The 123,085-nt window shown below is 39.9% G+C and overlaps 1 protein-coding gene and 1 non-coding gene across 3 annotated transcripts; both read left to right on the forward strand.

Annotated features, from left to right (window-relative positions):
- The first annotated feature begins 25,407 nt into the window (after positions 1 to 25,407).
- Positions 25,408 to 25,514, forward strand: LOC121488453. The gene has a single exon (XR_005987082.1). It is a non-coding gene; the product is annotated as a U6 spliceosomal RNA (small nuclear RNA).
- A 31,398-nt stretch (positions 25,515 to 56,912) lies between these two features.
- On the forward strand, positions 56,913 to 118,679 carry CPEB4 (cytoplasmic polyadenylation element binding protein 4). 2 transcript variants are annotated; one of them, XM_041750889.1, is made up of 9 exons: positions 56,913 to 59,472; positions 76,138 to 76,219; positions 94,483 to 94,533; positions 105,266 to 105,439; positions 108,516 to 108,605; positions 108,946 to 109,064; positions 110,437 to 110,551; positions 111,638 to 111,819; positions 114,263 to 118,679. In XM_041750889.1, exons 1-9 carry the CDS (start codon positions 58,348 to 58,350, stop codon positions 114,488 to 114,490), a joined length of 2,166 nt encoding a protein of 721 aa, XP_041606823.1. In that variant the 5' UTR covers positions 56,913 to 58,347; the 3' UTR covers positions 114,491 to 118,679. The 2 variants fall into 2 exon arrangements, with proteins under 2 accessions (XP_041606823.1, XP_041606824.1); XM_041750890.1 differs by lacking the exon at positions 94,483 to 94,533.
- Positions 118,680 to 123,085: the final 4,406 nt, after the last annotated feature.

Raw genomic sequence — 123,085 nt, forward strand, 5'->3', positions numbered from 1 at the left:
TATGTGGCTCCCATTATATGTACGGACTGTGCTGCCCTAGGAAGAAAGTTAACATTTTGCAGAAAGAATAAATGGTTTTGTTTGTCTGCAAGGGTAGTATATACATGTATGTGTGTGTCTCTGTTTAAGAGTGCAAGTATGTGTGTGTGCGTGTGTTTGTGTACATGTGCATGTGTGTGAGCATATCCATGTGTGTGTGAGTGTGAGTGAGTGTGTGTGTGGCCGAGCCATTGAAGGGAGGCAGAACAGGCCCAGTGGTAGGCCAGGATTCAGCAGTCCAGCAGCTGTTGGAGGCCTACTGATGAGGAGACTGAAATAGCAACTAGAAGCAGAGTGAGGGAGACACTGGGGCTCTCAAGATTCCCCGAAGGCCCGAGAAGCTGCACAATGGCATATGAAAGAGAAGCCCGCCAGCTGTTGAATGGCCCTTGCTCACACCACGTGTTTCCAGGCACAGACTAGCCTAAAGGTGAGGAGGACAGGCTTTGAAGCCAGATTGCTCAGTTCAATTCCTGGCTTCTCCGCTAACTACCCGTGTGACCTTGAGGAAGTCACTTAACTTTGCTGGGTCTTGGTTTATTCAGCTGTAAAGAGGGCATCTATTTATCATTTGGAACTTACCATCGGGTCATTATGATGCATTAATGTGTTCGTGGGTGTAAAGTGCTTCAAACAGGTCAGCTGGGTCCGGCTTAGCCACAGCCTCGTCTCTCATTTTGCCAGGAGAGTGTGGTCTTATGATTAGATGAGCCTGGATCTTGTGCCCAGCTCAGGTGGACAGGCAGTTGGGTCCATCACCCCAAGACAGGAGAGAGGCAGAGAAGTGGGCCAGCAGATACACATGGCAGCTGTCTGGTCTCCTTCATCGTCTGGGCTCTGTGACCTTGGGCAAGTGGCTCAATGAATCAGAAGCCCAACTTCCACATTTGTAAAAACTTCCTAGGGAAGTTAGAAGGATTACAGAGTCTCTGCCCCACCAAAGGTGGCCAGCAAATACTTTAAGGCAATATTGCTGTCATTGGCAACAAGGAGCTGACTTTCGGTCTGGGCTAGACAATGACCCAAATTGGGGAGCCGTCCTTTCTGACGATCAGATCACACACACCTCAAACTCTCAACTCAGTGCCAACAGGAAGGTCAGCTGGGACTTTTGGGCTGAGACCTGCTGGGTGGGCCCTGGCCTGTGTCTGTTTAATAAACATCCCCTAGCCTCCTGGAAGGTTCCCTTCACTTGCTACACAGTTTTGGTCCAACCTGTTCTCCTTTTGTAGCTGGGATTTTGTAAGAGGCCAAATTCCAGGCTGGGGCAGGATAAACAAGATTGCATGGCTAATGATTGGTGAGTTGGTCTGGAATGCAATTTACCGCAGGTTGCAGTGGAGGGCAGTTGGTCACCCCCTGGACAGTGTACAGGGAGGTTGTTAAAACAGGAAGGAGAGTCCACGCTCTGTAGGATGGCTGCTTGGCATTTTTCTCTACCCCTTTTTTAAGAAATGGAGACACCTGCTACCAACTGGCAATTCCCTGCCTCAACCTGATTTACAAAGCAATAAAAGCCTTACATTTGTCTAACATTTTGTATCTTACTCAATTCTGCTACTACTCCGGTTTTACAGGTGGTGAAACGAGCTCGGAGAGGAGAAGTAACTCGCACAAGGACACACAGCCAGCAAATGGCACGGCCAAGACTCGAAAATTTTCCACAAACCAAATGAGGCAAAAATAGTATTTGTGCTTGGTCTTCTGGAGCCAAGGCTAACCCTTCCCTCCCTCTGGGTAGGGACACTTGAATTGAATGAAATCTGAGTGAGGGGAATGGGATGGTCTCCTGTTCTAATGTAGCTATCATTATGATGGGGAAAGATTTTTCTTTTTTCCTAGCTCAGAATTTTAGAGATCTGCTTTCTTGACCTCACACTGTTCCTCTCTGCTCAAATGGAACTCCAGTCTCTCCAACACCACTCTGATGCGCACTCCACTTCTAAAAGGATTGCATGATTGCACAGCCGAAGGAAGAGATCCGAGTTCAGTTCCTGCTGTCTGACCTCAAGCAAGTCACTCGGTCTCTCTGGACCTCAGTTTTCTTCTCTGAAAAAGGGGCATGTAAAGTTGAGATGAGCTCTGGAAGCCCACCCATGCTTCTAAAGCTTTGTGGTTCTCTGCCTGCAGCTCTGGCACAGAAGAGCCAGGGCCCAGGGCAATTTCTGACCCTTCTCTGCACGTTGGTGCCCTGTCCTGCTGGGGACATGTGCAAGTCTCCCCAGGCCTCCGTGGATGGCCCCAGCTGCCCTCTCCAGTTAGCTCAGCACAGCATTTGTGAGAACTGATGGTGGAGATAAAGATAGACATGCTGAAATGAGGCATGCTCTCTCTCTCTCTCTCTCTCTCTCTCTCTCTCATTCTCTCTCCTTTTCTCTCTCTCTGCCCCACGCAGCCTTCCTCCCTCAAGGCAGCTGTGGACTGGCCTGGGGGAGGACTGGTTACCATTCCAAAAGGAGCAACATTCGGGGCGGGCAGGTTCCATGAGCTCATTCTTCTAATTGTTCTGGCTGGTTATTGTTTCTTCTGATTTATTTCCAATTAGCACCAGGGAGCCCAGCTTGGGTTTGACTCTGCCAGTTTCCCAGAGCCAGTTCTCAGCTATTTCTGGCTTGGACAGGCCCAAAGCCTTCCTGCTTCCATGCTAGCTGCCACTCGGGGAGGGCCTCCTGGGCACTTACGCCACGTTGCCACCCTGGCAACAGCACTTGTGAAACTGGTCTCATTGTCACCATTTTACAGAAGTGGAAACTGAGGCTCAGTGACGCAAAGGTACTTGCCCAGGTTTCCACCGGCAGGAAGTGCTGAAGGTGAATGCTGTCTTAGAGACTGCCAAATGCACGTGCATTTCAGTACCACCATGCTCGCCACACTCTTCTATTGTGCCTAACGCTGCCCTGCCATTGCATTGCTTGAACTGCTTAGAAACAATTAATCAATTAATTAAACAATTAATCCACAAATAAACCCTAGGCCTTGTCTTCCAATCAGAAACCCAGATTCTGTGACATTCCGGCTGTTTCTGAGCTGGCTGGGAGATCTCCTGGTCATATTAGGAATAAGCAAAGCCATTTGGGTTTTAATAACATGGTGAGAAAATGGTGTGACTTTAAAGTCTTTATTAGCCCTGGAATGCATTTTCCAAAGCAGGAATTAGCTGACACAGGCAGAGTGTCAGCTGGAAAAACAAGGTCTGGGTTAGGTGGCCCAGAAAAAAAACCTGCTTTGGTGCCCAGAGCCTCCCATTGATTTCAATTGCTGGTTAGCACAGGCCAGCAGAATAATTGTCCCATCGGTGAATGTGCCATTAGAAATGACCCCACACAGCTAATGGGGGTTTAATACTGGCTTGCTTGGTCCTTGGTATGGTTCCTACTCTCATTTTTAGTAAGAAAATTACCTGTCTGTCATTCCCTTTAAACTTGCACAGTAATAATTAGCCAGGCCCCAAAGAGAAGCTGGTTACCCTTAACCTTGGCTGGATGAAGGCTCAGTGACCCATTAAAGTCTGTGAAGTCATTTGACTCTGGCTGGCTAGGGAGGTAATGTAGCAGATATTTGATAGAAAATGGTTATAATAACAACTCACATTTGTTCATCATTTCACAATCTTCAGAGCTCAGGGCCACTTTGGGGTCATGAGCAAGGATTCTCACCAAGGGGTCAGCAAACCATGGCCTACTGGCCAATTCGGCCCACCTCAGATTTTTGCAAATAAAGTGTTATTGGCATACTCTGTGCCCATTGATTTACACTGTACATGGTTGCTTTTGCATCAGAGACTGTATGGTCTGCGAAGCCTAAAATATTTACTATCTGACCCTTGACAGAAAGAGTTTGTTGACCTCTACTCTAATTCACAAAAGCCAAGTTTGAATCCCGGATCAAACACTCACCAGCTGTGTGATCTTGGGCATATTGTTTTATCTCCATCCTCTGCTTCAGTTTCTTTGTTAATTAAAGGTAATAATAGTATCTGTGTGGTAGATGCTACCAGCCCTCACTGACTCCGTCAGTAACACCCACTCCCTTAAGCTTGGGCATGACCAGGGCACTTGCCTTGAGCGATGAAATGTAAGTGGAAGTGGGTGTGCATCACTTCTAGACAGAAGCATTTAGAGCTGGTATGGGCTTCCTATGCTCTTTCTCAGCCACATTGACTGAAGCGACCATGTGGCCTGGGTTTGCAACTACAAGATGGTCAGCTGGTTTCTTAAATGATTAAAATGGTTAGAGATCCCCTCCACTCGCAAAGGATGTTTGAGTGAGAAACACATTTTTGATGTTTATTTATTTATTTTTTTTAAAGAATTTATTTTTTTTTAATTTTTTTTTTATTATTTATTTATGTAGTCATACAGAGAGAGAGAGAGAGAGGCAGAGACACAGGCAGAGGGAGAAGCAGGCTCCATGCACCGGGAGCCCGACGTGGGATTCGATCCCGGGTCTCCAGGATCGCGCCCTGGGCCAAAGGCAGGCGCCAAACCGCTGCGCCACCCAGGGATCCCCATTTTTGATGTTTAAACCAAGATCTTTGCATCGCTTGTCACTTCAACAAATTCTAGCTTATGATAACTGACCCACTTTACAGTGTTTTTGTTAAAATTAGATGAACTAGGTGTGTAAGATCTTTAGAATAGTGGTTGACATATAGTAAGTACTCAGTGGATGTTAGCCAAAATTACTAATATCATGGTGTCAATTGTTATTAATAAAAATGTATACTATTTTCATAATTTATCTCATTTTCAAGCTCACAATGACTATGAGGTAATGACTATTATCTTCACTTATCTCTAGTAAGCATCTAATGGATACCTGTTTTATGGTAAGTAATATGTTAGACTCTAGGGTAGAGAAATAAATCAGAGAAGCTTTTGGCTCATAGAGGGAAGATCTGTCTAACTCAGACTTTGGAGTGGAAGTGGTATTATAGGAAGGCATCACAGAGCTGAATCTTGGAAGGTAAGTGGAGGTTTACCAGATGGAGAAGGGAAGGAAAGGCATTCCAGACAGAGGGAACCAGCATATGCAATGACACAGAAGCTGAAATTATATGCTCTTTTGGGGGAAACATTGAGTGGATTGGTGTGTTAGACAGACAAAACTTTGATTAGGAATATAGCAGACAATGTAGCTTGGCCATGCAATAGACATTTGCAATCCATTTCTCCCTCACCGACTATACCACATGGAGAGAAGCAAAATAGAGGCTTTATCAGAATTCACCTTGCTAGAGATTACCGTGTGACACTGTGTCAACTAAAAAGATGTCAAGAGAAGGACTCCAGGGCAGGGGTAGGGGGGCTGCAGATTAAAGCAAAGAAACCAACGAAGAGATCTCACTGTTATGTGTGAGTGTAATGTTCTGGAGTTATGGCAGCCATCTTGTGACAATAAGAAGAAGGACAGGAGAACTGGAGAGATGGAACCAATATCTGGACCTTGAAGTACTGCTAAAGCAATCCTGGAAGGCTGGAAGGCATGTAGTCCCAGATTTCTTGACAAGTAAACAATATGTCTTTGTCATTTAAGTGACTACTCATCTGTTAAAGTCCAAGGGGAATTTTGAGAAATGAGGCTGGAGAGGTTAGCAGGGCCTAGATTAGGCAAGATTCCTAAAAGCAAAAGGGGCACATGAAGAATTCTGCGTAGGGAAGGGAAATTCAGGCTTATAGAGGGAGGGAAGTCACTTCTCAGGATCCCACTGCTGATAGGTGTCAGAGCTAGAATTTGCACAAAGATCTTCCAAGCCATAGACCAAGCCTCTTCCTGCAGCTGTGTAGGGCATTTTCCTTTTCAACTTGCTTGTGGCTTGTTTTGGCTCATGGATTATTTCTAACTGCACACTGGATGAATTGAGATTTTTCCAAAGCTTATTCCTAATTTGAGACTAGATCTGTGAATTCATAAATAAGGAGACTTGAGAAGGTAAGAGAAGAAATCGCAGAAGGTGAGAAGTTAAAATAACTTAGGGCTCAATTGGCTTGGAAAAAGACTTACAAAGACCAGGACATGGGGGAAACTAGAAACAGGAAGGATGGCAGCAATCCTTCCACCATCTTGGTTTCATTGGCCGAGAAGTAAGTTATAGCCACAGCATGTTCTCTCGACTCTCCTTGGTTTACATCTCTCTGGCACACGTTGTTCTGACAGGCACATATGAGACCCTGAGCTACTCAGAGCCAGCACAGTGCCTGAATCATCTGTGTCTCTCAGAGCCTGGCTTCATGTATGTCCCAGAGTGTGCACTTACCAGTACCTGCCTCATGTAAACTGAAACTTAAGAAGACAAAAATTAGGGGTGCTCTCATCTCTAAGGTGGCAGTGTCAAAAGACAGTGTCACAGGTCATCCCCATTTTTTTCTCCCTCAGCCTCCTTGAGCCAGATGGGCTCAACTCACACATCAGATCCCTCTCCCTGCACGCCCAAAATCCAGCACCAAAGAACAGCTGAAATTCAATCTAGTTTAAGATGTAAGAAGGCCAGTTCTGAGACCCAAATGACCTGGCACTGCCACTTATTAGCATGACTTTGGGCGAATAATTTACCTTCTCTTTGTCTCAGTTCTCTCATCTGTATTAAGAAACGATTGATTTTATATACTTGTGAGGATGGAGTGAATTAATACCAGGAAATGCTGACAATAAGCACCTGATACATGTTCTTATTGTTATATTATGATTTTATTAGTTGTCACTGGTATTATCATGCTTTGAGGCAGCCCTCAGGACCCTGACCCTACTTAGACTCCACTCCAGCTTATGGTACACAAATCAAATCTTGGCTAGGGTATTTCTAGCTGCTGGCACCCACTCTGGATTTGGAATTAATCAGAACTAAGAGACCAGTGTTCCTCTCTGGATCCTGGCTTAGTCAGGCCCTCAGGCCCAGTGCCCCCTGTTGCTCCAGGTAGGATCAGCCCTGACCCCAGTCCCTGTCCCCTCCACCCCCGCCTCAGCCCTGCTCCAGTCTTGCCCCCTCCCACCAGCTCTGCACTCTCGAGGGTGGGGGAGGGGAAATGTGCCCTGGCAGCCCGCCGCCCTGAGCCTTGTCTGTGTTTTCCCACCTTCACGCTTCAGTCACTGTCGTCCCTGACTCATCAGTTAGTTAACAAGCTCCAGAACGATTCCTCTTCCCTGTGGCACCTCATCAAATAGCCCATCTTGCCTGTGAGAGTGCGGGCTCCGTGGGGATAGTTCTGTGGGATAACTTTGCTTGTCTGTTTTTCTATGTGCCTGTCCTCCCTTTCTCATTGCTCCCAGAGCATCTCAAGGGCAAAGGCTCTGTCTCTTCCTTCTTTTGCAGTTGGTACAATATGGAGAGTTTTTCTTTTCACAGTGGGGAATCATGGGCCATCTGGCTGGCTGATCAGAAAGCTTATTAGTTTTAACAGTAATAATAGTGGCTCACATTTACTGAGCACTTACTATAAGCCAGGCAGTCTAAAAAGCACTTTATGCGAATTAACTTGTAGAATGTTTGCAATAACCTTGGGAGGACAGTTGGGTTTTTGTTTTGTTTTGTTTTAATCACTGTTTTACAGATAAGCACATTGCAGCTCAGAGAATGACTTGCCCACATCAGGCAGCTAGTAAGTGCAAGGTAAGATCTGATACCAGCCTGTCTGACTCCAAGACTGTGTCCTAAATCTGCACTTCTCAAACTTTTTGGGACATGCAAATCACTTGGAGACCTTATTAAAATGCAGGTCCGGGTTAGGACCTATAAGGTTCAGCATTTCTAAGAAGCTCTCACATGACAATATGACTGATTGGAGCACACATTTTAAGTAAGGAAGATCTAGATTTAATTATATTTCTTCCTACTTTGCTCGGTTGACTATAGGATGCTCACTTAAGTTTTTTCCTGGAAAGAATTTCCTAAAATAAGTCATGGGAAAAGTTCACAGTAGGAGTCCTGGGTGTGAATTCTAGCAGTTACTTTTTACCATGACCTTGGGCAACATCTACTCTTAGAAACTCCAGTTTTCTCATCTGCAGAATGAGGCTAAGTCCCACTTGATGGATGATTATGAAGGCTCAGATGTGATAATACCCCTGAAAAAAGGGCTCTGTGGATGCTGTAGAAAGTATGGGTGTTAAAGTAATTTGCTATTAAAGTACTAGGAACCAAAATAATATTATTACTGTTAACAACTCCCAACTGAATGGGCCATGGGTAGAGTCCTTGGCCCATTGAATGACATTCAAGTTATCACTCATTCCCCAAAATCTAATTTTTTTTTTTTTTTTTGCCATCTGACAATCAAGAGTGAAGGGATGCATCAGTGTTTTATTGCAGTAATTCACTGCCTCGGCGTGTGAGTTTTATAGAACTTTCTGTGAAGGGTTTTATACCCATAAATCAATTCTTGCAAGCCCCTTCCATCTTTGGAATCATGGGTGAAAGAGGAAGAAAGCTTTGATCCAAAAAAAAATGAGATCACAAGGAGGGCTTGACTAAGCAGGAAAGCGGAGCAAAGCTGATGCCCAACACTGAATTTCCAGCCATGAGGTCCAGTGTGGAGAGCAATAGATGGGTGCCACAGGCATCACTAATGTGACCAACTGACAGATGAGCAGAATTTTGGATGTTTCTCATTAGGTCCCTTAATTTATCCACTATAATAAACTAGAGATGGTGGGTTAATGATGGCTACAAATTCTCTGCTGCTCCTTCTATTAAGAGTTGAAATCTAGCTCCTGTCCCCTTGAGTCTGACCGGGGTTAGAGACTTGGTTTATATCAATAGAATACAGTAAAATGATATTCTGAGGCTTCCAAGACCAGACCTTAGAAGGAAAAATGACAGCTTCTGTGTTCTCTCTCTTGGAAGCCAGCTGCTTTCAAGAAGCTTAGGCCAGACTACTGAGAGGTGAGAAGCCATGGTATGGGAAGAAGCCTTAAGGGTGAAAGGCCGTCTTGGGTGTAGTAGCACCAGCCTTCTGGAGCAAAAGAACCATCCAGCTGAGCCCAGTTAACATCCCGAATTGTGAGAAATAATGCATTATTGTTGTTTTAAGATTGATTGATTGATTGATTGATAGTAGAGAGAGAGACAGAAAGAAGGAGAGTGTGTGCGCCTGCATGAGCAGGGGGAGAGGCAGCAGGAGAGGGATAAGGAGAGAAGCTGACTCTCTGCTAAGCCTGGAGCCCTACCTGGGGCTCTCATGACCCTGAAGTTATAACCTGAGCCAAAATCAAGAGTTGGCCACAGCTGCCTGAGCAACACAGGCACCCCACATTATTGTTGTTTTAAATCCCCACCTACATTTGGGGATGGCAAGTTACACAATTGATAACAAAAACACCAGACATTTCTTGAATCTCTTTTTTTCTAATTTTCCTTCAATTTATTCCTTCAAGTATTTCCCATATGTGAAGCCAGTAGCCCTTAGTGTAGTCCTGACATGAGCAGTGTTTCCATGGCTCAGAAACTTGTTAGAAATGCAGATTCCCAGCCCCACCTCAGATCTACTGCCTCAGGAATTCTGAGGTGGGACCCAGCCACCTGGATTAACAAACCTGTGAGTTATTCTGACACAACACTCAAATTACAGAACCGCTGGGCTAAGGCCAATGGTTCTCTACCCTAACTGTGCATCTTAATCACCTGGGGACTGAATATACACTGGCTTCAGAGAGTGCCCTGGACCTCTTAAATGAGGTAAGGCTCAGAGGTGTGTGACATTTAAAGAGTTTCTTGCTGACTCTGCCGCACAGCCTTGTACCACAGAGGAATTAAAAATGTCTCTCGTGAAGTTGGCCCCCCTAGACCAGGGCCTAATGCATAAATGCACAAATGACTTACCTGAAGCTTCAGTAAGAGGCAGATTCTGATTCAGTAGATCTGGGGTTGGGTCTGAGTTATGCGTTTTCCTCATAAATTCCCAGCTGACATTGATGCTGCAAACCTCACCTAGAGTAGCAAAGCTCAGGGGAGTCACCATCACTGTTTCCCTCAAAGGGTAAATGGCTTAAAAAGCAGTTTTATATTACACAGCCACACACAGAAACCCACTCACAGCCTTCTATAAAAGCTTCAATCTGAGGTAGCTATCCCCACCACTGTGGGGGCAGTCTACTGCACAGACTACGAGCCCCTACAGAAGATGCTGTTTGAGCTTCACCCCAAAAGATGACAGATGACATTCTTCTTTTTTTCCCCAATTCTTTTTTATTGTGATAAATATATATAAGAAAAAATTGCCCATCTGAACCATTTTTAAATATACAGCTCACTGGTATTAGCTACATTCATAGTGTTGTACGGTCATCACCACCATCCATCTCCGTAATTCTTTCATTTTTTAAAGCTGAAACTCTATACCCATTAAATAATAATTCTCCATTCCTCTCCTCCCCGCCTCCTCACCAACCCGGGTCCTGGCAACCAGTATTTTACTTTCTGTCTCTGATTTTGACTACTCAAAGTACCTCCTAGAAGTACAATATATGTTCTTTGGTGACAGGCTGATCTCACCATCATATCCTCAAGTTTCATCCCCATTGTAGCATATGCCAGAATGTCCTCCTGGTTGAATAATAGTCCATTGTATGTATATACCACATTCTGTCTATCCATTCATCCATTGACTGGACACTTGGGGTACTTCCATGTTTTTGCTATCATAAATAATGCTGCTGTGAACACGGTGTACAAATATCGCCTTGATACCCTGCTTTGAATTCTTTTGGGTATGTACCCAGAAGTGGAATTGCTAGATCATATGGTAATTCTATTTTTAATTTTTGGAGGAACTGCCATACCATGTTCCACAGCAGCTGTCCCATTTTACATTCCCACCAACAGCACACAAGGATTCCGATTTCTTCACAACCTCACCAACACTTGTTATTTTTCTGGTTTTTTGATAGTAGTCATCCTAATGGGTGTGAGGCTGGAGAAGAGCATTCTAAGGCCATAGGAAGAGGCTTGTTAAGGAAGCTCAGAAAAGCCACTCAGTATAGCCAGGCAGCACAAGGAAAGGGAAATAAAGCCAGAAGTGGTTTGTGGCTGGATTATGAATGACCTTGAAAATTAGGCTAAAAAATCTGAATCTTATCTCATGGGCCATGGGGAGACATGGAAGTTTCTTTAGCGGGCAGGTGACATCTCTGCAATCACAACCAGGTTCCCACAGAAGGTGGAAGGGCTGCCCTGATTGCCACCACACCCACAAGACTCATATGATGAGACAGAGCGACACCAGAAAGACTTGAGGGCTTGGTGTCAAATGCAACAGACCAATATTTTGAAACTGTGGTCGCTTGCCTCTCTTCAAAGAGAACGCTTCTCCAATCAATTTGAGGACTTGTCTTAAGGGCGAGAAACAGCAAGGTTTCCACTCCCAGAGAGCATAGCTCTGCTCACATGTTCCAGTAAGTAATGTTCTCCTTGCCACGATGAACAGAAAAATGTGCCTGAAGGAATGAAAATCCCCACTGCCCTGCTACCCGTGGGCAGCCTCGGTTACTATGGAAAATCCCTGATTAAAGTCAGCAGACAAGTTTCCTAGCGAGCGACTATTATTAATAGGAGCTTCAGCCTTGTGCTGACATTCCAGATTGGGTTCTTTAATATGCCATTCCACAAGTCAGGTGATTAAACCCCTATGTTTTTTAAAAGCGAAGAGAATGCACCCACCTTCGCCAGACTGACTACCCTCTTTAATAACCCACGCGCTCCTGCTCAGTTAGCATGAGAACAAAACTGCGACCATGAAATTATTTTAACAAGACCATAAAAAAAACAATTTGCTTGAGTGATGTTTGGGGAGCGGGTGGGGGGGGGGGGCAGATCCCACCCTCTCTCTAAACTAATTAAACTGTACTATATGTCCTTGTGTAGTTCCTGACATTTTTCTGGTTCACTCAGTTTGAATGGTTGCACAAGGATCGGCGCCAAGCTCCCAAATGGCTAACTCAAAACAAAAGCAGGGTCTCCAGAGTATTCTTGAGCATCCAGCAAATTGAGGGAAAGTTATTTTGGGTTAATCAATGTACTTCAGTTGCAATCACATCTTGCCTCATAGAAAAGACCGGAACAAAGAATCACTGTTTGAAATCCAATTCAAGATGAACTGGAAAGTGACATTGACCTTACTGCATTCATTTTATTTTTTATATTTTATGTTATATTTGATTTTCTATTCTGTTCTATTCTTAAAATTATACCCTGCTCTGGATGAAATTATTGACAATGGTCCCTCATTTCCTGTTCACTCAACACCACCCCCTGATAATTTATGTCTTTTCTACTCACACCAGCTATTACCGGAAGCTACTGGCAGTTTCCTTGAACATCTTTACAGGCAAATGGTCTATTCTCAGCCTGTCTTAGGGACTAGACATTGATTAATGGCTGGGAACTTTGGTTTCTGGCAAGACAAGTCTTAGTTTAAGCTAGAGAGGCCTTTGGGTATTGGTCAGGCTCTCATCAAAGTTAAATTGAAAAGCATAATAAGTGTCTTAAATGCAACACAATTGGGGATGTGTTAGATATGAAACCCCCTTCTGAGGAATGAGCCTGAATATCATGCCCTTATACTCTTTCAAACTAATGTTTATCAACCCCTTTGTAGTTTAAAGAAAATATTCCCCTTTGAATAGCTCTTTAACACTGACAAGGCAATAAAATTTGTGGAGTATCAGCTCCCTTTAAATTCCAAAGAACTGTGAAGCACAGATAAAACATAATTTAATTCATTTCTGGTTAAGCAACATACAGCGAACACCTGCCATGTGTGAGATACTGATGGGGGCTATCCTTTGGGTGAACAGGATGAAACTGATAGAGATGTTTCCTCATTTCAAGGAAACTAGACTGTCTGAATTTAAGAGGAGAACTGGTATGGTAAATGGTAGAGCTGCTCATGATAAGCTGTAACATTTTCATAAACCTCTACAATATGCAAAATACATGCACATATGTGTATGTGTACACACAGCTACAAGACTGTTTATCTCCTGGCAATAGATGCTGATGGTCTCTAACTGCTCTCCTACTGGTTCATCCAAACCAGTGGGGGGAAAAATCAGCTGGAGTCACAGAGTTGCTCTAGAGGTGAAAACAACCAGGTAATTGGTAAGAAACTAAGGGCCTTTGGAGTCCAACAGAGATGTGAGTCCTGGCTGTGCCACTTATAACTCTAAGCTTGTCAAATGAGAGACACAATGCTCACCTCTTAGGGTTGTTGAGAGCATCTCCAAGATAAAATATCTTAAGCCAATGCATGGTACATAGCTGGCTCTCAATGGCTGTCATGTCCCTTCTCCTCTTGTGCAAGACTTGCTTTATCTGTCCCAAGTGTGCCTTCCTTGTGCGAGGTGATGGGCCATCCAAAGCTCTGCCATTCTGACCTTCCCAGGGTCCTCTAATCACTGCTCTGTCTCCTGCACCAGAGCTCCAGAAAGGGTGTTGTCTCACTCAGTGGAATAGCTGCCTGGCCTGTTTTTCTGAAGGAGGGGCTGCCAGGAAGGGAAACTGCCAGGGAGAACAGCAACTCACATCAGGCTACTTCCTGTTTTGAAACCTAAGGACCTGCCTGTAATCAAGGATGAGGAGTAGAGGCTGGTGGCAGACAGTACCAGTACCCCAGGCATGAAGGGCTGTCTGTCACCTGGGGCTGGCATGACTGGTGGTGTGCTCTTGAGCCTGGTTCTGGCTTCCCCATACACCCTTCCTCTGTGGCATGCATTTCTTAGAAATCCAAGACCCAAGAAGGGCATTATTTGGTGGCCTGACCTGGTGTGGGAAAGATAGCCCATTATTTGGTTTCTTTCTTTTTAAAAAAAAAAAAAAGATTTTATTTATTTATTCATGAAAGACACAGAGAGAGGGGCAGAGGCATATATACAGAGAGAAGCAAACTCTGTGTTGAGGAGCCCGATGTGGGACTTGATCCCAGGATGCCAGGATCACGACCTGAGCCAAAGGCTGATGCTCAACCACTGAGCCATCCAGGTGCCCCAATTATTTGGTTTCTACATGAATCCATGGCATATGTATCTCCATCTTTGCTTGTCTGGTGTTCTCCTTCCCTATCCACAGGGACAAGAAGCAGAAGAGCTATTAGTACAGTTGAGCGCCCTCAGTTCTCATGGCCCACAGCTTGTCAGAAGCACAATGCCTAAACTTCAGCTCTCCTACTGCAGTCACCACCGTCTGGTCAACCGCCATCATCTCTTGCTCAGATACCTGCAGTGGTCTCCTAATCACTACTTCCCATGCCTTCACTTCGCCTTCCCACAAGCTCCAGTCCTTGCAGTAGTATCAACCCTCAGAACAGAACTCTGACCCAAATCCCACCAAATGGAGTATGACATCCCCCTGACCAGTGTGACTTGTTCAGGGATGGGCTGTGATCCAAGCCAGTGAGTAATTAAAACTCTCACCTATTAAGCACTTGCTGTGTGCCAGACATGGGACAAAACCCCTAACCAGCAACATCTCCCTTCTTGACCCTCAAAATAATCTTGTGGGATCAGAGCTATTATTATCAGAGTGGGTGAGAAGCTTGCTAAAGGAACACAATGAGGACACATCCAAAGAATTGAACTCAATTCTTCCAGACTCCAGAACCCACCCTTGTGCTTGAGTGTAAGCATGGACACAGAACACTCTGTGGATGTTTTCTCCAAACAATAGAATTTGTCATTTTAAGACTTTGTCTTCTAGTGAGGCCAGCATTATGGTGCAACGCAATCAAAATGAAGAATAGGGTCCTGCAGCTCAGCCTGCCTGCCCAGGGTATGCCCCCCCTCTCCTAGGCTCCTACCAGCAATATGAGGACAACATATTTTCTGCCTTGATGATATGGGCATTTTATTTTTTTCTGAATAAAATGCCACCATGTTATAGCAATCTGGTGGATCTTGGTACATTTTGGTGGATTGATCAGTTTCTCTTTCTGAAACTGATGTGGATATTTTAGTGCATTCATCCTGGAATGAAGCAAGATTCTTCCTTTTTGGTTTAATGTGAAACAACATTGGCTTTGTGACCATTACTCACCCTCAGTGCAGACTCTCCCGAGAGAAGAGTCTCGTGCTTCAGAGCAGGAATCTGAGGTCAGAAGGACCAGGGTTTAAGAGTTCTCTGATCTCCAGCAAGGTACAGGAACTAGCTAAACCCATCAGCCCATGGAATGATAATCCTACCACTCAGGTCTGGTGGGGAACTGAGCTCATTTTAGGTCACCTGCTTAGCATAGTGTGCAGGCATATAATAAAGACTCAGTTGACTGTAGTTGTTTTTATTCATTTCTCTACTGAGAAGAAGAGTGGATTTTTTAAACTTATGATTATTTGATTAATTAATTTATAACCCCAAGTCCAAACACATGTTGCTGATGAATTAGCAGCCCCATCCTTCTTCCTTCTTATGTCTCCATTGCTTAATCAAAAACCATTTCTCAGGCGCCTAGGTAGCTCAGTCAGTTAAGCATCTGACTCTTGATTTCGACTCTTGATCTCAGGGTCGTGAGACTGAGCCCCAAGTCAGGCTCTGTGCTGGGTGTGAAGCCTGCTTAAGATTCTCTCTCTCTCTCCCTCTACCCCTCCCCCTCCTCTCTAAAATTTTTTAAAAAAATATTTCATAAAATGATTGCTGAAACAACTGATTCCTATATTTTTCAATGGAAACATGCCCACGACATCCCTTAGTTGCTCTCTGTAAAAAAAACCTACATGAGGTTCTTCTCTTCCAGTTAGATGCCAGGGAAAATGTTTCTCCTGACATATTAGTATGCTTATTCCTTATATAATGTAAATAATGTAGCTGGTCATGTTTCCTTTTTGTTCTGGCCACTAAGAAGCTCAAAGGCAAATTTGTGACTCAACTTTGATAAAATCCCAGAATCCTCTGTTTGCTTGTTTATGTTATAACTGCCTTCCTGGTCTTGATCTATTAAATCTACTTTTCCCTAATATTTATTTGATCTCTATTTATAGTTTTCTACTGTTTACTATTATATTATATTATTATACATACATAATATTTAGAAAGGGGTCAATTATATATAGTCATTAGGATGATGATTTTTCAAAATATTAAACATTTTTAATCTGCCATAATCACATAATATGGCAAACCTAGATGGTAATGAAGCAGATTGTAGGGGGAGAAGGCGTGTGTGTGTGTGTGTGTGTGTGTGTGTGTGTGTGTGTGTCTAAGAAACAGGGAGGGAGAGACAGAAGCTTCTACCACGGCATATAAAACTCTAGAGTGGGCTTGAGTCCCTGGTGAGTTTGTCACCTAAGATAGTTGGTGAGCTTTATCTGCTATCTTCTGAGAAACCTGAGTGAATCATTTCTTTCTGGTCAGTACATTTGTCCCAGCCCTCTGGCCACTCCCTGGACTCCAGAATGGGCACCTTTAATCTACTTTCTACTGGATTCCTGAGAGTTTTCTTTTTGTTTTAATTTAATATGAGTATGTGACTCACCTACTTATGCCTCTCATTGTTACCCACAAAGTAAACCTTAAAACTTCTTCATCTCCTGCAATCCCCTCATTTTCTAATTGAGAAGAATGAAAGCAGAGAAGCAAAGGGATTTTTCTGAGGTCACACAGCCAATGAGTAGCAGAGTGGGAACAAGAACTGAGGTTTCATTCCCCTGTCCATTCATTCTACATGCATACATCTATTTATTCAAAAAATATTTCTGAAGACGAAGAGGCATCAAACATATTGTAGGCTCCAGAGACACAGCAGTGGGTAAGATCGACACAGTGCCTGGTGTCTCTGGGCTCACACTCTAGAGGAGTAGATTTACACAGAAATGGACAGGTTGGGATGCCTGGGTGGCTCAGTGGTTGAGCATCTGCCTTCGGCTCAGGTTGTGATCCTGGAATCCTGGGATCGAGTCCCACATCGGGCTTCCTGCATGGAGCCTGCTTCTCTCTCTGTCCATGTCTCTGCATCTCTCCTTGTGTGTCTCTCATGAATAAATAAGTAAAATCTTAAAAAAAAAAAAAAAAAAACAAACCCAAATGGAGAGGTTGTGCTAAGTGGTGTACAGGCCACAGAGGGGCACTGTGCTAGATAGCCAGTGGGCCGCTGAGGGGAGGTGGTGGAGGCCACGTCAGGTAGGGTGGTCAGTGAGGGATGCTCCAACGGGGACATTTGAACCAGCAGCCGGCCCAGGGAAACTCTGGCTCTGGGCATGTACACGAGTTCCTGAAGAGGACACTGGGAGAGGGCCCGAAGAAGGCAGCTGGAGAAGAGGTTGAAGAGGATGCAGGGCCATGGCAAGGCCTCCTGCTCAGCCATCACGGTGCTGGTCACAGAAGCTCATCACAGGCTCAGGTGCATGTTCCACCCAGAGGCCTTTGAAAAATCATGGAGGAGCAGGAGCAGGCCTTTCCTTCTATACCAACCCAACCACAGCTCACTCCTTCTCACTGGATCAGATTTACACTCAGCGGTATTTTTAGCCTTCTCTCTCGAGCTCAGTGAATGCACCCCACATGAAAGAGGAGACAAATTTATCTCTGTGGTTGAGAAATACTCACATGTGAGAGGCACGTGATAGCAGGAAAGAGCACAGGCTTTGGAATGAAGGGAAGTTAGGTTTGAACCTTAGCTCGGTTAGTGACCTGTCCTTCAGCAAAAGGACCTTACTTCTCTGCACACTTCTCAACCACTTTTCTTGGTTTCCCACCTGTAAACAGCATTAATAGGAACTAGTGTTTGTAGGACACTGAGGCTGAGCCAGGCATTGTTTTGAGTCCCTTATAAACAGTAACTTGCTTCATCTTCTTATGAACCCTCTTCTTGCACTATTATCATCAAGCCCATTATAGTGATGGGGAAACTGAGACCCAGAAAGGATGACCTAGTATTCAAATCCAAGCATTCCTGTGTCTCACGTGTGATGCTGTTGCTGGATAGCCAGTGCACAAAAACCAGAGCACAGCCTGGGCCCTCACCGTATTTAATCAGTCTTCTGTTTACTCTGAGGAAGCAGATGGATAGTGTCACAACCAGATGCTCAATGGTTGCAAATGGGAGGCAAACCTTGTTGGCCGTGTTGCTCACCAGCATGCCTGACCCAACAGCTAGATTCCCAGGATATTCCTCCTGCCTTTCTGCCATGGAAAAATAAATGGGTTTAACTTCTTCCCACTCAACTACTGTCCCTCAGCAATAACACTCTTCTCTGGATTGCAATATTGTTCAAAGAGCACTGTGTCCCAGGCTGGACGTGCCCCTCCTCTAGGCTCCCATGGCACCACATGCATCCCATATTTCAGCCCTTATAAAACCATCCGGTTAAAAAAAAAAAAAAAACATCCGGTAATTACCTTACTTGCCCAGGGCAAGAGCACAAATAGAGGCCCACATGTCATATGTCTAAATATTAGAAGTTATAAATCAACCTAACAAACTGCTAAATAAAATATGTTCTATCCACATACCTTGACAAATATATATGCCTAGCAATCTGGAAGGCCAAGATAGAATTAGGACTCTCAGATGCCTCAGGATTTTGTGACTAAATCTGGTGACATAGAAAGGCTGGTTCCAGCTTTGGTCTCTGTCCTATACTAAGATGGGCCTCGGGCAGGGTGTTCCAGCCTCACATTTATATCGCATCATCCAATCCCTCTCCCCACTGACAGCTGCCCTTTGGCCTCCACTGGGCTTTGGGGTTTGCATTAGGGAGGCTAGTGCTCAGGCTTTAGGAGGACAAATCTGGGAAAGAAGTCTATGCAGATTCCAGAAATGGGCTTTTAGCCATCTGAGTACAACATCCATGGACCACAGTATGTATGCATGGAGCATGATCCAGAACAGTGTTATGTAATAGCAATACAGTCTGAGCCACAAATGCTAGTAGCCACATGTGGAATTTAAATTTTACTCACATTAGAGAACAAAAAAGTAAAAAGAGGTAATATTACTTTTAGCAATATAGTCACCTAATATTTTCAAAATACCATCATTTTAACATGTAATCAATTACAAACAATTATTATATGAGAAATCTGACATCGTAGTACTATTCTGCTTTGACAGCACATCTCCATTGGGTCTAGCTGGCATCTATCCCACCTGCAGCACGGTAAGCGCTCCCTCCTGACAGAGAGAACCAGCATTTAGCAAGATCCCCAAGAGGTGGAAATGGACATGAAAGTTAACAGGCTGGCTTCTATAGAAGGCTCCCTGGCCTGTTGACTCTAACCAGAGAAGGCCAGAGCTGGACTGGGAGCAGGGGAGGGGTGCTTCCTAAGGGCGGTTTTGCCACTCAATAGGAACACTCTTCCTATTGAGCCATGCTGCCTTCCCTGAGGCCCTCTCAATTGAGCAGAAAGGCAGAATAGTGTGAAAAAGGAAAATGTGGAGGGCTTGGAGAATAAGAAATGGGCAAATAGGAAGTCGGAGTGGAGACGACATCTGTGTAAAGAGATAAAGATGAGAAAGAGCATTGTCACGGGGGGACAGTAGGCAGGTCTGGGGAAGGATGCTCTGAGGAGATTGTCTCTGCTGGGAGATAGTGGTAAATGAATAGTTTGTACTGGTTTCAAAGCATGACTACACGGGTGTTTAGGAAATGAGAGAGGTCCAAGGTCACCACATGGGAGGCTTATGGAAAGATTTGTACAGGGAAATACTTCTTCTTCTTTCTTCTTCTTCTTCTTCTTCTTCTTCTTCTTCTTCTTCTTCTTCTTCTTCTTCTTCTTCTTCTTCTTCTTCTTCTTCTTCTTCTTCTTCTTCTTCTTCTTCTTCTTCTTCTTCTTCTTCTTCTTCTTCTTCTTCTTCTTCTTCTTCTTCTTCTTCTTCTTCTTCTTTCTTCTTCTTCTTTTTGAAAGAGAGAGTAAGCAAGGAGAAGAGAGAGGTGGGGGAGAGAGAGAATCTCAAGCAGACTCCCCACTGAGCACAGAACCTGACATGGGGCTAGATCCCATGACCCCAAGAGCATGACCTGAGCTGAAATCAAGAGTCAGACGCTTAATCAACTGAGCCACCCAAGTGCCATTGTGCAGGGAAATATTTGATCCCAAGCCTTTATACTGCAAAATCAGAGCTATGTCTCAACAGCTTAAATTTGCCAATGGTTTGAATTGACATTTTGTCCCAAAGGTAGAAACCAGTTCCATCATGCACTTTTCGTGAAGGTTTCTGAAACATGCTGGAGGTGAGCAGTTCCATTAGAAGTTACATAGTGGAAATGTCATTGTCTTTGCTCTTAGTATAATGGATATTTCTTGGAGAAATGCCTCCTGGGTGCATTTCAGACTTAGTTCAAGGTGGGCTTGTATCAGGTTGGGGTGGGAGGATAATACCTGGAGATGAAAATGAAAGACAATGAAAGAAACAAAGGTCTACCAAGCACTATGGTTTTGCTGGATATATAGAGTATCTCCATGAATGGCCAATTGCTTCTCTCAAGTAAGTGTCATTATATCTGTTGAGGGTTTTCATCAACAAGTAATAGGATGTGGCACTAACAGTGGCTTAAAGAGTAATTCTCAAGATGTAGTTCACCAGCATCATCAGCATCATGGGTACTTGTCAGAAATACACATTCTTGGGCCTACTCCAAACCTACTGAATCAGAAACATGGGTAGAGGGCCAGCAATTTGTGTTTTAACATGCCCTCCAGGTGATTCCGATGCATGTTCACATTTGGGAAATAATGGCTTACACCATAAGGACATTTACTATTTCTTAATGAAATGTCTGGGAGCAGACTCCATCCACACTGCTAGGACTGTGGAGCAACATTTCTAGGATTCTCTTTACCTTTCTCCCATGGTCATAAAAAGGCTGCCATAGCTTTGAGCATCATGTACTGTACTTACCTTGTAGTGTCCCAAACAGGAAGGACTAGGTGATGGCAGAAAGCGGGCTCCTCTTCCTCAATACCTTCTCTTTTATCGGGGAAGAAAACACATCTCAGGAACCTCCTCAGCAGACTTCCCTTCTCAATCCACTGCCCAAACCTGGGTCTCATGCCTGACCCTAGGCAAATTATTGGCCAAGTGGGATAGTCTGACAAAGACTTAAGCTAGCACAGCTCATCCCCTTGAGCTTGCTACGGCTCCTTCAGTGCCTGACCCAAATCATTCTCTATTAGCCAGAACAAATCAGGGGTGGGGGTAGGGGATGCCTGCTTTTGAGTAACCACCGGTGTCTATTACAATTCTTGTCCCCATTTCACAGACATGGAAAGTAAAATCTCAAAAAAAAAAAAAAAAAAAAAAAAAAAAAGAAAGTAAAATCTCAGGGAGCCACATACCTAGGAAATAGCGGAGCTGAGATTCAAACTCACTTTTTTTCTGACTCCCCCAAATTTCCGTAGCCTCATTCCACCTAGGGCTTTTTTTTTTTTAATATTTATTTATTTATTTATTCATGATAGACACACACAGAGAGAGGCAGAGACACAGGCAGAGGGAGAAGCAGGCTCCATGCCGGGAGCCCAACACGGGACTCAATCCCGGGACTCCAGGATCACGCCCCTGGCCAAAGGCAGACGCCAAACCGCTGAGCAACCCAAGGATCCCCTACCTAGGGCTTTATAATTACCCAGAGCCGGTAAGGCAAAAAAGATAGATTCTGGGACTTTCTGCAATGGCAACATTCAGATATGGATTATAATTTGGAACATATGATATCAGTGGAAGAGAGGTCACCAGCTGGATATCTGTGGGCCTGTGCTTTATTTGGCAAGCTATTTTTTAAAATTTTATATTCATGTTCAGTATTTAATACTGGGACACTTCACATTAAAATTCCAACTTCTAAAAAAAAAAATTCCAACTTCTAGGTGCATCTGAAGAAACGTGAAAAGCTCTTGCTACAGACCCAACATCTCCTCATGGCAAGAATTAGTAGGAGCTGTGTGGCCTAATTTTTCTCATCTTCCACCACTCTCTGCCATCTTGCCACCGACCCAGTTCACCTATTTGTATCACTTAACTTGCCCCACTTCGAATTTTGCACACTCCCCCACCCAGACCTGCCTCCATGGAGCCAATGTCTGCAATGCTGATGGTGGGGTCCAGCAGCATCTCTTCTTCACCCCAACCCCCCAATCTGCAACCAAGAGTCCTTGGGGAAGGGCAGGAATGGGGCAGTGGGAGCTTTTGGAGGGAAATCTGAGTTTTCCCATGGAACCACCAGCACTGGAACACCGTAAGACTATTCTGTGGGCTCTTTGGGCTGAGACATGGCTCTTTGGGCTGAGACATGGTCCCAAGAGGGAGGCATGGAGGACTCCCTGTCCCTAAGTGTATAGTATGGGAGTGGACCCCAAGATAGCAAGCAGTTGGGACAAGGGGTCTGAATTCAGGGTGGTAGGGACTAGCAGGGCTGCTTTACCTCCCAGAAGCTGGTTCCTGTTGAAACTCCCCAGTGTTCCTATGCAATGTCCTACTCCTTAGGGTCACCGTATGTCCTCTAGGATTTGTTTTAGTTGTAAACATTACCTAGGGACTAATTGTCCTCTCACTTAAACCACTACCAGAGGAAATCATATATAAAACCTGGGGTCTATTTCTTTATTTTGGTTTTCAACTCTGAAATACAGTTAGTTTGCTTTTCCTTCAGTACACTTAGGAATATTTTTGGATAGTGTTGACCCAGGAGCACTCTGTTACAAAAGGAGAAGCCACAGCAATAATAAAAATGTTGATGATAATAGTGTAGCTAAGAAATGAGGTAATGCATGGGAAAAGCCCTAGCTCAGCTCTGTGTCAGCTCCGAGGACACAAATACTCAGGGAATTCTCCGTCTGTCCAGTGGGACAGACAGATGCATAAACAGGCCATTACAATGGAATCTGATCAGGGTGGCTTCAGAAGTACACAGAGAGTATTCTCAGATCTGGGACGATCAGCACCTACCCTGAGATGGGAAAGCTTCTGGAGGAGGTGACAATTGAATCTTAGCATAAGAATCAGCCAAGCAAAGAAGAGGAGAAGGATGATTAGGCAAAAGGAGGCGTGGGAGTGAAGGTCTAGAAATAGGTAAGAACAGGGTGCTTGGTGGCACCTGCCTGTTTCTGGAACTCACAGGGAAGGGAGACGGGGGAGGAGCTTGGAGGAGTAAGGAGCAAGTCATGAGGTCTGTGGATTTCTCCTGAAAGAATGGAGATGCATTAAGGGTCTTAAGTATAAATGTGACCAATCATGCTTGTTGGAACAGTCACCCAGGCTTCAGATGTCCTGAGAGTAGAAAACAGAGGGCAACAGACTTGAATCCAGCAACTGCTCAGTACTATTTTCCACGAAGGAAAGAGAGTGTTGATATTTGCTGTCTCCAAGGTTCTCCATCTCTGTATTCCAAAGGCGTGAAAGTGGAAGTTGCAGATGTAACTTGGGGCAAGGGATCTGAAATCAGGGTGGTAGGGACTTGGGGGTGGTCCAGCCTTGGGGGTTACAAGCTCACTTCTACGAATTCTATTCATCAAAGCAAACCACAGGCCAATCCAGGTTCTAAATAGATTTCACCTCTTCATGAGAGGAGAGGCAAAAATTAGGAGCCGAGCCATCTTTGTATGCAGCATCCCTTGCTTATATATCCTCTTAAATCATCATTATAGAATAGGATACACGATAGGCACTTAATAAATATTTTTAAAGAATTGACTGATTGGGCAGCCTGGGTGGCTCAGCGGTTTAGCGCTGCCTTCAGCCCAGGATGTGATCCTGGAGTCCTGGAATCGAGTCCCATGTCGGGCTCCCTGCATGGAGCCTGCTTCTCCCTTTGCCTGTGTCTCTGCCTCTCTCTCTCTCTCTCTCTGTCTCATGAATAAATAAATAAAATCTTAAAAAAAATTGATTGATCAATTGACTAAATCATTTACTTTTATGTGGGAATCACTGACCATAAAATAGATCAGTGGTCTTCTTGGAATAAGGGAGAAGGCAGCTCCATGGATTGAAGAGAGCCAGCCAAACTGCAGTCAGTCCTCATCTGTCCTATGACCTTCGGAAAAGTTACTCAGTCTTTCTGGAACTCAGTATGCTCATCAGTAAAATGAGGATAATAATACCTACATATGACAGTCCCAATACCCACCTTACAAGATATGTCCAGGTCTCACTGGTCATGGGTCCTGGCCTCCAGAATAGCCTTGAGGTGATAGGACCCAGTGAAAGAAAAGATGGGTTTATCCCAGAGAAACAGGCTTTATTTTGAGGAGGAAGAAAATTCTTGAGTTATTTTAGAGCACTTTCATTTGGAATAAATAGAACACCACCAGCAAAGAAGACATAGACCTTTTGATTTACAAAGATAGTTAACTGAAGAAAACCCATAACAAAAGTTTGCCTCTGGGGACCAGGAATTAGAAATGGAAGGGAAAGAAATGTTTTGCTGTTTACTTTTTTGGCATCATCTGAATATTTTTCTCCCATGCATGTATTCTTTATCTAGTAAAATAATTCAAATATGAGAAATTAAAACATTGTTGAAACAATGTCTTCCCTGTCACTATTACTTTGAGCACATAGTTGGTCATTAATATAATTCACAGCTTTAGAAAGTGCTAATTCCATTTTTCCTATATTGGGAAGTCTTAAAAAGAACAGAGTAGAACTCCCAGGGTCTTTCTTCTCTCTCTACCCTGACTCAGTTTCTCCCTAGACCCTCTACTCTTGGAATATTTTTGCATTTGTTCATTAAATGCCTGCTCAGCCTGGAGACAGTTCAGGTGACGTCCCATCTTTGCCGCCCATGATGCACACTACACTCTCGGCCTCCTCCTCTCCACACAACCTCATCAGCTGCTCCTGCTGCTGCTTGGTTGGCTTAATCGCTTGATTTGTGATATCCAGGCAGCCTAATGTCTGTGTTTCTTTTTTAAGCAAGATCATGATATGGAGCCAGTCAAGGAGGAAGAAGAAGCCTGAAAGAGGATGAGACAGAAGAAAGGGGGGAAGGAAGGAAGGAAGGAAGGAAGGAAGGAAGGAAGGAAGGAAGCAAGGAAGGAAGGAAGGAAGGAAAGGAGAAGTGCTGATTCTTGCAGTTGTGTAGAATGCCTCTCCACAGCCTCTCTTCCTCCAGACCTTTCCCTACTTACCCCAAGCTTCTCTTGTCCCTCCACCCTGGCAATCTTGTGCTCTTGCATAGTGCACAGACTGGCACAGATCAATAAATATCGCTCTGAAAGACAAAAAGAAGGGTTTGTTTTTTAAGTCTACCACATCTCCCAGTCACTGCACATATATGTACCCATCGAAGGCACCTGCAGGTGCTGTTAGGTCTATGAGATTGGCGATTAGTCCCACCATCCACTTCTCGGAGTTTCCACCACTGCCATGCCTGTCAGTCCAAATGGGACCATGAACTGATGTGAGCTGATGTGTGAAAATATCACCTACAGTCATATAAATAAATAAAGAAAGTGTGGTCGCTTCAGCAGCACACATATCAAAATTGGAACAATAAAGAGAAGATTAGCATGGACCTTGCGCAAGGATGACATGCAAATTCATGAGGCATTCCATTTTTTGAAATAGGGCAGAGGATCATAGGGTAAAGGAGGGAAAACTGAATGGGAAGTAATCAGAAAGGGAGAAAAAACCACGAGAGACTCTTAACTATAGGAAACAAACTAAGGGTTGAAGGAGGGGAGGTGGGGGGGGGATAGGGTAACTGGGTGACAGGCATTAAGGAGGGCACATGATGTGATGAATGCTGGGCATTATACACAACTGATAAACCACTGAGCACTACATCTGAAACTAAGTATATATTTTATGTTGGCTAATTGAATTTAAATTAAAAAAATAAAAAAGAAAGAGGGAAAAGAAGCACAGAAGGAAGGAAGAAGGGAGGGACAGAGGAAGGAAGGGCTGCCCTTCAATGTTTACTGTAGCTCTTGATCTTTTTCTTTCCTTAAGTCATTTTTGCCAGTCTCCAAGTGTGATTCCCAGCAAGTCATCCCCAGACTTAAGTGATAGCTCTTGCTGTTGGTTAAATTGTGTCCCTCAAAAAGATACGTTGAAGTCTTGACCCCCAGTACCTTGGAAAGTGACCCTATTTGGAAATAGGGCTGTTGACAGTGCAAATAGTTGAGGTCAAGCTCGAGTGGGCTGGCCCTTAATCTAATAAGACTTGATGCCTTACAAGAAGAGGAGACACACAGACACACAGGGTAAATGCCCGGTGAGTAGAGGGAGAGGCTGGAGAGATGCGGCAACAAGCCAAGGAAGGCCAGAGATTACTGCCAGCACCTGAATCTGGGAAGAGGCAAGGAAGGATCCTACCCAGAGTCTCAGAAGGAACACAGCCCTGCTGACACTGTAACTTCAGACATCTGACCTCCAGAACTGGGGGAGAACACCTATCTGTTGTTTTAAGCACCCAGGGTACATATTATGTTATGGCAGTCCTAAGGAACTTAATCAACAGGGCTCCGCACAGCTGTCTTTGGATACTCAGTAGGATAGGAGTCTCAAAAGGAACCCCATGACCGATTTCAATTGGGTCAACTAGAATAGAATTTTTGAAGTGAAACACACACACTCTCACTGGATTCTAAAAGAGGCCCACTCCCTTTTATCAAAAATGCAGAGACATTTGAAGATACAATGTGGCTTTCTTTTTCTTGTCCTCAACAAACAAACAAACAAATGAAGGAACAAGTTCTCAGGATAACAGGGCCAGGAGAGTGGAATGATGGAGAGTGGACAGAGGGGGAATGTGGAATCTCAGAACTGCTTCTTTGTTGTCAGCTGCATGCTCCTGACAGGCGGATCAGTTAGGGCCCTGGAAGGATGGCCATGCCCTGAATGTGGTTCTGATGGAGATCCATGGGAAAGGGCCATGTTGGAGAGGTAAGGGACAAACCAGGGATGGTAAGGCAACAAAGTGAACCTGGAACCAGCCATCAGGCCCCAGAGGAAACGTGTTATTGGGAATGAAAGTCATGGAGACCTATAGCTCCTGGTAGACACACATCTAAGTGGGTAGGGATGAGGACGAAAGACATCAACCTTCTCTTCATTCTTTTTTTTCCCGACCCCCTCTTCATTCTGAACTTAGTTTTTTTTGGGTTTATTTTTGTTTTTGTTTTTTTTTCTCTGCTAAATGACAATAAGACTACTGACCTGATAGGCCTGTGAGAAGTTAACCTGAATTATAAGAGACCCAGTGTAATACTGGGCACAGAAGTGTGTCCTCAATAAACATCCTGTGAATAAACAATGAGGGATGGAATGAATGCTTTTATAAAGCACACACAATAATTTTCTTTTAGCAAAAAAAAAAAAGCCTCAAATGATAGACTTGGATAAATTATGCCTCCGCTCCATGTCATAAAAGTTACAGAGGGAATTGTATAGCATATCAGAGATAATTAACTCCAAGTTGAAACAGGGCTGCCAGAATTCAGGAAGGATTCCTCTCGTCAATTTTGCCCTAAAAAGGCACCGAGGCACATGCACAGGAAGGAAAATAGAAGCCAATTAATTCAAAACATTTGGTACCTTGTAGCCTCAAGAGATTTAGACAGGAGCACTTAGTGACCGTGACTGAAATAGCAAGTGCTCAGGCCACACGGCAGGTAGGACGGAGCTGACTTGGCCACCATCCGGAACAGTCCACTTCTAAGGACTGTGGAATCAAAGGCAAAACGCAAGGTGGGGTTTCTTAGGGCCAGTGGGTTTGGAAGGGGATTTGAAACCAAAGGCTCTTTCTCTGGGGAACGAGATTGGAGTCTTTTTCCGGTTGCAAGGGAGAAAGAAGGGCACTGCTGGGCCTCTCCTGACGTGCTGAGTGGTGGGCTAGAGGCTCCTGCACGTGGCCTCTGCGGGTCCTCACAGCACCCAGGGGAGGCAGAAGAGGAGGCAGGCACAGGGAGGGCAGGGGTCTTGGCCCAGGCCCCGTCACCGCTGAGTGGCCCTGTGTGAACCTAGGTGGTTTTCATTCTACATCGTGTAAGCCAAATGTGTCGGCTCTGCTTTTAAGGACCGGCGGAGCAGTGACTTACGAAAGGACCCTGGGCCCTAATGACATGGTTGAGCACTGCTGTATCCTCCGTGACTTGAGAGTCCCTTCTCAAGGGAAGTCGGAAGTGTTCTTATCACATTAGCCACCTTGCATTTGGTTTTTCTGAGTCATGTTGGTAATAACATCACATAAATCCCAAGAATTCCTTGGAAGGTAGAAGTTGCAGCTCCCATGGCAAAAATGATCTGGTCATAGGCAGTGGGTGGAAGACATGGCAAGAGAACTGACATTTCCTTTCTTTCTCCGTGTCCCAAGACCTTTTCAATAAGTGGTCACTTCTCTTAGATGGAGACAGAGAGAACCAGGATCAGATCCCAGAGTTGCCATTACCTCCAGGGTAACTTAGAGCATGTCATTTAAATTCTGTGAGCTGCAGTTTACCCATCTGCAGATTGGGGTGCTCAACCAGCCATCTCTGGGATGTGTGTGTGTGTGTGTGTGTGTGTCTAAGGTCATTCAAGGCCTGATATAAGGGTTATAAAAATGTTAAAGCAACTTGTCCTCCAAGTCCAAATTTGAGGGACTACCTAAATTGGGAATTTAAAAATTTGACTACTTAGGACCCCTGGGTGGCTCAGCGGTTGAGCATCTACCTTCAGCTCAGGGCACGATTCTGGGGTCTTGGGACCGAATTCGACATCGGGTTCCCCACAGGGAGCCTGTTTCTCCCTCTGCCTGTGTCTCTTCCTCTCTCTGTGTGTCTCTCATGAATAAATAAATAAAATCTTTTAAAAAAATTTTTGACGTCTTACAAGCATGCAGCCCTGTCCTTAGCAAGATGCTTAACCTGAAGCACCGTTGTCTGCTTGCCTTGTTTGATGGGCCATCTATCCCAGCCCCTGGACATCTGCTGCCTGTGGCTGATCTATTAGCTGCCTCACCTGCCCCCAGAGCAGAGTGATCTGTCCTCCGCCTCCATCCAGGCCACCATAAAATATTCAAGCAGCCTGACAGCAGATAACTTATTTTGACTAGATTCTCCTAAGGTCGTGGGTTGGGTTACAGATGAGAAGTCTGACCAAGTAAAAGAAGTCAGAGGTCTAGAGGTGGGCTGCTTTCAAAATGAGGAATGATCACAAAGAAAGTAAATCACAACTCAGGATGCTGCTTTTTAAACAAATGCAAACTTAGAGAGCTAAAACTCGCTACAGGCTCCCTAAAGAAGTAGTGAAGCCTGAGAACCGATTCCAGACAGTGGAGGATTACAGTTTTCAAAGTCATAAAGATCTAGGTTCAACTCCACTGTGGCCACTTTCTAGCTATATTCCTTTGGTAAATTACTGAATTTCACTTCGACTCAACTTTTTTGTACATAAGTGGGGGAAAATAAGTCCTACCTTCCTTGAATATGATCAAGTATTTGGAGGGACCTGGTACATGCTTACATTATGCAAGTTCCCTCCTCTTTTCCAATCAGGAGTTTCTTTTTATCTAGGTCAGCTTTAGGAAGGAGTGACAGCCAGGCATCATCTGATGGATAGAGGGTGACCCCATGAAGAGTCATCTGACACTGGAACAAAATTCACTCTATCCAGGCATTTAGAATATACCCTGATTCCTAGGATTTCTTTGCCATTCACCTCATTCTCCCCAGAAAGGATCTGAGGTTGTTTACTATAAAGTGCATTTATATATACTACCATTAATAAAACAAGAGTAGGAATGATAACAGCTAATGTTTACAGAGTGTGTGCTATATACCAGGTGCTGAGTTAAGTGACTTGCCCACATTAATATTTTTTCAAAGATAAGAAAAAAAAAAGCAACATCCTGACAAAAAGGTGGAGGCATATGTACTAGCCTTGATGGGCCTTTCTGGCTTTAACATCAGCCCAACCACGCATTCTGGGTCACAGTTATAAAAGAAATGGTTTCAGTGGGAGCAAAACAAAAAAGGGGCTTTGGACTAGAGATCTTTAGAGTCACAATAATAAAAATAATTTTTCCTACAAGAGTCCCAGCAGTAAAGTTGTTTCTGTAGCTGAGAGTTCATAGCTGTAAGATCTAAATATCAGTAGCTTCAGAACTGTCAGATTAAGTGCCACCCCCCCCCCTTATGGCCACCAGCTCTGACTTCAGTGCAAAGCATCTTACATATTTTTTTAAATCTCATTTATCCTCTTTTCCAGCCAATGTTATGATAAAGTCTCAAAGCCAATGTTAAGACTTCAAAACCTTTTACCTATGGCTCCTTTGGTGCCCCAGGGGACCCTGTGAAGCCAGGTACATACTATAAATAATCCACTGGGTTATATCCAGTTTGCCTAATGGACACTCACACTGCAGGAGCAAAGTCTGCGGTTGAGGGTCTGAGGTGTCTCTGAGCTCCCTAGCAGCCCCTTCCAAAAGGGAAACTCAGTGAAGTCTTGAGGGAGTGCTCTCTCCCTAAAGGGAGAAAGCACACATTTGGGAGGATTGTTGCTTTGGCTTGGTTCCTTAGAAGTAGAATATCACTTAATAGGCTTTGGGCTATAAGGTTGCTTCTTGCTTCTCTGGCTGTAGCTTCTGTAGGATAAATAAATGCAGGATCTGTCTTTCCTGGTCAGTGCAAAATGCTCTTAGGATCTGGCAGGCCCTAGGTCGCCCCTTGTCTCTGCTGCACTCCCAGAACATGCCAGACTCTGTCTACATGGAGTGTGTACACTCCATCTCCACACTCTCCATTCACACATTCCACTGACAACTCTCCTGTGAGGTAGACACAGTACAATCTCCATTGGACCGCAGAGGAAAAGGAGGCTCAGAGAGATAAGGTAAGCTGCCTGAGCTCACAGTCCACAAGCGGCAGAGCTCCGGCTAGACCCCAGGTCTCCTGACTCCAGCTGTAGCTTCAGAGGTATGATGATGTGCTTAATCACACATGGTTCAGCAGGTCACAGAGCGGGACTCAAACTCAGGATTCCAGACTCCACGTCTAGTGCTCACTCCACAACACTGCACAACTTCTCAGCTTCCAGTCATCCTTTTAAGAAATATTTACTGCCCACTTCCCAGGCACCAGGAGCTATTGGAAGGCCTAAGGATACAGCTGTAAGACAGAGAAGATCTGTGTCCATGTGGGCTCACCATCTAGTGGAGGAGACAGACTATAAATAAGGAAACCAATAGGTTGACAACATCATTCTGGTTGATATGAGCTTCACAGTAGAAATATTCAGGGGCTGAAGAGGGAAGAAGGGTTGGGGGTATGGGGTCATTGATTTAAACAATGAGAGTCAGGAGAGGCTTCTCAGAGGAGGTGATGTTATCTGAGAGCTGTATGATAAGTAGGAGGCAGACACGGAAGACAGAACAAGATGAGTGAGAGCCTGGAGCTGTGAAGTTTCAGTGACAGGGACTGATACAAGGGTGGTGTGGCAGAGAAGGTCATGGATGAAGACACGAAGAGTATCGGGTGACGTGGAACAGAGGCTAGCCACAAGCCTTAAGGACATATGGAGGGTTGATATTTTCCTAAGAGCATTACAGAAGCACTGAAGGGTTTAGGCACAGGGGTGACAGGACCTGAATTTGCATTTAGAAATCTAATAAAGATTACTCTTAGCTGCTGTGTGTGTGTGCGCGTGCGCCTGCACGTGTGCACATGCACACATGCCCTGGGGGTGATGGTGGGGTTGCAACTGGGGGTCAGGGAAGTCAGCAAGATGCTGCTGTGGGGGCCCCAGCAGGCCTGAACTAGGGTAGTGGTGATGAGAGTAGAAGAAGAAAGCAGATTTGGGTCATGTTTAAAAACAAAGGCATCAAGGCCTGTGAATGGCTTGAAAGTGAGCAGTGGTAGGGGTTGGTGTTCAGAATGACTTTCAGGATCCAGGCTCCCTCGAGCATACCAGGTGAAGAATATGGCCATCTCTCCTTGGGGCTGCTGGCATAGGACTGTGAAGGCAAGACTTGAGGGGCAGATGGAGGGCCCCGCAACTGAGGCCTAAGTGTCAAGTCCCACCCTGTAGCAGCAGGAGCCTTTCCAGCAGCAAGCAGATCCCTCTGCCCACAAAACAGGCAGATAACAAACCCCACTGTGCCTGGAGCCTTCCGGGGGTGGGGGGGTAGGGGGGGTGTAGCAGACAGCCAGGCCCTGCTGCAGCAAGGGCACTGCACTCTCTAGATTGGGTTCCTGGAAAAACTGCTCAATTATTGATAAGGAGCCCTCCTGACATCACTGAAAGACGACAAGGCTCTCTCCTTGCTTAAGTAATGCCTCTCTGCCCAGATCTGAGTCCTCCAGCTCAACAATGGGGAGACGAGGGAGGTGAAGAAGAGGATGCAACAGTTGAAACACAGCCTTGAGGAAAATACTCAGCATGTGATAATGAAGATGCTAATACTGTAATAATGAACATTTTCTGAACACTTGCTATGTGCTAGGCAGAGTTCCCAGAGACCAGACTCTTCTTGAGAACTCTAAGAGGGAAGTCCTATAATTATGCCTCTTTTACAGGTGAGAACACCGAGGCAAAAGGAGGTTAATCCAACTCATCCAGGTCATCCAGCTTAGCAGTGGCAAAGCCAGGTTTAAATGCCAACAGCCTGGCTCCAGACTCCATGGAAACTCCTACTACCCTGAAATGTCTCCATGTGCTCTCCCAGGTAGGATGTTGGAGCTGGTAGCAGAGAAGGCTACTTTCCTTTCTTCATTTAAAATGAATTAGTTAGGGACGCCTGGGTGGCTCAGTGGTTGAGCAGCTGTCTTCAGCTCAGGTCATGATCCTGGAGTCCTGGAATTGAGTCCCACATCGGGCTCCCCGTGGGGAGCCTGCTTCTCCCTCTGCCTGTGTCTCTGCCTCTCTCTCTGTGTCTCTCATGAATGAATGAATGAATGAATGAATAAATGAATAAATAAATAAATAAATCTTTTTAAAAAAGGAATTAGAACAATGTGGGGAATATTTAATTAAATCCCTGTTGGGGCTTATATTTACTACTTTACTTAGATTTACTAACCCTCCATGAAATGAGGACTCTTGTCAAGCCTATTTTACAAATGAGAAAATGAAGGTTAAGAGAGAGAAGAGGTTTTACTAAGGCTGGGCAGCTAGGGAAGGACAGGCCTAAAATTCGAACCTTGGTTGTTTAATTCCAAAGGCAGTGACTTCTCTAACTGCACTATGCACACTCATATATGTAAACTGTATGTGTAAGTTGCTCAAGTTCATTTAAAAGAATAGTACTGTTTCAGCATAGAGCACACATGCTGTGTACAGTGCATCCTGGTGTGACTGAGCATTGCTATGTCCTTAGAAAGCCTGGTGAAAGATCCATCTGAAGCTAAAATTCCAGCTGCTCCCATGTTTCTTTCTCTGAACTCAGATGTGTGCCTTTCTTTTCATGACCTTAGAAGAAAGGAAGTTAGACCTTAGGCCCATTTCTTTAATCTTCCACCAATTTACTGCTTTGAAATAGTCTGTTGTTTCCCTTTTATTTTGCCATCTTTGAATTTTTTTCAATATTCCTCCTTCTTTTTCTCCCTCCCTCCCCTCCTTTGTCATTTAACCAACATCTATTGAGCACTTACTCAGTGGCTGTGATGTTGCAGAAAGGTCACTGGTAGTGGGGCAAAACAGGCCAGTAGTCACTGCCCTTGATTGATTAGCTCTGTGGCTTTGGGCTGGTTCTTTCACCCCTCCAGCCTCAGCATTCTCATCTCTAAAATGGGCTAATCTTACAATGCACTCCACATGGGTGGTCACAAAAAAGAAGCATAGTCACAGCTGTGAAAGTGTCCCACAGGGAACTTGGCATGGGATGGGTGCTCAGTACATGTTGATGGACACTGAAACTTCTGGTGTGAGAAGATGCTGAGGAGGAGCCACAGACTCCACCCTTGAAGATCCTCTGCCTAGAGAAGGAGATAGGGCAGAAACAAGGCAGGGTGTGACAGGGCCATGGGAAGAGGGAAATAAAGTATCCTGAGGATTAGCAGGAAGGAGACAGGCTTGTCATGAAAATGCCTTAGGTTCTACAGAACAGCCTGGAAACACATTCCTCTCTCTCTTTCTCTATTTCTCTCCTTCTCTGAGGGGTCAGAATGATGTTTTTCTAGGCCAGATCCGAAACTGCCCTGAATCCTCAGTAAAATAGGGCAGAAGGTATCGAGGTGATCCTACCTGTGATTGAGGCCAGCGGGCTTAGAAGCTTGAGAAAGCTCCCTTGGGCTGCTTGCATCTATAGGCAAGAGCCAGAAGTCCAAGTCTGCCCTGAGCCTGGCTCTGCCACTTCCTAACCATGTGACTTTGGACAACTGCCTTTCCACCCTAAAGCCTCAGGCCCATCACCTGCAAAATATTATTAACAACAGTTCCTGTCTTTAGGGCTGTTAGGAAGACAGAGAGAACTATACCCAAATCCAGGGCATATGGAGTAGGTATAAGGACCAGCTTTTAACTTTCTTTCTCTTCCTGGTAAGTGGGGGCATGTTGGGGGCTCTCCTGAGACAGGTGGATTTTATTGGCCAATTAGAATTTTGGCAGCTCTAGAATACCTAAAAGTAAGCACTTGACAATTTTATGTTTTCTATGTTCAACAAAGGCAACACTTAGAAATAGGTATGTTTTGAATTAATGGAAGCAAGCTACTTAGGAGACAAGTCTCCTGCATCCAAAAGCCAAGTTTAGGGGCAGCACCCATCAGACTTGCTCTCGTACTCATATTGCAGGGTAGGTTTAAGATAGACTTGATGGGGAGGATATCCAGGAGCACTTTTTCGGCTGCAGCCATCAAATTGCGGTGAGCCCTGCATAAGGGCCAGTACCTCAATGTTGTTCAGAGCTTCACAATGTATACACACACACACACACACACACACACACACAGATGCTCCACTAGACTCATTCATGCAGTCATCTCATGCACATGCATGAAGTAACTGTCCAATGACCAATCAAGGGACATCTCCTGAGGAGGAAAGGAAAGAGCATTCGACCAGGGAAGCAGACCTCTATTTAAATCCAGGCTTTCTCGGTGTCCATTGAAAGATGAATGGGTAAAGACGATGTGGTCTATGTATACAATGGAATTTTACTCAGCCATTAGAAACGACAAATACCCACCATTTGCTTTGACGTGGATGGAACTGGAGGGTATTATGCTGAGTGAAATAAGTCAATCGGAGAAGGACAAACATTATATGGTCTCATTCATTTGGGGAATATAAATAATAGTGAAAGGGAATAGAAGGGAAGGGAGAAGAAATGGGTACGAAATATCAGAAAGGGAGACAGAACATGGAAGACTCCTAACTCTGGGAAACGAACTAGGGGTGGTAGAAGGGGAGGAGGGCGGGGGGTGGGGGTGACTGGGTGGCGGGCACTGAGGGGGGCACTTGACGGGATGAGCACTTGGTGTTATTCTGTATGTTGGCAAATTGAACACCAATAAAAAAATAAATTTATTATTTAAAAAAAATAAAATAAATCCAGGCTCTGCCTCTTTAATCTCTCTGAGCCTCAGTTTTCTCATTTGTAAAGATGGGGGTAATAGCTGGGGCTCTTGGGAATATTACATTAGAGAACTGATATGAAAATGACCCAACACAGTGCTTGGAAAGTAGAAGGGGCTTAATAAATGCTGGTCAAATTGGAATCTGTTGAGGACTACAGGGACACAAAGATTGGGCAAATTTTGAGGGGATCCTAAGGGATGTCAGCCTTGTGTCAGGTTCTGGGCATACAGAGATGAATAAAACATACTATCGTGGGGTTTTTGTTTTAGACAATGGGATGGATATACGATATACACAAACATTAGAAAAGAAATCACAAAAGAAGTCAAATTTATGCCAGTTGTGCTAGACTAGCCAGCACAAGTCTAGCCAAGCATGTGTGCCAACCATCCCATCCCACAATCCCAGCAGCAGGCCACCACTGAGATCCCAAACTTTTCTTTGCCTACAAATCTCCAGCTCCAGGGAGGCAATGGCCTCTCTGTGGTTCCATTTGAGAAGCAGTGTTCCGGAAATCTCCCCTTTGTACATCCAGTCCCACACTCTACCTTCTTCCACCTTGCTCTGTGTCCTGGGAAGACTGATCTAGGTGGATTGAATCAGTGGAGTCCCCTTGCCCTCTGGTTCCTGCTTGGGCCCAAACAATGGGGAGCCTGAGTAGGCAATAGGGAGGAGGGAAGAGAGAAAGGTTCTTATTTATTTATTCCCCTGCCTCCACCTTGCTGTGGGTTGGCTGTGTCCCTCTACCAAAAGCCACAGCTCCTGCCAGGTGGGCTTCTCCACATAGGTCACCACTCTGTCCCCTTTCCTTTCAGGCCTAAGGGAGGTGACAGCACTCAGCTATTACCAGCCCCAGGGAACTGCACTATCCCTGTGGTTTCCCCACATCTTTGTAAATGGCTCCTTTATTAAACTCTTCTTGAATCACTAATTTAAGTGTGCCATCTGTTTCCTGCCAGCCCCTGACTGACACCTCTAGGTTCTCAGCTTTACTCTGTGCATATATTTTTCTGGACCAGTGGAAAATAAGGCTGGAAATTTGGCCATGACAAGGTTGTCCTTCCAAACCTTTGCCCATCCTGTTTGCTGTTCACTTTGGGCCAGTCACAAGAGTCATTTTCCTCCCAGTTCTAAGAAAAGGTGGTTTTCAGGCCTAATCTGAGCTCGGGAATCTCAGGTATACATGGGGACAGAATTCACATGAACCATGGGGGCATATTCACCTACCATAAATGGTGCTTCTCAGGATTAATTTGCAATTACACCCACTACGCCCTCAGGAGGACCCTTACACACACACACATTACATACATACTTGGATATGATGTTGGCTTGACTTTATTCCCTAATGATTCACACAGTGTCCTAAACATCCTCTGCTCTGTAGTCATGTCATATATATCTGCAATGTGGAAAAAATGTAGTTCATATTTCTTTGAATTCCTATTGGGTGCCAGGCACTTTAGGCCAGGTGGTAGAGAGTGGGATTGACACAGTGAATGGACATGCTTTCTCTACCCACTTGCTACCTATCCATTGACTAGCTTCTAACCTTGAGCCAGTTACTTACCACCCCTGTTAATGCCTCAGCCTCCCCATTGGTAAAATCCATATAATTGTCTCTATCTCCTAGAGTTGCTTTGAGGATTAAAGTAGTAAGATGTATAAAGCACTTATACAAGTTTATTATGATTATGTGCATGATCTCATCTAATCTTCATAATGGTCCTAGAGCATATGTGATTGTCATGACTTTGCAGGTCTGTCTGACCCCAGAGCCTGGTTCTAGCACACTGTGTCTATGGAGACGATGTGGGGTGGCCCACCAGTGTGTTGTGTCGTGACTTTGTGCCAGGAACCATGCTAAGCTCTTACATACATTAGCCCAATTCAAACTTAAAATCATGCAACGAGGAAACTCTTATCAACCTTATTTTACAAGAGGAAACCAGGGTATCAAGGGTTAAGTTACAGGCGTAGGGTCATGCCAAGGATTTAGCTCTGGCAGGATAGAATCCTGGTATCTTCAACCCAGACATTCATGTCCTTAACCATGAGGAGAAGACAAAATGCCACACTTTTCAATTTGTAAAACTTGGGGATCCTACAGAAGCCCCTCCGGGGTGCGGGATGGGGGTTGGTTTCTGCACTATGAGCTCCATCCCAGTATAAACCAGGTCGGTGTCCTTAGCTGCAGCAGTGAGAAGCTAGCTTAGCGCTGAGGCTGGCAAATGCAGGATCTGATGTAATCTATTCCATTATTGAGTGTGCAGTAGCTCATGTTAAAAAAAAAAAAAGGAAAAAGGAAAGAAAGAAGGAAAATGGGGCCCAGAAGCAGTCCAATTGAAACGCAGCAGCTGGCAATACCGAAGCTGATCACAGTGGCCATCTAACAGGAAGCAGAGGAGGACCCTAACTGTCCAGATCATCATAATTCCCTCCTGCATGACAATGAAAGACGAGGACACTCTGACAAGGCCCTCATTTGGACAGGCTCCCATAGGCAGGCTCAATGGTACAAAGCAGTGTCACTGCCTCAGAGGAGACCATGTGAGGGGACGAGAGCCCCAGTATACAGTTCCTCCTCTGGATGTGCTATCATCTCCAGCTCTGCCTCCACTTACTGCCTGCACAAGGGCAGGGGGAGACTGCCCAATTTCCCCCCGAAAGGCATTCACTCAGGGAGGAGAGAAGAACAAAAAAGCAACGGGGAACTGAGATCTAGCTTCATCCAACACAAAAGGGAGTGGGATAAAGGATAACATGTGTCCAATCTGGCATAAAAGAGATAGGGGATGAGGCTGATCAAGTGGGGACCCTCCTGAGAAAGACGATCAGTAGGACCTAACAGTAGGCAGCTGCCTTTATGTAGGGCTGAAATCTTGCTAGAACCAGCTCATCTGTAGGTTGAAATCTGGCTCAGATGGCTTCAGGGACAGACAGCCCGGGATTCCACACCCAGCCCAGTCTCCTGGCTGGGCTTCCAGCCACTAGCCTGTACTCTGTGACCCCGCCCCCGGGCACGTTTGACGGGGCTGAGAGGAGGTCAGCTGACCCCAGATAGGCCAATCAGAATCTCATTGGGGGACCCTCCCCTTCTCCCCCCAGGACAGGGCTTGTTTTGATGTGTCTTGTTCCCTTTTTTTCTCCCTATTTTGTGCACTGCCATATCCCAAATGTCTAAGTTAATGCCTGGCATGTAGTAGGTAATACTGTGTGTATCTTTAACTGAAACTGTCTCCTCGCTTCGAATCAGGATTCAGCTGACTCGTCTCTGCAGAGCTGGCACTAGGTGCCGGCCCTAACTTGGGATCTGAGGCAGCTACATTCTGCAAAATGGAGTGAGGAAAGTGCAGAGGGAAAAGGAGGAGTAAGAAAAAGAAACGAGAGGGATGGAGGCAGAGAGAGTCCGGAGAAGCGATGGGAACAAATGCCTCTATCTTCTTGGTGATGATTCCTTTTTGCTTTAAGCTAGCGTGAGTGGGTCTTGATATTTAAAACTAAATCATTCTAACCAAAACAGCATGTCTCCTTGGAGTCCCTCCCTAAAGGGATTGCTGAGAATTCCTGTGCACTCTTGAAGTATTTTTAGCTGAGTGCACTTGGAGGCATGAAGGACAACTTTAATCCTTCACCAAATACCTTGTCTGATCTGCCTACGGAGACACAGAGGTAGGAAGGTGGTAGGGTAGCTCTAGAGCCTGACTACCTGGTTCCCAATACTGACTCCTTCCCACACATCCTGCAACCTATGGCAGGTTATCTAACTTTTCTGAACCTCAGTTTAGTCCTTTGTAAATGGGCGTGTTCATAGTATCTACCTGCATGGGTTATTTGAAAATATAAAGTGTTTTGCACAGTGCTTAGCACATGGTTAGTGCTGGATAAGTAATAATACATCTAATAAATTGAACAAGCAGGATTCCTATAAAAGCAATTTTATTTTTGTTTATCATTTCCCATTATACCTATTCATGATGTGCAATCTATCCTTGCTCCAGAATGAGAATATGGTAAATTTCATGAGTTTCCAAATTACTGTTAGGTAATAAAAAGTCCTGTGACCACTTTAACTCAGGGACACTGCCTCAATTCTTTACTTACATCTTCTCCCCTCTCCCCCATAGGGCCTGCTGCCAGCATTTCTGCTCCTCCATTAGCTTGCTAACCTATTTTCTGGATCCTCCAAGGATCATGTGGGGCTAAAGAAGGAAAGTAATGGAGATAGGAAAGTTCTCAATTGTTTGTATACCATCAAAGCCTAGCTTTGCACTTTCTGCAAATGTTTTAGGTTGACAGTTTCACACTCAGATTTTCTGGACATGTCCCTGTCTGACAACTGCTCACCTGCCATCATAGGACCATGTCCCCACCTTTCCTCCTCTGCTGCCATCAGCCACTGTAGCTTCCTCGAACATGTGTCAGACCCAGACCCGCCACATCCCCCACTGCAGGGCACATGAAACAAGCTCTCTGAGACTCCCTGATAGACCAAGTCTAAGGATGAAGCACAAACTCCTTTTCCAAAGAACATCTCGCAAACTCTTCCCTAAACTTCATCAACCCGATCCCATTCTATCCTCCAAAGTGGTGAAGAGCTTTGAGAAGTGTGTGACCGGTGTTGGGGTTTTTCTTTTGTAAGTTCTTTACTTGGTTGTCCCTGCCCTGTTGCAACAGTGCAGCAGCTGTTGTACCTTGGTGCCTCTGCCGAAACTCCCATTTTGATCTCCTGTTAATAATAAACTGACATGTGCATTTAACCTTTCCGTTCACAAGATGTGATAGGGTGCATTGTCTCACTTCCTCACCACAACTCTATCAAGGTGGCAATTCTGCTCTCTCCATCTTACTGATGAGGAAATATGAAGCATAAAGAGGTAGAAAAGCCTATCTGAGGTCACACAGTCAAGTTGGGAGGCAGAATTGCACTGTCTGCCTGACTCCTTTCCATAGCGGCCCATAGCTCCCCGAATGAGGAAGGTATAGAAGGGCTCTTTCCCTTGCTCTGTGCTGCCTGGCACTTGGGCTGTAAGCCCCCCATGGCCCAGGGCATTCCTGATTCAAGGGATGTCCTAGAGGCCATCTCTGCAAGGCAGCAGCCTCCTCAGTGCAGAACTCAAACACAGACCGAGACTTCCTTGATGCGGATTGAGGCGGCCAGCCCTGTGACTGGCAGCTGGGTTCAGAGAACCAGCCAAAGAAAAGCGTCGCTTCCTTTGCACATAAAGCGCCCATTCTCAGCCACACACACTGGCACAGACACTCACAGACCAGAGCCTCAAAGGGCTGGACAATAAAACAGACACAGGCAAGAGCAAGAGATTTTTTTTCTTTCCAAATGCAAAACCCAGATAATACTCAACACATATACAATTTGCATAGGAGCTAAAATTTTTATAGGAAAGGCAGAGATTTCTTGTGCCAGAGTTTTGGGGGCAGATGGCTGGGGGAGGTGTTTATAAAGACAGCTTTATAGCCTGTGGCCACTTCCTCATGGTGATCAGCCCATGGGCTCAAAATACAGCAGCTCCCTTTTCCCCCAAGTTGCTCATCCTCTACCCGGCTTCCTTTCTCCTCGGTCCTCTCTTTCCCATATTGATACTTTCTAGTGGCCCACCCTAGGCTAGCTACAGAGATGAGGGATAATCAAACCTGGCCTCTAGGGGCTCCAGGCAGGTAGGGAGACAGGAAAGGAAAAACCAACAATGAAAATCCAGGGTAATAAAGATGCAGATGAATGCAGGGCACTGTGGGGACCACAGAGTGGGGAGGAGGGAGGAAGGATCCAGGGGGTGTTCGAGGTATTTTATGATCGGTACAGACAAGGCTGAGGGGTTGCCTAATGCATCAGAATAGATCCTGGCCTTTACACAGAATTGAGTGAATGTCAGCCTGTCGTGGACTGAGAGAGAGCTTCGTGGAGGCGGAGATGCTTGAGCTGAGTTGTAAGAGCATGTTCGTTAGGCAGACAGACTGCAAAAGAGGGAACTGCAAGCCCAAGGAATAGTCAAGGCAGAGAAGCAGGAGGGAGAGTCTGGTGCGTGATTTGAACACAACAAAGCTCCTCAATGCAAGCCTATACTTCATTGGAGGCTCAATCAAAGAAATAGCGATCTGGTCCAGGAATGGAAACTAAACAGTCTAATTGTATGGCTCACATCTGATGAGCAAGTCAAGGAATTTTCAAGGGTGGTTTTTACAATATGCAATGCAGCATAAGCTTTTGGGATTTAATGCCCCAGTAAGATGAAAGTGTGCTATGTGCAGCCTCACAGGCTAGAAATGGTCAGCTGGTCTTCAGGTTAAAGGCTCATAGCTTGTTGGTCATCCTTATGCCCCTTTGTCCTTGGACTGTCTGGAACCTTCTGATTCTCAGTGGCCCGAATACCTAGATTTTTGTCCACAACTCAGCACAGGTTTTCCCAGATGTAGGAACACAATGACAATCTAATCAAGCCCACTCTGGTCTTGGGGATGCTAACCTCTGATTCTCAACTGCCCCAGTCTTTGTATAATGAACCTCTGGACCCCAGAAATGAAGGCTCCATGACAGAATTGGAAGGTCCTCTCCAGGACAAGAAGGAGTGTCAGTGCTGAGACCTTTTCTTTTCACAGTCTGAATGTCAAAACTCAATCGGGTACAACAGCCATTGCTTGGATCTGTAATTCTAAAGTGGCCCAGCCTGACAGGCACCAAATAACATCCAAATTTTACCCCACACAGCGAGAAAGAAGGAAAAGCAAAATCAGGCTACTTCATCAGTTTTCTCTCATGAACGCATCTTATGAATATTTTGCTTTAAAAGACTAATGTGCTGAGGACTTGGGAAAATGTATTTGTATGCATTCATTAAGTCTCCAACTCAGAAACACATTCTGGGACTAATTATTTTTTAACTAACTAATCAGCATGTTTCATTCATAAATTGGGATTTATCAGTATAGCACAAGAAAGGAGAGAACATATTATTATTTTAATTTGGTTAATATGCAAAAACGCGCTGTGTTTGTAATGACCTGCTTTCACTGAATAGAGGCAGCCTGGAAACAGTAGCGGCTTCCTGTAATGAGGGTGCTGGCTCCCGGCCCCAGCTGTTCGCCACTAGACACTCTGTTTGCTCCCTGACCTATCAGGGCCTGTGCGTCTCCTGCAGGGAGGCAGGAGCGATTTCCTCACAAGGGGAAAAACAACGCCAGTGTGTTTGTTCTGCTGATAGAACCAGTTACACCCGCTTTGTTAGTGGGAAGAAAAAGCCTGGAGCACGAGGGTGGAGGGTAGTGGGAAGGAGTGTTCACTTCTGTTGGCTGTAAAACACATACACACACACACACACACACACAGGCACGCATGCACACATGCATGCATGCACACACACCCACACACCCTGAACCTGTCAAGAATAGGGCCCAAATCCATTAATAAGAGAGAGATACCCCGGTAATCTAGCGATTCTTGTCTCCTCTCACCCTATTGTGCCTGCCATCCCCTGTGCTGTTTGTCTGTCATGCAAATAAATCCTGTTCTGAAGTCCCCTGATAAAGGGATTTATTTATCAGCCCGACCTGAGTATCCCATTTGTTCCTGCAAATGAGCGGCTCCTCATTGCTCCCACACACCCTGATTTAGAGCCACAGGAACCAGGGCTGCAGGTTCACCCAGTTTATCAGGAGTCTGGACTATCTCCCCACCCCCTCCAACTGTCAGGTCCTGCTCTGAACCAGAATCATCTTGCCCCTCTGGCTTGCAGAATTGCTCCAGCCTAACACAGAAGTGCAGTGTGGGGACGGGTGTGGGCAGAAGTCATCGCCGGCCTTTCGGTGACATACTGGAGCAGGGTCCAACTGCATTCTTTCTGTCCAGCCCTGGTGCCAGTCTGCCTCCGTCTCCGCCTGGGGACATCCTGATGTGGCACATTCTAGGCCAGGCGCTGCTTTTGTGTTTTAAAGAAGGACATTTCCTTTTCCATTTTTTTTTTTTTAATTTTCACTCTAGGAGCTATTTTTAAATTATGAAAGAGATACACACACTCATTGTAGAAAGTTTAGGAAAAGCAAAAAACTGTCCATTAAAAAAGCCTGTAATCCCACTACCAAGAGACAACCAGCACATACACTCCTAGCTGGGATGTTTCCTTGTGCCCCTTTGTACCTATGGCAGAACAGGCCCTCTCCATAAGAGAGAGCAGTCTGAGCTTCCTCTATTTGTGAAGCAACACTTTAAAGCAAGATGGGAAAAAATCGTGCTGTATTTTAAATGTTTACATGCAACAATCAGAGTCACATGATTGCTAAATGGCAAGAGTGTAAGTGTGACTGTGTAACTATTCGGGATATCCCTGTGATTATTTATAAAGCTGCATTTAGAGATCATGTCAAAAGGCTAAATTTGAGACCAAAAGTGAACATGAGACCCAGTCAAATTGCTCTCCTGGGTGGCCCAGCCCCCTCCCAGGGGTCTTGTAGATGTGTGTTTGTGCTGGTATTATATTAGAGATCACACTATCTTCACATTTCTGTATTCTGGGATGGGGTGGGATGCCTGTATTCTGACTTAATAGTTACTTTGTTAACATTTTTACAAGTCAATAAAGACTCTTCTGCAACCAAGTTTTGATGGCTTCCCAACATCCCATATGCAAACTTACCCATTATTGAACATTTCAGATGAATCCTTTTTTTCCCCCACTGCGATAAATAATACCACATTGACCATCTTTCTATGAAAAGCTTTTGTGACTTCCCAGGTGACTCCCTTTGGATGGATTTCTAAAAAGAAAATGACTGAGTGACAGGGTAGGAACATTTTAGTGTCTTATTTCATCTTGCTCAATTTGTTCCCAAATTGGTGGTACTGATTTACCATGAAAGTTAGAACATTTTTATTGTTGTAATTAATATTTAATTGCAGAAGTAATTCACAGAACATAGGGCCCTTGTTAAGGAAATAGAATTTCTGGGTCTTGGGCAATGCCCGTTTTTGATAGACATTGCCAAAGTATAGAGGGCTATTTATTTATTTATAAGATTTTACTTATTTGACAGAGAGAGAGAGCATACAAGCAGGGGGAGTGGGAGGCAGAGAAGCAGGCTCCCCACTGCTCAGGGACCCTTATGCTGTGATGCGGGGTCAGGGCTCGTTCCCATCATGACCTGAACCCCAAGGCAGACAGACCCTTAACCAAATGAGCCACTCAGGCACCCCTTGCGGGCATTTTAAATTACTTCTATTAGGGATAATTCTAGAATGCCTCGAATTTAGGCTTCATTATTGGGATGTAGATCTGAAATGTTCTATGAGGTGGGATGTCAGCCAAAGGTCTATTTACGTATTCATTCATTAGCCCCTCCATCTCTAGCCTCTGAGGACCCAGCATGGCCCTTCAATAGCTAGTACACAGTCATCGATGAATATGGGTTAGGTGCTCTCCTCTTCACCAGCCACACCCTCGAGGGGCCTCAACCTGACACCCGATTCCTTTCCACACCTGCCAACCCCTAGCTCAGCTTTCCAGACAGCGCTCAAATTTCCCCTCTTCTCCGAAACCCTCCCTGGAGCTCAGGCTGAGTAAGGTAGCCTCTCTCCTGTGTCCCCACAGCACCCTTATTTACTGGCTTGTCATGCAATATGGAATTTAGTTATCTCTCCCCTATTGCCCTGGATAGTCTCGGGATCTTGAGGTAGCACGCCTTGGGGCATCACCTGATGTACGTGTGTGGATGGGTGATTGAATCACAAGCACATATCCGTGGCAGTGTGTCAGCTTTGAAAGGGAATGGGCCAAGTGGATGCAGCATTTTTCATACAGACCTTCACAGAAAAAGGTTGTAAACAATTAGATGGCTAATAGTTGACCTTTGATAGTGATCATGATGTTGATAAAAATGATGAACGATTGGGAAATAGAGTATATCATGAACTATCTCACACCCACAAATTTATAACCATGTCATTCACCTCTCTGGAAAGTGTTCATAATGCTCCTTGCTTCAATATTTCTTCATGAAATCAAGAAGTTTCTTAGGCAATTTATCTTTTAAAATGCATAGCAAGGATGACAAACGGCAGCAGGAAACCTGCTCAAATAGTTGGAATGTGGCAGTTCACCATCATCAATCTCTGGGTAGGGTCTCAACCATGAAAAGAAATTGATGAAAAAAGATTGGAAGTAAAGATATTGAAATGTGAATAATGGTGGCATCAGTGGAGTTAGGGCAATGTGTGAGGTTCTTTTTGCTTTTTTAAACCTTTTGGACTATTTTTCCATGCATATAAATTCATTTTAAATCTGAAAAATAGAAATCACCCCAAAAAAAGATCTAGCAATCAATGGCATTGTAAAGAGAAAATTTAAAATAATTGTGATATGTATACATACATGACAGAAGAAAATAATTCCAACAGGATTAACCTGAGATATCAGCTCTCAGATTACCTAGTCACTCATTCAATATTCACTGGATACCCAGGAGGACTGTACTAGGGGCAGATTGGTGGGTGCCCCACTCATGATGCTCACATCTAGTGAGAGCCACAAACTCAAGTATGAATGGGGGTCAGGTAGCAAAGAGAGAGAAGTGAAATCCACCCACTGGCCCAGTCCTAATATTTGCTAACATTTGCAGGCCTAGAGAAAGAAAGAGTATAAATGCAAGTCTGTCTACCATATGTCTAACTACTTTTAAGTTATAAATAGAACTAACAAATTGAAGTATGGTCTAGTCTCCTATTTTGACAAACACACCTTTATAATGGAACCTGGAAGGCCAAGTTCAAGGTTAGAATTCTCAGACTCCTCAGACTTCCTTACCTGAAAATGATGATATGGTCCTTAGCCCAAAGTTCCCCCCAAATACCCAAGCTTTCTCTTGGCCACCCCTAAGGCCGAGGGTATGTACTCTTGCAGTGGTATTCACCTTTAGAAGCACTATCTGAGAAAGAGGTTTCTGCAGGTTCTGGAAGCAGCAGGCACAGGTCACATGGGAAGGCAATTCCAGGCACCAGCAGTGTGGTGTAAAAGAGGCAGTACAGGGGTTCCTTGGCTCCATGAACTCCTGGAAAAGGGTGCCTTTGGAGCGGGGCCAGAGTGGTGCCTCTAAGGCATGGGGCTAGAGGTGGGATGCCACTTGCCTGGTTCCTAAAGCAACGTGATCAGCTGGATGGGCAGGGACTATAGTGAACTGAATAGTGAACACCCCATCTTACGAGAACAGCAACCACTTAACTCCAGCCCCAAATTGCCATATGTAGGGATCCAGATGGCCACATCTTCCATTTAAAAAAAAAAAAAAGATACAAATCTGGGATTTCTTATGAAATTGCATAATCTCTACATGTTAACAAGTAATGACTTTTAAAAAAGCAAATTACTCAGCAGGCCCAATCTAAAATATCTGGGAACCACCTGTCTGTGACATCTATGGAAGGAAAGAAAATTAAAATTCCATTTATATGTTGCTTGACCACTATTTGGCTTTGAAAATGATATGCACCAATTCCTTAGTGTCACTTAAGCCTATAAGTAAATAATGATATGTCTCCATTGCTGTATATATGTTTGAATTTCATGCATCTTCTGTTCTCCAGCAGAAATCCAATTTACTTGGTACCTTCTAGTACTGATGAATATCCTTGTAACCCAGCAGGAAAACCCTGATGTGTGGATTTGCACCTTTTGTTTTTGTGATGCTGACTTTCCTCATGTTCTCCTCTAGCTTGCCATAATAACCTGAGCACATACCCCTCACTTCGCTTCCCATACACTGCTGTCTTTAGGTCTTTATGTCTGTCACTTTGAGAATTATCTCCATGTCTCTGGGGCCTACTGCAGAGCCTGTCACATGGTAGACACCTGATTTTGTTTGTTCTGAACTGAATTTGTTAGTGGTTGGTGCTCTTTAATCACATATCTCCCCAGTCACAAATTAATCATAATCATAGCTGACATTTCTTGGGCATTTGCTATAGGTTAGGTGCTATGGCGAGAGCTTTACATGTATTGCTTCATATTATCCTCTCAAAGAACTGCTTGACAATTTTTATCCCCATTTTCCAGGTGCAGAAACTGAGGCTCGACAAACACATCTGCTCATGGGTCATTCAGCAAATGGCAAATGGCACTCTGGTAAATGGTAGAGATGGGATTTGATCCATTCCTGCCTCGTTCAAAAGGTGTGTGTTCTTAATCAGTAAGGCAGTGCTTCCCTGAAAGTGCCACTGACAGTTCTTAAGATGCTTTCAGGTGGTACACAGAGGAACCTTGAATTACTAGGCATTTGTTTGACTCTATCTGTATTTATTTCAGTGTATGTCAGGAAAAAAATAAATGGTAGCATCTGTTTATGACACGACATTGATTTCTCCATTTACATTAGTGATATAAAATTTTCCTTTTAAACTTATTTAGTTAAGTTTTAAAAGTTGAGTCCATTTACAAATAATGCTGGGTGAATAGTAAGATAGGTCATATAATAATACAGCAAAAAATCCTGTGTCTGAGTATATTAAAAAGACTAAAATTTGAAAAACTCTGCCTCAGAAACCACCATACAGGGATTAAAAAGAAACACACATATTCAATGAAGTGAATGTTTAGACCCCCACCATGCACTTACAGATTTGTAAAACGTTGCTTAGAAAATGCATCCCAGATCTTGCCTAACGAGGGCTCCAACCAGCCTCTGAACTTCTAAATTTGAAGCATGTTTATTTCTTTTTCCTTTTTCTATTTTTGGAACTTAAATGGCCGAATGGATTAAAAAAATTGCCTCTAAATAAAAAATGAGCTAGGGGCCTGGAGCTCTCCTCTGCCTCATTTCAACTCTGAGCAAATGGTGAATTACAACACCCCTGGACATAGTGGTTTCTAACTGCCAAGCTGCCAGGCTTTTAAATAACAGCCACACAGAAGTGTGGCCATAATGCTACCTATTTCCCTTGCTAAATTATTTATGCATTTATTTTATTTTACTTGGGCTGTTGAACCTGAAGGTACTTTTGTGGGGGCCAGGTCATATCAAGAAACCCATTACTGAGGATCAACTCAGCTACATTAGAAACTGGCACATCCAACTGTATATGATATTGTTCATTAATATTATATAATTACTGTCTCTGCAGTTGTTTTTGGGTGGTGATAACCTTATATGTATGCCTGTGTGTGTGTGTGTGTGTGTGTGTGTGTGTGTGTGTGAATCCACTATCCAATGGCTTCAAGGCAATCCACTTCATTAAGAAGCTGTTTAACACTGAGGGTATATCAATACAGACTAGCTTAATGCAATAGTGGAATGGTACCTAAACTGACTCGGCCAAATGAAGCTATTACCATGTATAATGTGTTTTAGACAAGATTGAAGTGGTTTACTAAGTTTATAAACCACTTGCCAGGATTTACAGTGACTGATTTGCCAGAAGATCAGCAGTGTGGTAGAAGTGCTATGCCAATAGTAACTTGATGCATGCTAAAAGGAGATTGCTGTTATTTTTCATAACACAATACAAAATGCAACAATAAAATCTAGAGTGCTCTTTGTAAGATTTTCCAAAGTACACTTGTTGTTATATTCAACCTAAAATTTATTACTTTGGAAAGTTGATTAATTCAACCTTAATTCAACAAACACCCAGTAAAGAAAGCCTACTATGTGCCAGCATAATGCTGAGACCCAGAAGATACAAAAGAGATAAGTTGCTGACCCAAAGGAGCAACTCTAGTGAGTCAGATCTAAACTACCATTTACATGATAGTCAATTATACGGCAAAGTGTCTCTGCCAACTTAGGAGAAGACACTCACCTTTGTTGGGAGGTCAAAGATGGCCAATGAGAATGCTTGAGTAGGAGCTCCCCTGGCAAACAAAGCAGTGTTCTTGGCAGACACATGTGGAAAAGCCTAAGGAAGTTGTGTGGGAAGCCTAAGAGACACTTTTTTGACTTCTCCAAAAACTCTCCCTTTACCTTTGCTAGCAGAATCCTGGTTTTGTGCTGTTTCACATTTTGGAGGTTCTTTAGTCTTGGGGAAGGTGGGCCCAGGTCTGGTCTAGATTGTGGCATGTGACCCAACCAGGTTCTGACCCAAAAGATGTAACAGGAAGTATGCCGAAGGGCCCTTGGGAAAGACTCTCTTTGATCAGAGGAAAGCTCATGACTAGAAACTCAATTCTTTGAAGCCCTTGGTTTCTTGCCTCTGAGAGCCACAGTGTCATGACTGAGTCTGTGGCAGACATCTTAAGGCTCTGAAGTAAAGGACAAGAACATCCAGAGATTCCAATCCAGAGCCCTGACATCATTGACCAGTGAGCACGAGCAACTACCCACCTCTAGACTCCTTGATGTGTGAGAAAAATAACCTCTTATTGGTTAGGTCATCCTTACTCATGCACTCTGTTACTTGTAGTAAATAGTATTCATGACTGATGGGAAGTTCAAGGAACCTCAAGTTTTTCAGGATGCTTGAAACAGTGCTCTGGGAGAGTTGCCAGATGCTGAAATGTCATCCAATCTGTCAGGTGCATAGGATGACATGTTAAGGAGCCTGACAGTGCTTTTCAGACAGTAGGTCCTTTTCCAGTGGGGTACACAAGATGATTGCAGGTGGCACCCTGACAAGGCAGTGCATACTTTTAAATTGTGCTGTGAGAAATTTAGTTTCCTTTCCATTTTCTTTCAATCCCTCTAATTATGTAAAGAAGATCTTTAAAGATTGGGCTAGTAAGTCTTTAGCACCATTCTAACCTTATTAATCTTCCTTTTTTAAGAAAAAGGAAGAAGCCCTGAAAATCAGAGCCTTTGAAATGCATATAGGATCTAGAAGAAATTCATAGCATTATTTTGTTTTCCATATTTAAACATGACAATTACTTTTTGGTGATAGTAAATATAGTTGTTTTTCATTTTGAGTGGTAAATCACACTAACTTAAACAAGTTTTTAAGTTTTTTTTAGAGGGTAAGCCAACTGACAGAAACATTAAATGTGTGACAGTGAAGGAGCTATACCAATATGACAAAAATTGTGATGCTGGAATGAAAATCACTGAAGTTTGAAAAATACAGTTGAGGGGCACCTGGGTCAGTTAAGTGTCTGTCTCTTGTTTTGGCTCAGGTAGTGATCTCAGGGTTAAGACTGAGCCCCATGTTGGGCCCAGCACGGTGTCTATTTGGGTTTCTCTCCCTTTCCCTCTGCCTCCCCTCTCAAAAACAAACAAACAAATCTTTTAAAAAAGGAAAAATATAGCTGAATACATCAGGAAGCTACTTAAAGTGTTTAAACAATGGAGTGATGTAAGTAGACTCCCCATTTAGAAAGATTCAGTGAGCAAGGCCAGGTATTAAGCCTGAAGACAGCATCTGCAAAAAAATTCAGGTGAGAAATGATTAGATTTGAACCAAAGAAGGAGACAGAGAGAAGGAGGAGATGCTGAAGAGAGAAATGTCGAAAACCTGGGGACCAACTATAAAAGGATGGAGGAGGAGAAGAAGAAGGAAGAGTTTAGGATGACTCCTACATTTGGCTTAGCCAATTGAGAGAATGAATCATAGCACAATTGAGTAAACCAGAGAAAAGGGGAGGAAGACTAAGGCTGGCCACAGTGAATCCGAAGTCCTTCTTAATCCCAGGTGGGGATGTTCTGTGGATCACTGGTTCTCAAAGCATGTTTATCAAACCAGTGGCATTGGCACCTAAAACTTGTTAGAAACATAGATTCTCGGTGCTACCCTATCCCTATTCAATCAAATTCTGGTTTGTTTTAACTTGTCCTCCAGGTAATTCTGGAGCATGCTAAAATTTGAGGACCACTAGGTAGAGGAGGAGCTCTGAGTCAAGATACCTGAGCAAAATAACTGAGCTATTTTAAATAAGGCCCTCTCCTGGACCTGTTTCCTCAACTGCAAAACAAGGGCACGGACTTGGCTATAAGACTCAGGCCAGTCACTAAACTTACTAGGCCAAAGTGCCTCGCCCATCAGTATCCACCTCCCCTTTTCTTCATTGGTAATAGAATGTCACTTTTTAACTAGGTACATGAGTGTGAAATAAACACCACATGTGTTGTCCAAGTTGGGACCATATAGCCAAGTTCCCACCAGAGGGAGGAGAATGAAAGTGATGTTTATGTCTTCTGAAAAGTTTCCTCAAAGAGGGAGGGTCATGTCCTTCTTCATCTTCCTCCTTTCTTCATTTGAAAACACAGACGTGATGGCTGGAACTTGATCAACTGTCTTGGATCACAGGCAGAACTTATATTTTGAGGAGAGAAGCAATGGGAGAGAAGGAACCTGGCTCTGGTGGTTCTTGAAACTACCCCACCAGCCCTACATTGACTCTCCCAAACCTCTTTTATGTGAGAAAGGAACTTTTGTTTTGTTTTGTTTTAGCCATTCTTATTTTGGGTTTTCTTGCTCTTGCATTATTTTGAGAAAAATCTCTTGAACTTTAAAATTTCATGGGAAAATAGGATGAGAAAACATAATCAGAATATCTTTGGGAGGACAGGGCCTGGAAATCTGCATTTGATGGGCTCCTATAAGGACCGAAACACACTAAAGTGTGAGGTTGGATGCTTATGAATCCACTCTTCTAACTGTTCTTTAGAATTAAATATACTCTAAGAATAAGGAACCAGGAAATTTGGACATAAAAGAAAAGGAACATAGTAATTTTATAGATGCCTTTCTTTGAACCTTTATTGCTTAAAGGTTCTAAAGTGAAACTATTTAGATAGTAAAACTTCTGGCTGAAAGGAAATCATCAGACAAATTGAACCAGAGTTTGTGAGTTTACAGCTATGTTGGAGCTAGAATTTTGGTCTCTGACTCCTAGCTCTCTGACCTCTGGACCCTGAAGCATCTCTGCAAGCTCGAAAAGACTATTCTTTTTCCAGTATCACAGGTGAAAATCTTCCAAGCCTATCCACAAGGGTGTGAGATGGCAGCTGTTCAGCCGCATGGCCAGGGTTTGGTGCAGGGAAGTGAAGTGTACCCAATCAAAACAGCAAGGAGTAATCTACATCAGCAGCCTATCCACACAGGTGGCTGAGGCACTAAAGAATCCAAGTCATCCCATGTGATGCATGTCACAGTTTAGAAGGTCAGCCCCCTATTCCTGGTCACCAAAATCTTTGCCAGAATAAGACAATTTCAAGTGAAGCATGTCTGTGTCTTGGACTTTTCCAAGCCATTTATTCAGTAAGAATGCATTGGAGGAACTGGCTTCACCAGTCCCACCAAAATGGCTTGTTAACTATGGACTCTATGTTAATGATAATACCTTAAATGGGAAAGCAGGAGGAAAACAGTGTTTAAAATGCAGAGGGTTTGTGCAGATTATAAAATAACAAATAAGAAGGGAAAATATAACCCAGCAAATTAACTGTAAAAAACCCACAAACACAGTAGTGTTTTCTAGGTAAATATGCACACTTTTCAATATTAAAACAGGGTGAAGATCAGAGGTGGGGTTTAATACAACCTGCTTTCAAGACTTGGTTTTGTTTCTGTTCAGCTTGCCTTCTGGGAGTGAGCGTCCAGACACTTTTGGAAAAGAAGATACTCCAAAGGTAATTCCACTCATCTCTCTTCCTCTACCTTCATAGGACCTCCATTGGAATATTATTGTTACCTTTTAAAAAATTTTGGTAAAAGATATATTCCACCCTACATTAGAAGGCTTATTAATGAAGCTAAGCAAAGTAACTGCTGAGTATTAATCTCTTAGGGACGGGACCATGGACCTGCCCAGACTTGTCTTCTCGCTACAGCTCACTACTCAGCAACACCAAGGACACTGTGTCCTTCAATTCCATCACAGAAAACTCCTGGGCCACCGACTCTAAACTATAAATGTACCAATTGCTTTAAATACTTCTGCAGGCAATGAGCATGTGCTCATGTATTTTATGGTATTATCTAGTGGCTTTTTTGTATGGGTGTCATATTTCCATAAGGTGCCTCTGTTTTACTCAAATGAACTGAAGCAGGGTTGCCACACTGTCCAACTCCAGGGTGTGACATTCACATAATAGTCTGTGGTGCCCTATGTAGTTGTATAGTGCACAACATGAGTGGCCTTGGGTGGCAGCCCTGGTTACTAAAGTCACCAGGCAGGCCCCTGGGGAGTTGGGTGTGTGCTGTTGCTAGAATGCTGACAAATGCATCAAGGGCAGTGGTGGAGGACATCAGAATTGGAATGGGGCAGAGTTCATTCTGTGTGATTATGAGATGAGATTTATATCACCTGCCAAGCTTTAAAAGAGGCTGGTGAAGGAGATATTAGAGCCATGCTTCCTGGGAGGCTTGGATTTGGGGTCTGACCCCAGAGGGGCCGGGCAATAGCCAGCAGGGTACTAGTCTACAAGTTCACTAGTCTACAAGTTCTCTGAAGGTGTGTCAACCTCTTGCTGGACAGGGAGGGAGGGTTTTTGTTTGTTTGTTTGTTTGTTTTGTTTTGTTGTTTTTATCTGGTAGTGCCTTAATGTTTGGACAGAGCTTGCCTTCTCCGCAACCTGAAAGGCTCCCAGTGAGAATGCTTCATGGAGTAGCTTTCTGCCAGCAAAGCCTTAAAGCCAGCACTCATCTGCAACTGTAGATCCCTTTGGAGATCCTAAATGGAGCTGCTGAATTGTTGTCATGGTTACCCAGACTGGTTTCTGTGGCCAGAATGTTTTTAAGGAGGGCAGTCCCAAGCTGGGTATCCTGGGTTTCTGAGCTGACAACTAACCCAAAAGAATTGTTTTCTCCTTCCCTCTCCCATGCTCCTACTCCCTAACCAGCAGCCCGATGTCTATAGTGATCATCTTAGCTTCATTCCAGCCCAAACCTACTGCCCACATTTGAATTAGTCTTAAAAGATCAAGCTGACCTAGTAGCACCCTGACTGGGACTTGGGTGTGCCTCCTCCATCTACAAACCAACACAGGTTCCTGATTCAGTCATGTACACGGCTGCTTCTAGGCAAAAGACACTTGTGAAGTACAAGTTCTCTATGCTTCATATGGTAATAAGGAACTAATATTTTTTTTCAAAACCTCAGCCCAACACTTCACATGTAGTTTATATAATTTACCAACCTAGTGAGACAGGAAATATCATTCACATTTTATCTATGAGGAACTAGGGGCTCAAAGAGGTAAAGCCCAGGGCAGTGCAACTAGGAAGTAGCAGAGGTAGGATTCAAATTACAATATTGGGTTTCAAAGACAGTCCCTTTTCTTCCGAGTCATGGCTGCCATTTTAGCCACTGAGAATTGGTAGCTGCAAAAGACTCAAACATACACTGGGTACTGAACGTTCATTCATTCATTCATTCATTCACTCACTCAACAAGCATGTTCCCAGTCTGCTTTGTACCAGACCCTATGCTGGCCATTATGGCTGGCCATTATGGCTACAAAGACAAATCAGATAAAACCTCTGCCCTTAAGAAACTAACTTACTGACATCTAGCAGCAATTTGAAGAGAGGAATCTACAATATGTTAGAGAGAGGGGCAGTCAGGGAAACCATTCTGTTGGAAATGACACCTAACTGAACCAGCAAGTCTCAAGGTATGTCCAGTTGCAGGTATGTCCAACAGCAGAGTAAGACCCAGTCCCTACACTCAAAGAACTCAGAGTACAGTTGCAGAGGTAAGATTCATGGTCATGATGTGAGAAAAGAGAATAAAAACCACTTCTTAAGGCTCTAAATAGGTATTGTACATGGAACTGTTAGCAGATTGAGAGACTGAGGCAGAATAAGTTAGGGCCATTCAGGGAGGGCTGTAGAAATGAAATGGAAACCACCTTTGTTCCTAAGATTCTCCTTAAAAGTCTTTGGTCTCTCTTTGTTTTCCTACTCTGGCTCTACTGTGATTTCTTCTCTCCCTTCTTTTTTTTAAAGATTTTATTTATTTATTCATGAGAGACAGAGTCACAGGCAGAGGCAGAAGCAGGCTCCATGCAGGGAGCCCGATGCGGGACTCGATCCTGGGTCTCCAGGATCACGCCCTGGGCTGAAGGCGGCGCTAAACCGCTGAGCCATTGGGGCTGCCCTTCTCTTCATTTTTCATTTCTTGTTTCCTACTAAAGGAAAACGGTCACGTCTTTAGAGCATGTGCTGAGAGCAAGGCATTACCCTAGGCCCTGATGGAGGTCGTTAAGTGGGAATGTGCAAAGGTGAACGAACAAGACACCCACCGGCGCAGCTCAGGAAGACCTGCCGATACAAGTTTGAGAGATGAGAACTCCAAACAGCAGAAGAAATGAAATACTTCGGACCTGGAAAAGCGACTGTCATTCAAGGTTAATTAACTTCACCATCGTTGGTTGGTTCATCTTTTCCAGCAGCCATTCCGCAATGCCTCCTCCAGGTCCTCTCCTCAGTGAGCCCAGAGCGGAGCCGAGGCCTGGCCGACAGCAGCCGCCATCACAACAGCGTGATGAACGAGCATGAGAGACAGACACAGGACTCAGGAGCCATGGATGCACTTGAGAGAGAGTGGGTAGCTTTCGAACGGATTCCTAAAACGAAACAGGAGTTTTCCAAATGAAGAAAGGGAAGGGCATGTCAAAATGTTTGGAGCAGCTTAGTGTGGGGCATTTGTTCGGAGATGAGGCGCTAAAGATGCACTGGCCAGAGAGCGGAAAGGCCTTGATTACCAGACTAGGGGGTCTGGCCTTGTCCACAGAAAGAGATCTGAACAGGTGAGGACCACGATGAGATTTTCGTGTTGGAAATGTCCCTCTGGTACAGCCTGTGCGGTGGACCAGAAGAGGACGGGGAAGAGGGCTCAACCACGTACGCTTACGGCAGCTCTATCTTTGTGCTGGAGAGGCTGCACCAGGCGGGCAACCGAGCCGAGCTGGGGAGTGGGGGTGGGGGACTGGAAGGTGAACGGAGAGTCCGCGCGAGGGATACAGCCAGCACAAGGACGTACGCAGTTCTAGGCACGGCACGGCACAGCGGCTGGGGAGACCCGCCTCCCCTTCCAGATCCCTCTGGGGCGGAGCTCGGGCCAAAGCACGTGACGCCTGGGGACCCACCTTTACTGTGGGCAGGCTTCCCGTTCCGCCGTGGTTTCACCGGCCGCCACTTGGATCCCCAAGACTCTGACAGTTTTTCCTAGTGCTAGAGGGATCCTTTCTCTTCCGTGCATCCCTATCTGCAACTCCTGCAAAGCGTGGGGAACGGAGAGAAACTGCGAAGGAGTCCCCTGCCCACACTAAAGATGGCCACCTGCCGCGCTCACTCTGGGTAGGGGAGCGGGTTCCAGGCACCAGGCCTCGCTGGGCGAGGCGCAGACGGAAGGGGCGTCTCTGGAGGTAAGTTTTCGACCTTCCTAGGAGGGAACCTGAGCCGGGGGCGTGGCCTAGTCTAGATTCTAACAGCTGATTGGTGGTTCGGCAGGTGGGCGGGGTGTCCTCGGTACCCTACCCCGCCCTCCTCGAACCGGAAGTGTCTCTCGGTCTTTCCAGCTGGTTGTCATTTCACTCGGCTAGGTCCTGAGGAGAAGGACTCAGCCGCGGCTGCGGGACCCGGGCACCGGGAGGCGGTGGCGGCGGCGGCGGCGGCGGCGGCATCGGCGACAGCAGAGGAGGAAGAGGAGGAAGAAGGAGAGAAGAAGAGCCAGGCGGAGTCCGCAACGACAGCGGGGACTGCGGGACCAGGGTAAAGCGACGGCGGCGGCGGCGGCGGCGGCGACGGCCCAGCAACCGTGAGGAGAAACAAAAGCCTTCTAAATTATAGATTTTTCTAAAATCTGGGGGAAAAAAGAGAGAGCACAAAGGGGGGAGGCCCTTCTCTTTTAGAATAACTACACTAGTGGGTTTTCCCTTTTTTTCCTCTTTTTTTCCCCCTGCGGAGAATCGAACTGAGAGAACTGAACAAACCGCCCCTGGGTCCCATGAGGGAAAAAAACCCCGGAGCCGCAGAGAGGGGAAGAGGCCGAAACCGCAGGACCTTCCAGGTCGCCCCGTTGGCCCCCGCACCCCCGGGCCGCCAGCTCGCCCTCGCCCTCGCCGAGTCTCGCTAATCCTTCCTGATCGCGATCTCCGCCCCCCCGCCCCCCCGCCAGAGGGAGAAACGGGTGTTTCCAGCACATTTCATGGGGGAGAGGAGGCCGGGGGGAGCCCAGGAACAGCGACCGCAGCAAGATCTGCACCCGAAGCCTCAGGAACAGCCCCAGAGGCCAAAACTGCACCCCGTGAAAGAGCAGAAACAGGACCAGGAACAGCAGAAACCTCCCTGCAATCATCTTTCCATTAGTCAATGCTGATTTCCTCTCCCGCAACCAGGAATTCACCTCCCACCCCAGATAACCTAATATAATCTATATATATAAATATATAATATATAATGTTCTTAAATTATTCCTGATTTTTTTTTTAACCAAGCTGCCAAGAAAAGAACGTATTCTCCTCTTAGCCCTATTCTAATTTTTATGTGAGTGAATCTAAACTGCTGAGGAAGACCATATGTGATTGTTAAATTATATATATATATATATATATTTTTACTCCGCGCAATGCTTATTCTTCTACATCCATAGATGCTTGAGAAGCTGTGTTTTTGTCATTCATGTACATTTTCCTTTGGAAAAAGAAAGCGCCTATTTTACTAACCAAAGACTTGATTTTTACCCTCTTCGTTTTTATTCCCTCCTAGAAATAAGCCCAGTTGGATTCATGTCAATGTTTTAAGAGTTTTTTTTTGTTTGTTTGTTTGTTTGTTTTTTTAGTTTTTATTTTCTTTCAGAGACCAGAATTCCAAATCAGAACTATTTCAAGTGATAAGCTGCGATCTTTGAGCTAGCTATAAATAAGACATTTCAAACAAACGACTTAAATTTTGAGTAGAGGATACAAAGACGTGAGACATCAGGTTGTCATTTTTTATTGTAAGAATCTGATCCTAAAAATAATAAATGGGGGATTACGGGTTTGGAGTGCTAGTGCAAAGCAATACTGGGAATAAATCTGCTTTTCCAGTCAGATTCCATCCACATCTGCAGCCTCCACACCATCACCAAAATGCCACCCCCAGCCCTGCTGCTTTTATAAATAATAACACAGCTGCCAATGGCAGCAGTGCGGGGTCAGCTTGGCTCTTTCCTGCTCCAGCTACCCATAACATTCAGGATGAGATCTTGGGGTCGGAAAAAGCAAAAAGTCAGCAACAGGAACAGCAGGACCCTTTAGAAAAGCAGCAGCTCTCCCCCAGTCCAGGTCAGGAAGCTGGAATACTGCCTGAATCCGAGAAGGCAAAATCAGAAGAAAATCAAGGGGACAATTCTTCAGAAAATGGCAATGGGAAGGAGAAAATAAGAATTGAGTCACCAGTGTTGACAGGGTTTGATTATCAAGAAGCCACGGGGCTAGGTACTTCAACCCAACCCTTGACGTCTAGTGCATCGTCTCTTACTGGTTTCAGTAACTGGTCAGCAGCGATAGCACCTTCTTCCTCTACAATCATCAATGAAGATGCAAGTTTCTTTCACCAGGGAGGGGTCCCGGCTGCTTCAGCTAATAACGGTGCTCTGTTGTTTCAAAATTTTCCCCATCATGTCAGCCCTGGCTTTGGAGGCAGCTTCTCCCCTCAGATCGGGCCTCTCTCACAGCACCACCCTCATCACCCTCATTTCCAGCATCATCACAGCCAGCATCAGCAGCAGAGGAGGTCTCCTGCCAGTCCCCATCCCCCACCTTTCACACATAGAAATGCTGCTTTTAACCAGCTGCCTCATTTGGCGAATAATCTTAACAAACCCCCCTCTCCATGGAGCAGCTACCAGAGTCCCTCTCCTACACCGTCTTCTTCGTGGAGCCCGGGAGGTGGTGGATATGGTGGCTGGGGAGGTTCCCAAGGCCGAGATCACCGCAGAGGGCTGAATGGAGGAATAACGCCCCTGAACTCCATCTCGCCTTTGAAGAAAAATTTTGCAAGCAATCATATTCAGCTGCAGAAGTACGCTCGCCCCAGCTCTGCCTTTGCTCCTAAATCCTGGATGGAAGACAGCTTGAACAGGGCTGACAACATTTTTCCTTTTCCGGTAAGATTATGTTCCATTAATAGATTAAGATGAATAAGGAAATTGCGTGGTGTAATATCTGTTTAAGAGAGTTTGAATGGTCCATGTACATATCAGAACTCTTCTTAGAAAATGAGTTAATTACCAAATGTTATGGCAGGACAGGAGTATAATTTGGAACAAAATATTTAGCCGTTTTTTTTGATAAATTTCTAATTGTAATCGTCCCCATGATAATAGTATGAATTGGCATGATTATGAAAACAGGTCGCTGGTGATGTCATGATTATTAACTATAATATCTTTTTAGCCTGACAAGATCATCAGGGCTGGTTTTTCCCTACTTTTTTAGGTGAGAAAAAATAATATATAGATAAAAGTATATACTTCGTTGTGGAAACTGATGATCATTTTCTGCCCAGATGAAGTAACCGTATAACAAAAAAAAAAAATCATTTTTTTTCTTCACTGTAGGTTAGTGATTCGCTGAAGACCAACCATTGAATTATAGTTTTCTCACTGGTTACATTTTAAACCTGGAACCTCTTTGAACCTTGCAGTCTGAACAGTCTGAATTCATCAATTCAGCAATTCCTCTTAAACCTCTTTGCAAATTCCAGCCTGCCCTATGTCAGTAAGGACTGGTACAGAAATGATCTAAATGTTTTCTTCATCCCCATTTATTTTCAAATACCATGAAACTGTTGATCTCAGAGTGACTCTTTTATGATGCCTTTCATCCATTTGTTTATTTTCCAGTGTTAACACTAGGGGTGGAGATAAACCATTCCTAAAAATAGATCCAGGCAAAGATCACTTGTCTTTCTTGCCACCAGTGTATCCTTATTCTGCATGAGTCACATGGCTTGATGTTTTTGAATTAATAAACAGCTGGTCTAGTTGATAGATACAAAATAAAGGGAATTTCATAGTTAACTGAACATTAGACGCCCCACTGAGTTCATATACTTTGGGGGTATGGTTGTTTATATGTGTTTAGGAAATTTATATGGGATAATAACCTAACATTGAATCAGTCCTCTCAATGACCCCCACAGGGTAAATTCTATTATCCCCATTTTGCAGATGAGAAAATTGAGTATCAGAAAGATGTAAACTTGCCCAAAAGTACACAGCTGCTAAGAGTACAAACTCTAGGTTAAAAAAAAAACAAGGATTAAAATATGTATCTGTATACATGTATACATGTATATATAATATATACACATGCACCACAGATAGAGGGTTATTTTAGAGCTCTTTCTGCAAGGGCTAAAATAGATTACAAACCAGTTTCAGTGTTCCCAAATACGATATCAGTACAAGCAGAATTATCTGTTTTGATTAATAATTTGTTTACTGTTAAGGCAAGTTTGCCAAGAGAAGCTTATTAAATGTCCAAGGAATTAAATGTCCCTTTCTTGAAGGATTCGGGCAGAATAGTTAGAATGTATCTTAATAGTTAGAATGTATCTTTGATCAAGTTTAGTTTTAGATTTTTAAAAATAATTTTTGCCTAAATATCAAAAAAGCTGTTGGCTTTTGCTTTAAAAAGGGTTTTTACTCAAACTGAAAAGCAATTATCTTGCATTAGTGGGAAGGCTTTTAGACACTGGCAATTTCATGAAGTCTATTTTTTAAAAATCGCTTTTAATATTCTTTGGAACATAAATTTAAAGAAAAGTTAGTGCAAAGGTGACTTTTTTGAATTACTCATATGTTGCTAATTTTAAAATCTAAGATTACATTCTATACATTTTACCTGGATTAAGATTGGCTCAGAATTGAACACTTTTTTTTTTTATTTTGCTACAGTACACTGACAGAATGAATTTCTATGACCTCATAGCTTATTTTCTGTTCTCAGTTTACTGGTTTTTGATAAAGGTTTGCTTTGGGAAAAACAAAAATTTCAGAAAATGAATAAATTATACACATGCATATTATCAACATTTTGGGGGGCTAATGGAATGTGTTTACATGTGAAATCTTTTGGATCGGTTGGAGATTAAGCTGGTTTATGAAATAATAAAATCGACCAAGATTGATACTAAAAAATACTGCTAGAAACTAACTATTCCCGTAGAACTGTTGTCTGTTATGCTGAGGATGGAAAAAGGATGAGTCAATATACCTGGCTCAAATATGGTAGGATTAGAAAGTAAATTGTTGATTTCTGCTCATCATCCCCCACCATTTTTAGGAAAGGGAAAGAGGGTTCAGGAACCAAGACCAAGTGTGGGGATAATTTGAAAGTCACAATAGGGTTTGGGTTTTGAAAAAAGATCATGAGAAGTTAGTAAATTGAGTACTGTATACTTACTTGAATGTAGTCCTGTGTGTGTATTTTAACAATTACTCCTTTGAATTGTTTTTTGGCAAAAAAGAAACAATACAATTTTGGGTTGGTATGAATTACTTGGTTAAAGTTGATATGAAAAACTTGGAACATTTATTTGACTGGGAGCCTCGAGCCCTAGGTTGTGCTCTTGGCCCTATCAGTATCAAAGCCTTTGGTGGCCTCAGTTTCTTCATAAAATTCGAGGGGTGACAGAGGTGATGCCTAATCTCCTTACGGTTCTGAGGTGAGCTACTGTGAAATTGAGATTGGTGCAATGACAACCATACTCTTTCCGAACTGCTGCCATCTTATTTAAATTTATTACCCTAAGCACTATTAATTTTAGGGAAGAAATTTTACAGATATTAGTAATTTAGTTTTTAATGGCTATTGTAAAGAATTCCTTAGGTGTTACAGAGAGATCTGGAAATATACCACAAAAATTACAGAATCCACCTTACATGGCTACATTATAATATTAATATTCAATTAAAGGCCAGCGTGGTTCTATTAGGTTGAAGGGAATGAATTTACCTGATACATAACTAACACTGAGCAATGTTTATTTTGAAATAAATCAGAATGTTTTTTTACATTTGTTTAACGCAAGTTTGGTTATATACAGTGAATTAAAATTAATGATAACATTTTTAGTTAGTGTTTTTGTCCAGTCTTAACATTCTCTTATTCTCTTTTACCTGTGTTTGTGGAGCAAGAACAGAGATTTCAAACATGAAAAATCCTCTAAATAACTGATACGGCAAGGCATTACATTTTGGGACTTTTTTTATATCACAAAAAAATTAAGTCTTTTTCTAGTTTTTTTTTTTTTTTTTTTTGCTTAAAATTTTCATTATATGAACTCAAATGACATGCCTCAAATCCTGTTTTCACATACAACTAAATTAATATATATTGAATAATAGCTAACATGCGTATGATTTCTAAATGTTTTATATTTATTAACTCATTTAATTCATTCAATAATCCTATGAGGTGGAAATTATTATTACTATTTGTACACAAGATTTAGCTTTTTTTTTCTTCAGGATTTGGGTTTTTAACCAATATATTACAGTGCCTCTTCACATAAACATAATACAAGTGTGTGGAAAGAGGGAGGGGGAATGCCTTCCAGAAGCAAGATGAGAGGAAACATTTTACAGTTTGAATGATTGATGTATGATCATCAAAAACTGATTGTAGATAAAGTTTTGAAAGTGGAAAATAACCGAAAATAATAGACAAAATAGAAAAAATAGACAATTTTTTTTTTTGTCTATTTTTAGTGCATACTATATACCAGGCACTGAGCTAGGTACTTTCACATGTTATCTTACTTCCTATGAGGTTTGGTTCTATTGTCCCAATTTCAAAATGAAGAAACAAGGTCCATATTCATGTGACTAAAGGAATGATTTGACCCTTACATTAGGGAGAAAAAAATCCTCTGTGTCCTGCCAAACATATCCTGGAATTCCCATGTCCAAACCAAATAATATATTGGGGCACTTGCCAATAATTTTATTTGAATACAGCACTTCTTTGGAGGGTTGCCTAGATCTTCTGTCCTTACAGGAAAGTAAAGGAGAATTTGTGTAGCATATATTCTGATAGTCTCTTATCTTCAGCTCGGTTATGCTCACACCTCCACTAGTTAAAATCCAGGGGTTAGGCTAAAAAATAAATAATAAAAAAATAGAAAGGAGGGGGAATTGGAAAAAATCTTTCGCAAAGACCATCTTAAACTTGATAGGGAGACATTTTGGGATTTAGAGCCCGTTTGCTCTTTAGACACAGTCACCATGGATTTGTTACATTGTCTTAAGCAGGCAAATAATTCATGTCACTTTAATAACTCTACTTGTGTTGTCAGTTTATCGATCCTTAAAATTATATATGGCATCTTATATTTGAAAACAGAAAGTTACTGTATTGCTTCAGTTCTGAAAGTCATGGTGAATCATTACAATTGTCTATAAGTACAACCTTGTTACACTTTTTTGTTTTTTAATATAGTCCTGAGAGGGATCTTTGTAGGGGAAACATTTTCTTTGACTTTGTATTTATTTATTTTAGAAGAAGGGAAATTAATTTTTCTAACTATAAAGCATGAGTTGGATGGTTTTGGATCCAGCAGAATTGAGATACCGGAAAAACTTTGGGAAAAGCATACCAGACACAATTTTACACCTTTTTGTAGAAAGCCTTTTAACTAGGTTTAATTGCTTTTCTAATGGAATCAAAACTTGGGTGGAGTAGAGTTTTTTGATTATTTTTTGTTGTCTTCACAGAAGCCATGGAATATGATCAACACATTGTTCCACATCTTTCAGGAAAAACCTGTTTATAGCAAGCTGAGTGAATATGTTTGTTGCTAGTTACAACTAGAAAGATGCTCTTAGATCATGGGTTCATGCTTTTGAGAGTAATCCTTGTTGGCGTTTGTGAGAAAGAAATGGAAGAGTAGTCTTAAAGTTAATATATGCCCAGTTTAAATTTTATGGCCTATATTTATGTTATGACTTTATCTTGCTATAAGGAAAATAAGCTTGAAGATCCATGATCACATTTTTGAGCACTGCATTGTACATCAGTTTTTGGTCCCATCACAGATAAGATAATGTGTATAATGTGTTTCTTTAAGGTAGGGAGCCTATAATATGAGCATTTGTTTTAATATTTCCTGACAAACTAATTTTATATTTAATTGTTCAAAGAAAATTATTCTTACAGAAATGAAAGTATATTTTTACCATGATAAAGTTATAGCAATATTTAATTGTTTTACCTAAAATTTAGTAACAATTCTCATCACATTTTGTATTATTGAAACAGGAGTTCCACTTTCAGATTTTCAGAAAATTCTTGGTAGATAGAATGATAAAGGTGTAGTCCTATTTTAAATCAGTTTCTGAAGGTGAAACTTGGCTAATTACTGAGAAAGTCTATTTTATGAGGCCAAGCATGTAGTAGCATGAAGTATAGGCTCTGGATCCAAGCAGACTTAAGTTTGACTCTACACTCTAATTAGCTGTGTGACCTTGAGCAAATCACTTAAATTCAGGAAGAAAACCTCATCAAGATAGTAATACCCAATAGTGAGGGGTTTTTGTGAGGTATCTTAAGTATGTGGCCATAGTAGGCAGCTTAAATTTTCTATAAATTTCAAGTATGGCCCTCTAAAATATGTAAAGTAATGAAATTAATTGCAAACACAATATCTATGAAAGATTTTGAACAGTCCTTTGTTTTGTTTATCATCTTCTATATACTTTGCTTCTTAGATTACTCCTTTAGAATAAGCTAGATGCAACTTAGGACAGATAAAACATTTAGCAGAATTATCAGTTTTCTTGAGAAGTTTTATAATGTATATATCTAAACTTTCATTAGAATTGGCAGACTGTATTTTTCAGTATTTCGAAAGATTTTGCCTATGGTAATTTTAAGAAATTTAGAACATCTGATTGCTTTTGAATACATTAAAGAGACTATTTCAAAGAAGAATTTGTATTTTTTTTTGGTTAAGAGATAGGAAAAGGTACTATAGATTTGAATTGGGTATATTTTAGTTATTATCCTGGAATTCAGTTTTATTTTTTATATTTTAATTATTTCATACATATTTATTGAGCACCTCCTATGTTATAGACTGGGGACAAGACTAGATAGCTCATAAAGTTATTTTGGTTTGATTTATAATGTATTTTTGATCTGTGCTAATCCCTGAATGATACTAAATATGCTTTTTTCCCCTCATCATAAACAAATTCGCAACTGATAGTTTCCTGTCATTTTAATCATGAGCTGTTTTTTAAACTTTAAGGCAAATTAACAGATCCAACTTTAGGTATACAAAAACAATGTGTAAATGGTGTTTTCAGACATTAATAGTCACACTTATAAATGTATTACTTGTATGCTTGTATGCAGTGTGTGCTTGTTTAATTTCTGTGGCAAAATGGTACCACAGGAGGCAAACTTTATCCTTTGGGTAGCAGAATTCAGGTCTCATTTCATGTCAAGAAGGAAACTCCATCAGCCACTTAGAGGTCCTCTCCTCATGTCTGCAAACTGAATTATTAAAGTTCAAAGTCTTAATCTGTATAAGTACTTTTCATATTGTAGAGTATTTGGATTGGGCAATTTCTGTTTGCTGAATATTTACCAGAAGTATCCCAATCATTATTTTTATATATATATCTAAACTAAGTTATAGTTAATATTTCAGTATAATACATTTTAAAGCCATATTTATATTTAAACATTATGTAATATACTTTTAATAGTAGTCCTTTCAGGTGTTTTTGAGGAATGCATCTAGTGCTAGTCAGTAAAATAGCTATTGTCATTTTACATCTGTAAGAACCTTTAAAAAACAAGTCAGCATAAGAATGTTGCTATTCAGAAAAATCTCCTAATTATAGTATGGAAGTCAGATCTGGGTTCTAAATATGGGGCTGCCACTTACTAACTATATGACCTAGGGCAAGCTACCTAACTTTCCTGATGCTTCATTTTCTCATTTGCTTTTACTGGTCATCAAATAGAAATATTAATTCAAAATCTTGAAAATAGCATATATTTTTAAAATATGAAAGCCAGTATATATCTTGTGTGTGGTAGTTTGAGCTTAATTTTAAAGAAGAATTTCGGGCATCCTGGGTGGATCAGCAGTTTAGCCCTGCCTTTAGCCCAGGGCCTGATCCTGGAGACCCAGGATCGAGTCCCATGTCGGGCTCCTTGCATGGAGCCTGCTTCTCCCTCTGCCTGTGTCTCTGCCAATCTCAATCTCTCTTTCTCTCTGTGTCTCTCATGAATAAATAAATAAAATCTTTAAAATAAATAAAGAATTTCATAAACTGAAGAATAAAGTCACTGTACTTAAATAATAGTGGGAATCAGGCTAGATGATGTCCTCGTTTTGTCCAGCCGTCCTCTCGGCTCGGGAGATCTTCTTTTTTTCCCCTCTCTCTATTTTGGTAAAGTGTTTTCCCTCATGTCTTTTTAAATCTTTTATTAGGGAAAAATTTAAGCATATTGAATAATAGACAAAATAGTATAGCAAACCCCCATGTGTGTGTCATCTGGCTTCAACAGTGATCAACTCCTGGACAAACTCCTATCTTCTTCCTAACCCTCTCCTCTTTCATGTTATTTTAAAGCAGTTCCCAGATATCATATCATCCCATTTGTAAATGCTTTAGTATGTGTCTCCAAAACATTAGGAATCTTTTTTTTCCCCACGTAAAAACAACAGCAACAAAATTTCCTAGTGGTTTTTTAAGAAAATATGGTGAGAAAACTGAAGCAAGGCCCACATTTCTGTTGCACCTGTGCAGCGTGTTTCACCACTCAAGCTGGTACTAGTCTCTAAGGACATCAATGCTAGCTGGCATCATCTCCTTCCTTCTGGGCAGACAAGGCTGCTGGTGGTCATAGGCCATCAAATAAGAAGGGGGGGGGGGGAGGAGAGATCCAAAAAGTGCCAAAACATCAGTTGGGGACCAGAAATCTGGGGAGAGATTGTTTATAGTTTTTCTTTTTCCAGCTTATTCTTATCTTTATCCCAGGTTTAGGCTTCCATGGACTTTTGTGGAAAGGATCTCTAAAAAGAGAGAGAATAGAACAGGACTGGGAGATCTTTGTTGTATTTTTGTCTGTTTTTGTTTTTAAAGAAGAATTTAGAGGTTTGAGGCCTTTTGCTGACCTTTGGACTGCATCAAACTTTTTTACATCTCACTTTCAACCTACAAAGTTTTGGTATTTTCAGTGGCCCATATCCTGGGAATACATGACCAAGGCAAGCATGTTCCTTCTCCTCATGATGTGTGCAGTCTGGTGACATCTTTGTACCTGAGTGTTTAGAAGTGCCTTCTGCTCAGGAAACTCTTGAGAGCTAAAGTTGTGGAAGTGGGAGTGTGAGGGCCCAGAAAGAAGACTATCACTGGGCATAGTGGGCATAGGCTGCTTTTTTTTTTTTTTTTTTTTTTTGACATTGCTCTCAAGACTCACAAGAGATTTTATGGGTTATAGGACACAAGCAAGCCTCAGTTTAGGAATAAAGATTGTGCATCTGTTGACCATTTTCTTTGCTGACTCTGGACCCTGATCAGGACCAGCAGACATGAAACAGAGGAACTCTGATGGCTAGTAAGCAGCCAAAGACAGAGGAAGGGCCAGAAGGGTCTAAATGACTTCATTCCTTAGGGTTGAGTTTTAGTAATATTTGCCTATTTTCCTGAAACTAGTGACTTCTTGACCTCAGTAGCTGATTAAGTAGGAGGAATATTTTTCTATTTCATTTTGTTATGAAAATGGGCTACAGGAAATAGCATAGAACAGCTGAATTATTCAGATATAACAATATCTAATTTAATATATTAATTTCAGGCTCTTTTGCCATTTTACCAGAGAGAGAAGCAGCAGAGGGAATGCTTATTAAATGGGTCTACTAACTGCTGGGCATTTTGTACAATCTGCCAGATACCTTATTTCATTTCTCCTCACCAGTTTTATAAGGGAGGGTTATTATCCTTATGTTGCTGATGAAACCAAGGTTCAGAGATTCTGCACTGTCAAGATCACTTGTCTAGTAAGTGGTAATTTAAACTTAGATTGTGGAGACACTTGGGTGGCTTAGCGGTTGAACATCTGCCTTCGGCTCAGGGTGTGATCTCAGAGTTGTAGGATCAAGTCCCACACTGGGCTCCCTGTGAGGAGCCTGCTTCTCCCTCTACCTATGTCTCTGCCTCTCTCTGTGTGTCTTTCATGAATAAATAAATAAAATTAAAAAAAAAACAACTCAGGTCGTGGAACAGAAAAAAAAATACACACACACACACACATATATATATATGTTAGTTTTTAGAAAGAGTACATGAGAGTCAACCTGGGGGGTGGGGCAGAGGGAGAGGGAGAGAATCTTAAGTAGGCTGCACACTCAGTGCAGAGCCCGACGTGGGGCTTGATCTCATGACCCTGAGATCATAACTTAAGCTGATAGATATCAAGAGTTGGATGCTTAACTGACTGAGCCACCCTTGGAATAAAATAGATTTTAATTATTGCTCTCTGCCAGGCAAGGTGAGAATGCACAAATAGTCAAGAGAAGAATGAGTCTGTTGATCCGGGCACTGACTAATCAAGTCTGGAATGGCAGTTTTTTAAATTCAGTTAAGTGGTGACAAGAAATGTGTATCATTTCAAGGATTTCTAATGCTCAAAATCAGTATGGTTTATTTAATGAAGGTGGAATTAAAGAAAATTTTCTCAAAGGCTTTCTGGAGAGAGCTATTTAATCCATTCACATGGGAGTGAATGGACCTGTTGATCCAATCAGAGTAGTACACCAAAGACATTCATTTATTTATAGGTTCTTATAGGGAGCATTTGGTATCCTACAGTCTGTAAGATTCTGCCTTCATTGTTAAGCCATCATAATGAGAAAGTACTGATTGAAGACATAACATGTTAAGAAATACAAGATGCTGAACTGAATGTGGTTTCTTCTACTTTAGATAATTACCTCTTGGACTTTAACCTCCGACCCTTGTTCTCAGCACAGGCCCTCTATATATGAAGGACTTCATACCTGCCAGGTGTTTTTTTATACATTGAAATTTCTAGGTCATGACAAGAATGAACCACTTATTTAAATGAACCACTTTTCTGAGCTTCTGCTCTGAAGTCAGACTCCTCCACTTACTGTGTGACTTTGAGAGCAATTAGCTAACTTCTCTTTGCCCAAAATGGGAATGATAATTACATACACTTTACATGGTGGTTTTGCGGAACTAATGTCTGTAAATCATGCATAATTCACATAAGATGCACAACAGTGAACCAGGAGAAACATATTAGCCACTTTAATAATGGTGATGATGATGATGACAGTCTTACAGTATGCTACATATAATGCTGCAATGTGTGGCTATGGAGAGATGAGTGATCCTCACGGTCCACTGGGGGGATAACTGTAAGGGGATTTGTCAACATCATATGAAATGGCAGCATCCGGAGGGGATGGAGAAAAAAGGACTTGTGCCTGCACAGGGATGCGAAGGTCATCTGGAAGTGGAATCTTGAAAGTTGACTATGTAGTCAATTTTTGATGCCTGTGGGCTAAATATTTAATTCAAGAAGAACATTTACATTTTGGCACATCTCAGATTAAAACACCCATAGTTACCTTTGATTAATTATGGGCTCATTGGCATTTCAAACTTCCTATTTATTTTGGCAGCTGACATACTGGCATAGACTTTCCTTTCAAACCAAAATATTTTCTTTTCCCTTCTTCACTAGGGAAAGTTTAAGCCAGAAAGAATCTTCATTGACTGATGCAGACACATAGCTGTCTGAGAAGTGATGATTACAGTAATGTCTGTCTTTATAGGGAGTGAGTGAGTAAAGGGAGTAGCTGACTTCTGACATTGGTACTTAATAATGTGGTAATATTTAATTAAGTACTTTTTGTGTTTTAGACCCAGTCCAGTGATGTGAAAACATACTAACTCAAGTATAAAAAGACAAGACCAATAATAGAGTGGTCATGGTGGTTGATTTGTTGAAATTGAACTTGTGATCTTTTTCCAAGTTAGGTATCTCAGAGCTTCAAGAGGGCTTTGTTTTGGGTTCTGTGAGTAGAGGCTACCTCTTCACATGGAAACCTTAAAATGGTTGATGTAGAATATTTTTTTAAAAGATTTTATTTATTCATGAGAGACACAGGGAGATGCAGAGACACAGGCAGAGGGAGAAGCAGGCTCCAGCGGGGATCCCAGTGTGGGGCTCAGCCCTGGGACTCTGGAATCATCCCTTGAGCCAAAGGCAGATGCTCAACCACTGAGCCACCGAGGCGTCCCTGATATAGAATATTTAAGCTGGACTGTATTATGGCCAGTCAGCTACAAATCACAATGCCAAGTATCTAAGGAAATTAACCTGTTGAATATACTTGTTTAACTCAGTGCTTTTCAAAGTGTGGTCCCTGGCTTCACTTAGATACTTATTAGAAATGTGAATTCTTGGACCCTACCCAGACCTCCTGAATGAGACACTTTGTGGATAATCTATGATTTGACAAGACCTCCAGATGATCCTGACAGGCTCCCAAGTATGAGAAATAGTGGCTTGGAGTAGCCATTTGGATGGATATTTAAGAAAAAAAGCGACGGATAATGATTAAGGTTTGTGGTATAATTGCAGTCTACAGTTGTTTTTTCTGTTGGCAATAAACCAACAGGTTCACATATTTCTTTTGGCTATTTCTGGAATATTATGAAAAGTCAGGTCATCAGTTATTTGCTGATGTCCTATTTTCCCATGGAAGTCAGGATTACTTTGGTGTAAATTAAAAGGATGGGTTCTGATTTTTGAAATACTAATTTGTTTTATCGGAACATTATTTTTTATCAGCTTTGATTTCCATATTGACTTGTATGGTTTTTCCTTTGGAAATTGTCCTGTGAAGTAGAGATGACAGAAACCAAAGCCAACCAGTAACTGACATGCAACTCAATATTTTCAATACAATAATCAAGATAATAAAATGAGGTCTAAGTATGGTAATCAAGTTTGCTTTGCTGAGCCTTGAAGATAATTGGTGCTCTTCTATTTTCATTCATGATGGTTTAGCTTACATGTTGTAGAGTCAGAAGACCTGGGTTCAAATTCTACCCCTCCACTTACTTTGCATTGATAGAGTTACTTAATCACTCTCAACTTGTTTCTTCATCTGTGAAATGGGATGATTTTACTGAACATAGCTAATTTTGTAGGATTTTTGTGAGGAATAAATAAGATCATGCATATCAAGCATTAGAAGTTGATAAATGTTAGCTGCTGATTTTGTGATTATTATTACTACTGTTACTACCATTTGTACTTCTGTGGTTGGCAGTAGATAATCTAGAAAGGCATTTGTGGTAGCTTTCTAATTTGTGCACCACATCTTTTTGTCACCTCAATAGGAAGAAGGAAGATAAGGCTTCTTATCTTTTCAGTACCTCTGATATCATTCCTATATTATTCTTACACATACATTTTGTTTATTTTTGATTTATTGAGAAATATCTGAGTGACTACTATTTGCTAGGCACTTGCTAGCACGTTCCTGCTCCCAGGACCTTTAATAGCAGAGTGTCTTATTTATTCAAATGTATGTCTTAATTAGTGTGGTCCTTTGACTTCCATGTTCATTACTTTACCCAAGGAATTATCGCCTGCTTTGGAAGGAAACTTAGGCTTGAATCCCACCTAGCTGCTGAACTATCCAGTAACCTGTCTGTGCAGTAATTATGAAATTTCCCTTAATCTTAGTTTTAATTATTAAAACAGGAGATAATGTCATCTAATTTATAAGGAGGTTTGAGGGTGAATTAAGATAGTATGAATAAAGTACCTAAAATAATTTCAGGTATTAGATAGTATTAGATAGTCAATGAAAGATAGTTCTATTTTTCTACCTTTAGACTGTCAGGAGAAACTGATGATGGTGGGTTGAAGCAAATTTGTTTGCTGATATTTTTTTGTTTTGTAATGGATTCTCTGCCCTATTATTTGAAATCAGGCCATCCTACTTCAACAAATCATTTTAAGTAATTTTTTTATTTAAAAAGCTTATTATTTTGCATTATGTATAGCATAAGAAGATATAGCAACTGTCCTTCTAATACTCTAAGGGTTCATTTTCATATTACCTATGATTGGCCCTTACCTTTTTTGTGGGCACAAAGTGATGAGCTTTCATTAGTCATTCTCATTTATGTTTTGCTTTCTGCCATAATCATCACTATAATTTAAACTAAATCTTGGGAAAGCATAAGCTGAGGGTATTGGAAAGCTAGAATACAAATATATTTTAGAGCTACGAAAAGGACATTATAGATTCAATCAAACTCCCTTTTCAGATCAGCAAAGAGGTTTAGAAGATGAAAGTACCCAAGCTCACATGACGCACCACTGGTGGAGTTGGGGCTTCCTAGTGTCTAATGCTCATTCTACCAATTTATGCTGATGCTCATATTTTGGTTGTCAGCTCAAGTTCAATCAGAAGAGTTGTCACTTAGCAAGGTTTCTATTTTATAGTTAGTTATAGTTAGTTTACTTTCTGGAAAACAGATCCAAGAAAATAGAGAAATGATGATGATAGTTGGCCCAATTAGCAATCAAAAAGGGTAAAATCAAAGAATGAAATAGGGACATCCAAACCCTCCTGATTTGCCAGTTTGTTTATTGGGTAGGAAAACCAGCATCATTTGTGCTGCTGTTCTTATTCCTTGGATTTATTTATTTGTGCCTACTCCTCCACCTACTTCCTAGTGGCACACTTATATTTTAGTTTTTTGTTTTTGTTTTTAATTAGAGGTTAAAATTGGATGGAAAAGATCAGTGAGAGGGAGTAAATCAAGAAGGATAAACTTTAGATCCTCTCTGAGAACAGAATGTTTACTTGACAAAATATTTGGCTTTTGAACTCTTTGAATTGCCAAAGCACCATAAGAAATAAAATGTTATACAAATGTCATCATTTATAATAATTATAATAAGGTTGGACTGTGGGGATAAATACCTATTAGGTCAGGGTTGGCAAGAATGTGGTAACTGTGCCATTGGGTCCTGTACCTTGCACTTAAATCATCAGCAGTCTATCCAGACACTGTTCCCTTCTGAATCTGTACAGAGCCTGAAAATCCTTCCGAACACATTGCATCTGAGAGTTGATACCAGTTGATCAGAGTTTGTATATTGGTATTGATTTGTCACTCTTGTATTAAATCATGACAAAGGAAAGTTAGTATAAGTGTGAAAAGGATGAAGGGTTTGTTTTTAATCCCCATAAAGCATTACTTGAAAATTTAAAAATTTCACTTAGGATTTTGATATTAGTGTATTCTAACAAATAGAAGTCAGGCAAAAATCTTTATGTTTCAGGCAATATGTGGGGGCAGGTGGGTTACAAAGTGGCTTTGCTGAATTCCAGTACCACATATAGAAACTTATAGGTAAAAAGGATGCTTCTTTACTTAATAGAAACAGCTGTCATAAACCAAAACACACTGTGTAATATTCTTTATCAACTGCTTCTTTTCTTTTCAGTGATCTTGTTATTTGGTGATTGGCAAAATTCAAGTTCTGGAAATTTGCAAGGTTGCTTACTTTAGTTGCATTAAAAAAAAAAAAAAAAGCTGAATACTCCCATCCCACTACCCATTACAGTTATTTTGGCAAATGAAAACCTGCAATTCTACGGCAGGAAAGGGAAAATGTAAAAAACCTTAAGGAAGTAGAAGGGAAGAAATATTTTAAATATTTAAAAGTTACTTGAAGGAATTCATTTATTCATTGCTTTCGCAAACGTGTGCTTTCTACCTGTCACTTGTAGGACAAGGCTTCTCAACCTGTTTCACCTCATGACACACATAGAAAACATAATATTGAAGCAGAAGTCACCTGCTAGGAAGTTCCTGTGGGCTTAGGAGATGAGTATCATGGCATACTGTCATCCTTTGGAGTTGTGCACATTGGGAACATTTGATGTAATACATAACTTCCTTCCTTTGGGAAACTGGCTGAAGACATAGGCAAGTTACTAGACACTGAGAATTATTGCCTCCAAGATTGGTTTTGTATTGGAGATAGTAGAGACAGTGGCTGGCCTGGTTATGGGTGTGATTTCAGAACAGAGGACAAATCTAGTAACTGTAGAATGAGATAGTGGAATTTTATATTATTCTTTTTCAAATTATGCCTTATATCCACTTTGCTTCCAAAAGAAAATGAAGTATGAATTTTGATTTAATTCAGTGCTTAAGATGAGGAAGGATAAAAAACAGAATGGTGTTTCCCTTTTTGTGAATTAGAGATTCTAATTTTGGGCATGTGTCCTCCTGCTTCTCTATTGACCATGTTGAGTAGATGAAGATGAGGAGGAAAGACTTAGGAACAAAAGTGGGAAAGATGTTCTGGAAGGAGTTGTACTATATTAAGATACCTGCTTCCGATCCCCGTCTTCCTTCTCTCTGCACACCCATCACCCCGCTGCCCCCCCCAAAAAACCCCTGTAATACTCTCTGTTTTAAATATGGATTATATCTAAATATAACTGTCCTTGCATTCCTGAAGTTGCAGACATAAAAAAAAATGGTATCATAAAACAATTCAGTGAACATTTGGAGTATCCACATGGTGGGGTAGGGTGAGGAGAAGTGATCCCTATTTCAGAGAAATAAGACAAGTAGTATTATGGAAGGACAGAGGAGAGAAATGTCAGGTCAATAAAAAAATGCTCTCTAATGGAGAATGTGCTCTATCAGCCTTAAGGTTCTAAAAGTTAGGAGGGGGTGGGGAAGTGAGATTCAACAAGTTAAAAAAAATGAGTGGGGAATAATATCAGGTGAATTCCTTAAAAAGCCCAGAGCTTTGAGTTATAAGTAATGTATGAGAAACTAAAGCTGGAAAGAAGGTTATAGAATCCTGCATGTCAAATTCCTGTGGGAGCCCCCTTTTCTTTAGTATTCTTGCAATTGTGTCTATGTGTGTACCAGTTTTATTCTTCAAGTGGGTCAGAAACCTGTATTACTGCTTCCTTTCAGAGTTTAATTTTAAAATGTTTTCATTTCCTACTTTTCACTTATCAAGCTACACTTTAATTTTTTTGTTTCTAGTACTTTTCCTCCAGAAGAATGCTGGAGCAGTTGGGTCATTGTATATTTTAAGATTCTTCACCCACTCTTGAAATGCATTTTGTTAAACCAGGGTTTAGACCAACAGTGTTGACACCCTGTCTCCCTTTAATTTTAATGGCAACGAAATCAAGACCACTTTGCCACTTAGTGGTCTTATGGACCTTGGATAACTATTTTCACGCTTTGGCTTAAAAAATAATTACAGCTATTCTGAATATTCTGAATATAGCTATGCAGTAGCAGTATCTACTGAATTCCAGCCTAGTATATACCTGCCAGAGCAAGTTTGGGAAGTTTTACCATGTTACTACAATCTTAAGTGGCAGATAAAGATTATGAATTTTATTTTACATTTGCTTCATGTTGTTGACTATATGGAAATTGGTTTTAGTTGCCTCTGCTTGATTAGTAAAAATAATACTTTTATTGAAATAATTATTAGAAATCAAATCCCTCTTTGCTGAGACCTGGCTACTTTTATGATTTTGATGTTTTGTAAGCGTTAAAAGTAAAACGCAATAATAATGTACCTTATACAGAGAGGGAGTAAAATTGTCCCTTTTTGATCTGTGTCCCATTGAATGTAGCCTGTTGTCTCCTTTTATAATTAAAAGTTTTTTTAAAAGTGGTTTGTGGCTATTGTGTTTACAGGATCGCCCCAGGACGTTTGATATGCATTCACTGGAGAGTTCACTCATCGACATTATGAGAGCTGAAAATGATTCCATTAAAGGTAATTTTAAAAGTCTCACTATTTGATTTTAGTGAAGTTAAAAATTTGTATTATCTATGTAATCTCATGAGCAATATGGCAAATACGGATTCATATTTTGTATGTAGTCAGTTCCATCAATTTTATACATGTACCTCTCATTAAAAATTCAAATATGTTTGATGGGCACCCACTGTAGGTCCATCATAATACCAATTAAGAGAACTATAAGAGTACTACTCAATGAGGTGGGCAGTTAACTGGAAAGACATGAACCTACAACTAATTTTTTTATGTCTGAGGCAAAAAATGCTCAGTGCCTCAAATCTGTACGTCTCACCCATGACAGTGACTATACACTGGTAAGAGTTCAAATGTTGATAGAGTTTTTGGACTACTTTTAAAAAATTGTCAAGGGTTTCAAAGTTGAGATGAAGTTTTTTCTTTTGAAATATTTTTTATGGAGCATGTTAAGAAAAAAATAATGCTATTTCTACTTGGATTCTGATCTCAATTCTATTACTAACTAGCTGAGTTATCTTGAATAAGACATTTCATTTTGACCAGGTCTCAATTTCTAAACTTTGTTATAAGGGACTTATACTGGGGAGCTTTCTTTTTCTTTGCTCGTTTTTTTAAAGAAATTTGGAATAGTTGATATATTTGGTCATCCCACTTGTTCGTTCATTCATTCATTCATTCATTCCATGCTTAGGGTCCTGCTTTGTGTCAGATGTGGCTTTGCACTAGGGTCAAAGGTGGCAAGACAGACTTACTTTAAGTGGTGACCAGCCTGGTCTGGTTTTCCTTTGAGTTTGGTTTATTACATTACTAATGCAGTGAAACTTTTAAGTATTTTTCAGCAGACCAACAATGGTAAATTTTTTAATGAGGAGAGCTCTTTGAGGTCTGGAGAGATGAAAAATAATATGTGAAAAATATGCATCCAGCTGTTGAGATAACTTTGGAAGAAGAATATTTTTTTTTTAAGATTTATTTATTCATGAGAGACAGAGACAGAGACAGAGACGTAGTCAGAGGGAGAAGCAGGCTCCCCGCAGGGAGACCAATGTGGGACTCGATCCCGGATCCTAGAATCATGCCCTGAGCTGAAGGCAGATGCTCAACCTCTGAGCCACCCAGGTGTCCCTGAAATAAGAATATTTTGAAGATCTCTACTGAACTCCCCATTGAATTCTGTTGGGTGACTCTAATCTAGATACACTCTCTGTTTCTGAGGAAAGATGATCTCATTCAGAGTCAGCTTTATTTTTGCCATTTCTTAGCACTCTGACTTTGGGTAGTGTTTCAGCCTCTTTGACCTTTCTTTTTGTTTTCTCATCAGAAAAATGAGGAGATTCTTAAGGCCCTTTTAGCACCAGAAAAACTGCACACTCTTAAAAAGTAGCTAAAGGAGAAATTTGGATATGGTTTTTGGATTGTACCAATGTCAGTTTCCTGGTTTGTACTATAGCTACGTAAGATGTCACCACTTGAAAGACTGGGTAAAGGGTATATGGGATCCCTCTGTGCTGTTTTTTGCAACTTTCTGTGAATCTGCAATTACTTAAAAGATAAATACAGAAAAAGGAGTAAAGGTAGAGGACATTTGTTTATTCTTAATGTATTGGATTCCTTTGGCAGCTTTCTTTTTTGGGGGAGAGAGCCTCTTATGTACTTGATACTAGGAATAATAAATAATTATAACTCATTTTCATGATAAGCACCTATTTTTATTTTATATTTTATTTATTTTATTACATGATAAGGGCCTTTCAGAGAAAACAGTTTACAAACAATATCAGATATAAACCATTTATTATGTAATGCTTCTAAGGAACAAGCCTCTAACTAGTACTTAAGTTAAATGTAAGAGTTTTACACATTATTCTAATAAGATTAACAGTAGTATTTCCTTGATTTATCAGATACAGCTAGATGTCTCTCGGGTTTATTATTATTTCTTCTCCTAGTTTTCTAAATTACTGTGTAAAGTTCTGCTTTTATTCTGTATTCCCTTTTTAATTTCTTCTACCAACTTTTACTTAAATCAATTTTCTTTTAGCTAATTTTGTAGGGATAATGAAAAGTTAAGTCTGATGACAGAAAACATTAAATCTGATTTGCCTAGTCTGGGAACATAAAAGTTTTATAAAATAGTTATTTATAAAAGGAAGTGTGTGGCAGAGTGGAAAGGCCATGGGTTTCGGAGTCAGGTAGATCTGGATTTAAATTGCCATTCTGGGGTGGCTCAGCGGTTGAGCACCTGCCTTTGGCTCAGGGCATGATCCCCCAGTCCCAGGATCGAGTCCCACGTTGGGCTCCCTGCATGGAACCTGTTTCTCCCTCTGGCTGTGTCTCTGCCTCTCTCTCTCTGTGTCTCCCTTGAATGAATAAATAAATAAAATATTTTTTAAAAAATCGCCATTCTGCCACTACAGTTTGTGGTGGTTGTGAGGATCAAATGGTAGGATATATTTATGAACTGCAGCATACTGTGTAGCTCATAGAAAACACTTAGTAAATGGCATAGATTATTACTAAATATCTATTAAGTCTATTTTCATGGTTATCAAATGAGAAAGTTAGTTTCGATATAAACTTAAGTGCCAAAGTGACTTAAGTATATTAAATGAAGTTTGTCCAGTTTTTTTTTCCTTCAAAGAGCAGTAAAGAATTCATAGATGAATTCATGGGCCTAAAATGCCAGATTATAGTTACGCTTGATTTCTTTGTAAACTGAGATGAACTTTTTATCACCTAGTCTATCACTATCAAAATGTAGTTTGGCTCAAGGCAATACTTCATTAATTGTCAAACTCTCCTTTGCTTTAGATAGCTATTAGGAAAGCTATGCTCAATTTTGACAGTGATTCTATTGTGAGATTTTGTTTAAAGATGATAGCAAAAGTTGAATATCTTAAAAACAACATGTTGTCCTTTTAAAATATGAAACCTGCTAAATCATTTTGAAGATAAAAGCCCTTCCATGTGCTCTACTATTTTAGAAATGAAGAAAACAGAAAATGGACATTGATTCTGTAAGATTAGTAGAAAAATGCCTCTCAGAAAAATATTATAAGAATGCAATTAAAATAATTTGAGAACTATAAAAAGAGCCCATTATAGGGAGGCAAATTTTATATTTGGGCTTATTTTATCTTAAAAATAATTTCATAACGTATATTATGAATGACTTCATTTATTTTTATCCTTCATTTGCAGTTCCTTATAGAAATGTGGTTTGTTGTATGTGTTCAAATAATAAAGCCTAGAGTTGATACCAGAACTACAAGTCAAACGGATTAATACAGCTATTAATACTATAGCTGTATTAATCCTACAAACAAAACTGAATTTTGCTTTTCCTTTTGAGCCAAAAAAAAAAAAAATCTCACTTAATGTAGTGCAGTTTAAAATTTTATTTTCACAGTCAACAGACAAAATGTTTAATATACCTAGGAACCTTCAAATATAGGTTTTGAGTTACTTTATGAATGTATTATTGGATTCCAACTGGCTTGTTGAAAACCTTTCATTTTTTAAAAACATTTTAACAAACATGCAAAAGGAGTACCTAGGCTTCATTTCATAATTTATATTAGTTTTGTTTACAGTTTAAATAGTTTCTCTAAGAATTTTAAGGCTAATAGTTTCTCTAAGAATTTTAAGGCTTCTCTAAGGAATTTAAGGCTAAGGAAAATTATAATTTTCTCTATGTACAGAGAATTAGCTTTTTGGGTGGAAAAAGGTCCTCCCACTGCCTTATCTCCATGTCCTTTTCTCTGATCAGCCGGCATGTCTGTATTTTATTTTTATTCACGAAATTGTACATTGCCTTCTCCATAACCGATGCCTGTAACAGTCCACAGAAGCTCTTCCCCAGAGACCGATTTCATTTTCTTTACTGCACACCCTGTCTCATAAGCTAAGAGCGTAAGCTACAGATAGATTTTGCATTTTGATATCCCAGGTGGCAACTTGCTCATTGCTTGCTGCAAAATTATTAGGTTTATCAAATATTTTCTTCACCTGGACAGAATAATCTTTTACTATTGTAGATAGTCAGCTGATCATTTGGGAAATATTGTATCTTACTATATTTGTGCCTTTGCTTGACTGTGAAATTGGTACTTACTATTTAGAAATGGAGCAGCATGAAATACATTAAAACCACATGCAAGTACATCTGTTTTCAGCCTTCTGAAGCATAGGTTGGACACAGTGAAATAAAGATTCATGAAATTATATTATATTCTGTATATAGTAGGAAAGACCTCTGAAAATTAAGGAGCCTTTTTTTTTTTTCTTTTCGTGTGTGGAGGAAATAAAAATATAGATATAAACCAAGAACTAGCAGTTATGGAGTGGAAGCAGAGGGAGACCACACTGGAATAAAGAGGGAAAAAAGTACTTGAAAATTACCAGATTGTCAGATGGAGCTGAACAGTCCACAGTTTGATAATAGTGGTTGAAATGTATTTTCAATCCTATATATGAAAACAATTTAGTATCCAGTTTGCTTCATTTCACTAGAAAGCCAAATGAGACAGCAAAATTATTGAGAGAAAAAAGGCAATCTGTAAATTGTCAAAACATTATAATTGTTCGTCAGATATTAACTAAATTATGAGTCAGAATATCATCTTATTTTTCCTCAGGATTGTGAAATTGGAATCTTTTTGTCTTTATACTGTTATAGAATGTATCTTGCTTCCAGTTTTTGGAAAAGGGAACTCAACATATCCACCCAACCCCTCTGAGTTTCAGGCATTTTAAATACTTGATTTGAATGTAAGCAATAATGATTGCATTCAGAAATGCAGGTTGTTTCAAGTGCCAGTGTTTTACATATCCCATGGTGCCCAAGAAACCTATTGCATATGGAGAGTAAGTAGTGGGAGTATGTTATACAGTTAGACATTGCTGCCACACTTGCTTCATGCATTCATTTAATAAGAATTTAAGAGCTGGATCTGCTCCAAAGATACTATGTATTTCATTCCTAACTGCGTAGGGTATTGTGACCCTGTGTTTTAATATTTTTGATATATGTTTTCTTTCTTTACTACATATTAAATTGGGGGCCCTTCCCCCACTAGTTTCATTGCTGTGGGTTTGTTTGAAACAAATGCTTAAATGAGTAGGCAAGCGTTGATTCCATCTGTGCCTCTTTTCTTTGTTGCTAAGCAAAAGAATTTATAATGATCTCTCTAGAAGAAAATCATGAAACTCTGCTGAAAGTTTAGTACACAAGGCCTGTTTCATTTATTTTGTATGAGTTTTTTTTTTTATGTCACTGTAAGAGAATGACCGTTGGGATAATTTAAATTCTTTATCTTTAGGGGGAGGAGAAAGTTAGTGCTACTTAAAAAAAAAAAAAAAAAACCATAAAAAATAACCAGGAAATCTTTAATTTTCCTTTGGTGCACATTTTTTTTTTTAATATTCCTATGTTCCAAATTGCAGCCACATAGTTCTCTATTTTAAAGAACAGATGTTGCAGATACACGTTTTAGAGCATATACAGCATACCAACTTTATGTGGCCTGAGATAGCTCCAAAAACTTTCTACAAGAGTTACTGAAAATAGAACTAAATTTAATATCGCTATAGATTTGAATTTTGGAGTAACTAAAATTATAAAAACAAAAGGCGCTTTTACTAAAATAAGTTCTGTTGCTGTAATATTAAAATGATTTATTTCAAATGGTTATGAGTATTGTTTCTTACAGTATTTAACCTTTTTCTGGTTGAATCAGTTTGCCTCTGGTAATCTGAGAAAAGACTTCTATACCTTACTCTGCACCCCACACCTCCATCACTTTTGTCAAGGACTAGATGGACGTTTTCCTTTAAGGAAGATATAACGGAGCATGATACACAGTACCATAAAGAAGAAATGGATAATGCAAACCAACTAATTTTACTTGTGAGTCTTAATCAAATTTCACCCTCAAGTAAATTACTATTACTTGGTGTCAGATGTCTTCTTGTGACTTGCGGGATCTTTAAATATTACCCATCTTGAAGCTTCAGAGTCCACCAGGCAGCTGCTAGGAGAGCCCTGCAGGAGCCTTCCTGAACTCAGCTATTTCCTTCTTGCTCTGTTTGGATGATACCAAGTAACTCAAAGCAACATGGCAGGGGAGTGGCCGAGGCCTCCAGAGAATAAAAAATTGCTTTCTAAAAGTTTCATGAGTAATGGAGTAAGGTATATAGCAAATATAAAGCAAATAAGACAGTTTAAACTCGGCTACAATGGACTTCCTGTGTGGCCATTTAGAAAAGAAGTAGTTTCTTCTCCTTTTGCACTCTCCCTTTCATGGCTGCTGAAATGGAACATCCTAAACAGTCTTTCTCTTTTGCTTGGCTTAGTTGGGCGGCAGGATGGGACCTGGGCTTCTGTGTTGAGGTAACTACTTTTGTGAGCAAGGAGAGGATGAAGTAATGGGGCATGATTTTCTTTGTATTATCGATACAGGCTGTATTCTTAATTTTGAACAGCCTTTCTGGTTTCCTACTGGTCAGGATATGTTGGATTCCTCACACAGCACTGTGTAGGCAGAGCTTTCAAAGTGTGGATTTTGAATAGTGTGACTACGCTTTTTCACATGGGGATTGCTGTTGTTCTTGGTTTGGTTTGGTTTGGTTTGGTTTTCAGCGGGAGAGGGGAATGCCTGGGAGAACAAAATGTGTGTGTGAACATCGATGTGCTCATAGTGTTGGATTGAAGTCCTCATCCTAGCCTCTGAATTGAAACCAGTTCAATTCATATTAAATACTCCTTGTACGGTGTCCAGATCCTCCTCTGCCTAATTTATTGACTTAATATAGACTGGTAAGTAGAAAGCAGTGATCCTTTGCCCTCTACCCTCCACACAATCGTGGTAGAATATTGACCCTTGTTTTTATTTGTTCTGAAAAATCATGTAAGCAGTTGTCACAAAGGGGGAGTTTGTCTGATGTCATCTGTGATGTTGGGTCCATAATTACTACAGCAGGCCTCTTAATTCTGAACATGGAGCACAGAGGCTTACTTTGAGCCCATGAAAACGGAGTAGTCCTCTTAAAACATTGTTAATCTCTGATTTTACCTGAGTGAGAGGTAAGGGTAAAGGGGATGGGGGGAGTAAGTGAGAGTGAACTTTTTATGAGACTAGAAGGTTCAAGATCCTAAACATTTCTTTGAAAGAGGCTTTTAACTTAATAACTTGTTTTTTTTTTTCCCTTTACAAATTGTGTTAAGGCTTACATATTTTATGCCTGTTGTGATTTAATTTTGTTGGATACACATTCAGAGCGGGGACTGGTGAAAGGAATAAACTACATGTGATAGTTAACACTTAGAAATAACAAGAAAATAATAACTTAGAAAGCAAGAAGCAGTCGGGTAGCAAATTAACAAGTGCTTTTCCATAACATTCCCTTTCACGGTGTTGTGTACAACTTAATAAGTATGGATATTACAATATATGGACAGAAATTAATGTTTTCCATTCAGAAATGAAATCAGAATGACATTTAAGTGGTAGAGTTTTCAGACTTTGTCTCCAGTTTGTCAGTGTTAAATATTAGGAACCTCCCTACACTATAAAAATCAGAAAAGGAGGTCTAGAGTATTTAGAGAGATCCATTTTGTTTCTGCTCTAATAGTATGTGCACCTTTTGGTACTGTCACTTATTATTTTTCTGTTTTCCCCTTCTGTATTATAAAATTCTATGGAGAGGTAACTTGCTCTCTCATTTCGTGACAGGTACTAAACCAGCCCTGTATACCAATACTTGTATAATGAAAGCTCTTTTGATAGTGAAGTAATACAATAGTGAGCTGTCTGTGAAGGTCTTAAGACTTTCCTTGATCTTGTTATATAATCCTTGAATGTTATTTGCTGACTTTGAGGAAGGGAAGCAATGCCATCTGATTCATAGCTGTCATAAAAATATCCAAGATTCTCTTTGCACACAGTTTAGTAACAGGAAGGACAGCACAGTTGCACAATTGTGCCACAAAATTATTTCTTCCTTGATATGCATGGAATTTCTACCTGAATATGTATGCAGTTGATTTATTTATCACCTTTGTATGTCTCATACAGTGAATTTCTCTACCCCACAGCTCTTTATTTTTTCCCCTCACGTTGCCACTGTCCTTACTACTAAAGTTAAAGGTGGAAAAGAGAGAAAACTCAGTGAATTTGTTGTTTAGCAGTAAAAAATTTGCCAAAGGAATACTTTTTAACTAATTTTGAACTATTACTACTTTTTAAAATCAGGTATTGAGATGGCTAGTCTGCCTCTGGGTTTCATTATTTTGTCTAATTGACTGATTCTGAATTCAGTCCCACGCCAGTGCACTCTGTTCTAAAAGCAAGGCTTTGTTTTATTCCGGGTATTACCTGGTAACCAGTCAATTAAGAACATTAGTGGAACTCTGAAGGGAAAGCAGTTCTATAATCTCTTTGGAATCCAGTTGGGCTGATGCCAGTTGCTATACATTGGGAAAGAGAAGGAGGAATCAACCAATTAGAGAACCCTTTTTTAATTCTCAAGAAACCAACAATAAGTGCAAATCTTAATTCTGAAGAGCAGCCATGATTAATTGAAGTATAAAGAACTTAAAAAAAAAAAACTAACTTCTACTGCCTCTAATATTCCAAAGAATAAGTGCCTGATATGGTTAATTAAATACAGATATTTAAATTAGCTACTCAGTCTCTTTGTTGTAAATGATTCAGTAGTTGTTAGATTATAACAGACTTTCCCAAATTGTAAGAGGTGAAAAGAGAAGCATTTAGAATTGCGTTTGACTTGGCTCTGCCATTAGCAGTTATATGGTCTTAGATCCATCGCTTCTCTCTAGATCTTGGTTTCCTCACCTAAGAATGGAAGGATTGAACGTAATAACCTTTACATTGATAGTAGCAATTCCATACAATCTTTCTGACATGGTATTCCACAGTGACAAAATTGAGGGTTTTTGTAGTTTAATGACTAAAAGTAGTATATAAATTTCATGTGAATTTGGGTGTGGCAGTGTTTAATATTGAGTAGTTATAGAAAGGGTATACCAGAAACCAATCATATGTAGTCCGTTGAATGAAGGCTTTGTTTTTATTTTTAGACTGCATCTTTTCTTTTTTGAGATAGGCCTAAAAATATTATGTTTAAGAAGCAGTTGCTTAAACTTGGCCTCATGGAATGTTTCTGTTTTCAGGTTGTGGGCTACAGGCCTCTTCATCCATAGGAATTATTTGATAGGGCCTATGAATCCATTAGGACTAAGTATTCCAGTTAGGTGATATGTCATTTACATGTGCAGGATTATCTTTCAAAGTCATGTGCAAGCTGATGCGCAATTAAAGTACATTTAAAAGTGTTGCCAAATTCACAGTAGCCTTGTACTATTAAGGTTGTTTGTTGTTGTTTTATTTGTAGTATTCACTGGAGTGAGGTGGGGGCCTCAGCATGGCATGGAGGCTCTCTGTAATATTTTGATTGAAGTCTGTCTTAATAATTACAGAGTTTATGAAACACTGCTTTAGAGATGTTCTGCTTTAAATTGCCATTAGAATGTACCCCATTACCAACAAGAATCTAGCATAAGAAGGAATTTAGTAGAGAAGATGGTGAGGATGAAGATAGAGGAGGGAGGAGGTCATTTGCCCTATCCTAGATGATGATGATGATGATGATGATGATGATTATTATTATTATTATCTCCATCAAATCGCATTTTGGAGCTTTGTCTCTGACATCTACAACCGTCTATTTGCCCTATGAGGCAGGGCTAGGAGTGTGGGCTGTTTAGGTTGCCTCTGCTATGATGCTAGGGTGCAAGGGGAGCCATATGACAAAAGGAATGCCCTCTGGGGTTGGATATTAGGGGGAGACTGCCTTCTTTAAGTCACATAGTTTGGAAGTATCTAACATTTTAGCTTCTGCTTATATTCTAGTTCCACAAATATTTGAGCACACTCTATATACCAGGTAGTAGTAGATCAGAGGGCACATCTGATGCCAGTCTACATTTCTCTTTTTTGAGATAGACTTGGACATTCTGTATGGAAAGCAGTGTTAACATCTAGTTCCAAGTGAAAGAACACTTACTTCTGATACTTCTCTTTTACTCTGTGCCCCTTCTGAGATTTATATAACTTAAATCCTTAAAATAACCTTTTATGTGAGTTTTGTGATCTTCATTTTTTACAGTTGGAGAAATTGAAGTTCAGAGAGACACAACAGCTTCAGTAGTCACTCAACTAATTGGTACCTAGAGGATCAAGATAGGAACACACAGCTTCTGACTCCTGGTTCAGTCGTTTGGATATTTATTGTGTGGCATTTAAGAAGGAAACAAACATAAAAAGAACTTAAACATTTTCTTTTTTTAGTATGCTTTAGGCAGAGAGTATGCATTAAAGTTTCCTAATTTCTACTTAGGAGAGTGGGTATAGAATTTAAGATCTGGATTTTATCATAATCTTCTGTAAAAGATTCAGATCTGACATCTGCTGGTTTCTTATTAAAAGGTACATTATTGGGAGTGGAGGTCAAAATAGAATCACTGAGGGAACTTTTCCAAACTGGCTTATTATTTTCCCTGATTCTGATTCACCAGGTTTGTCATGAGACTTAAGCATGTGTATTCTCCAAGTGATTCAAATACACTACTCTCTTGCCCTACCCCCGTCTTCACTCCTTTTGTGAACCACTGTGATATAAAGTCCTAGCCATGGGAAGCAGTTCATAGGAAACACATATCAAGAATCAACCATGTGCCTGGCACTATTTTAGGCTGTTGAGATATATCAGGGAATAAAAACATTCTCCTGACCTCGTGCACCTTATCCTTCAAATAATTAGCAGATATCTCTGAACGGCTTGTTTATTACTTAGTTTTGAAGGCTAAAAAGTAAGAGGAAGAGTCCATGCCTTGAATATTGATAGGGAAAAATAGAAACTGGGCCTTCTGAGAAATAACAAAAGGTGAAATTACAGCAGGTATGAAATTCAAGCATGTTTTTCGTTAAGGTTCAGTAAAGTCATCAGAATTTGTATTAAATAAGTGATTAGAATTGATGATAAGAATGTATGCAGAAAGCCAAATAATGACTTTGCTGATTGCTTTTGGGGGGTTGGACTTCAGTAACCAGTTTTAAGGACAGATTATTACTCTTGTCTAAAGTTCTCAATCTTTTGCCAGCGACTTGGCATATGGTCCCTAGTCATTTCATGTTTGCATCGATCTTTTATGTTCATGTCAGTAGAGAGAGCCATTTCTCAAAATCATTTTTACCTTGGGGCCAGATCTATAATTCTTTATGTTTATTCACTGGTTCTTTTAAAATGTGTCTCTTGTAACAGATGCCTTTTTAAGTCAACCTTTTTTTGCAAGGTAGGAGAATTTTAATTTACTGCCTTGACTTTTCCAGATTACTTAAAACTTTTCTACTACCTGTTGATCTGTTTTTCCATTTTTCTTTACATTATACTATCCTTTTAACTAGCTTTTGTCAGTTTAAATTTGGGTGAAAACTATGCCTCCTTTTTAAACTTGAAAAATTATCATTAATCAGTGGTATCATAACATCCTCTTAAGGCAAGTTATCTTGTTGCTCTGTCCTCTAAATGTAGCATCCAGAGTCAGAAGGCCTCTGGCAGGGATAAAAATAGCCTTCCTGCTTGCTGGGTTGTTGTTGGTTTACTGGCAGTAGGAAATCTTTTGAATTCCTTAATTGGGTCAGCTCTTTGCTAGTTCTCTCTAGCCATTCCCTTCTGCCTGACATTCTTAGATGCTTTTACATTTTGAAACTTTGTACCTACCGTGAGTTACAGTCAAAGCCATCCTTCTCTTATATGAAACCTCCTATAATCTATAGAAACACATTGACTTTTCCTTTATCTTATGGATAAATTTTTTTTTTAGAGACTGTAATAGTGATATATTACAGTCTCAGATCACAATTGAAAAAGTAAATTTGAGCCATTGATACAAAAGGAAGACCTCCTTGGTTTTTTTAAGAAGAACGTTTTTCAGTTGAATTTTCAGTTTTCATTTCCTAAAATACTTCTGCTACTTTGCCAGTTTAGCTATTATAAAAGTAAGGAGTTTGATTTTTTTTTTCCTTCTTTCTTGCCTCTTCCTAAGAAGAATGACATCCATTTGTAACCAAGAACACCACCAGCAAACTCTCATTTCTTTGAAGGTGAAAAATCCCCCAGATGGCCACTCCCTTCTCCCAAGTTTTCAGTTTGGATCTTATTTGGCTAAAACAAATCCTTCCTCTTTCTTTCACAAGTGGAAAATCATTGGTTATCTCTGGCATATAGTCTGAGAGGGGAAGAGATTTAATATTAAATAAAGCACCTATTCTATACTGGGGGGTTTTTCTGAGCATTCCGCAAAAAATTGTCTCATGAATTTCTCAACAACAGCCTTGTGAAGTAAATGGAAATATTTGTTTTACCGAGGTTCATGGAAGCTAAGTAATTTGACCTAGTTCACAAGATGGGATTAATCTGACTCTACCCTTTCCACTGTGTAGTCCGTGGCAGAGAGACTACCCGTTGCTGGCTTTGCTTCATTCATTCATTCAACAGCTGTTTATTGAACATCTCTGCTCCAAACTCTACGATGCAAGACCCAAAATTTGTCCTTAAATATTTTGTTGCCATAGAGAAAGATTTTAGAAATAGATAATTTAAATATAGAATAATAATTGTAAAGAGTGTTGTATGGAGCTCATGAGGTCATCTGAACCAGAGAGCAGGTGGTTTGGGGCAGGGAGGACTTTCTATAGGATGTGAGGCCAAGATAGAAGTTACCTGGGCAGAAAGATGGTGACTTGAGTGGTGAGACATTGGGAACAGAGAGAGGAGGGCATTCCAGACAGAGGAGTGATCACATAAGTAAAAGTTAATGGGCTAGTAGTTCTGAGTATATCTGGAGTACCTAATGTGGAAAGGAAAATGGTGTTGTGGAGAGATGAACCTGGAGAGAGAGGCAAGAGAAGTCAAGAATTTTTAATAATCCCTGGCTTTTAAAAAACTGAAAGCTACATCTTTCCCAGAGAGGGAAAATTTAGCCTAAAATGTGTTTGTGTTTGTATGATTTAAATGGCTCTTTGGATGGGTGAGGGACAAGATTATCCAGCTGATGCCATTTGCAGCCAGCTTCTTTGTGATATTGCATGGAAACATCTTTACTGAAGTTGGTTGTATCACAGATAGGTAAAATAAGGTACTGATTTTGATTTGGGGAGTTATTTTTAGGTCAATAGAATAAATTATTAAAAATAATTCTTGTTATATCATTAAGTGATAGAATATATTGAACACATTTTATTAGTTCATATTGATATGTGTTCTGCATCTGTGTAAGTATAAGCTTGGTATTCAGAAACAATTTATTACACATTTCTTGAGCCTTGTGCTGTGTGGTCTAGGTCCCCACAGCGCCATCTTGCTGCAAGTCTCAGACAGTGTTGGTAAAAATAGCAACTGCAGAAAGGCAGGTGAAGCAGCATGCTTACTTTAAACAATTATTTGTAGCAGTATAGCTTTGACTTACTTAAATGTGAACTAAAGAAAATTAGCACGGGTAGAAGCAAGAGGAACACTTCTTACAAAACAACAACAAATATATGTTTATGTATTTATGTGTGTGGTGTGTGTAAATCTTTGCTCTGCCTTAGAAATTGGTCTAAGCCCCATACTTATCCTTTTGCTGTTAAAAATTTTTAATGGGGGGATCCCCGGGTGGCTCAGCGGTTTGGCGCCTGCCTTTGGCCCAGGGCGCGATCCTGGAGTCCCAGGATCGAGTCCCGCGTCAGGCTCCCGGCGTGGAGCCTGCTTCTCCCTCCTCCTGAATCTCTGCCTCTCTTTCTCTCTATGCCTATCATAAATAAATAAATAAATCTTTAAAAAAAAAAAAAAAAAAGAAATTTTTAATGGTGTCTACTGAAAACCCTTCCCTTTTATTTGGAGTATCCAAGCTTTCATAGTATAAGTCAATAAAAAAATTAACTTAGAATTTCACATTACTTGTCACTTAATAGGACTGCATGCTATATTTTGGATAACCCTGCAGTAATCCCGTATCATCCTTCCTTAGCCTACACACATCACCGACAATGCTTGTATGACTGAAAAAGAGAAGGTTATAACATGAAATCTAATAACATTGTAGAACATTTGATATATTTTAGTGTTTGTATATTTGAAATAGCATTTATTATATCATTTCCTGCTGAATCATCAGTAACAATAATATCTGGGTTGTGTTTTAGAAAATAACTTTCTCCAATTTTAAAAGTAATACATACATTTATATACTCTAATGTATTAGAATATTTCCTTCTAGTCCTCCTTTCTTTCATCTCATTGACTAGGTTACTTTAGTTCGTCTTAAAAGAATATGATAGTACATACTGTTCTTTTGGGCACTTACTCCTCCAAGCAGTTCCTAGTCTGGTTGGTAAACATTGGTTCTCCAACTTGCAGATGCTTGGCATAGAATTGCCTAGTTGAAGTACAGATCTTTTCTGGGCTGTAGAATTTGGTAGTGTAGTTCCCCAGAGTCACACTGTATCAGTTGCCTATATTTGGCGAGGTTGAGTCATATCACCAAATATGGTCTGTGCCTTCTGCATGATGTATGCCAGGCTTCTGGCTCCAAATGCCACAACTGGCCTCCAGAGACAACTACTTTCCTGTCATAAGATTAGGACTGCTGATCAGGCAGTATTTCTTTATATTTATAACACAATCAATGCCAAGAGCTTTCAAAGATTGAATTTTATCCACCAAATAGTGTTCACTTGCCTGAAATCCCAAGGCTCTCCATCTCCCTTGAGAAATTCAATTCTAGATATGCCAAAACCTGGGTTATATTTATAGGTAGATGAGTTATCAAAAAAAAAAAAAAAAAAAACAACCCCACAAACACTGGATTATATTCAGATTCAGATAGCTCATTTATTTTTATTTTACTTTATTTTATTAATTTGAAATGCTAGTGTTTTAAGTTAAGTGGAATGAACCCATTGAATGCTTACCTGCTATCAAACAGGAAACTCAAGGTACCTTGGTAAAAAAAAAAAAAAAGCTCTTAAAGGGGGCTATTCCCTAAGAAGGTTGGCTGTTGCAACATAGCTAGAAAGAAAAGTTAGTGAATTAATCTAAAAACAGGGTTGCCTTTTTTGGAAAGTTGCCCTGGAAAGGGATAAATCAAAGAAAAAAATATGAAAAATACCCTACACTGGCAACAAAGGAAAATGGCACTATCTCAGATAAGAGAGGGGACTATCAGTGATCTATCTGTGGAATAGAAAATGCAGAAATGCCTGTGTAAATAGGCATCCATAGGGCACAGAGGATCTCAGAGAAGAAATGAAGGGTGTACAAGGAAAATGAAACGATGTACAGGACAATGAAAAGAAGACTTGAAAGTCCCATGGTGTTTATAATGAGAGTTTATGGAAGATTTCCAGAAAGGAAGTGATAATGTGTTATACAGAATCGATGTCATGAATGGATGACTCTACATATTTTAATTTTAGAAAAAATTTACAGAAAGATAGGACAGGCAGGTTAAGAAAGCATTATGAAGTTGAAAAAAAGGTTTTTGACAAATGTCATTCCTTATATTTTTAAAATTGAAATAGAAGGCATTACTGACTGGTTAACAAACTGTCACAAGCATATTTGTTACTCAGAGGCCAAAATTGATTGGAGCCTGACAGGATTCATATCACAAGACAAGATTAGAAAATTAAAAACAAGTATCATTTTCAGAGTTAAACTATGAACTTTGCAAATGATTGTTCAGTGCCCTATTGTCTTAGCTGAAGGGTAGAATTACTGCATTCAGAAGTCTGAAGAGCAGAAAAAGTATTAAAGGTCACCTACCTTGGCAGTAGAGGGTGGGATCTCTTCAGGAGCTGTGCATTGAGGCAAACAAACTCTGGGAAGTGAGTTAAAGGACATTTTTGTGCCTGTCAAGTTGAAATATTCTTATCTCTCTCTCCTTAAAAGAGGTACCCAAAAGGTGAGTTTTTGATAAGGTGGAACTTGATTTTAAACTGGGCCAGCCAGGTTGATAATTTATTTTTTAGATTCTCATTGTTGATTATCCCTTCTTGGCATCAAATGAGAGGCCATTTAGTTCATATGGAACAGTTCTGATTTCAGTTGAAATGTTAGCATTAAAAAAATTAGAATATCTTCTTCGAAATAAAAAAATTTCCTCTTTGTTTAATATAAGTACTTTGTGTGTTGACCTATATCAAAACATCAAAAACATTAAAAATGTTTTGTGGTTAATAAAAAATGGTATTTGTGATACTTCTGTTATTTACTAGAGGATTTTTACAGCTATAAAATGTATACATGTGTTCCATTACAGAAAATCAGCTGCTGCTTTGAGTTAACTGATGCAGAAACACTACTCACTCCCTCTTAACTTTTCTAACAGTTAAAATCATGTTCTTTTTCCAGTATCTCCAGTCTGTGCTTTTTAAAAAATGTGCTTGTGACAGGTCATATGATCCAGGTTTATAGTTAAAAGCAGCTCAGATGAGATTCACTGGATTTGGATACTTGGCTGTGTATATTAGCCTTAAATAATTGAACCAATTTTTAGGAAGGAATTGAAATATTAACATTAATTTTTTATTTTCCCCATCTCCATCCCTAGCTTCTCTCTAAATAGGAACAAGCTGAAATTGAAGTGAACTAATTAACAATTTAGTGGCCGATGTATTTGGTTTTTAATTGTAGGAAAATTGTTAAGTTCAGATTTTGTTTTGTATTAGACCCCCAAGTTTTGGATATGGGTTAATTAAAGCTATTAGCAATGGCATGAGTTCATTTCTTTAGAGACTATTTCAAAGAAGCAGAATTTTGGAAAATTGAAGGATAGTTGAGGCCTAAAGTTCCTTTCTGAGGAGCTATAAGTATATGGCTGGTGGATTTATAAGACCGTATATTAACTCTGGTTCTCCTAGTATTCAGTAGAACTAGATGGAGCCTTCCTGGTGCTTGGAAGGCCTGCCCCAGCCTTAAGGCACGGGAGAATCTCTGTTTCCAGAGCTTTTTCCATAGCTTTGGAGAGTCTATTGTGATTCTGTGGGGTTCGAGTTTAGACTGCTGTTTCCTAATGGAATGTCTGTAATTATGAATGAATTTTAAATTCTCACACTACTCTCTGATTTACAGAGTGCTGCCTGTGGTAGATAGTTAACAATCACATTCTCCTATTCATTTTTTAGATGAGCAAGACCTATAGAGGGTTTTCCATCATGTTTATTAAGGTGGGTGTAGATGGGCATGTAGAATATGAAGACTTAAAAAAATATATTACCCTTTTTTTTTTTTTATAACTTACAGCATAGAACTAGGCATATGGTATGGTACTCAGAAGTAGGTACAGGGTATGTAGTCTAGATACCTTAACTAAATATATAGAAACTCTTCCAAAATGGAAATGTAATTCCTGATAAAGGGAGAAATCCCAGTGCTATCCACCCCCCCACCCTTATTTGTGGCTACCAATTTGGAAGACATTGCATCCTCCAAAAATTTTAGTACCATCACAAATTCTCTTTGATGGACATCTTGGGTGTCCATTTTAGGTTTAAAACTAGATTTTGAACCACTTCAACATAAGAAGGAAATGAATTCAGCAATTTTTGAGTATCTGCTGTGCTCTGGGCATTCATTGTTTTACGTGCTTTGATATTTTCTGTCACATATAAGTACAATAATGTTTTCCTTTACTTTCTGTTACTTTTCCTCCAAAGTAAGAATTTAAACCCATCAGTCTGTACCTGTAGGCATAAGTTTGGCACTTTTGTTACAAATCATATGGAGAAATCTTCTTGCTAGTTATGTACTTTAAAAATAAAAATAAAAAACTACATACAGGAAAACACTTTTACATTTATGGGGCAAAAAACTATTATTTTGAGTTTATATTAGAATATAATGTTATAAAGAAAATTACTTTGTATGGGAGTTTGGAAATTAGAGACCAAATAGTTAAATATAAAGGATATTTTATTTTCCCCACTTTCAAACTTGCCCTTTTTGGATGTTTGTGAACATGCTGATTGATATGTCCTCTGACTCATTGTGTTCATTAGCACAGCAAAGTTTTATCCCACAATAAAGCTTTTTAAAAGTACCTTAGCTATTAAAGCTATTAATTCAGCTTTGTTACTGAATACATTTAAACCATCTATGAAAAAAATAATTTAGTAACGGCCTTCTTTTACCTTCAGGTCGTCTAAACTATTCATATCCAGGATCCGATAGCTCTCTGCTTATTAATGGTAAGTGATAATTGATTTACCTTAGTGAAGTTCACAGAACTGAAACAAGTTAGTCCTAGATGAGAAAATATAGTAGGTATGCTTTGACAAGTGGAAAAAATGACATTAGTTTGTTCTGTAATGATAATTGCAAGTTACTATTAATTTATTAGCTGTATAATGAATAATTATTTTTCCTCCAAATTGGGGCAGTAATTTTTTTAAACTTTGAAAACTGACTATTCTCTGTCTTGAAATTAATGACAGAATAAATGAGAATCCCATAGTGATACATAAAAAATGGTTTAATCTACCATTAGATTCTATAGAGTGACCTTTGAAATGTCAACATGAAAACCATTTCCATGTAGTTAGAAAAATGTTCCAGGAGAAAGGGAGGGTAATCAGAGATCTGAAACCAGAAAAAGCAGCCTGAGACCACAGGGCTTGACATTGTAAAGGACAAGGTCATTCACTGTTTGTTGTCTAATGAGAACAAGAAAAATGAAGTTTTATTGTCCTTTACAGTGCCTTTGGTAAATTTTCCCTTCTGGTTCTAAATATTACCAGTGTGCTGTTGAGTTCCCTTTTATGTGCATAAGCTGTAGCAGACTAAATTTCACAAGGAAAGGACATTTCCTCAAAGAAGGAATTAAAGACTCAAAAAGTGTGTTTTGTAGAACTATAGTTTAATTGGGTAGAATACAGAAGTCTTACTTCTTTTCTACTCATATGCTATTGAATATGTATTTTAAATGTGTGTGTTCATAATGCCTTTCATCTGTCAAAACTCATTTTAAGTCCACCACCTCTGAGAAGTGTTCTTGACTAAGTAGCTATATTCTCATCATTCCAAAAACAAAATGAAACCAAAACAAACAAATAAGCTTTGTACTCTTTGTCTATGGTATGTTGTGAATGGAGGATTAAAAATTATTTTTATGACTGGAATACTTTTGGTTAGTATTTGCAATTAGTATTCTGTAGAACATAGGATTGTTGAGCCAGGAAAAGTTAAAAGAAAATTTGATTTATGACAGTTGCCATGGATGCATCAGATCCTCTGGAGACTATATATACAGTTTATAAAAGCCTCACTTACTTATTCATCAGATTTTGGTCTTTTCATGCTACAGCAATCAGAAATAATGCCAAAATATAATATTTCAGCATAAATGTGGGTAGACGGAAACCAAACCCAGTCGTGATAATGGCATCAAGATAAGGGGGAATAATATAAGGGTTGCCATTATAGCAGGATTTTAGCTTTTCCTGTGGAACGAGTTCCAGAGTCTGTGTGCTGGAAATGGCAGTGAACCCAAGATTTGAGATACTGATGTGTGATCTTAGGCAAAGTGGTCAACTCTTCTTTGTCTCAATTTCGTCATGCAATTGCTAAATTAGATCAGTTGCCCCTGGAGTCCATCTTTGTTAAGGTGAGACTCTCTAAAGGGTTTTCCTTAAAGCTAAATTCACTTCATTGTTTCAGAGTCTGTTAATTGTGAGATTGCCTCCTCTACCCCTGCCATCAGTATTCTTTCTTTTATGAATAAATTATTTTTTGTCACCCTTACTTGGCAAAGAAAAAATAAAGGTAATCCCCCCACCCCCCCGCCCCGAGTAATTGTTTTAAAACTTTACTAGTCCATAGACTCTAGAAAGGGACTGGATGGTTTTTGTAGTCATGTACATGGAAGTTGTGTTTATTAGAAAGGTATACTGGCTGAGGTTGATATTGTCTCAAACTGAAAGATAGGAAGATAAAGAACAAAGAGATGTAAAAGAGAGAGAACTTGCTGGCTTCTTAAGCATAATCCCAGAGTGGGATTATGATTTCCATGGTTACAGATCTAATGTTCATCTCAGAGGGTCCTAGAACTTGATTTTATCATATTTGATCAAGTGTTAGTCCTTAATAACCCACCAGCTAGGACCAGATGCCAAGAATAAAGCTAGGTAGACCAGATGCTGGAGGTAACTGACAAGAGTCATTTTCTCTTTGATAGCAAAGTCCAGATTATAGCAGATTAGTTTAAAATCATGAAATAAAGCAAAGTCATTTTGGTGTGGGTGAAAGCATTGCCCATTCTCTTCAGTCAAATTTATGAAACCTCTATGGTGGATTGCTTCTATAGATAATTAATCTTATTTGTGTGTTGATTTTTTTAGTGACTTTGCTGGCAATTTAGTTCATGTTTTGGGGGTGTCCATCTTGTAAATCTAATTTAAAGCATTAGTTGTATTGAATGAAGATAAACTTTGGACTTACAAATACTACCCATTGCACAGAATTGTGATGAAGATGAAATACATGTAAGTCACTTTGCAAAGACTGTTACACAGTTAAAATAATTGGAATGGTTAGGAATATTTGTGGCTAGGAATATTAGTGCTAAAAATTTATAAGGAAAAACAAAACAAGGGATTAAGATGAGTGTAAAAACTGTCTATAGTTGAACATGCATTCTTTGATTATTAAAATAGCATAAAACTTAAAATATTCATTTTTAAATGCAGTCCCTTTATATCTTATGTCCATGCAGTCTTTATTAAAACTGAATATAAAAGCCTAGTACATTGTGTTGCTTTACATTCATTATTCAATTTTAAGACTTTAGGGAACTATAAGGAGCTGTTCTTCCCTGTCCACCATAAATAATATATTCAGGCTTAAAAACCTTTAGAAAGGTGATTATATATATAGTCTACTTTGTCTCAACTGTAACTTCCAGAGCTTTTTCTTCCAAGCCACTGTTTAGTTGAAAGTCATTCTTTTGTGTTTAGAGTAAAATATCTAAGAACTATTTACTTTCTTTTTCAATGAACATCTGAATTTCAACTATGATTTTTATTGTATAACTTGTTTTGAAATTTTCAAGCAATCTCAGAGCTTTTTGGAAAAGAAGTAGAGTTTAAATCCTGCATAAATAAAAAGAAAAAAAATTCAGAGTAGTCTCCCAGCTTCAGCAGTTTATATTGGAGTAATGTTGGGATTTGCATGTTCAGAGATAAAAAGAGCTTACTCATCTAGTGGATCAAATTACTTTTTTCCCCCTTGGCCATGCTCAAATCATCAGTTTCATACTAGGAAGTGACCTTCATATACCACTCATGACTTTTAAAAGACACTGCCAATATAATTCAACAAATAATAACTGATAACTGTGCTAAGAACGTTGTGGTGCACATTCTGGGGAATTATTCAATCTATTGCTGCTACTATTGCTGCTACTATTTTTTTTTAAGGGACATTCTTGGATTTTAAGTGTATGAAAAAACAGACTTTGTAGCTACTTTCTGGATGCCATATAAGTTTGCTAGAACTGCCTTAACAAGTGCTACAGACTGGTGGCTTAAACAGAAATTTACTTCCTCTGAGGTTCTGGTTCTAGAGGCTAGAAGTTCAAAATCAAAGTGCCAGGAAAGTTACTTTCTTCTGAAGCCTCTCTCCTTGGCTTGTAGATGGTTGTCTTCTCTCTGTGTTCATGTGATTTTCCCTCTGAGAGTGAAGGGTGTCCTAATCTCTTAAGGACATCAGTCATATTGGATTAGGGCCTACCTCAATGACCTCATTTAACCTTAATTACCTCTTCAAAGACCCTGTTGCCAAATACAGTTCTACTCTGAGGTTCTGGAGATTAGGACTCTAGCATATGAATTTTGAGGAGGGAACACAATTCATCCCAGCACAGATACCTTTTCCTAGTAAGTTTTATGTAATAGGAATATAGTTAGAACATCTATTTTTATGGTTTTGAAAAGCAAGCCTGAAACTGTGACTCAGTTTCTCAGCCACATCAGAAAGGAGTGCTAAACTTGGGCTAGACTTACCTTGGATTCCTCTGGTATGTCTTGGTGTAGCTTTGAGACAGACCTCAGACTGAAAGATTAGTTTTCCCTTTCCCCATCTTGAAAATTTATTTTGCCTGAGAAAACTAACATGTAATGGCCACCACCTCTGTATAAAAGTGCTTGTGCATGGTACTTTTTTCCCCAACCTCCCATTCCACTGGTTTAGCCCATAGGATTAACTGCTTAAAGAAATGAAACTTCTGGCCGGGAAAGTTACAGAATAACAGCAAAATATGTTAGGTTTTAACAGATTCATATATGTATTTCCTTTTCTCTGTGGAAGTTTTTCACTTGGAAGCATCCACTAAAATATTTGCTTGTCCCAGAGGAGGAGATTAGTAAGAGATCTTTAAAAAAAAAAAAAAAAAAGGTTAGCATAGAGCAACTCTTGATTATAGTTCTTTGGAATGAAAGGAGGAAGATTGCCTGCTTAAGGTTTAGTGGCAGGGTGGCAGAGGATGGGGTAAAACAGAAACCTATGAAAGAGGGGAGGGTATAATTTACCCAGGAGAAATGTAGATTATAGTCACTCACTGAAAATGTATATAATGTGGTTCTAGTTGCTACAGTTCAGAGCATGTTGAGAGATACCATCGTGAAAAAGATAATATGAAAACATACTGTAAACTCTAAAGTGCCCTGCAATTGTTAGCCTTAGTAATGAAAAGCTGAGAGTAATTATTGAAGACCAACCTCAGAATATAGATACATGAGTTTATTCTTGCAAAAGGCAAAAATTGCTGCTTACTGAACATCTGACTGTGTGGTCATCATGTATACATAGGGTATCTTTTGTTATTCTCTCATCAGCTCTCCATTTTTATAAAAAACTGAGGATTAGGGGATATAGAGAAACTAGAGTCCCATTCTCTGCCCTACTATAAGAGAGCTCTTTACAAATCTTTGTCTATCTTTATTGTATCTTATTGCAGTTATTTGAATATTGTATCGAGTATAAACACAAGCCAATGTGACATGAAATTCTAACCATTAAGCATATATTTAAGCATACATTTAAAATAATTTTGTGACAATGAATTCAATCTGTTAAATTAGGAATTGATTTAACAAATTTATTACTGATTTATTAAATCAATCCCCAATTATTATAAAATCATTCTTTGCATCTTTGTTGAATTGTATGCCCTGGTCTTTATGATTATCTGCTTTTTGGTTCTATCATTTTTATTCTTTTGTTAACACATTAATTCCTTTTAGCTTCCAGACTTTGATTTCTATCATTTTAAATGATTGATTTATTTGACTAATTCCTCCACATACTTTTTTTTTTTTTTGGTCCTACTGGAAAAGTCAGTTATTTGATAACATTTTTTAATCTGAGCCCTCGCCCCTTGTTTTTTTCTGAATAGAATTGCGATCTGGTTTCTCTACTTGGGGGGCAATAAGAGGTAAGTGGAGGGCCTGAGGTGGGACAGAGGAGCCTGAGTATGATCAGTCTTTCATTGCCTGCTGAAAGCTAGTAATATCTTATCCCTCATCTATTTTTTACAAAGATAATTAACTCTTCTCATGTAGGAAAGTATGGTTTTCTTTAATACATCATCTGTTTGTTTTTAACATTAAGTACCAAGAAGAAAATCAAAAAGGGTCCATGAACAAGTATAGTAATATAGTTAATAAATGTAAATAGTACAGAAAGGGATAAATCAATAAGTGAATTCCTTCTTTCCTTCCCCATGCCAGTTTTTGTCTCTAAAGGTTCTTGTGGTGGTTTTTAGAAAAAAGATTTATGCATATTCCCACATACCTATTTATGTTTTCTTTATTTTTAAATGTACACAAAAAGAATCATACAATACACACATAGGAAACTCATGGAAACTACATCTTAGAGAACTTTAGATACCAGCTCAGGAATATGTGCTAGTCTTAAAATGGCTACATGCTAGGTGTTTACTTCTTACGATTGTATCCCTGTTATGTGTACTTTTTCCTTTTTTACTATAAAAATGAGAAAAAGATACTTTTAAGAAACAAATATTTTCATTTCCATAATGAAATATATATATATAGATCTAATGTATAGATCTGAAAAGTCTTTCTGTATCTTCTTTGCAAATCTAGCTTCCCAGAGTAGTGGAATGTTTTACTAGAGGGAATTTAATGATGAACATAGGACATTTGTAAGCAATCCTGTAAAGACATTTTGGAAATAAAGTGCTTGCAATAGATCTAACAACAACGTGTATCCAGAAATTATAAAAATTTATAGTAGAATGTTTCCAGCCCATTTAGAATATTCGTAAGTCATATTAGTACTGAGCATGAAGTTATTGAGGACTTTATAGGTAAAAACGAATAAATAAAAATAAAAAGATAAATATATAAATAGTAGTCATTTTAAATCCTATGGGTACTAGACGGTTTGTATTCAATAACAACATGCATTTTAAAAATCTTTTTAACAGTGTACTCTTTGGTAATTAAAGGAAAAATCTGGGCAGAGTTTATTTCAGCCAACTTAGCTAGAAGTTTTCCAAAATGTAGATTCTTTAAACATATTTAAAGTGAATTCTTTTTTTTTTTAACCTGCCGCTTCCTTGGATGTTTGAGAACCATCAAATAATATGCAACATTCAATAATCATGAGATTGGAAATCTGTCTGTTTTCCTCAGTAAAGCTGTAAAGATCTGTGTTACAAATATGGCATCATAATGATCTTGAAAGTATAATTTGAAATAGTTTGGAAAAAGGTGCTTAGTACATCTTTGACATGTAGGATGAAGCAGCACCATTTACCATTTTGTTACTGTCTGGGTTCTAGTTACATAGATAGGTATGTTCATGTAATGGGAGATTCATTGAGTTCTGTACTTATGCTTTGTATACTTTTCTGTATACATGTCATGTCAAAATCTACATTAAAAGTTATAGTTATTACGGGCATTATAATAAGTAGAAATAAAAAAAACACTAATTTTCTGTGTTCCAGAATATTATTTTTTAAAATTTTTTGGTACAAATTTATATTAATTTCTCTTTCTGATTTGGAAGTTTTTATGGTTGTAAGCATTGTACACCTGTAACTTATTTTCTGTTAATGTGGGAAAACATTTCTAGGTAGTTTTAGGATTTTAACCATGAATTCTTTTATATTAACTAGCTTACTTTTGTGGTACAAGGTCAGAGTTTGAAAATACACATTTAAAGATTTTGAGATTTATTTGATTTTTGCCCTTAATCTGTAGCACTTATTGTTCCTGAACCTATATTTATTTTTGATAAATGGAAACTATGAGAGTTTTATATTAATTTTGTAGCTTTTAAAAGTCGATTCTTTTCAAATACCTATTTTCTTAGAAATCTAAGTAACATCCATCAACTTTTTTAAGATTGACAGAATCAAGATTTTCAAGTCATTCATTTTCCCAAACTTCCTTGTTATTGAAGCAGTCATAAGAATAGAATGTTCTTAAGCATCTGTTTTTATAAAATTTTTGTCTTTCTGGCCTATGTCAGGTTGACTGAGAAAATACCATTCCCACTCCAAATTTAAGACCTCTATTAAAGTGAAATCCTAGCCGAGAGAGATTTTTGTGTAGATCCATTTATTCAAGTACATTGGTGAAAATCAGTGTACCTAGTAATGGGAGAAATGTATTTTGGTATGAGACAATTTTATTTTGGAAAATACATACATTACTTGTAAGTTATAACTCAATTGTAACATGTTGAATATTAGTCTGGTGGGCTAAGAATTAAAACCCTGGCTAGTCTTTATAATGACTTTTTTTTTTTTTTTTAAGATTTTATTTATTCATGAGAGAGACAGAGAGAGGCAGAGACATAGGCAGAGGGAGAAGCAGGTTGCCCTCAGGAGGCCCGATGTGGGACCTCCGGGATCATGCCCAGAACTGAAGGCAGACACTCAACCACTGAGCCACCCAGGCGTCCTGTATAATGACTTCTTAAAGGCTATACTTTTTAACTCAGGAATCTATCCCATCTTCTTGTTTGAACACCTCTCTAGCCAAGCCCTCAATTGTTCCATATGCTTCTGTACTATGCACCTTTCCCTGAACTTTATACGGCATCCCTATTTGCTGCATTGCTCTTTGTTTTTTTCTTAAGATTTCAAATGCCATCCCATCTCCTTCTCAAATGCGACACCCCCATCTCTCATTCTTTGATCAGAGACAGTTGCTTCTCTTCCTCTGTTCTGGTTGCACCCAACACATAACTACAATAGCAGTAGGCATGCTGCATTGTCATTATTTGCTTATGTGGCTCTCTGGCATTTAAGGTTGCTAGTTCCGTGTAGTCCGGGCCACGTCCTGTTTATCCATGGTCCCTAGCAAGAACTGGCATTTAAGCAATGTTTGTTGATTAGGATTGAGGTATTTGGACAAGCTGGGCTTAATAAGTGCCAGTTTGTTTCAGGGTTCTTTTTTTTTTTTTTTTTTAAAGGTTCTTGATTTAAAGTTTGTACTGCCATTTCCTAAGTATTCAAGGAAATACGTATAAGTATGTTATATACTTATCTTTTTAGCTGTAACCTACTTGGCAATAAAATGCCAAACCTTTTACTTTTCAGCATTTGGAACATGGTAGAAAATTTGACAAGGGACAAGAAACTTCCTTTAGTTTAAAGGTGATTTAAAAATTGCCTAAAGATTCATTTGTTATGATTTTCTTTATTAGAGGTTAATCATAAAAACATCGTGTAAAATTGCTATTTATCATTTAGTGGTGAAAAAGTCATGAGTTAAATATTGAACTATTTATTGAATTGCTAGTTAGAGGAAATTCTGGGAGAATTTAAGAGCAGTATGGTAGGAGTTGGTTTAGATCGTGTTAGGTAATGTTACATATTATCTTAGTTTCATACTAGTTTGGATCCTGGGTGACAGTTAACAGCCAACAGCTTCTCTTACCACAAGTAAAATTCAATATAGCTTTACAGTGTCCTTGAAGAATTAAAAAAAAAAAAAAAAGCATGCATTAAGTTGACCTCTCACCATCCAGATTCCTTGTTTTTGAGACATTTACTAGGAAATGAGGAACATAGCCAATTTTTTTTCTTTTCTTTTCTTTTTCTTTTTAGTTTCAAAAGCTGGTAGATAAAATCACAGTTGATTCTTTTGACAATGTTTGAAAGGTTTTTTTTTTTTTTTTTTTTTTCTCATTTGACATGCAGCAAGGACATATGGGCGAAGGAGAGGTAACATTATTGTTTCTAACTTTTGAATGTACCAGTTGTATTTCTCGAGAGGTCCCAAGTTTGCTCAGTTTCTTATTGCCTTTGTGGGGAAGGAAGGGAGGGGGGAAATGCAACATAGCTTTGATTCATACATACTTTATATGTCATAGTTAACATTATGGACTTTGTAATTTGAAGGAGTCAGAGTGGTAGGATTTGGATTCAAATCAATAATGTTCCTGTATTATAAACTCAACTTCTTTATATCTGAAGATTTATTTCACCTTTTTCTTTTCTGAAAGGAATTTCTTAGAAAAAAATTAAGGATCTTAAAAAGGAAAATACAATGTGACTAGTTTCAAAATACCTGATTACATTGGAAGCTCAATTATATTTGAATACCTATGTCTACTTTTTTTCTACTAAGTCAGCATGATACATTTGGTTTAAAATGAGATTAGCTAAATCAATGACTAATCCTATAAATTTCAAACATTGGGGGAAAAAGCTCTAGAAATTTTAGGAATTTTAAAGAATCATTTCCTAGAGGTGCCTGAATAAATCTTATTTTTGTCACCTGTGATAGCTTTGCCTTTTTACAAGCAGGTAAGTTAGTCAAATAGCTCAACTTTAAAATGCAAGTGACTTTTAAACATTATTTAGGAAATAACTTCCAATTTTGTAGTCATTTTAAAAAATTTTTATATAACTCTTGAGCTGTAGTTTTGTAGGGTAAATTCATTACAAATATACCATTATTACTTGTGTTTAGTTAGGAAAGTTGAAAGGAAGACAAGTGTGACAACAAAAGAATATTGGAATGTTTCAGTAAAGGAAGAGCACTGAAGCTATGATTCTGTAGGATCCATTAACAAACTCCTTATGTAATACTTAGAAGTAAATTGGCAACCTGAAAAGTGACAAAACAGTGCTTGAGAGATTCTAGTTTTTTGTACCTCTGTGCTTTGCTTATGATTTACAAAGTTCATATTTTGCTGTCAGGTAAACATGGGAATAATGTTAACCACATTGGCATCTCTGGTCTTTTCTGCTTGTATATTCTGTATGATAGGATTTTCAAACAGCAAACATAATGACTAGTTTTTAGAATTAGATAGCACCTGTGGCAGCTGGTAATTACTTAACTAAAAGAAAATAAATCTTTAGCTTGCCTCAAAATTTTAAATTCTGTAAGACTAGACAATGAAGTTGGATAATAGCATTAATGGGTTTTGATTATATCCCATTAAGGTAAACCAAGGTGAATGCTCACTTTAAAAATCCAACTTGTTCAAGGACAGTCTTAGAGGCAATTGTGTAGGCTATATTATTTTGTGTTTTAAAAAAATTTAAGTGACCTAGCATCTGATAGTCGAATTTAATATTTAGTGTACATGTCTAGGCTGCCCATGGCCATGGGGCCTCGCCAAGGTAGAGCAGTCTACTGCCAGCTGCATTCAAAAGAGTACTCCCTCCTCCTGTACTTCCGTTTCACTCACTGAAATTTCTGGATCCCAGGGGTATAGTTGAGCAGCCTTCTATTTAACCATGTACTTTCTCTCTGACTCCACTGAGACTTTCAAGTGATGGGAATTCAAGAGCATATCTAAGTAATTTGTTATTCAGTGAGAAAAATAAAAGCTGTTTTATTGAATCTACCGTTTGTCTTGTTTCTTGGTGTAAGATCAGCCGTGGCAAGGAACATTTGCTGTTAGCTTTTTTCCTGCTTTCTATTCCAGGTCAGTCTTCACTGTTCCCAATGGAAGATGGATTCTTGGATGATGGCCGTGGGGATCAACCTCTTCATAGTGGCCTGGGTTCACCTCACTGCTTCACTCACCAGAATGGAGAGAGAGTGGAACGATATTCTCGCAAGGTGTTTGTGGGCGGATTACCTCCTGACATAGATGAAGGTATATTTACAAAGAACTGTTACTTGCACAATGCCTGGACTGTGGCACACAGTAGGTAACGCATAGACAGTGGTTCCTGTTATTATAATGACAGTCTTACCTGGCTCCAGGTGTTCAGTTTTGATTGCATTGTTCTCTTGTCCGATCTTGCTGTCATGGCATATAAGAATAGTTTATAAAGGAAAAGGAGCAGGACTTTGGGAACCAGCTGTAACAAACAATTGGACTCAATGAAAAGAATAACTGTCTTTAGGAAACTGTCTCAGGAGTCTGTTGTGGGCACACATACCACTTACTATGTTTTTGTCTGTGTGTGTTGCCTTGGTCAGATTCAACTATGTGTTTTCCTGTTTGTTTCTTAACTGCCCCAAAAATGTAGTTAATAGAAAATTTAAAATCTTCGATTAAGGATGAACTTTTGAAAAATGAAAGGGAATCTTAAGAGTTTTTTCATTTTTTTGAGTATTTTTTACTTGTTAAATATTTACAGGTTTTTAAAAATGCCATGCACCATTCTTAGGCTTGTTTACAGGATAACCAAGGTAGAAAGTCCTTGTTTTAATAGAGTTTCAGTTCTAGTAGGGGAAGGCAGACAAAAAGTGTGTGATCGTGCAAGAAAATACTGAAAAGAAAATAGTGTGATACTGTGATATTCAGGGTATCTTAGGTGGTTAAGGAAAGCCTCTTTTTTTTTTTTTTCTTTCTTTTTTTTTTTTTTAAGTAGACTCCATGCCAAGTATGGAGCCCAATGTGGGCTTTAGCTCACAACTCTGAGATCAAGACCTGAGCTGATATCAAGAGTTGGACGTCTAACTGACTGAGCCACCTAGGCACCCTAAGGAAATCTTCTTTAAGGAAGTGATATTTGAGCTGAGACTTGCATTAGGAGCCAGCCAAAGGTTTAGAGGACTGTTGCTCAGCAATATTTTCTTCATCTGTGGGTCTAAGTGACCCTATTCAAGTTCAGACTAAAATTCAAGTAGCAGACCATATAGCAACCCATATATCCTTGATGGTGGTTGTTACTGCTTTCCTAATCTCTTGTGTCTTGGTTTCCTGAATGGGAATGGCAATAAACCAACTCATGTTATGGAGAATAGAATAGTTTTCTATAAAAATCTATAAGGTCTAATAATAGGGTTTAATAACTTCTCTTAAACTGAGATTAAATGTATTGAGTCACTTCATTTTCCTTAAGATGGTCAATTTTTGGGAGATTGAAGCAAAAAAAGTATTCAAAAAGCCGAAGATTGAAATAAACACTGTTCTCTTTTGTTTTGTTTGACCTATGAGAAATTGTCTTGGGGGGAAACTGTGTTAGGATTTCAGATTAGATTGAATCAGTCTTCATCCTGTTCTCAGAGGGCCTAGTTTTCCAAAGTGTTCATCCTGGGTTGACCATGTGGTCACAATATTGGCCTCTCTAGTAAGCTCCTGGGTGTGGCCTGCTGTTTTCTTTGCTAGAATCTTCATTTTCCTTAGTACTGTGGATTCTATGTTTTCCGACCCTTGGAAGTCAGGTGTTTAGCCCAGATGGTATTTAATGAATGCATTATATGCTTATGTAACAGAGCGTGAAGAGAAGACTGAATTTTATCAGACCTTGCCTAGGTTAAACTCCTTCTCTGGCCCAAATAGTCTATATCTTCTTGGAAAATTACTGAGCAATCTTATATGTGCAGTTTCTAAAATTCTTAGGAGCATAAGTAAATGTGACCAATCTGGCAAAGGAGATTGTTTAAACTGAGCAAAATCAAGCAGACCTATCTACTGTAATATATATTCCTGGAGAACATTGTGTTCTGTAGAATTATGCACTAAAAGTTATAAGGTTCCTGGGGAAATAGGGTTAAAAGCAAATAATTCAGAACCTAATGAACTTTGTACCTGAAGCACTAACAAAAATAAAATTATTACCTTGGAAATGACTTGGACAATTCAGGCAAGTAACTCAGTGTGGTTAGAGGCTGCCTCAAGGAATACCGAAAAGACACAAAACCAACAGAGCAGAAATGCTGGCTTGCAGGTTTGGAAGCAGTGCAGATGTAACCAGACCTCTGAGCACCTGAGAAAGTACACACTCCCTGGAGATGAGAGCCCTGAAAGATTGGGAGTGTGTTTCTCTATCAAGCGAGCCAAGTTGCTGTGCTCATTTTTCATTTTCTAAGAGAGTAGGAGGGCTCCTGCCTTCCTATCAGGCAAACTAGAGGCTTTTTCTTTTCCTGATGAAAATTGTAATTCTACTCCCACTATGCTAGTTCACCTTGCTCAGGAATAAATCTTTTGCAAACTGGTACAACTTCCAGGTTATAGTGATTTCATTCCTCTATTTACCAGTCTTTCTTACATGAGCAAAATGGTACTGCAGAAACAGGTAGCAGAGCAGAGCAGACTATTGTTTCACAGTCCTAGAGAAGAGGAAAACAGTTCTACCAGCTTGGAATTTGAACACATCCCCCATCTCTTCTTTTCCTCTGTCTTGCCCTCCTCCCAGGTCTTACCTATACATGCTTAACCTACTCTTTCTGGAAGTTCTTTGGAAATTTATTTTCCTATAGTCTATTCATGAATCTGGTCCTGAGGAGATGGTATAAGCTGAGAGTTATCCTACAGAATGAATGGTCTCTAAACTTTTAACACTGTCAAAGATGTAAAAGATAGGAAAGAATGAGAAGTTGTTCCAAAACTGAAGAATACTGATAACCTAGGAACAGGACATTTAAATGTATCATGTGTCCTGGATAGGATCCTGGGTCAGAAAGAGGAAAAGAGATACTATTGGGATACTTTGAAATTTGGATGGAGTCTGTGAATTGGGTACTAACATTGTATGAATATTGATTTCCTGATTGGGAGGGTTACATGGTGGTATATGAGGCAATGGCCTTGCTTTGAGCAGGTGCCAATGGTTGTATTTTTATAGTAATGGTTAGGGAATCTAGATGAAGGGGATACAGGAGTTCTTTGTACTGTTCTTGTAAATAGTAGATTTGAAACTTTTTTTCTAAACTCCTCCCCCCAAATGATTATAAAAATATTTAAATTTACTTTTTTGCTTTGCTTTGTTTTTCATTAGATGAGATCACAGCTAGTTTTCGTCGCTTTGGCCCTTTGATTGTGGATTGGCCTCATAAAGCAGAGAGCAAATCCTATTTTCCTCCTAAAGGTAATTCTTAAGATTCAATATACAAATAAAGTGTATCCCTATGCTTTTTCATGTGTAGCCTTTTCATAAATGTTTATGTTCACTGTAAAATTTTCCATTGTTAAAACTTTTATTTTCCCAAATACATCTTTAATATTTATACCTAATACATACTTTTAGTTCAAATTTAATTTTACCTTAAAAAGATGTTTAAGATCTCAAACTTGGGGTTGGAAGATTCAAGTTTTAATTTTTATTACTCTTTTTCCCTTCCTTAGTTTCAGCTTATACTTCCTTTCCGTTGAAGAATTAAAAAAAAAAAAAATAGGGAACAAATAAGTTTTTTCCCCCTTTTTATCAGGCTATGCATTCCTGCTCTTTCAAGATGAAAGCTCTGTTCAGGCTCTGATTGATGCATGTATTGAAGAAGATGGAAAACTCTACCTGTGTGTGTCAAGTCCCACTATCAAAGATAAGCCAGTGAGTGCTGTCTAACATAAAAATAGCCTCTTGTTTCTACCTTTATCTCTGCTTTGTTTGAAAACCAACAGACATCTTGATGTATCTGTTAATTGACATGTTTATAAGTAGAATGCTGTTGTTGTCAGCCTTCTAATGTTGACACTCTATGCTATTTACACACATTATTTTGATATTGAATTCTTTCATTAATTAAAATATTAGTAAGTCTTTACCATTAGATGACTTTACTTGATAATGCCTTTGATAAAGATTAAGTAGCTGAATTTCCTCTGAATAATAGAACTCAAAAATCACAGATATTTGTCTGTCTCATTTCTCTCTTTGATCAAGATTTTACCTAGTACTGGGATCCCTGGGTGGCGCAGCGGTTTGGCGCCTGCCTTTGGCCCAGGGCGCGATCCTGGAGACCCGGGATCGAGTCCCACGTCGGGCTCCCAGTGCATGGAGCCTGCTTCTCCCTCTGCCTGTGTCTCTGCCTCTCTCTATCTCTCTGTGACTATCATAAATAAATAAAAATTAAAAAAAAAAAAAAAAAAAAAGATTTTACCTAGTACTATCCTTAACTTTTTGCATATGGTACTCTCCCAAAGTAAAGTGAATTATATATATTCATAAATGTACATGGCATACTGTTTTATCTTTTTGAAAAAGTTTTTTTTTTTTAATCATAAAATAAGTCTTTAGGCATAGTAGCAACTGGCCTGTTTTGACAAATCTGGCAAATCAATTCTTTATTATCACTCAGCCAGATCTAGAAATGGGGTACAGTTCAGAATGGAGGTGCCTGTTGGTTCCGCTCAAGCAATAATTAATGGAGCTCCTCTCCGTGTCTTGGGATTGTCTAGGTCAGGAACACTTTTCCCAGGGTTCCCATGGCCTAGATTCTGTATTCTTGACTTATGTTCCCTCACAGTCCCCATAGGTATTTGATTTTGGAACCTCTAGCCTAGGACTTTGTTGATGTGCATAGTGGGAATACCCTACTATGAACACATCCATAGCCTTTGGTATGGGCATCTGTAGCAGTTGATAAATGCAAACAATTACGGTGAAGTACACAATTCTTCGTTGACTAAAGCAATGGACACACTGAAGTGTTTTATCATAAGTTTACTGCAAATATCAAAATTTTTACCTTGAAATGCTTTTTGAAATAATGTAACAGATTTGTTAGTAACAGGAGTAGTTTGCATTTGTAGGATTGAGCACACAATCCTAGTTTACTTAGTATTGTATCTTGATCAATATCAAATACTATGCTAACTTAATATTATGTGGCTATTGGGGGATTGGGTAGGATAGGATAAATTTACTTCCTCATAAATTGTCTGCATTAAGAATGGGACATTTCGGTTTGTCTGCTCCCTAGGTACAGATTCGGCCTTGGAATCTCAGTGACAGTGACTTTGTAATGGATGGTTCACAGCCTCTTGACCCACGAAAAACTATATTTGTTGGTGGTGTTCCTCGACCATTACGAGCTGGTATGATTAAACAAACAAAAATACCCCTTTTACCCTTTAGCATAAGAAATACCTTGAAAAGGTTTATGGGAAAAATTCTCCACAAGTGTTTGAATTAATGTTCAAGAGCGAGAGTTCTAGAATCAAAGTATCTGGATTCGAATTCATGTACTCTGCTCCTAGTAAATCATTGAGTGATGTTGGACAAATTGTTTTCCCTAATTTTCAATTTCCTCATCAGTCAAATGGAGTAATTAGGTGTATCTTCTTCATATAAAGTTTTTCTGAGGATTAAGTGGGGGGAAAGGGGGGAAAAGTGGTGCCAAGTACTTCCTGTGGTGTTAGTGAGCCTCACTCTCATCATCTGAAAAAACCAAGAGTAGATTATGTTAAGAATTTCAGGGTTCGTTTCCCATGCCCTCATTTGCTTACCAGCTATTTACTGAGCTCCGAAATATAGTAGGGTTCTCAGTAGTGCATCGTGTTTGTAGTACTTCTAGAAGAGTTCATCCCCAACTTCAAGTAATTTGAGGTTTATTGGTATAAATTAGATAAAGAACATAGAATGAACAAGAATGCAGTTTCAAAATTATAACATTTCATGGAGAACATGATATATTCATTATTTTAGGTTTTTATAGAAAAAAATGGTGAACAGCTAGACTGTAGGGAAAGGTAATAAGGATTTGATGGAGACAGTGTAGAAGGACCTCCACACAGAGTCCACCAGTCAGTTTTCTGGTGGTCACATGGTTGTTTATATTAAGCAATACATTATTAACTGTAAATACATGGTGGCAGCATGGTATAGAGCAGATAGCCCAGGGTGTAAAGCCCAGCACTGTCACTTAACCAACTGTGCCTTGATTTCCCTGGGAAATTACCACCTACTTCCTTCCAAGGGTTGTTGTGAAGTTAAAAAGACAACATATATGAAGCACCCAGGAGAGCCCTGCTCCTTACTTAAAAGAATAAATATTAATGATTGGTTTAGTAATTATTATAAGGATGTGAGCTCAGAATACAGATGAACTGCTTTAGATGAACCCTTTTGTGAGCTAGGTGGATTTTCCTGTTTCCAAATACCCTCTTTGCTCTTTTATTTAGTGGAGCTTGCCATGATAATGGATCGTCTCTATGGAGGTGTGTGCTATGCTGGGATTGATACTGACCCTGAGCTGAAATACCCAAAAGGAGCTGGGCGAGTCGCATTCTCTAATCAACAGAGTTACATAGCTGCTATCAGTGCCCGCTTTGTTCAGCTGCAGCATGGAGAGATAGATAAACGGGTAAGTCTTAGATTATATTCTGGGAAGTTCTAGAAATGGTCCTCTCAGTAGGTAATTACCAAGATTGGGATGGGGGGATTTTATTTGACAGTAAAATTGGCAGCTGATGATTATGCCTCTAGGACCAAGTGGGTGTATCCTTTTTAATACACCTAAGGATTCCTATGAATTTTTTCTGTCCCTTAGTGTTTTGAGTAGCCTAACCAGAAAGCTGTATCAATTTACTCAGGGCAATTTAATCTCCTAAGCTATCACCTCCATTCATTCATTTATTCAGTTAGTCAATCATTCAGTAAATATCATTACATCAAGTACCAAGCATCAATGCCCCTGAGATCTCCTGACCTTTTTTTAAATCATGAATACTGCAGTAATTTTCCAGTGCACTGTTTTCCACTGCCCTGTATAACAAACAACTGAATAAATTCACTTGTAGGACTGCATATCTTAGAAATACTTCGTTATAACAAATTAAGTGGAAGAAAGCATAATCTTTTTATTTGTAGTATATTCTATCACCTAAAATTAGGTAGTAATTAGCATTATTTTCAGCATTTTAAGTTCTTCTTTGTTGGCTTAGCTTCTGAAATAAAAAGCTGGAGAAAACCTCAGAGATAGTATTCTTCTGTTTTCTAAGGTACTGTATTTGAAACTCTGCTCCATTATCCATTTTATTTCTTTGAAATCACAGATTTATCCGTTATTTTTGTGTTTCATGCATTTAAACAATTGTTTTAGCGCCTAGGACAGGAAGTTCCCTGTCCTCAGGAGTTTATGTTCTGATAGATGTATCTTATACTGATACTACTCAAAGTATGGCCTAGGTATAACCTGCCAGAAGCAAACAGTTACTAGTTTGTGGCGAGATAGGAATTTACACCAGAATGTGAATCAGCTACATTAGTAAGCATAATGTTTAGTTCAGCTTTTTTTTCCCCTCCTCATAGAAAGACCCTCTTAATCAAAGAAGCAATGTGTTGATTTGTATTCTGGTGTCAGCTCCTTATTTCATGGGAGACTGGCGCTTTCATTAGGGCTGACTTAGATATCAACACTCTGAGGCATTGTGCTCAAAAAAGTCCTTATTGATTGATTGTATTGTGCTATTCTCAATTCATTATGTAGAAACTATCAAGTCAGTAGAGGTTTACACTTATTGCGTGTTTCATTTTATGTGTATGCTACCTCAGTGTCAGAATAAAATATAAGATTATGGTGGAAATCATACTCTGTTGTGAATTTATAAAAATAAAGGTATAGACTATTATAAACACGCAGGAAGAGGGCAACACAAGTTGCAGTATACATTAACAAGCCCACTTGTTTTTTTTGTTCGTGCTAAAAAATATATCCATGTAAGCAGTGTCTTCTGCCTTGCTGCTTCATCCCAACACAGGTGTCAGAGGTGTAAGGTTAGTCATTGGAAATGCAGACTTCATTCGTATTCCTCTGCAATCGAGTTCTTTGGCCAGTGTTCTTGCTACTCCATAGATGTTATGGAATGGCCTCAGGGCCAGAAGGCTAATGCTGTAGTTTTGTCTGCTCTTCCTGTCTTCATGTCAATCGTTGTCTTTTGTTCACGGCTAACCTTTGTCAGGATTCCTTGTCAGAACTGGATAGCACCAGTGTTAGCGATAGCCTGGTATAAGGAAATTTAACCATGAATCTCTGCAGGACTAAAAATAACCAACTCTTTTCTCACTGGTGAATTAATAGCCAGGTTATTTTTAATGCTTGAGAGACTCAAATGACAGGTTAGCCTATTGAACATTGGAACAGACCCAGTTTTATAAATTCGCCTCTGACTTTTAGACTGAAGTCAGCCATTCTTACTGACAAAGAACAAAGCAAGGTTTTAGATTGTGAGTTATATGGCTGTGTCTTATTTTCTCCCAGTTCTGCATTTGTGATTATAACCCAAGATGTGTACACTGTAAATAGAAACCATGACCCAGGCTTTATTACAACTTAGAAGCTTATGACGCAGATGCCAGGCATCTTCTCTCTGATGTGAATATTGAAGTGCTATTTTGTGGAACTGGGAAGCTCTTAGTTGGTTTTGTTTAAATGATAATTCTACACATGACAAAAATCCAGATCCACTAATTAAAGTGACAGTTTGTGTCTATAAATACTCTCCTGTGGGTTTAATCTCAGAATGTTCTAAACAGTTGGCTTCCTTTTTTTTTTATTTTTGGTGGAATCCTTTTTTCCTTTGAAAAGTGGCTATTTAATAAGACAGAAATGTAAAATGATGGGTATAAAAGTCTTACCAGGTTCTTAAAAGATGGGCTATCTTAATCTCAAAGAATTATTGACTCTTACTTTTGGGTGCCCTGGCACAGATTCCCTGGCAGTGGATGGAAATGTACACACCATAGTCAGCATTGCCTGTGCCATTTGTGGAAAGATGTAAACTCATTTCTTTTATTTTTGATTGCAGGTGGAAGTTAAGCCATATGTCTTGGATGATCAGCTGTGTGATGAATGTCAGGGGGCCCGTTGTGGGGGAAAATTTGCTCCATTTTTCTGTGCTAATGTTACCTGTCTGCAGTATTACTGTGAATATTGCTGGGCTGCTATTCATTCTCGTGCTGGCAGGGAATTCCACAAGCCCCTGGTGAAGGAAGGCGGTGACCGTCCTCGACATATTTCATTCCGCTGGAACTAAAGGGGAACTACAGTGCTCATTTTCAGGCCTCAGAATAAGTGCACTCTTCTGTTAATTCTGACCCCTTCCTCAACCTCTTCACGCTGGCATGTCCTTTTGTAGCAGCCCGTCACTTAACAATAGTATAATGAGAAGAATGACCTATAATATAGGTGTTTTGTAGATTCTTGTGTCACTGAAAACAATATGTATGAACTCCTTTTTCGTATTGCCATCGTGTTGCACGGAAGTTTTGTTCTCTTGTTTTGCTGGAGACCAAGAGGATCCAAACTTCCTGTAACATTTTCTTAGAGGAGAAAGAGAAATATTAAAAGAGAAATGAAACAATAGAGTATTTTGGGTTTTTAATTAAATTATTGTTAATAATATATAAGAATACTTTTATTAAAATGAACCATGCACCAATAACACTATCAGTTTGTCCTGACACAGTTTCTCCCCAGAGAAATGCTTTTGCCTTTTCCTTTTTTTCCTTCTTTTTGCCCCTCTTTTTCCTATCCTGCCCTTTTTTATTCATTTAACAGCAGTGGAGGAAGTTAACAATTATTAACAGGAAAGAGCATGTGAAAGCAAACACAAATGCATGAGCAAGATTGAAGCAGCATTAGAACAAATCATAAGGGTTTAGAGGCCGAATAGAATTTCATGATGCCTCGGAGTTACCACCACATCAGAAAAAAAAAAAGTAAAGTAGGCAGAGCTAGGTTTATTTTCTTTTCAACCATTTTTAAAACTTTAGAATGTAAAAATTGGGTAAATTTACTACTGAGGGGAGTGCACTTATTTATTTTTAAACTTTCTTATCTGGTCACAGCCCCAGGAAACCTACCAAAGCTAGAATTAACGACAACTGGTGGGAAAACTAGCATTTCCTCTCCTGAAGAACAAATGTATAAATTTTATTTTTGATGTTATATATAAATTCTATATCCTAATTTACTAACACTCATCAGGTGTCAGCCTTTGCTCTCCATTTTGACAGTAAAAAACAAGACAAAACAGAACGGATCTAGAGATACCTCAAGGATATCATTTCTGATTTTGTGTTATAGTACAATTGTAGCCAAAACTGGAAAACAAAACCAATATACAAATTGGCCACTGATTGGCTTATGTTTAGATTTAAAGTTACTTTGGGTATCCTGTAATTTAGTTGTAACATAGAAAATGAAAAAAAAAAAAGTAAAAAAAAAGTAGTTGCAAAGTGTTTTGCACTGTTGAACTAAGTAACTGTGTAAATCTGTGCAAAGGTACGTATGTTTATCTTACTCTTCCTATAAAAATAACATTACCTTTTCAGAACTTAGCATGGGACATAGTCAGTGTTTGAAGTGCCAACTTCATCAAGTAATGCATGCTTTATTATAAATAAAATTCTAGCTTTGAAAGGCGTTATTATGTGTTGAACAGTATGCTTCAGGGGTAAATTTAAAATAGTCTCTTGAAGCCCTGGTCATGGAAGTAACTTTTATGTTAATTGACATTCTCTTATCAAATGCTCTATCCACCATTAAAAGGATCATTACCAGTGTGCAAAACATTAAAAAAAAAAAAAATCTAATGGCAATCTTCTAGTTGTGCTACCTAACAGTACCATCTTGGATCCTTCAAAACCAAAGACTTGCCCCAGCACTACGGTGGAACCACCTGGCTGATGACCCCTATTGATTATCGTTAGGAAAAGCAGTCATTTATTTTTAACACAGGCTTTAATGAACTATATACCTGTTAAGTTCCAAAGGTCAAAATGGAGGCATATGCTGTCTAATGGTCAAACGTAGAAAGGGAGCTGCTTTTAAAGAATTCCCTGCAAATATTGAAAGCAGTCATGCGAATGGAGGGTGCTCTTGTGTAGCTGGTCAGGGACTTTTTTTTCTTTTCTCCTGAACTACATAATTCTAATCGAAATGTTCATTTGCCTCTTTTTATTCTTTTAAATGCTTGTAGGTGGCTTGGGGTGTGCTATTGTGCTGTTCCTACTCAGTAAACAGGTGTGATGAGTTAACAAGAAATAACACTGTTTGAGAACTAGCTTTGAATAATAATTTTTCCCTTTGTACATGACCTGCTGAATTTCGGTACAGTGTTTTTGTAGCTAACTTATTTTGTCATGCACATAATGTATATTTGTTATGCACTACTTTTGTATATCTTGTTTTTCCAACAGTGAACATTTTTAGGCACACTTTTCACTGACGGGATATCTCTTTATGCAATACCTCAATTTTTCATATTGCAAAGAGTAGCTTTTTGTACTTTTATTACTGAGAGATCTTCATATACTTCATTTTTTAATATAAATAATTTTAATAAATTTTATTTTCTTATATTCTGCTTTTTATACATTTCAGTGCTCTGCATACATTTTAAATTATGAATGTTGTGCACTGGCAATGCTATTTTAGAGTCTGCAGAGAAGAGAAAGCATGTTGCTTAAACATCCTTCCCCAGCACCAGCTATTGGTGTACCTATAATTTAAGAAATAGTCTATGTAAAGTCACAAATTAATGAAAAAGATTCGCATGAAAATGACAGATAACACTGTAGTTCCTAAAAAGAAAAAAAAATTAAATTCATAAGCATAGGGTAGAAATTTAAAATAACAAAATTGTCTACAGCTTCTTACTAAGTTTTTAAAATGATTCATAAAGCAGACATTCTTGGTGAATGTTTAGCCATTTTTAATATTAATAAATTGATGTTAAGTGTTTGATTCAGAGATGTCTGCTCTTTTAATTATATATAAAGAAAAAAATAGCCTGCCGTGGGACAGGTGTGTAATGTTAGTATGCATGACTAATGTAAGAAATTGTTATTCTACTAATATTTACTTGTGATTGTGTGACAAGCGTGTTTACAGATTATTTGGTTACACTTCAATTTACAGGGCATAAACAATTATTATCTATTACTCTGAACTTTATTGATTACATGTCCTTCAGATTACATGGGATTGTAGTTGGGAGTTACCATGTAACTCAAAACATAATTAACATGTAATTAGTTTACAGATTTTAGGGTATCACTTCAATTTACCAAGCATGTAGTTCTAGCGCACTAGCATGGCACCAGCCATGTACTTACAATGTAGTTACAGAGTAATTACATGGTTATTTTTGCAATGTAAAATAAAGTGTTTCTGATTATTTTCTATGTAAAGGAACCCTTTCCCTTCCCCTTCTGGTCCCCACGCTTTGGTATAATATATATACTTCTCCATACACAGACCTCTGCAGAATGCAAAATAAAACTTGCAGTGAATGAATTTAGCATTTTATGAGAGTGCTGTTGGAAAGACTTGATAATTCACCCCTTTTGTTTTGAAGAGTTGAATCTTCTGTTAAAAGGTGATTTAAAACTTGAATGTGATGAATTGTGGCAAGTTAACTTCAAGTTATGTGCAATACTTATTTCAAACTTTTGAAAGATCTTTGCAGTGTAATTCTTTGTTTTTAATTGCAGACATTTAAAAATGTCATTTTCTACTGTTAAGAGTAATCCTCTTTCTTGCTGGTGTTTCTAAAGAAAAGAATCAGAAATCAATCTTTCTACTAATGTAAATTTGAGATTATTTTTAAAAATGGAATAAAAGAGGTTTTGGTCATTTGCTTTATTTTATTATCTTATTTTAAAGCTACTGTGATTGATAGCATTGTAAGAATTGGGACAATATTGTATTCAACTGTTTTATTTTTTATATTTTTAAAATTTAAAGTATAATTAGTTTTTATAATTTTCATCAGATTTTTGTTATATTTTTTGGAAGTGAAACTTTTAGCAAGTGGGTGTCTAGTTTTTACTAATCCCTAATGTTTTTTTTTTTTTCCAGTGTATTGCTCATATTATCAGAAGGAAAAGTTATTTAAGTATGTCAGTTAATTGTACTACTTGGCTGAATTTCCATATAGTTTTTACTGTGTATGGGGAGGTTGTAGTATTTATTATAGCATTTTAAATAAGGGTAATTCATTTTTTATTAAAGTCATTTTCACGTTAAGTTCCTATTTTTGTATGTTCTACTCTTAAGTTATATAACACAGTTCCTTTTTTAAAAGAGTTCATTTGTTGAAGTGCTAGTGGAAAATTAATGTTATTAAATAGTTTGCAAATGACTATTTATACCAGTATGCATATAATTTTTAAATATTTGTAATGTGAGATGTTGAATGAATAAAACTTTTAACTCAGCTTTCTTTTAATATACTTATTTATTGGCAACGTAAGTAGATTATGCTTCCATGATTAGGAATGTTATTTAAAAAATACTAGGTATTCTACTCTTGGGCCAAGGCAGAACAAACTAATAGGAAAAGATGTCCAGTCATGTAAGTACTAGTGGCAAGTGTGTGTTTCTCATGTAAGTTTGTAAATATTGGTGGTTTGTTGTCTTTGATCTGCACTGTTTGTTCACATACTGCCCTGCAGAGCCCCCCTCCCCCTTTTTTTCCTTTCTGTAGCCTTCAGTGTGTGTGTGAGGCCTTAGCCAAGATCGCACTTAAGGCCAAATGTCCAGTAAAATCAAGGGAATGTGTGTTTTCATAAGGAAGGTCACTATCTGGGAGATTTAGTTTATGGTCTTTGCTAACGAAGAGCCTTGATTTTTGGCCACTTGTACAAGAGGATAGTGGTTAACAAGTCTTGACTTGACTTTCAACGCCTGGTTTCTCCTGAGATCCTAACATCACAAGATAGGGCCTCTGGGGTAATAATCTCTATAGCATGTGAGTTGAAAGTCTTATCTTTGCTTTGGTCCATTAATCATGTGGGCTACTGAGAACTGTAATGTATTAATATTTACATTTTTAAACTGCATTTTCAGACTTTTAAGGATTTCTTATGATATAAAATATGATGCCAAGAATATTCTGTTTTGTCAAACTTAGTTTCTGTTCTTTCTCACCATGAGTATAGTATTCTTAAGCCTAGAAGAAGTTCTCCTCCTGAGATAAATGAGCTGAAGAGATCTTAAATGGTCTTTCCTGATACGTAGCTTTTCCAGCTCTAGGGGGGGCACCTGCAGGGCTGAACCAGGAGCTCATGGGATCTCCCAGGAATACCGGGTCACAGGAGCTTTGATTGACAATAGCCAAAACTCCTGTTCAGAGTTCAGTGAAGGGCCCCTAAGGAAGCCCCAGGGACATTGGAGATGTAGGTGGCATTTGGTTGCTACCTTCTACAACATCCCTTGGCATTCTGGGTTGGTTTAGGCACTTAAAAAAAAGTGAGTAGGTTGTGTTTCTTTATATTAGAAATATTTATTTTAGGCAAGTGCGTATCAACTGTAAGTGATGTGACAACTAAATCTTGAAATAATCTTGATGTAACAACTCAATCTTGAAATAATATGTAGGTGCAATACTTTCATATTTTAAATCCCAAAACAGTGAATCTGAAGAGGGTGTGAAAGGCTATTTGGGCTGTGTTTCCTTATTCACTAGTAGTTCACCCAAACTTGCCAAAAAAGGAAAGTTCCCTACCCCATCCTTAACCATTCTTAACAATTAAGCTATTTCATAACCCCTTTTGGTAATGGTTTTGTATCCACACCCAGTTCAAAAGCAAAATAATTTTTTCAGGGAATTTTTTTTAAAAATTTGATAAATACTCCTTTAATGTCTGATCAGAAGTCATGAGGAAAGTAAATTCCTGATTTTAAAAATTAAGCAACTGTGAAGATGTTGATGAAATAAAAACATTTAAAGGGCAAGTCTTTTCTGAAGTATGTAATGACAGAATGATAAACAAGAACCTCAATATTTGTTTTGCAAATCGTGATCATCAGAGCACTAAGGTAGTCCTTACTACAAGAAACAGACAAAATGTAAAGTTCTGTCATTAAATAAACTTAGAAAATAAGGTACTCTGTTGCATGGAAAATCAGAATATGCAGTTAGCTTGTGAAGGCTTTGAGAAGTTTTACAGTGAAGAAACCTATTTTGCTTTAAAGTGTCTCCCCAACCAACACCAAATTTCTTTGCCTACAGTCTCTGTTTACAGACAACATGGGATCCCACAGCACATACTTGGAATACATTGTTCTACATTTTAGTATGTTTACTGGTATCAGGAAGTCAATCTCGTTTTGTTGTTGTTGTTGTTGTTGTTCTGCAAAGGGCTGTTGGTCCTATCCCTCCCTACTCATACCCAGGGCCATTGTTCACATTTAACTTTACGGGGTTTCGACACAGTTGCCTGGCTTCTAACCCCGGCACCATTTCCAGTTTCGCTCCTTAATTCCTCTCCCTCTACTCCCAGTTCCGGAAGAGAGAAATTGCTTTGCAGCATAAACCATCACCTTCCTTGCAAAGCTATTTTGATTATGCCATTCCCTGGCTCAGATCAGCCCTTACTGCTCATGAGGGCCACCACAAGTACTACTTCAGACAGGCAGCTTGTTTGAATCTGCCCTTCATGACATGCTATCTTTCTGATAATTTATATCATTTCCCTCCTTTGAAAAATTTCCCTTGCAAGTGTCCCCCTGCACCCCTGCCAGTGCTCTGAGAACAGGACCACAGGCTTTGAGTAAACTCTAAGAATTCAGAAAATGAACATTTGTGGCCTACAATGAACTCTTCAGCAATACCAATCCAGTCTCTCTTATTAGAGAACATTTTGTTTTGGCATGCCTGAATCTTGGGATATTTTAAGTTCGAATCTTTTTTCTAGTCAAAAATTGGGTGTCATTGTTGACTGGCTGGAAAAAGTGTCTTACTGTGATTCAGTGTGCTGACCAGAGTTGGAAAAGTACAGTTTGTCTCGAGGAAGTTAAAAATGAACAGTGGCGTCCACATGCAGTGCATGTGCAAGCCACCAGTGTTTTCTATTGGGTATAATCTGATTAAGTGTCAGTGAAAAACTGCTGGTGGGTAGATGGGGGGTGGAGGGTGGTGAATCAGTGAATACAAATGCCAAAAGCTAAGCTTGAGCTTTCTTTATCCTTTTCATTGGAGTTCTATTTCAGTAAGCAGGGCTTTGATACCATAAAAATGTCAATGTGATTAAGCAAATGTCACCATTTAAAGAGATTATTTTCAACTCATCTCCCACCTCCCTTCAACACCAAAAGAGAGAGAAAGAACCAAATTACCCAGGAACGACCCTTCCGCCCCTGCCCCACCACAGAACTCACTAAGGACAACACAGGACATTTAAAATTTGTTCCGAGATGAGTTATCCAGGATAAGAACTGGTGGTAATAAAAATTGTGAAACTGTCTGAAAGGTTTCGGTAGGGTCCAGTACAGACCTGAGCCTCCTTTTTTGAATGAATGGAGACATCATTCACCTCTCACATTTGAGAGGAAAAATGAAGCAACCCCTTGTGTGTTTAACTGCTGGCTTGAAGATTTGATTTCAAAGACTTGCCACAGGGGTGGGGAATGGCCTCATCTGTCAGGTGATTCTCAGCTCTCCTGACTCAGCAATGATGGAATGGTTTGCTTCTGGAAGAGGAAACCAAGGATTGCTGACCACCTTAGTAGGTCAGGCACTTACATACACAGCATAGATAGCACCCCCGTTGAGGTACTGAACAGAATACAGAACTATCTCCAGGAAAAGTTGGGTGATTTGCAAGGTTACACAGCCTGAATGTGGTAAAGGCTGGATTCAGTGCCCATCTACCAAATCCCACATTCTTTCCCTATAAACCTCACTGCCAGGGGAATAGCAATGGATGGAATTTTTTCCGTTGGTATTTTTTTTTTTTAAGATTTTTATTTATTCATGAGAGACACAGAGAGGCAGAGACACAGGCAGAGGGAAAAGCAGGCTCCATGCAGGGAGCCCGACATGGGACTTGATCCTGGGACTCCAGGATCACGCCCTGGGCTGAAGGCAGGCGCTTAACCACTGAGCCACCCAGGCGTGCGTTTGTTTGTTTATTTTATTTATTGAAAAAGAGCTAGAGAGAGATAGCCCAAGCAGGGGGGTAGGAAGAAGGGGCAAAGAAGAAGAGTTAGTGCTGTGAACCCCTAAATTCCAGAACCACAAGGAGTCTGGGAATAAAAACAGCAATAATTACAAGTAGCACTGATGCCATGCTTACCAAGTGCCAGGCATCTTGCTTGCTCTAAGTGTTTCCTCTTTTCAAAGTCCCACAACTTCACGGGATAGGTACTGTTCATGTGGTCACTTCAGGTGGCTAATGTTCAGAAAAGTGAACTAATCCAACCCACAAAGCCAGGATTCAAACTCAGACACACAGATTCCAGGTCCTGTTTTCACCTCACCTCTTTTGAGTTTCCAGCCAGCCAAAGGAATTTCATAAATATTTTACCAATAAGTTATACTGAAAGGATATCATTTTACAAATCCATCGAAAAATCATTGCCTTTTGTCTTTCAAGGATGTCTTTAACAATACTGTGATACCTATTTTTTGTGGTAGTTATGTCATCTCCTAAATTGAGAGAACTAAGGAGTGGCCCAACCAACCAAATCACATGGGTGCCAAGAAAGGATATCTAACTAGCCAGACAGATGAGTGGATGGATGGGTGCGTGGGTAAGTAGGTAGGTAGGCAGACAGACTGACAGATTTACATACATATTATATATATGTCTATACATCCATTTTGGGGTTTTTTTGTTTT

This window comes from Vulpes lagopus, chromosome 3 (genome assembly GCF_018345385.1).
Source record: "Vulpes lagopus strain Blue_001 chromosome 3, ASM1834538v1, whole genome shotgun sequence".
Lineage (NCBI taxonomy): Eukaryota > Metazoa > Chordata > Mammalia > Carnivora > Canidae > Vulpes > Vulpes lagopus.

Bases quoted from the DNA above. Each gene is read 5' to 3' on its own strand.
- CPEB4 (XM_041750889.1), top strand. From the start codon at position 58,348: ATGGGGGATTACGGGTTTGGAGTGCTAGTGCAAAGCAATACTGGGAAT. The intron at 59,473-76,137 runs GTAAGATTATGT...TTGTGTTTACAG, and splicing joins ACAACATTTTTCCTTTTCCG to GATCGCCCCAGGACGTTTGA. The intron at 76,220-94,482 runs GTAATTTTAAAA...TTTTACCTTCAG, and splicing joins TGAAAATGATTCCATTAAAG to GTCGTCTAAACTATTCATAT.